The sequence below is a fragment of the Trachinotus anak genome, unplaced genomic scaffold (genome assembly GCF_046630095.1).
Source record: "Trachinotus anak isolate AG129_WGS33_773 ecotype Australia unplaced genomic scaffold, CSIRO_AGI_Tana_v1 ptg000028l, whole genome shotgun sequence".
NCBI lineage: Eukaryota > Metazoa > Chordata > Actinopteri > Carangiformes > Carangidae > Trachinotus > Trachinotus anak.
The window spans coordinates 8055228-8199406 of record NW_027273879.1 but is presented as its reverse complement, the minus strand read 5'-3'; the positions used below and the strand labels follow the sequence as shown (position 1 = coordinate 8199406).

General features: G+C 40.0%; 4 protein-coding genes and 1 long non-coding RNA gene across 12 annotated transcripts; 2 read left to right on the top strand and 3 right to left on the bottom strand.

Moving 5' to 3' along the window:
- Positions 1 to 37567: 37567 nt before the first annotated feature.
- eng (endoglin) lies at positions 37568 to 75332 on the bottom strand. 2 transcript variants are annotated; one of them, XM_071465665.1, is made up of 14 exons: positions 75225 to 75332; positions 74030 to 74232; positions 59896 to 60032; positions 53735 to 53848; positions 49615 to 49792; positions 46357 to 46537; positions 46150 to 46258; positions 45729 to 45924; positions 45405 to 45532; positions 44889 to 45119; positions 44547 to 44613; positions 40723 to 40833; positions 40569 to 40616; positions 37568 to 40408 (listed from the first exon to the last, which is right to left on the bottom strand). In XM_071465665.1, the coding sequence occupies exons 2-14, from the start codon at positions 74085 to 74087 to the stop codon at positions 40287 to 40289; spliced, it is 1680 nt and encodes a 559-aa protein (XP_071321766.1). In that variant the 5' UTR covers positions 74088 to 74232; positions 75225 to 75332; the 3' UTR covers positions 37568 to 40286. The 2 variants fall into 2 exon arrangements, with proteins under 2 accessions (XP_071321766.1, XP_071321765.1); XM_071465664.1 differs by lacking the exon at positions 75225 to 75332 and having other exon boundaries at positions 40143 to 40408; positions 40717 to 40833; positions 74030 to 74226.
- Positions 75333 to 82436: 7104 nt separating this feature from the next.
- Positions 82437 to 88638, bottom strand: ak1 (adenylate kinase 1). 2 transcript variants are annotated; one of them, XM_071466335.1, is made up of 7 exons: positions 88525 to 88638; positions 84412 to 84449; positions 83640 to 83675; positions 83367 to 83530; positions 82902 to 83018; positions 82621 to 82812; positions 82437 to 82520 (listed from the first exon to the last, which is right to left on the bottom strand). In XM_071466335.1, the coding sequence occupies exons 2-7, from the start codon at positions 84416 to 84418 to the stop codon at positions 82452 to 82454; spliced, it is 585 nt and encodes a 194-aa protein (XP_071322436.1). In that variant the 5' UTR covers positions 84419 to 84449; positions 88525 to 88638; the 3' UTR covers positions 82437 to 82451. The 2 variants fall into 2 exon arrangements, with proteins under 2 accessions (XP_071322436.1, XP_071322435.1); XM_071466334.1 differs by lacking the exons at positions 84412 to 84449; positions 88525 to 88638 and adding an exon at positions 83785 to 83875.
- Positions 88639 to 89210: 572 nt separating this feature from the next.
- gpsm1b (G protein signaling modulator 1b) lies at positions 89211 to 114382 on the bottom strand. Of its 4 annotated transcripts, none has more exons than XM_071466072.1 (14): positions 114209 to 114382; positions 104643 to 104864; positions 103805 to 103940; positions 103544 to 103686; positions 102096 to 102219; positions 100297 to 100412; positions 99892 to 100047; positions 99692 to 99800; positions 99470 to 99584; positions 97402 to 97472; positions 97107 to 97277; positions 91713 to 91875; positions 91344 to 91549; positions 89211 to 91155 (listed from the first exon to the last, which is right to left on the bottom strand). In XM_071466072.1, the coding sequence occupies exons 1-14, from the start codon at positions 114268 to 114270 to the stop codon at positions 90955 to 90957; spliced, it is 1995 nt and encodes a 664-aa protein (XP_071322173.1). In that variant the 5' UTR covers positions 114271 to 114382; the 3' UTR covers positions 89211 to 90954. The 4 variants fall into 4 exon arrangements, with proteins under 4 accessions (XP_071322173.1, XP_071322172.1, XP_071322171.1 ...); XM_071466071.1 differs by lacking the exon at positions 114209 to 114382 and adding an exon at positions 106311 to 107528 and having other exon boundaries at positions 91713 to 91872; XM_071466070.1 differs by lacking the exon at positions 114209 to 114382 and adding an exon at positions 106311 to 107520.
- Positions 114383 to 114433: 51 nt separating this feature from the next.
- LOC139611399 (uncharacterized) lies at positions 114434 to 127849 on the top strand. Its single transcript, XR_011686306.1, has 3 exons — positions 114434 to 114807; positions 118194 to 118282; positions 127447 to 127849. It is a non-coding gene; the product is annotated as an uncharacterized lncRNA (long non-coding RNA).
- Positions 127850 to 130133: 2284 nt separating this feature from the next.
- lhx3 (LIM homeobox 3) lies at positions 130134 to 141677 on the top strand. Of its 3 annotated transcripts, none has more exons than XM_071466661.1 (6): positions 130134 to 130628; positions 135533 to 135704; positions 135834 to 136036; positions 137794 to 137945; positions 139172 to 139343; positions 140486 to 141677. In XM_071466661.1, exons 1-6 carry the CDS (start codon positions 130559 to 130561, stop codon positions 140917 to 140919), a joined length of 1203 nt encoding a protein of 400 aa, XP_071322762.1. In that variant the 5' UTR covers positions 130134 to 130558; the 3' UTR covers positions 140920 to 141677. The 3 variants fall into 3 exon arrangements, with proteins under 3 accessions (XP_071322762.1, XP_071322760.1, XP_071322761.1); XM_071466659.1 differs by lacking the exon at positions 130134 to 130628 and adding an exon at positions 133146 to 133314; XM_071466660.1 differs by lacking the exon at positions 130134 to 130628 and adding an exon at positions 133160 to 133314 and having other exon boundaries at positions 135837 to 136036; positions 140486 to 141052.
- The last annotated feature ends 2502 nt before the right edge of the window (positions 141678 to 144179 follow it).

Sequence of the window (144179 nt, the reverse complement as noted above, 5' to 3'; positions counted from 1 at the left end):
AATTCACTAGGCCATGTTTCAGTAAAAGCAAGTGGACGGGTTTTTACGTCCCTTTGAATTTGAATCTGACTTCTTGTGGACGGAAAACTGTTGTTGGAGAGAAGAACATTTTAAAGCCGTGTGATAGGATACCAAAGTTTAGTGAGTCAGTCTATTTTGCATATTACACACTATGAGACATTTTTCAACTCCATCTTTCACTTGCAGTTGAATTATGAAGATTGAGTTTGCCAACAGACTTCATTTCATACTCTTTGTGGATACAAACAGTGGGCAATGGGCTGCAACATGAGTGAGTGCTGACATGGGGTTATACTAATGATGCAATGCCTGAGGCATACTGACAGGTCTGCTGGAGGGGCCAGGCCTGAACTCCAGGCTGCTGATGCTTACTGCTGACAGATATTGACTTCTAAAGCAAGGCCTTGTGTGGTTGTGTTGGTGATTACCATGTACTGCTTGTTGACATGTGGAGAGTGGGCCTATTCAGAGGTTTGTGGCTCCACACCATGACACTGAGGAAGCCTTACACAGTAAATATATCTTGGTTAGAAACGGTTCCCTTTCCTCTATTTCATTTTTGCCCCATCTACGTGCTATGTTTGAAGTATACATCATTTCTTTCAGAGCTGCCTGCGTGCACTCTGTTATCCAGCCTCTACTCCTTTCTTTGCAACTCCCATTTATGCTAATATTCTCCCACCTACAGTAGCTTCTGTATTTGTTCCTGCTTTCTTGGATTATCCAATTAGTCCACTACCTCTTGGCTTGAATCACTCAATCGGTAAGACTAGCTTTTCACTCTCTTTTCATCCCATGTATAAAGATCACATCTTACAGTAATTGCATAATTGTGGTCCAATACTGGGTTCTCCTCCATTATTAGCAATTATACTGAAATGGAGCAACTCTGTCTCCTTAAATTATGTTCATAAACAACAAGCTAACTGACACTTCACTGCTCATACATTTTACTAAGAGGGCTGCACATAAATGGAGCTGTTATCCAAAGCGATTTAAAATTTGCCTCTCATACACACATTGACACACATCGACATGACAGTGAGGTACCATGCAAGGTGCAGGTCTAAGACTTTGGTTCAGCATCTTGCTCAAAGACAATGACACATAGACAGGAAGAGGAGGCCTCCAGGGTTATCCTCATAACCCTCTCTACCTGCTGAGCCACAGCCAACCCAATTTTTTGCACTCAAGATTTACAGTTAGAGTTTTTTTTTTCAATCAACAAAAGGAAAAGAAACATGCACCTGATATCTGTAGAACATTCTCTCAATGTTGCCGACATTCTGTCTGGTCACAGAGACTTGAGATAAATAAAGCATTTTTTTTAAAAACATTAATGAGACACATTTTGTGTAGGCCGAGACAAATATACAGCTGGATCACTAAATGAGCCTAAGCCTGGCTCAGAAAGCTATTCAGGCCAAGCTGCATGATTTGTTATTGTAACAGTTTGACAATCTAAAGCTAGGGTGTCAGTCAGTGACACATCTGACAGAGAAGTGAACAGCACCAGTGCGACAAATCCCCAGAAGGGATTCCTGAACTTGGACCATAAATTTCATGAACCCAGCAATTCAACCAACGAACACAAAAACTTGCACATAATAACTCAATAACTCAATATATATCCCAGAAATGCACAAAATATACAAACAAGATTTCAGCCCAGACATTTCAAGCGGCTGTTAGTTCATATAAGAATAGACAACAGGCACTATTTTTTCTACGAAGCAATTCAGTCTGGACACTTCATCTACTGAAGAGTGTTATGCATAACCACTCACAATCTCCACAAGAATTTCCACAAAACTGCACCACGAGGGGCCAGAAAGGGGCAAGATGGGGCTTTGCCCACTCACTCCATGCAACTGATACTTGTTCATCCAGGAAGGAGAAAAGTGAAGATGTCCAGGCAGTCAGCAGAAGATGCAGGGGAGATAACTTTCAGCACAGGAAACACAATGACAGCACAAACTCATGAGACAGGACAGGCCCTGACTTTAAGGAAGATTTGTAACTGCTGAAAAGGTATTTGGGTATACCACAGCCAGATTCCTGGGAAATGTAGGCTGCAACCAAGGCTTAAATCTTTATAAAATTATTTCATTATATTTATTATTATTTATTTGTTTATTTATTGCATTTTACACAATCAAAACATTTCTTGAAAGAACTAGGTGATAGAAAATGACAGCAGTGCTGTTTTTATAGCCACCGACCTGTTTCCGTCTCCATTCACACCTTCTGTATCTAGAAAATGTTTGACACAGTGAATATGCTATACAGCTGGAAGTGATGGAAGTGAAAAAGCAATCATCTGTTGTCATGATTGACTTAAGCCTATCAGGTAATAAGTCATTAACAAGAAGGCACTGCAGCCGCATATTTCATTTAACAGTTTTGTGTTTTATTTGCATTATATAACTTATTGTACAAATAACATAGCTACAATATAAAAGCTGGATTTAAGGGAAACAGTCATTTTGTGCTGTGGGACTACTTTTTAATTCATTCCAAAGGTGAGATGAGAACTTGTGATAATGACCCCACATAGAATAGCCTTGGGGCCTCTCAACATTGATGCTTCCTTGATAATGATACCTTTGGAAAATAAACGGCTTCCAGTACTTCCAAAGTGACTGCATTAATGTCAGTAATATTGTCTTTTTCCTCAGTTTAGTCAAGGAGAGTTGTCATGATAAAGGCCATAGGGTTGCAACTGCAAGAATTATTTCCATTATCATTTATCTATTTACCTTTTCAAGATATTCTGTGTAATCTTAGTTCATCCATGAAAAGTTAAGAAACAGTTGGAGCCTCAGGAATTAAGCTTGACACATTATTGAATGTGCCAAATAAAAGCCTAAACAAATATGAAGGACTTTTAGAGAGGTGATTGTAATAATACTGTATATAATCATATTTGTGAATATGAACATGTCACAATGCAGTTGTTCATCTACACATTAGGTATATTACTAACTTTTTTTACTACACCGATTTATTCATCCACTAGTAGGAATAATTGTATCACCCTTAATATGTCTGTCATTTTACTGTTTATTATCATGAGATGGTCAGTCAGTATATTAAACCTTTCAACACAAAGCAATACAACTGAATATTCAAAAGTACACAAATTATAGGATTACAGGACAAAAAAAGAATTCTATTATGTAAATGTATTTTTACCTGTAAGATTTTAAACTCACTTTCCTTTACAATTTCACCTGTAAAAAATAGATAGATAAAAATAGGTAGATAAAATAAATATGCTTATTATGAGATGAACCTTCCTGAGATTACACACTTCCAAATCCTATCCAGTGATAACAGGCAAGAGAAATTAATGGAATTTTATGCAAAAGAGCGATGAAAGATATCTTTACAGAGACATACACAAAGGAAATTATCATATCCAGCAAAGCTCTCCAAGGAGTCAGTCTGTGATCTGAGCTCCACTCCCAGTTGATGCTAAATGACACTTGAGAACCAATACTGGGGTGGTGAACCATGAAGAAAGGTGCCCTATGTAACAGTTGTCATGAAAACTCTGGTACCATATAGTCTCTGAAACAGGTATGTACAGAGACTAAGCTTAAGAATTTTTACAATACACAGAACATATATTTAGTAATGACAATGACAATGTAATTGCAAAGTTTTAATGAATGTTCAGTTCATAGACAAATCAGAAGAACAGCGAAAGGCTCAGTTCAGGATAAAATAACATACAGCGCATTCAGAAAGTGTTCAGACCTTTTCATTTTTTGTTATGTTGCAGCCTTAAACTAAAAAAAACTACACCAATCTACACTCAGTTTCCCATCATGCCAATTTAAATAAAAAAGTGACACAAGTATTCAAACCCTTTGCTATGACACTTGCAATTTAGCTCAGGTGCCTCCACATTTTTTTTGGTCATCTTTGAGATGTTTCTACACCTTGATTGGAGTCCACCTGTGACAAATCTAGGTGATAACACATGATTGGGAAAGGCACACACCTGTCTATATAAGGTCTCACAGCTGACCAAACTGAGTAATCAAGGGTTCTCCCTATGTGGCGATGGGAGAAACTTCCAGAAGGACAACCAACACTGCAGCACTCCACCGATCTTTATGGCAGGGTACCCAGACGGAAGCCTGTCCTCAGTAAAAGCTTGCAAAAGAGCACCTAAAGGACCCTCAGGCTGTGAGAAACAAGGTTCTCTGGTCTGATGAAAAGATTGAACTGTTTGCCCCATGTTGGCTTAGTGTTGGTTGTCCTTATGGAAGTTTCGCCAATCACCGCACTGAATCTCTGCATGGAGCTGAGCCAGAATGACTAGCGGGTTCTTGGTCACCTGTCTTACCAAGGCCCTTCTTTCCCAATTGCTTAGTTTGGCCAGGCGCCCAGCTCCAGGAAGAGTCAAACTTCTTCTATTTAAGAATTATGGAGGCCACTGTGCTCAGCAGTGCAGAAATTTGCAAAAATTCTGATTTCACTTTGTCCTTATGGAGTATTGAGTGTAGATTGATGACCTTTTTTTATTTTTTTTATTTTATTTTTTTTATTTTAGCATAAGGCTCAAAATTTAAAAAATGTGGAAAAAAAACTGAAGGGGTCTGAACACTTTCTGAATGCACTGTATGTAGTCAGGAGTGATGGTAAAGGTCAGCTGTGGCAGAGATTCAATTACTCTGCAGGAAAACCTATAAGGTGGAACCATTGTACAGTATGTGACTGAACTGCTCACTGTAGTACAGCGTGATCTAAATGGAGTGGAGCAAGAGCTCCAAATTTAAACAAAAAAAAAAAAAAAACTCAGTTTTCCCTTCCAGTTACCACTTCAGAGAGAATTTTGTGTCTAGCATCTCAGCTCACCTCAGGGATTACAGTAGTGTGCAGTCAAAGTAAACAAGTGCACTGTAGCAGCTTAGATCCCAGACAGACAGACAGATATTGCAGACAGGAAGGAAGGAAGAACAGTAGGTAGGTAGAGAGACAGACAGACAGTCAGATGGATAGATAGTCCATATGAAAATCTAGTAGTGGTATTTCTGCAGCCAGTTATGCTGTCATAACACTGATTAATGCTGGAGTTTGTGTGTGACAGTGTAAGCACCAAAAACAAATGATAAAAGTCTTATATAAATCTATGTGAAAACAGCTGCCTGAAACTGTCATGCTTACAATTTTATATCTGAAACTCAACACAAAGTAAAGAAATGTTGAAGGGTAAATACAGAACTGTATGTAGGACACAGGCAGCCGATAGTAAGAAATAACAGATAATCGCCTTGCAAAAGAGTCTGAGTAGACACTTTATCTTGAGTTCATAAATAAATAAAAGTGGCTGAAATGAAATAAGCAGCAAGGGTGTAGACCTTCGTGCATGGCAGCGACAAAAAAATTACTTTTCTAGTTCCCTGATTAGTCTTTAATGTGACAAATGAAGTGAGAGTAGCTTCTTGAGAAACATGCAAGGCCTATGTCATCATATCATCTCTATGTGCGGAAGTCCTGATCTGCATTGTCACGTCTCACCAGTATGCCCTGATGTTATCACTTACCACTGCTTGAGGACAATACACAACAGTGCAGATTAGTGGAATTCGAAAAAAAAAAAAATTCCAATTAATCAGGAGTTTAGTGGGAAAGAGTTTCAATTTAATCTCCCAAAGGAGGAGGCTTCATGTACCTCATTGAAGCATGTCAGAGTTCAGGGTTTTAAGGGATTGTGGCACAGGCTTACCACGTCTGGACAGGGACAGTTATTGAGTGCACTCGTCCTTGGGGTCGGACAAGGGCTTACGTGCTAGTGATGAGAGTGACAATGGCAGTTGTCCCTGATTGTGTCCTATGGAGTTTGGTTTTGCAAAGGTAATGAAAGGAACCACAGTGAGGGAAGGAACAGCAGAGAAAGACGGATTCAGGCAACGCTGAAACGATTAGTGGTCATTGAATTCAGTTAGCGTTCAAAGGGATTAGTCAATTAATCAGATAGCCAGTAGACAGAAAATGGATAAGCAAAAATTTGGATGAATTAATTTATCGTTTAACTCCTTTGTCGAAGCAGAAATGCCAAATGCATTCCCAAGTTTCAGTTGTCCTCAAGTGTAAGAATTTGCTGCTTTTCTCTGTTTCATATTGTTGCTGGTTGAATATCTTTTTTTTTTTTTTTTTTTTGCTCTGCTCTTTGGCCTGTTCCGTCGAATGTCCTCTCACTTCCTTTTTTGGGTGGTTTGTGCTCATTGGTGTCAAGGCTGAGGCCAAAGTCCTTCCCCCCAACTCATTGGCGTGGGAGCGAGTTGTTGCCCCACATAAGGAATTTAAGTATCTTAAGGTCTTGCTCAACAGTGAAACTGATCAATAGTAGATCTTATTTTTGTCTTGCAGTCAGAAAACAACTGCTTGGCTGCCCTCCTCCTTGTGTTGATTAAAATACAACATTCATGCATATTTTTTGTGATTATATGTCTTCACCGCCTTATCCACTTTTGCTGTGTGGCTGTAAAGGACACAGCTCTGGATGTTTGTTATATGTGTTATCAAAATTCTGCTCATGTCAGTCCATCAGGTGAATTAATTCAGGGGTGATGAAAGGGCTCTCTCCATATGTTCACTTGTAGAAGCAAATGTAACCAAATATGGTTCAGATTGCACTCCTGCTGTCGATCGTGGCAAATCAGAATGTGACAGCAGGCACAGAGTCAGATATAACAGAACTGCCTCTTGCATTTTATGCTTTTGCTTGTGACAAACTTTAACATACCTGCTTGTAACATGTTCTTTCAGTCATAGTAGCCTGTAAAAAAAAAGAGATCCCTTTCCATTAAACTATTGAAAAATAACAATAGAGATCCTGTGCATGGTGAAGAAATTCTCTGAAATCATTCATCATTTTGCAGCCTGTTCTTGCTGCTGTCACCCATCAACCTTAACAGGTCAAGCCATCTCTTTGTCTACCTTGCTTCTCATTTCATACTCTCCATTAGGTGGAGCTTTGTGCTGACCCTCAGCTTGAGTTACTGAACCTGTAATGTCCACACTCTTCCAACCACATGAACTTTGAGTTGATTATTCAAGTTCTACGCATCTGCAATCAGAATTCCTATTTGTACTTTTGGGCAGTTCTGTGTTTCACTCCATTGCCTGTCTCCTCTTACCATTGTCCTCTTGATTCAGTCACTTTCTTTCACTATTGAGACTGAGAACTTTTGACTTTAGTTATTTTTGACTTGGTTGCACACACACAATTACTCTTCAGTAAAAGTAATTGAAGCAAACTGTATATTTCCTCCTTCTTGATTGCAACTCTGGCCAAAAACTTTAATTAAAAACTTTAATTAATATTAATAATTAATGTCGTTTTACATTTTCCTTTGCACCATCATAGTATAACTTAATCACATTTTCTTAACTATGCAGTCAAACATTCATCTCCTATACCAGATAGAGGATTGAGAGAGTGTGAGCTTATCCCATAAGGTATTGAACAAGTCACTAGTCTAAAGCTGGCCCTACACATATAGGCAGACAAAAGCATTTACACTGGTCCAGCTCATATACACATTACTGTGCTGGAGGCTTGAATGGAGCTGTGGGTGTAGAAACGTTATCAGTATAAATGCATGCACACGTACATACATTTTTCTCTCTATGGAATTTCTGCGCCTGTATGTGTTTGAAAGCCTGACGGGGGCCACTCCTGGGGGCTCTGCTTTATCAGGTACGGGGTTTTTTTCTTTTTTTTTGCTGGCTCTGCACACGGTCATGATTGAGTGGTTTTCCTTGGATCAATAATCGTGGACTATGCGGTATCAAGGACAACAACAGATTCCTAGATCTCCACCATCCTTCTCCAAGACCTGCATGAAGCCTATCATTGTGAAGACAGGGTCCCGTGGTTAAACGACAGACACGATGCAGAGTCACGATTAAGCACTACACCCAGAGAGTCGAGGCAACAGTGGTAAAACAAGTTCTCATTAGTCACCCATTCCCTATTCCGCTATATTGCCTGGGGCTACTCTTGCTGCACATGCTTCGAATATATTCACACCTCACATAGACACCCATGCAGATGCTCACACTTGTTCAAATTCTAATTCAGAAATATATTTGAATTATATTTGATTTGAATTTAATGACATTTTTTATGAGACTACTGGATATCTCCTGAATAATTACACAGAGCTGTATCATATTAATACTTATTTGTAATCTGCTTTGGTGTAGCTTATCTTCCTGACCAGCTAACCGGCTGGTTGGGATGGATTTTATGCAAGCGGCGTGGGAGGTTTACATATCATCAAACTGCCTTCGTGGCCTGCATTTCATCTGCTTGCTTGTTTATCTGTTTATCCCTTGCCATTACTGTAATTAGGTCTTTGTACTGGAAGTCACAGCAGTCATAACAAGAGCTCAGAACAGCATGTGAAGACAGAATGATGGTAAATAGGACAAAAGCAAAATGGACTATGTGTACAGCGCACAGAGAAATAAGTCAGGGCCCTGGCAGCAGTGAATGCTGTAATTGCTCCTTTCAAAGAGCCCCTGCCTTGCCAGGACACAATGGAATGACCTTTTTGTGATTGCAAACCTCTATTAGCGGTGAACCACAGTGGTCGGAGCCGTGGCCTTCTCCGTACTGTCCCATGCTGTTGTCATTCTAATTATGTAATTCAAGTGCTTTCACAGCATCACCATTCTCCCGTTTATTTTAAGGGGCTGAAATCTATGTTATTCCAATTGGAACAACACTCAGTTTTGTTTTGTTTCTTGCTGTTCACGCTGTGTCCCTGTTTTTGGCACAGAAGAAAACACTCCCCGGCCATCAGCTCAGATATTCACCATCTGGCTTTTCTTTGAAAGAGTGGCAGTTTTCGACACGGCTGTTTGAATTACTAATTTGCTGTGGAAGTCCTTGTGTGACGTAAGGGTCCACAGGAAATGCATTTTTTAGGCATTACTGCAGCTCTTACTGTGTGAATGTTTGCCACTATGTTTGGAGGCAGTACATGAGTTATTGTCTGAGCTCTAATTTTAACTCCCTAATTAAAAAGCCATACACCAATTCACTTCACCAGCAGATAACAAGGCTAAAAATAAACTTACTGAGTGTAGCCTCTTTGCTGTTATATTTTCTATTTGTAAAAGTAAGTGCACATACATACAGGACCTAAGCAATTTCCAGATCAAAGTATAGCAATAAGTAGCCGTTATGGTAGGTAACTGTATAATAAAAACCATCACTAGTCATCCTAATGTAACAAAGAAGACACATACTATTGTTATTATTATCAGTTTTGATAAAAGGTAGCACATGTCACAGACAGCGCTTCAGCAAGGCTGAGACAGTGTTACACATTCATTCTCACCATCCATTTTCCCAGCCAGTGACAGCATTCAAGAGCCAATATGCTAAGAATGTTGAGCGATTAAGTTTGCCAGCATGCCTTGGACCACACAGAACACCAGATGTCACCTACAAAAACTGCTAAATCAATGACACAGTACAGTTAACTGAGGTAGATGCGGAGAGAAAAGTATTGTTTGCTCAAAACTAAAACTAACTTAACAGGACAGACCGAGCAATATCTCTCAAGAGGACCATATTTCTCAATTTAGGCACTACCTATCTTAAAGGCCACATTTCAAAGCTGAATATATAGCAAGTCATAGCAAGTCAACAGGTATGTTCCAAATGCTCATCCTTACACAGCCAAAAAATGCTGCCTTCTTTTGCCAAAAGCTGAAGGGCACAAGCAGTGTTTTGTACTCAGCCTTCAGTATTCCAAAATCCATTCTTCACTTTTCTACACCTCAGACTGATAAACCGATCCACACAGATTCAGAGTAAACAGCGCAAATAATTTGGAGTATAGGAGGGATCTCAGGGTGCCGCCTCAGCTTCATGAAAGATATCAAGTAATTTAAGCAAAACGTCAACTGTGGATGGATGGATGGATGGATGGATGAATGGCAGCTAATACTGGTGCAAAGTATTTCTTATAAGTGTGTTTTTGAGATTTTATTTATTAATTACTGACAAATACATTTAATAAAAACTTACATATATATGAGAGTAATAATGACATGTTTGTCTTCTAAAATGACTTCTTCTCAAATAGAGTTTTGTGTGCTCTAGCAAGGTAAAATGGTTTATCTGTACTTTAACTTGTATTTAGCAAGTCTTTGGCTACAAACTCATATCACAGTGGTGTCACATTGCAAACACTATGTTCAGAACTGCATAAACTGACAACCCCAAGTAATAATCTATTTACATGACTTAAGTACTTATTTTGGTTATGCAGAGAGAATTTCATAAAGTCAACTGGTGGCAGACGGATGCCAAGCAACAAGCTATAAACAGCGCTGCACAGATCTTGTGAGGAAGCTAATTATAAATGTGTGTAAGCTTTTTGCTCTATAGGATTAGAATAACTCGACAACCTTTTTGCCCACAGACTGATCTTTTCCACATGATTAATATCAAAACAGCTGATGTTTTATATAAATTTAAAAACATTGACGCACTATACATCTGATCAGCAGACTGACAGTATGAAGCATTCTCTACCTGTCTGCCAGTCACACAGCCCATCAAACTGTCAGTCAGTCAGCCCCCTCACAGAGAAGTCCAGCTGGTGCTTCAGTCTGAGCCAGCAAAAAACCTACTGTCCATATGCAATACATAAACATTTCAAAAGTTCTGTGAGCTCGTCCTGATGCAGCTGAGAAATGGGGATGGTGTATCATTCATGGCACTAGAATTTTAGTGTCCTCAGTATTCCAATATCATAATGCACACTGTATGGCAGCCTAGCATGTTAAGTATTGCATGAATAGACAGAACTGAGTCAAACTGGCAGATTTCCCCTTTACAGACAATCAAGGCTACGCACAAAGCCAAAGAGTAAAAGCACAGTGGCATGAAAGCTTATCTCTGGACATTTTCAACATTTAGTGACAGCAGAAGTTGCTGGAAGCAAAAAAATAAAATAACTTTAGACAAACATTTCTGTGGAACACTCATTCTTGTTTTTCTGGTCTCTACTGCATGCAACTTGTTGTTAGAAAACTGACAACACAAGCTAACAGAACAGATGGAGTAATGCTAACCTGAACTATGCCAATAAGTTCTTCCATGTGGTGAAAAATTATTAAATCATCCCTGACCACACTGAGGCGAGCTGGGATGGAAGCCCCCCCCCCATCTGTAGTGGTAGCAAATATGAAATGTCTGCCCATTGTCAGCAACATGCACTAGACATAAGCCAGATCTGTCTGTAGAGTTGCAGTCTTGCAGAGTTAGATTTCTGCATTGGCAGTTCCAATCATATAAAACTGTGTCAGTAACTTGAATAATGATGAATGTCTTGATTTACAAGCTGTCACCAAGTAACACAACTGGTCAGCAAACACAGCTCCTTAGTGCCCGTTAAAAACTGTAGGTCTTTTACCCAAAGCATCACAACAGTCAAATCTGAGACTGTTCGCTAATAAAAAAATAAAAATAAAAAAAAACAACCCCATAGGTCCTCTGTGCAAGCAGCTTATTATGACCCACACACTTACAGTTTATTGTCAAGTGACATCTAGCAAACGCCCCAGAACAGCATATTTACATTCAAGTGGCCCTAGTAGTTATGATGGAAGCAAAGGAGGAAGTTAGGTGCCTTTGATATATAGCAACAAAGTCTGCGTAGGGAGGAGGCTGGGGTGGTGTATTTATTACTGTTACTATTACAATCACGATACTAACGAACTCACCTCAACAAAGTATTTATTTTGACCCAAACCTTTACCATAGCATTGCCGCATAATAAAAAAAAAATCAACCATGATTTTTTTCAGCAGTTTATCTGTGGCATATCTCCTGCCAACATGGGGGTGCTCATTAAGGGACTGCTTCTATGGGTCATATGAGAGGGTATAGACATATCACCCATATGGCTGTTTAAGGCGGAGGACCTGTTGTAAAATCCAGGGCTTTGACCACATCTGCTTTATCTTAGCCATGACACCTCTTTTTCACTTTTCACTGCTTTCTTTTCATGTCAGAAGTTGCACCAAGTGTTCCAAAACAACTGGTAACTATAGAGAGTACATACTTCAAAATTCACAGGATTAGAAAAACCTAGCAGCTAATTAGAGTGCGCTAAGCATAACTTGCACAGGACAGTTGATTTCTTCGTAGAGGATGAGAGATTCTCAGCAGGAGTGCAATTTGCCGTCTGAAACTCAATCAGCACGGTCAGCCCAGATCAATCAGCCAAGTTCAACCAGATGGAGAGTGTGTGTTACATTCTCTCCCTTTTGTACTGGAAAGAATGTTTTAGGGGTCTTCAACATTACCCTTTTCCTTGTAGTTTGCCAACATCAACTCCTCCCTAGTTCTTCTTACCAATACTGTTGCATGTCTGTGGAAGCAATAGGTTACCTATCCTGTATATGTATATGTAACCTTGTGAAGCAGAATGTTCCATAGTTAGTGAGGAAGATAAACCTGAAGAAAAGGTTGAATATTACAAATAATCATCCACATCAAAATCAACCATGAACTCCTTACAGAAAGAAGAAATTAAGGTCTTGCATTGGCCTTCACAGTCTCCAGACTTTAATATTACTGAATATCTGTGGTTATATTTCAAACGTGCAGAGCATAAAAAAGACCTATGAATATTTCTGCAGGGAAAGGTGGAGAAAAAAGTCCTGAAGCAACAACGGATAGCTACAAGACTGTGGTTTATGACATAGCAGGTGTTTCTAAGTGTGCCGTGTTCAGTTATTGTTCACTGCAGAGGTTAAATTACTTCCTTTTCACTTAGAAAATCTACAAAATCAACAAATCATACCATTAGTCCAAAGAGGCCATACTTTTGTATGAATAGATATTTCATTTCCCTAGCTCCTGTGTGTGTATCTGCATTCGTATTGTGTCTGCATTCTTTGTATGTCTTCCTTTTTGTCACTGCTGCTTATGTGTACTCAGTGCATTGTACATCAGTGGATTTACTCCAAATAGCACGGCTCCCCCCTACTGCTAGTCACCCCCTCTATTTTCTGCATGTTACGTGAGTAGCATTGATGTAACATCCCCAGACATTTCCCTGGGTTTCGTATTCAGGAGGTATAAGGTCTCTAAGTAGCCATCTATCAGAAAATCAGTGCCCCAAAACCAGTTCTAATTGTGCTCAGACTCTCTGGTGGCCACTGCCAATGCTGCATCAGATTAAGTGTGTATGACCAACCCATTAAATTCCAATCCATTGTTTTGTGAGCGCTGTAGCCCAAGTGAACGTGAGTGTTGTTTGTTTTCAACCCTTCACCTCTACTTTGTGTCTTCCTCTCCTTTGCTTTATCATTAACTTTGTTAGTCTCCCCTCTCTAACTTTTTCTCTATCCCCTTTTTTGCCTCAGCTTTGAGCTTGGATACATGAAAGCAGGGCAGCTAGCCAGTCCCAGCCACGCTGTAGGACATGCTTGTTTGTCATGGGTGCCTCTCAATGGGCAAAGAGAAGGCAGCAGACACTGTTGCTCAGGGCAACACAGCCCTCCTTGGGCATGGTGACTTGAGTCACTGGGTACATCTGTCTTTATGTCTGTCATAAGTGCTCTCAAGAGCCATTAGAGACGCCCATGGCTACACTGGCAAATTAATCAGCCTTACCTCTTAAACTGCATTAAACTCATTATTACTCGCCTCAGGCACGAATGTGGCCGCCCATGTTAGACGTTGAATTTGGCTGAATGTAGCTTGTGACAGCTGACGTTGGTATTTAGTTGGTTTTGTGATGTGTTGTTGAGTAACCGAAACCCAACATCTTCCAAATGTCTCATCCCAGCGCCATCTTGACATATGAAACACCGTCGTTCTGGTCGTGATGAAAACCAAATGTCTGCTAAATGTCACAATGTGAATTAGCCAACATTGGGTTTTGACGTCAATCTAATTTTCAATTCCAATCAAAATTTAACGTCTGCTCAACAGAGAGTCATTAGTGTCCAGCGTTTTTCCGACGACACGTTGAAATCCTGTGCCAGCTGGGCACCTGCATGCTGACTGACCAGCCATTGTTCAGAAATAGTGAAAATAGTGGCTTGGGCAAAATTATAAGGAAAGTGTATTGAAATTATGTTTTCCAATTTCCATTTTATATAATGTCTATGTAATGGTCGTTTTTGACTCTTACTTTTTACATCTTTTTGTTTCTTTACAGTCCACCCTTGTTCCTTCCTGTTTATTTTGTAGAGGAGAAAAGAGACTGTCATGGAAACTCAGCCCCAGTATAGATTAGGCTGTTCAAGGTCAGATAGCTCACAAGACTGAAACAAACGTATTACACATTCAGCAGAGGCAGGAACACGGACATTGCTTTGTTGTCTTTATTTATCTATTTTTGGCCAATATTTCCTCAAACTAATGCTTTGGTCCCCCAACTCATGGGAAAAACCTTACCCTTCTAGTGTGCACTCAGCATGGTCTAGCTTGTTTGCTGGAAACAGGTGTCTGTATAAAGGATAAGATAAGAGCTGATAAGGAACTACCTACAGAAAACCAAATCAGCTAAGCTGCTATGCGTTGATTCTCTGAAGGTTTTGCAGTCGCCTACAAGAAACTGTTATGCATTATACAGACACTTTAATTACAGAGACATTTATTTAACGTTAATATCACTTAATGGAACTTTAATTACCCCCCCACCCCCCCACCCCCACCAGTCATTCTTAATGTGTTTGAGGTTGTACCTACCTTCCTCTCATTCTCTTCCAGTACCTTGATGTCTTTTTCTCCTCAGTCTTTTTTGATCCTTCCAGCAATATTCCACATTTTTGTAACACTCCCTTTTAATCTTTTGGCTCTCCGTTTTCCTAACTTAACAGTTAATTACACAAGATGCATGGTTTATCATCTTCGGATGGTATGATGTAAATAAAGATGTAAGTGTCTTGCATGTTGGGCCACCTCGAGCCCCATCTCATTTAGTGACCATTAAGACTATAGCATATGACCATTCAGTCACCCCTTGTGCCCTGTGTAGAAGCATCTGCATTTGTTATGTTTCTCCTCAGTTTCTCATCTTTTTCCTTACCAGATGAAAGTAAAAAAAATGAAAAAGTAACAGTGAGCTGAGTCTGGCTATTTGACACCAATCTGTTTCCCAACATGTTACAAAAAAGTGCACAACCAGCACCTTTTACTTGTCACAAGCTTAAGTCTTGCTGACTCTTTAAAATGTAAATCAAAGTCTTTATTTGGGAAGGTAAGGAAATAAATGAAGGGACGGAAATGCACAGGAAGTACTGTATTTTACTGGAGTTTAAAGAATCTCTTGGTTTAAGGTGCTTTTAGGTATTAAAATTTCCCCAGGGAAAGATGCCCTCAAACCCCTTAGCCAGGAAACAACCACGATAAGGTATTTGCATATAGCTATCCATTTCCAAGCCCAGTAGCCAAGCATTACTTTGAAAGTAGGCATTTCTTTGTCACAGAGCAGTCACATGAACCCAGACATCTCTTTTCTGTATCTCCCTCTTCTAGACTCTACTGTGGGATCCCTAAGTGCTCTTATGCAGTATTTGCAGCAGGTGCTTTGCCCTCACTGGCATGGCCTTCTCAATCAATATTTCCTGGAAATCTTGCAGGAAAAATGAATGCATAGCAGGTGCCTAAACAAACTTCTTCTAGCCTTTCTTATTGTAGAGCAAAAGTAACTTCACTCTAGGTCCCTCCATATCACTGGTCTGCTCAGCCTAGGTTGCTTTAAGTGCCTTTAGTTGTTGTAACATGAGAAATTACATTTTTGGACAAATACTGCATAATTACACCAAAAAACTAGTTCAATTAGAAATGAATAATTATGTTCCACTAATTATCTAATACAATGAAAATTAAGAGCTACCTAGTTATTTGTGAGAATTCAATTGTGAAAGATATCCAGAAAAAAAGGATGAATGTACTCAGGATGTGTATGTTAAGCATTTGTATGTGGTCTCTATGCCATTTGTAATTTTGGTGTTTGTGTGTGTTGGACTTGGAAAAATAAAGTGACAGAGAAGATAGAATCTTCAATAAAGTTTCATTTCGAGTACATATGCACAATGCTTCATGAGGCATGTGTGTGTACAGTACACACACACATAGTTGCTTGTAAGTGGCTTGATGTGCCTGAGAGTAAACACTGAACTATAACAATTTGTTTGCTCAGCCATATTCAGTGAATATATTACACAAAGATGAGAATGCAAATCTGGAGCCAATGGAAAAACCATTTATGCCGACCTATCACACTTGAGAATGCAAACAGGCAAGACATTTTCTGAAGTGCTGCACGGTCAACATCACAAGAAGAGATGTCAGGAATAAAGCAGTGAGTACTGTGATTCTTGATTAACCTGTCCTAAAATACATAAGCATGCAGGCCCAGGTTGTGCTGTAAACAGAATAAACCTCTTACCAAAGGTGGGCACTCAGTCCTTACGAAGCCATTTCTCAGTATTATCGATTCATTCCCTGCTTGGTGAACTGAATTACATTCGATCCAATTTGGTTTCCCACCTTTTCTCCACTACAGGACAGCAGACTTATTTGCATGAAGTTGCAACTGAAGTATAGTAGGGAAAGACAGGAGAACACAGGAGTTTAGATAGGGCCACTACGCCAAAAACTGAATCATGAATATATTGTTGCCATTTCGTATTTTTATATAATCTTGACAAATAGAGTGGAAAAAAAATCATTTGTGTTTCAAATTTGCATCATTTTGCTGAGGTACAAATTGTGAACACAACAATAAACAATGGCATAACAGGCATTAGTGTTTTATCCATTGCAGCTGCATGCCATACTGTTTGTACTGCAAGACACCCTGGTTTCAAACATTAATGCCTGTCCCCGGTAGTTATCTGCTGTATAACAGAGGGTTGTCTTGGTAACCTTTAAATTGGAGACATTCCTGAAAATAAGCTCTGCAGCATCCAATTTCTCAGTCAAACAGGTCACACATGTAACCAAATCCTAAATCACACTTCAGTATCGCTGCTAGGACAGCCCAACTGTATTATAATGTGTGGACACTCCTTCCACATTTCCCTCTTTTCGGTAGAACACATCTGCTAAAGCTGGGGGCTGCTGACAGGACAGCAGGCTTATTAATGATTACCTTCAGCAGGTGTCCCGTCGTACTGTATCCTCTGACCTTTCCCTCTGAAGAAAACAGTCAATGGACTGCAGCAGCGCCCAGTCAGATGCCATTCCTCCTCCTCCTTATGCCCCGCCAACCATGGTAGAAAGCCAAACTGGCTCAACCAAAGAAGGAAGGAAATGAGTGTCACTTTCTCAGCATTCTTCATTTTACTATGGGTATTAAAAGTTGGCTGTTTATCTATTCAAAGTGCATCGTTACATTCCCTTGAAAAAGTTGCTAAGGATATAAGGCTGAGAGCTCTTCTCTCTAAATCTTTATTGTCTCCCTTGTTTTTTTTTTTTTTATCCTTCCATGCAGAGGTCCTTTTTCAAAATGCTGCATTCTGAGCTTTATGTCATATAATTATGTGCAAATATGGGTCAATATATGATGAAAACTCGGAGTTGATTGCATATCTCGACAAGCACTCGAGCTCCATGCCATTATCAAATATTGCCTAGAATCCCTAAGCAGTGCTTAAGGGAGGCTGAATAAATTCACCCTTCATTTTTAAGACAGTCAAATGGGTTAGCTATCCCCACATCACCTTTATTTTATGCTGACAAAAACAAATTAGTGACAGGTCTTAACGATGCCTCATCTGCTTTGTACCTGTATGAAAAGTGAAGTGTTATCTAACACCCCAGCTCCCCACTGAAGAGCTTCGCATTACCCCAGGAGTATCTTTTTTCATTTCTTGTGCTGTGTGTTCAGAAGAGATATCATGGGATGCCACTAGCCCTATACCGCTTCTGTCTTTGCTCCCGTTTGAAGCTCCTGACAGGCTATATAGCCTGAATCTTCCCTCTGGGAAACCAGCAGGACATTCCTCAGATAGAGACCCTATAAAGGGTTCCAATGGTTAGAGCTCAGAGTGAGAGCAGAAGCTCCTATTAGTGTTCCCATACCACTCAGAGTCCATCTAGGATGAGGGTAATTAAGAGGCTTTCCCATTTCTGACTGAAACAACACTAGGTCAGAACCAAGTATATGGCTGAACAACATCATAGGCTATTTGCCTAGTGTCAGCATTTTCAGCATAAAGCTGTTCTCGTTTATATGTTCTTCTGTTTCTGTTGTCAGACAACAGAACAAGTATTAAGTAGTCACTGAAACACAGCTCATTAATGCTACATGTTAACCAGCAGTCACTTCCAAGCCATTTCCTAGCTGCTGCTCTGCACTGCTAAAAATCTTAAATTCATGATGACATCATCTGACAAAATCACCAAGCACATAATTTCAAGACAACGGCTGTAAAGGTGGTGACACTGGCCATATTAACTTGTAAAATGATCAGTCAGAGAGAAAAGTTAGAAGCTCATTCATGTCAGCTGCAATGTGGTCAGCATAGAAAGGTGTGTGTCTGGGGAGGAAACCCAGACTACACGCTCGCAGGGTGACTCTGTTCTATGAAAAGTAGCTAAAGTTTGTCCAGAGAGTTGGTAGTTTTTGAAAAAAAGTTGCTAAAGGGGCCTAAAAACTTGGTAAATGTACCAGCAAAGGCACTAAGTTGGCAACACTGCTTGTATGCACCAAATCATTTTGAAAGAGCAATGACCAGTGGGGATAATTCACCACTTGGCCAGCCGACCAATGGTGTAACTTCATCATTCAGTCAGTCACTCACTCACTCAGCATAGGTACATTCATGTTCCATTCACCTATATATAAAAAATATGTGTGTGTGTGTGTGTGTGTGTGTGTGTGTGTGTGTGTGTGTGTGTGTGTGTGTGTGTGTGTGTCCAAACAAATACAAGTACTCATCTATGTGTACAATTTAGCATAATGTGTCAGGTTAGTGCAGGTAACATATAGAGGTACAAGGCAGGACAGTTTTTTGTTTCCTAATGCATAATTGGTTCATTGGTTGGTTATGTAATGTAATGTAACAAGTGTCAAACCCAGGAATATAACGCCAGCAAAGATGAACAATGCTGACAATTAGACCCACACCATCACTGACTGAAGGACACTTACTGATGTATTTACTTAACAACACCACAACATATGGTCCCATAATTTACCAGCTTTGAATCAACCTTTCTCTGACAAAATCATCAACAGGATGGACATTTTAAGTTTTAACATAGTTTTGTATTTGTTGTAGACTTACTGCACGGCAATACATTGTACTGTAATGTGCTCTTGTTATTTTATCCACCCCATGTATGTGCATCACTGTCCTCAGGGAGTCCACACTGAGCCTGTCATCCAATTAGGACTAAATCTGATTTCACTAAAAGGCACCATCATTTAGGAGGTCTTTTAGGGAGCAGGCACTGAGATGCATTACAACTGGGGGATTGTTTGCATTCATTTTCACAGCAGTTAGCACATTCTACTTCAGCTCTTAAGCAAATCCCTTACTGGCTCATGTTTACTACAGGCAGCGGGCATACTGCCAGACAGATAGGTCTAAAGTCAGAACATCATGTGCTTAATACAATATACAAGCGGGAGGACAAAACCATAGGTGCAACTCACAATATCAAACAATAGCCCTAAAACAGATTTGGACCTCATGTTGTGAAAGTTGTTAACCTGATAGAAACGTTTTATGTTACGGCTTTAAATGGCAAGTCTCAACAGCATGAGGTACTGCATTCGTATGTAATTATTCCACGCTACAAATCAGTGTTAATTACGTGGGAAAAGTTTGATGCCGATGCAGAAGGCAGGGAGTTGTTTATGCAGTGCAGAGAAAAAAGACATGGTGTGAGGGCTGGGGTAGAGGCTGAAGTGATGGATGGTTCTTCAATTGTGTTCCAGACTGGACATTGGTATTTTTATTATTGTTTAACCATGACCCAGAGCCCTCCCGATCCTTAACCACATTGTTCAAACAGCATAACCTCAACCACACCTGAAAGCCGTGTCTCTTTTATCTCTTCCTTTTAGCAACAGGGAGGTCTAGTGTAATTCTTTTGTCTCAGAAAATATTAAACAGCTTTGCTAATCTTTCTTATGAATGTAACCATTTCAAAATGAATGACCAACATTTTTTTTAAATTGAAAATAACTCAATATAAATTAATTAAAAAGTAGACAAGACAAACTTTTTGAAAAGAACAAAAAAAGCACGCTCTAGCTTAAAGGCAGTGCTTTAATACACATCACAGAGCCTCAAAAACTTATTCAACAGCTCCAGTGGTCAGGCAGCAACTAACATAAATGCTGGCCAGAGATTGGTTTGAGCCCAGGATCTGTTGGTTGGGTGGCAGCTGATCTAACAACTGAGCTACAGCATCTGTCATGGAAACTGTTTTGCACAAGCTTTAGGTTTTCTGAGGATAGTCTTCTGAAAGCAGAAAGCTGCAACAAGTCAACCGACTTCAATTATTGGGACAGTGCTTTAGCGAGGAATGATTTCAGAGGCATCTTTTTCAACCAACACAAAAGTTGTCCATACCAAACAATCAACCGCAGACCTTTTTAAAGTGAGGCAGCAGCGTTAACCACTGCACTGACATGCCTCCCAGGCAAGCCGGCCTGATTGTCTTTCAGAAGCAGACAGTTGTGAGAAAGATGTGGAATATGAAAGCCCTCATTCAGACAATACCTCCCTGATGTAGCTCTAGATTTTTTTTAGACTGATTGGCAACAGCAGCAGCTGAATGTGATTGTACAGTATTTAAATTAAGTCAGAATCTTTAAATTAAGGAAGGAGAAAGTGAAGAGAGGTTCAGCCTGCGATTTGTTTGACAGTCCTCTACCTATCAATTAAGGACTGAAGCTCCAAAATCTGAGCTCCTGTGGGTTTGATTTTTATATACTGAGAAAAAGGCAAACTTGTGGCAACATTTTTGTATAATTTGTGAGTGAAAACTGTGAGCGGCTCTTTTTTTTCCCCCCAAGTGTTAAATATCATAGCTTCATACTATAGACTTTAACTGGAGCAAATAATTGTGAGAAATGTCTGAACAAATAAATATCTCTACAACTAAAACAGTTATTAAAAAAAAAAAAAAACTTGCATAGAGGCACACAAAATGCCCTCAAGAATGAAAATATTTCAAAGCATGTATGTGGGACTAGTGTGAAATTGATGTCTGAAGAACCAAGAAGTAAATCTGAGAACATGAATGTGTTTTACTGAAGCAGGTGCACTAATTATCGCTGTTGCAGCTCCCCAGGGTAAACGAACTGACAACTTTTTCATGTTGCGAGAGTAGTAGAACGTGTAACTCATCACCCATTAAGATAAATGAGGTCACCTGTGAAAAAGTTTGAGTATTTGTAGTGTCTTAACACTTGCTTTAATGGCTTCTACATGCTAAAACAATGCCCTGTTTAAGCACAAATGCATCAGTTTGATTGAGGGGAGCCTGGAGTGACAGCCTGACAGCAAGTCATTCTGACAGCATCCCAATGCAGTCTGTTGGATGAAAGAAAGCATACCACTCCCCCACTATGTTGTGACTTTATATTGTAACAACCTTTTCACACATTTTGCAGTATTATCTTTGTCTTGCCTTGCCTTAAATTCTTTTGACCAGCAGGTGCCTACATCAGAAAATATATAATAATGTCGATTTCAAATCTTTATCATTTGAGTCCATATATTAAATTCTATTTAATAGTGTAATTTTGTTGCATATTTGCTGAATTCATTTTAAGCCAATAAAAGTTTCAAAGTGAGAAGATGCAGTTTTAAGGGATTTTGTTTATTTATAACCACACTGTCCATTCTTTTACAAGTCAGTTCACATAATACTAGATTTTCAAATAACAATTACTACTGCATGCACCACTATCTGAAAAATAAAACATAAAAAATAAGACAATAATAAAACCCACACCTCCAGTGAAATTGTTTTACTGGAGCCCCTGACAACACTATTTTTCAAAATAGTTTACACAAGTTTGTCTTTTTAAACTACAATGAATCAGAGTTTGATTAATGGCAGCAAAGTTATTCAGTCTGTTCTAAAACAATACAGACCTCAACACGTATTTTCCTTTTCTTCCACTGAGCTGATTTTGACATATTAAGGGTTTAAGACTGTTGCTATAAGGTCTTTTCAATCTTGGAGAAATACCATGAGTTCTTTTGACCTTCAGGAAGACTGTTGGAATGACTGACACTTTTATGCTACAAACAATTATCCGAATTGACTTGGATTTGCAAAAAGGCCAAAAATGTCAATATGTATCAGCTATATTGAAAAGGTGAATTTTGACAAACTTTTTGAGGGGCACAATGAAAAAAAAATCAATGGGATTTTTTTTTGTGTGTGTGTGTGTTAATGGTGAAAGAAGAAAAGATATTTTTTTGTATCACGAGCTGGGAGCCCAGGTATAAAGAGGAGACCAGCAAAGGAGTCAATTTCACTGATATCTTATATGATGATCTCTCAACATCACAGTATCAATATTGCAAGCCCACTGTGAGCAGGAAATTTAAAACATGATTCATTGTTGTATTTCCAGTAATATTTCATGCAGACTTGCAGAACACATGCAGCTGTATGCTAATGGCAACTCTGGCTCTATATCCCAGGAGGAAACGTGAGATATCTATACCAAGATTATGACATTTGCAATATCTTAAGGAACTACAGCCATGTCCTGCAATAAGAGTCGCTGCTCAATACCTATGGAGCAAACTGTTGCAGTGTGTTGTTTCAAGTAGGGTCATTGAGGAAGCAAAAAAAGGCCTGAGCACATTATCTCAAAGTGAAGTGCACCAAACCTCCATTTGCTCTCGAAGATCTGTTTGTGGTGCTATTTTGGTGCATTTGGTAACAAGTGTGATGGTCACATCAATATTTCACACTTTCATCTGAAGTGAACTATGGTATTGACACAGGAGGCAGCAATATGCCTTGCAGAATCTAGTCCGCCTGGAGATTCATTAGGAGCAGAAGACAAACACATCTGTACAGCAAACACCCCCAATAAACCAGTCAGCAGATCAACCTGTTTTTTTACACTCTTCAGCTACTGTCTCATTAGCCATTAGCATAGTTTCCACCAGTTTCTCTCCTCTGCATTTGACAGAATTGTGTATTTGTGCACAGACTATTCCCTGTGCGTGCATCAAATTTACATATTTGCTGGGACCAACAACAACTAACATATACAGTACAGAGAGAACTTATAGACTCCAAATAATGCATTAGTCTAATTATATACCAGCCCTCATCAGACTTAAAATATAATATAGAAGGATATACAATACTTAATATCTTTTACATATTGTTAAATTTAAATGAAAGTTAATCCAACAGCCACAAAAACAAATTATCAACAAAAGTGAATTAACAAACACATTACATTACATTATAAATTGCTTGTTTACAGATAAACACACATAGTGGCATGAAAAATTGTTGCCCATCTCAAAGAGAACAAGTGACTCAGCTGAATAGCTGCTCTGTTAGATGGCATTTTTCACTCTATTTTTCAGTCACACTCTCACACTCTCCTATCAAGTTATTGGAGGCAGCTGGTTTTGGGGCCGCAGAGAGATTTCCTTTGACTGGATTTTTAAGACTGTCTTTAAGGATTTGCCGTCTTCTAACATGACGTTCTGTGACAGCATATTTCTTGGACAGACCATATCTGTGGTGAAGACACTGGAACTCTTTCTGCTTCTTGGGAATTCTAGATAAAGGACTGAGTTTGGAGCCTCGGTTTCTTAGGAGACATAGGCTGAAATCCTTGCTTTTCTGACATCCAGCAGCTGAAATTGTCACAGTTTTCCATGCATAGAGGTTAAGGTATCAATAATTTCTGGCATAAAAATAAAGCATTTCATACCCCTTTAAAAATAGGTATTATATTTGTGAAAGATCAATGGCAGTGAAAGCATTAGCAAAATGGAGGTGGAGGATGGAGATAGATCTTTTGGTTTGGCTACCTTGAGGAAGCTTGTGCTTGAAGACCTGAACACCTGCCAGGAACCTAGGATGAGGCCTGACTTATGCCCCTCATATTTTATTACCTCTTGATGAGCATGCCTGTGGCGCCATTAATCAAACACGACATGGCATACACATCCTCTTAAGCCTGGACTCAGGCTCTGCTCTATATCCAGTCCCTCAGAGACACCTACCTCCACTCTGCATTTTACCTTTGGAATTGCTCTGCAGAAATGCAGAGTAATTTCTCCCATTAAATAACTTTACAAGTTTGTTCATGAATATGGCCAAGGCCGGGCATGGCAATCAATGCCTTGGCACATCAACAAGCATTTTTTTATTGATTTATTTTTTTGCTATATTCCCTGCAACTGTTGGAAGCTACACAAAGGCAGAATTGGGAAGTACATCATTTCATTTAGTATAAAAAAAGAATCTATGAATTCAAAGGTTCTCTACAAGAATAATCCCATGCAGCTAAAGAGTTACAGAAGAGAAATACTTTTTTTTTCTAAAGGAAAGGAAGGACATAAAAGGCATAATGAATTTCTGTGAATGCGCTGTCACTGTCTTACCTGAACTCAACAAAAAAGGTCAACCTGTCCAAGATGCACATTCCTCGGGTGAAGCATGGCCACCTTCTTTCCCATCCCACACACTCTTTCATACAGAAAACCATCAGCCTTCATTGATCAACTTATCATACATATAAATCTGATCTTAAAATTGACATTTATGTCCAGAAGCTGTTTTTCTTTTCAGCATTTTCATCATATCTCATCCACAACTTCAGTCATGGTGCTCAGATGCAAAATGACCATTCCGGACAATGAGTTTCTCCACTGCCTTAGCTCTTGTCAATATATCTTGCTGACCTCCATATAGTGGCATCTCATCCCCATCTCATTAAAGACCCCCATTTCTCTTTTTTACAATCCAGCACTCATGACTGTATTGAAATCCCTTGTCTTGTGAGATTTCTAGCTAAGAACAAGCAACACCCAAAGATATTTGACTTAAAAATGCAATGGCCACCAATTTAGTATGTAAAAATTGTTAAAGTAGCCCTTTAGACTAGACTACTACAGTATCCTAATTTTAGATGCAAGGCCTAAGCCACCAGCTCTGAAAAAAGAGCTAGTGACAAAGAAAAATAATGAGAAACCCTGACGAGGAACTAGTGACAGGGAATCTGTTGCAACAGGTGTTGGCTGTCTACATGATTTCATAAAACCAGTGTGGTTGTGGCAAACCAACAGGGAAATGTAACACTCCTGTTGAGTTGCCAGGACCCTACCACTTTTTTTTTTTTTTGCTTTTCTTTGTTTGATTTCTCCACTTTCTCAATCAGCTTTGTTAGACTAGTGTTCTACAAAAGCAATCTGGCATGCTGACTATACAGCTGAAAGCCATCCATGAGGGGAGGAGTACATTGTCAAGATGAATAGTCATGGAGCACTCACTCAGACATCGACTAGTTTTGACCTGCATGCCATCCCTGACTTCTCTCATTTAGTCCAGCTCAGGGGAATGCTAAGCTGTTTGATCCCTCCCTTACAGGGTGCTGTGGTTAACATAAATGAACACAGATTAATTCATTTTACAAGTCTGCTCAACACTCACACACACTTGCTGCTGCAAATGTCTGCACGGACCTCAGCCCAGGACACTTATGTCATATTCTCATTTAACGGGAATCATTATTAAAGAATACTTAAATGGTAAATGAACAGATTCTAGGTGTGTTTTTTCAGTAACCTAATACAGTGCATACAAGTGCAAGATATGAACTGCAAATATACAAATCAACAGTAAAGTGTAACTCCAGTGCCTACATCTTTTATATCAGCACTAATAATGTTTTATGAGGCTTGTATTTCAAAATTGGCTTAATCTCAATCTAGCTGTCACCCATCGATCAAAAAAAACCATCCCCAATTTAATCATTAGCCATAATAAAGACAAGGGGAGTTGGTTATTGATCTATGATCATTTGTTCTGGAAAAAAAAAAGAAAATGTCTTCATCTGTGCTCAGATGCACAACATAACACTTCAATTATGCTCTATTTTCTGCACTAACTGTGTAGCATGTGTGTATTCATTGTTGACATCTAAATATGTCACGTTATGTTGTTGTTATTTTTATTGTAGATGGACGCAAGCAATCAACACCTTTTAGTTCCAAACAATGTTGGTGCTCACTAGAGTGTTCACGGTCAGTATTATTAGCTGGTTGCTGGGTGGTTTCTGTTGTGATATATGATGCTTGTGGGGTGTTGCTACATAGTTGTTACAGTATCTGAGATAGCTGCTATGGTGATTCTGGAAAGTTGTTAGGGAGTACTACACAGTAGTTTGGGTGTCCTGTGTGTCTGCAGTAGTCACAGTCGTATCTCAAGCAGCACATTGGGCAAAAGGTATAATTTGTATTTTCTAGATTTTTACATGGTGAGAGTAGGGGTGCGCACAGACTGGACATGGCTCCATGGCTTGATTAAAAATAAAAAAAGTTCTTATCTACATAGAGTGACATATTAGCTTCATAGTTATTTTCATCAGTAATGATACATTTTATGTTATTGTGTTAGCATTATCATCCAGACATCTTTAATGGTATGTTCTCTCCTCTAATAGCAGTTTGTGTGTTACCCAGCAAGAACACAAATAGTTTTTAAAATATTCCAATTTATTTAATTTTTTTTCTGATGTCCTGATTGAAATTGAGATACATGGATGTTATAGTTGTACAGGAAACAGCAGGCAGGTAGCGTTGCAGTCCCCCTCTCCTGTTCAGTGAGTGTTCTCATGTTTCACATGCACATGTACTCTTATCTCTTTGTCTATGCTTTCTACATTTACAAACTGTGATTCTTATCCCGTGAATGCCCTGACCTTAGTCCTGATCTGATGTTTGTGTTCGCCTATATTTGTCAGTCAGTTTTTAAATGATTGCTTTTTCCATTGTTGTGTCTTGATTCTTAGTGGATCTAACCCTTTGTTTATGTTTGGATCACAGAGTGCAACTTTAAAAGCAGTCACAGAGCACTGTGGTGGAGTCAGATAGCTGCAAATGTGTGACATGATGGATGCTTGGAGCCAGTGTTGTAGAAAACGTGATTTCACTTCACACCTAATGGACTGGCAAGCCATCCCCTAGACTGTTAGAGTTCCTAAATAATTGCCCAGACATTTGGCCAGGCAACAACACTGCTGACATCAAACTAAAGTTTTACTGTCTATCTCCGCTGGTCTGACAAACACTCTCAGCATGTTATGTAACAACAATTATAATCTTAAATATTATGATAATAATATTTTTTATATTATATTAGAACCTGTATGAACCATGTAGAAATGTAATATCTTTTGTGATGCATTTAAGTCTGAATGTCACAACTGAAGCAACAGAATCTATCTCCAGTTTTTGATGGTTGAAAACAACATGACAGCAAATGCATTACCAAGTCTGCGCTCTGTTTGAGGATGGTAGCATTACAAAGCCTAAAGCTTCAAACAGAGCCACATTTCAAATATTATCTCTATGCAGCGAGCTTTACACAAGCACACATGAACACATCGACACTGAGAGAGGAACACACCTCGGCAGAGAGACAGTCAGACAAAACACCATGCTGCTTCTAACCTTTTCTTAAAGCTCTGTAACCCTGGGTATTTAGGCATCACAAACATAGAAGAGAGCGGTGGGCAAACAGGGAGGCTGCCCTGGTCTGACCTCAGTAGAAATGGGATGACTTTGATATTCCCTGGGCACATGACACAAGGTACTCAGATTAAAAGCCTTTTATTCACCATGACCTTTCCCTTGCCGTCTTTCCTCAGAGAAATCTTCGCTCCTTCCACTGCCATCGCAGTGACAGGCCATCCCCACGAAAACAAAAGGCCAAGTGGAAGGGTGACACAAAGTCAATATGGGAGACTTGTTCACGTTTGAACACATCACACCACAACCTCTGTGTTATTGCTGTTTATATACCAAACTTACAGAGGTGAGAACGCAACCTCAGATGGGAGATGGTGATTAATTACCATTGTTCAGTGCTTAATGCATTTCCAACAAAATGTAGATTAACTGTATTCATTAATGTCAAACACACATTTTGTGTTCATCTGACTTTTCACCTACCCCCTTAAAACTTAAACTTTGCATTTTCACTTTTTTTACTTGGGTTTGTTTTGATAATTTACATTCAAAAATAGCTACTCTATCATCCAGTGTTCTGTGGTTGACAAGACTCACTGTGACACATACCTGATTGGGTTCCAGTCTCCATCTTTGTCCCAAACACTGGTCATTATCACCTTCCCTATGTGGACGTGACCTCTCACCCTCAATATGTCATGTCTGTGGGTGGACATGGAACTGATGTATTCCTTAATCGTATATATTTTGTCACTTCATGGTGCTACTACACCTCCCATGAGGTTTGGACAGCCCCCCTATGTCATAGGTTTGAATACAACACAAAAAAATACAACGCTTAGGAAGCACAGTGTAGATGTGTAGAATATTTTGCCTCCACCGTTACTTTAGACTGGTGGTTTAAAACAAACTCGACTTGTTTTATGCATCTATAACTGAGGCTGCAAGGACAGTAGCTGAACTGTGGCCTTGTATTTAATGGTATATAGTCACAGTCATTAGTGTCCATACTTTAGGGCAGCAATTCCTCCAGCCTAAACAACCATTTAAATGGAAGTCTATAGGGGACTTTATTCTAATGATAGTTTAATTCCACAGTAGCATTGTAATAGATTGTTTGTCCCTACTCCCTACCTTCACATATAACTCTAAACAGTGTACCTTTGGCAGGTGTATTGGACCTTTGGACCCATGGGTTGGGTTGAAATAAATACTTCCTTAACCTATTTATCCACCCCAACATCCTCCTAACACAGATCTTGTCAATCTATCTAGTACGTCACCTAATTTCCTCTTTTGCTCTTGTCATAAAACTTCAGCCACTTGAGGTCACAACAAAATAAATGTGTTGTTAATAAATAACTAATTTAAAAAGAAAGGGGTCATTAGAAACATCTAGTCTTGTTTGTTCACAGTCACAAATTAAGTAATGTTTTGACAGTCCCCTTCATAAAAAGAACTTACTGAAATCAAACTCACTGAAGGCATCTGAAGGATAACCATTTGCCTACACAATATATATGATTTTTGGGGGGAAAAAAACACATGATGATGATGATGATGATGATGATGATGGTGCAATACATTGCTGTTTTTACTTGCGTTGTTGAGAGTGAATTCCATTAAGTTGGTTTGGAGATTTGGAGCTGTGTTTAAACTCACTTTACAAAACCAAGTGCTTTTACCCAGTTTAGTACCCACTCACAACTCTTTACCATGGAGTGATATACATTCTTGCATATAAGCAAGCTGACAAGCGTTTCTAAAATGCATTTGTTATAAAACATATATAGTTAACAGGTATTGTTACCTATCCACTTCCATTTGTACAACACAATTTTATCTTTGAGTCCCCAGGATTAAAAAAATAATGATTTTTAGTCAGTGTCAATGCAAGACTATTTGGATGTTGCTTTTAGTGAGCATATATAGATGTTTCACAGATTTTCATGAAGACTTTAGTTCACTGCTGGGAAACTCCACTGCAAGAAGTAATTTTAATTTTATAATCTGATCTGCTTTATACTGGCATTAGAATCTATTAAGAACAACAATCTGTTCCCCTTGCTGTAATGCATATGGTGAAGTGCCTCACCAGGACTTAAATGCTAAATATTAGTCTGGCAAAACAAATCACAACCACAAATGCACTCTCACAAACACACATAAAACCATCATCTCTCTAACACACACACACACACACACACATACAATTCATCTCTCTTTGGTGTATAGATAAAACATGGAATACAATCATGATAATTTGATTTGAACGCACATTAACATGTATGTTGTTCCCCTAAATTCATTACGGCTGTGCTTTTGGCTGGAGGCTTTGTTTGTCATTGTCCAAATGGTCCATGCCACCCGCTAGTAACTTTATCTCTCAGTCCAGCTTTCCATCCACCATAGCCAATTCCTCTCTCCCTCCACCCACAAAAAACTGTCCTCTTTGCACAAGCCCCCCTCATTCATTCTAATTAAGCCAACTGAAACTAAATAGCAGAAGCTTTGTTTACAAGGGGCTAGCTGTGCTCAGCATTCTGTGCACGGAGGCACTTGTCTTTACAGCCAGTCAGGGGTTTATCTAGAGCTACACTTACTGCTTACACTAATTTACATTTGTGTTTTCCTTTCCACTTATTTCCATATCTGCCACTGTGGGGCTAGTTCGGCTTCACAGAGGAAATTTATCAATCACATTTAAGCTGTAACTAACACAGGCTGTTTCAGCACCACAAAAACACTGGCGCAGGCACTCAGTTTTGAGAGACTGAAAGCTGATGCAATAACATCATCATCCGCGAGGAAAACAGTCATGCCAGACAAGGTCAATAATAATTTTGGTCTTAATAAAATAAGCAAAATAACATTGCTGTGGAAAAAATAAATAAAGACTGCCAAGCAAGTTCAAAGAAAACATCAAATCCTGGAAATCTCCCTGAGAACTTCACATAGTTTGTACGTGGTAAAACGCCCAACAGTGCGGCACAATGCACTCTGTTCCACATATAGTACTTTGATCAAGTAAAGACTTTGCAAAGGGTTATGAAAGCATAGTGTTGGGACTGCTATTTAAGTTAGTCTTACAGTGCTAAAAAGGTCATGTAACATCAAATAAGTCACTTGGATAAACAAGCTAGCTAGCTGTTGTACTGAAATAGCATGAGCCTCACTGGCGCTGAACATGCTGAGCCAGTGGTATGACCAATACATATTTTCATGTTACTTGTAATACAATCTTGGATGCATAACATCTTCTTTTGCCAGTTCATGAGGCAAGCCAGGGCGTGCTGGGCCGACAATCGTTCATTCCTCCACCTAACACAACACAATGCAGAGTGAAGGAGCAGCTCTAAACTAGCCAGGATCAGTGGTGTTTGGCTTAGAGATTAGCTAAATGGAGTTACGCATGACAAGCAGAATGACCACCTCAGTAAGTCGGTTACCTTGCTCAGCCCATCTTCAGCAAAAGTGGTAAACATGAAAGTGCTCTCTTAGAGACCAGCATTAGCAGTTAAAGGAGGGCACAACAGGAATGGAAAACTATAATCTGTTGTGGCAGTTAGCAGAAAGCCAACCCCCAAAATAAAGAAAATAAATAAAAAAACTAAATAAAAAAAAACACTGTCTGCAAAGCATTTAACTGTGGCCAATTACACATCCACTGGATCACTAGGCAAGAAGCCCAAGGAGAAAATGTTTAGTGTACTCAGTGTATTGCACCAACTGTCGATTTCTTTAAAGGAAAGACATGCTTTTACGAAACACTGAAAACAAAAGTGAGGTGTGGCGTGGTGGGGTTGTGGAACAGCAGGATTTGCCTTGCTCCTCCTGGCAAGGCAGTGCAACAGTGTAGACAATGCATAAAATGTAAAGAGTACAAATATGGAGCCAGATAATGTTAAACCAGGTAAACCCTGCTCCTGCTAATGGAGGTCCTTACAGCAATTATATTTCCTTATGTTATTACCACTTTCTTCATGAAGCAAAATGAAAAAGGAACAGGTTTCTCCTAAAATTAGCCACTGATTAGATCACTGGATAGTTTTGGCTGAATGGGTGCAATAATGATGTCTTCTTTTCCCTTTCTTTGGAAAAAATCCTCTAAAACTTGTTCCCTGCAGAGACAGAACCATTTCTTGTCCTACTACTACATTGAACCGGTCAGTCCACTTAACAGTCATGCTTTTGCTCTGTCACATGAGTCTGTCCTCTGATAGACCTAGCTTTATGGCAGTTTAAAATGCATTGCTTCAGGCACTACTATTGGGCATCTCATTTGAAAGAAGAATGCAAAACGTTCAGTTGGAGCAGCCCTGACAACCTGACAATCTTAGATGAGAGAAAAGCAAGGATATGTAGAGGTGAAAACGCTCCAGGAGTGAGACCTGTTGTCCACTTCTGTACAGTTGAAGCTGTTCCAGCTTCTGGTAGGTGTCTCCCCGGGCCCTTTGGAGGTGTTCTTAGCACAACTGAGGAGACAGTGGGGAAGTCTCAGGACCTGCTGCGGTTATTAGTTTTCTCAGCTGGTGTAGAGACAATTGTGGATACCCAATAGGGGGAATGTATGGATTGACATCTGTACTGGACCACTGGTTGAGAACTTATAATAATACTGATGGAAGTAGGCATAAAATTATAATATAATTATCCTTTCACCATTTACAACTACTACAATATCCCTGCCTGCAGCTTGACTAAGACTGAAGGTACTGGCCTACCTGGTTTGCATCTGTGTTCCTCTCTAGTGTGCATCTTGTTCATTTGCAAAGCATGTTAGCCCCAAATCACAGAAGCATCCACCTTCTGCTTATGAAATTCACTTCTCTGGATCTGTGGTGATTTTTTTTATTTCTAAAAACTGAAATACAAAATTTTCATGCATGACAAATAAAAAAAAAAACAAAAAAACTGACAAATCTGCATAATGTTAACCACAGTTTGTTGATTACATGCAATAATACAGGTCGTGCTGTTACCACATTACAGTAAATGTCCAGTCTGCATAAAGTGTGGTAATTGTAGCCAGGATAGGTTTATTAAATGACACATGACACATGCAGGAGAGCTAGGAATGGAGCAAAAGGAGCAAACATAAAAGATGAAAACGCTGTGTTGTATCAACTCTGAGGTGTATGGGCCACACATCAGCTCCAGAGGTGTCTGCATTTTCAAGGAATGGGATTTGCTTCAAGCGCGCAACACTGCCTATAAGTTAGAGGATTATCCCAGTCCAGGCTGTGGATACTGAGTGAGGTGTTGGGCAAGTATATGGGTGCTTGTGAGAGAGTGAACGTCTGAGTGTGGGTGAGAGATGTGGAGAGAGACTGAGCCTCTATACCGTCTCAGAGCGTGTAAACAACCTTGTTTGCTGCACAGCGCCTCAGGGTGTGAAAGTCTGAGGGAGAGGGGGCTTACTCCGAGTAGCTTCAGCTATGCTCACATGTGGCTTCCAGAATTCATCATGCCCTCAAGTCTTTATAGGTTTCATGTCAGGATCAGTCACAGATTTGTTAACCTGATTATAAGAGAGGTGTTTAAATGTAAAGAGATAGATTCAGGATTATAGATTTATGAAAATGTCAAATACAGATTTTTGAATAATATAAATGTGCAGACCATATCAGTAGCACTGTTGTGGTGCCAAGAAACCTGCTTCTACACTGCATTGCTTTATTACTGTTTTTCTTTTAAACTGATTTCATTCAATTATTTCTCAGAGTATTACTCTGCTCCATAGTGAGGCTCATTGTCTTCTTCTGTTAATAGGCCATACAATCTGTGCATTCAGAGAAAAATAAAAAATATAGCACCATCTGGTGGTGGTCAGCAGTAATCCATTTATTAGAGTAATTAAATGTAATGGGACCTTTCCCTGCAGCCAGTCATTATGCAGTGTAACTGCAGGAAATATAACAGTATAATGAAAGCTATACTGGAATAGTTTATCTTTTTAATTTCATCATAGTCGCTGGTCAACTCTACACAATTGACAGTTTGAGTACTTATGCAGCGCTCTGGGACATATGATTAAACACATGACCTTTACATAACCATAGGGTCATGGTTAAACTCATAAAATATTGGCTGCCATTTCTCCCATTCCCCCTTACTTGTGAATGAAAGGTTGAAACATAGAAATTTAATTGTCGGAAATGATGGTGGAGTTTGCTTAAATGATAACAATCAAGGTATTTAAGATGGAAATTAGCCTCAAATCAAAATAACTCCAAATAATGAGGACAATAAAATTCTATTTCTGCATTTCTCTCATTTTATTCAACAACAAACTTAAAAAAATTTAAAGTTGTCAAAAGAGAGATCAGTCACCTTTTCTGTTTCTTCTTCTTTGTAGGAAGTTATTTCAATTGAAGATTATGGAACAAATCCATGTCCTTGCTTCCATTCACCTTCCAGTCAATATTTACACCAGCTCAGCTTGGATGATTTTTCTTCTCTTCCTGCAGTCTCTTTCTCTCCACACTGAAATCTTGGACATTTTAAATGTAGCAGTATGATTAGTTGAAGCTGAAATCTGTACATGTATATATGCTGTCACCATTCATGGAGTCAAGAGGCAATTCAAATGATGTTGGAATTACAAAAAATATTGCAGAACATCAAGAGTTAATGTTATCTCATTGGCTAATGTCTCACAAATTACTGTAAAGTGAAATTTACATGACTGTTCATACAATGTGCAGAAGGCATATGAACACTTATGCATCCTAATGCCAGACTATATAATAATTCTAAAAGGTTTTGAGTAATGTTTTCACATAGAAAAACAGACAAAATTAAGTGTACCAAAGATGAACTGTATGTATAATACATTTGTTTGATGTTTGTGTAGGGAGTGAAAAAGCTCACAGCTGATTAAAAAAAGTGGGTGGTGATGAGGAAGCTGCAAGAACTTCTAAGAAAATAGAAAAAAGGAAGTGAGGCTTTTGAATCTTTGGACAAACATTTTTCTTTCCTTTTTTGAGTTTCTGTGCTTGTTTAGTGATTTCAAATAACATTTTTTATCATCAGAAGCTGGGTTAGACATTAACCAACACCATTAATAATCACCATCTGTATAACTTATTATACTCACCTTAGTTGACTAAATAAGAGAGTCATTATCAGGGTTTTTTTATTAGAAGAAACGCAGAGAAAAGAGCCCACAGCTCCATACAATACTGACCTGGTTCTTTATTCTTCTACAGTAGAAACAGAACACAAGAGCCTGTTGTACCTTTTTATAGAACAGAACTATTTCATGCACAGATAACTCACTTAAGCATGTGCAATTTTGCACAAAAGAACAGACCCATGGGTTCCTGTATGTGTGCACGTTTGTGTGTGCGCACATTTATCCTGCTAGGCCGAATGGTTCCATGGTCATATTTAGAGATGACGGCTGTCCGTAGAAATGTATTGTGTGCCTTGGCGCCGGTCCTGAAAACATCATTGAATTTCTATGTAAAACGGAAGACTTGAATCTTCAGGAAAAAGTAGAGGTAGAGAAAAACACCATTATTTCCATCATTTCACCCAACAACTATGGATATACAATATGTGACTCATTATATAAATGTAGAATGACATTTTGGATTCTCTAAGCTCATTGTGTTTCAAGTCCGTCATAAGTGAAGCTCGACTGAATCGGATAAAAGTCATAATAAGACTGAATTTTCTGCATCATTTTCTGATTTGAGCAAACATAATTTCACAATAAAGAAACAGGTGCCGCGTTCAATTTTTAGCAACTAGTCTGTGAGAAAATGTCAGAAAATTATGATGACATGAAGAAGCACTTTGAAAATACCTAGTGGCATAATAACAAATACATTGCTCAATAACTCTTTTGAGGAACTTGTACTTGATCATTTTCTTCTTGTATGAGACCTTATACTTGTTCACTACATGTCAGAGTAAAGTATTATATATTTTTTTTTACTCAATCACATCGATTCAATAGCTGCAGTTAATTACTTTGCACTCTATGATGATCTTATAATAAACAGTGCATAGTTATAGGCATGCTTAAACATTCATGCCTCACTAGTAACAATAATAACCACATAATTCATAGATAATAATATAACACTTAAAGTGCCATTTTCATCATTACTTTTAATACATTTGTACAAACAGTAGCAGTTGAAAGGTTTGACACACTTTCCCATTTAAACTTGTGACTGCTACAGTATGTCAGACGGTGCTTGTCCACTGTTTGGGCTGAACAGTAACTCTGAAATGAGTGATGCTCTCTGTTGTAGATGTGAAAAGTCTCTGTGCAATGCCAGTGTCAATGTTTTAGTGTCAAATCAAATCAGAAATAAGGTTAAGAGAGGAAGCGCTCACCTACTGTAGAGGCAGCCACTCATCAGACATAGCAGATGTCTAATGATTGGGCATTTTTTACTACATGCTGAACAGTATTTCTGTCAAAACCCGAAGGATAGCAAATATAGCTTAAACACAGTATAATCTTCATTGTTCCAACATTTTCACTGCTGTTATTAATAAGCTCTGCGGTGTGTACTATTTCTGCCTCTTTATTCTGTGTCAGTGTTCTGCTGCTTTATTTCTACTGTGATATCACATGTCCTGAGAGATCCTGGGTATCCTGGGAGTTTGTTTTTTCCAGCACTACATTATGCTCCAGGATGACCCACTACAATGCCACAAGACTTTAACAAAGACGCCAGGAAACACAAAGATGGTTTGTCATATTCACTTTATTAAGATAATTCCAGACAAAACAGATATTTCGAGACAGTATAAAAATACATGACATCAGTTGAATACTATCTTAACAAAAGGGCCCATTTTAAATGGTAAAAGGCTGCCTGCTCTAGCAAAAAATAATAATAATAATAACACTGCATTTTATACTTTATAAAATCAAAGCAGGCATTCTGATGTGTTATTCAGGCTTCAGATTTTTAGGTAAGGATTCAGAATTTGGACACTGATAAGAGACTAGAGGAAGAACCCACTTAAATGTAGGCAGGCATAGTTTCTGTTGTACACCTACACTTATACGTGCGTGCACACACACACACACACACACACACACACACACACACACACACACACACATATATATATATATATGAGGAGAAGAAATAAGATGTGGGTCAGAGGTAACAAAGGGAACCGCAGGGTTAAAAAGTGAATTAGCTGACGGTTTGATTTTACTGTCAGTGTGAGACACTGGTGCTGGTTTAACATGGTGTTTAAAAAAACAAAAAAAACAAAGACTATGTTAAATTTTACAACCATTTTCTAAAAGTAAATGGAAAAAATTCTCACTATTTGCTGCGTTTTCACTTTGTTGAGTTTGAATCTTCTCTAAAAACTGTTGCTTGTTTAACTGGGATGTGACTTTGTGGTGAGACATTCTGTCTTTCAGAATTCAGAAGGCTCTTCCTCCATCACACCCACAGAAAATAGTGCTAAGAACAAAATACAATGTCAGGATGTCAGTGTCAGCAGAGATATGCAGTGTTTTGGGACTGCAGGGGGAATCTTACGGTGAGGGTTAAAGTCAACCAGGGGTAAAACCAACAAACCAAATGCAGCTACTGTCTGTGACATGTGATGTGAAACTCAAATCTATATGAGAATAATAAAAAAAAAAAAAGATTATTACACAAAACAAACCTTGACCATTTGATAAGTGCCTTGATTAGAAATTGTCCCAGTTCTTCAAATACATGAAAGAACGAAGCAGATTAAGGAAATGGTTATCATACAACACTTACACAAAAAAAACAGTGAAAAAAACTACATATAGACATTACATACAAGTTAAGCTCATCATATTGCACAAATACTCAAGTGGCGATTTGTACTGGCCCTCTTTATTGTGTCTCTACACAAATACAAGCAATGAGGAGACATTTTTACAATTGTAGTTGATTTAGAAAACACAGAACATTTTTTAAGATTAGGTTTGAAGTTGAATAAATTATTTTAACAATCCAAATAAGAAGGTGAGTAACTATTTGGAGTGTGAAAATATATGCATCAGTAAGAGTAAATCAGTGTATCAAATGCATATAAAGAAAAGTTTTAACATCACAATTGTTGTGCTTGTGTCAAGGCTAGTTTCTGTAGATACCAATTGATTTTTTTGAACAGTTGCCTTCTTACATACAATACTTGACATGTGATGGGAATAGTTTTTTAAAGAGGTAAAAGAGTGGCAATAAAAATATAAAATACATTTACATTTGTACACTGAAACAAAAAGTGGGTTCACGGATCAACCGTCACTCTACACTTGTAGCCCTCGTGGAATTCCCCCATCATGCATCTGTGCAGCTTCTGTCTAGCATTAGCACTGCAGTGGCTGATGCAGCCTATCAAATGTAGTAAGCTGAAGTTAATCGTTAATTTTAACATCAAACTCATCTCTCTCCAACGACAGTTTCCATATCGTTACAAGTGTTCTGTGATAAGATGATAATAAAGCTAGGTAAGGATCTTTAAAGTAGTCTTCATAGGGTAAAGCTCAACTTACTGACTAATGTATTGTTGCAAACAGAACATACAAAATTTGGTATTATACTATTGTTATTAGTGATTATACTATTGAGTCTAAACTTACTTACATGGGTTTATGTTTAAAGGTTAAAGAAAAAGTGGGGAGATCTTAAACTAAGTTTTTTTCAGTCAGCATATCTTTTGAGTTTGCCAGGTTTCATCTGTCTTCAGCTTTTATTGAAAAAAGCTTGCCAATATACCTTATTCCTAATCATTTAAAACATTTAATTGAACCCAAATTGCCTAGATTTCATTCCTTCCGCATAGGAAATACTCATTAAATACCAAATTCATTATAGAATGTTTCAGCCTATTTTCTGTACCTACACTTTTTTAGGAGTTTGATCACATCGAGGTGGCAACTCTTCAACCTGTAGCAACAACAGCTTTGTTTGGCAAAGCAAAAAGCTCTGAATGCAGCGGTGATCCGTAACATCCATTAGAGGTCTAAAAATGCTTTCCCTTCTGTGCGCTCATCTCCAATCACAAGACAGAGCAGAGCATTAGTGGCTGGCTACATATTGAATAAAAAGACACTGAACATGAGCAAGCAGGTTGGACAGTTTATGTCCAGTTTAATGTCAAGTCTTTATCTTCAAATAAGGGAAGAGTAATGGTTTATAAACCATTAAACAGCTGCATCTCAGTGTACAGGGTGATAATTAAATCGGCCTGATAACACTTCATTGTGATACATATAGGTGTCTCTGTGTTACTACAGGCATGGATTTTATTTTTGTAACAAATTGTCAGGCAGTGGTGATGGATATGAATATTGTGCAAAGGAAAAGTACTGGAATTCAACCTCCAGACAGACTATTTTAGGGAAACTCCACCCCGTGGGTGTAGCTGTATGAGTGGCGCTGAAGTTCACAAATGAGTGTGAGGCCTGAAAACTGATGTGCAGGGTTTTGGTGTTAACTCCTCCTCATGCGCACATTACTCATCTTTGCATGCGCTACTGTACATTACATGTGTGATTATTCTGAGCTCACATAAATAAAAGCTCTTTTCTTAATGGTTCATAATTTATAGCTACCTTTGGGCCATAAACATGATCTTAGTTTGGTTTTATTGAGTAATTAGAAAATCAAATAAGCACGGGGCAAAGAAATCTTTTGATATGGAGGCCCTGAGGCCTACAGCTATTGGATAGCACAAAAATGGCACCATAACTTTGTTTCGTGAGCTACAAATGACCCAGTGGGTCAGCTATAAGATTCAACTAAAGTGACACAGAAAAAGGCATAAAATAAGATCAATTCACCAGAGAAATCTAGTGCTAAGTTTAAACTTAGCTCCAGACTTCTAAATAATAGGAGGTAGCTGTTAACTGTTGACCTCGAACTCCAAATAAGAACAAATACCCCTCAAAGTGAGCATTTCATTGACTGGTTTGAGATCCTAACATATTGAGCTTTTCAGTCCCCTAGGTGTTGTTGATAACTTTTTGGATTCAGACGAAAGCCCTTCATATTTTTGTAGCTTGGATGTGAATGCAAACGGCTTTTCATCTGTTTTTCAAAGTCAATCTTTTGACTGGTTTGTCTCCTGTCTAACTATTATTGTGCTGCCATCAAACAAGCACAATTCATTGAAAGGAATGCAGTGAATTTCCTGTTAGCTCTTGGGGGATATGGTTTGTTTTTCCTGTTGCTTGGAGCCAATTTATTTTTTTTTCTCTTGCCCTCTTTAACTTCCTGTCTAGGAGCTTGACTTTACAGAGAGGCTACAGAGGGGGGCGTCAGAAGTCATTGATTAGACTTCTGTTATCCGTCACCCAGACCCCTCCCCCCTCCCACCCACCATTACAAACTCCCAGATCACATCCATTTCAGGTTTAGTGTGTCAAAGACAGTGGTTGTGCTTTTTTTTTTTAATGAGAATTTAAAGGGGGCAGGGAGGGGAAGAATGCTTTTCAAGCATTATTAAAGAAAACAAAAGCACAAAACCCATATAGGTGACTTTGAAGGGAGATGGTGGCTCTGCTGGTGGTGGAGATTACCATAATCTCACGCCATGCTGCTGGTCGGTGTGCTTTGGGTGCTTCCAATGCTAGCGTTTGCGCTGCTGTTCTCAGAGGGGGATGGGTTGGTAGAAACTGGTTGTCGTTTTGCTCCTGAGCAGGGACATCCTTAAGAACCAAAAGAAAAGAAAAACCAATAAGAATAACAACAAGGGACTGGAGAAAGAAGAAAAGAAAAGAAAAGAAAGGAAAAGAAAAGAAAAGAAAAGAAAAGAAAAGAAAAGAAAAGAAAAGAAAAGAAAAGAAAAGAAAAGAAAAGAAATCTTACCAGGAAGATTTGCTGCAGTTGAGCTCATGTCCAGTCCAGTTGGGTAGCCTGAATTAAGCAGAATGATTGCAATTTCAAATTCTACAAATCCAGAAAAATATGAATTCAGATATGTATTCAACCATAGAGAATATATTGTTAGTCATACCTTTACCTGTTTTAATTTTGATAAACCACAGTGCTCCAATAAGTAATACTCCAATCAGGAACCCTCCAAATGCAATGCCCAGTACACCAGGTAGGCCAAAATCAAAGCATGATGGGGCTGAAACATACACATAAAAAAAACAATGTATGCAGGCTTCAGTTAAACAACAGCAAACAGCAACAACCACAACTTAAAACTGATGGTTACTGCTAATGACAACACAATATGGAGAGACTCGTGCTTGTCATTCCCACTGAACGTTCTGATACTGGTTTGTCAGTGGGACACTATTGTCGTATGGTCATCCAGTTGCAAGTTGTTGATGCAAGGCAGCTGAGATATAATGCTATGTTTCAAATATTTTCCACAGATATTCACTGTGAATACAATATTCCTATGCAGCTGATACTTGAATTCAGGATGTAGGAACTTCCTTCAATGAACCAATAAATGTGTGTTTTAAATTAGTCCCTGCTTTCAGCTATCTAACTATATAATGATAATGGATTTTTGAGAAAATAATGAAAGAGACGACCCAATGTTAACTGTGACAATACAAGCAAAGCCCATGCAGAAAATCAAACAGTCATTACTTTTGCAGGGTGACCTCACCCTAACAAAAGACTTAAAAAATTAACTTTCTAGTCTGTCATTTCCTCTCTTCCAATTTAATGATACAATTTTCAATTTACAATCACATTTGGCATTGTGTTGTTCTTTGTGCAAGCTGTGTGTTGGCTTACTCTACACAACCTGCATATCTGCTAACAAACTTAATAGAAAACATAAAACTTGGAGCCAGAAGCAAAAAAAAAACAAAAAAAAAAAAAAACACCACACTTTCCCTCAAAACAGCTCTGAAAGTGTAGAAGAACAGGCATGCACAACAACATCAACTCTGACATACAATATTGTTTGCAGACATACTGTATTAACCTGGCAAGGCCATCCCACAGTTTTGCTTCACACATTGTGGTCTGGCAAAGGTATGAACGGATCACCTTGAAACAGACGTAATTTTAGGAGGGCTGTTCAACGGATCATCGACAGTTTTCCCCTTCATTCAGACATCACCTCAAACTGTTCTGACATCTGATTGTACAAACAAACTACTCACTGGGCAATTATTGATCTCTGCTTCCAGTTTTCAAGCTGGGAAAAACATGCTAGATCTTCTTGAATCTTAAAATGAAGTCCCTTAAAATGATTTTAAAAAATCTGTTTTTAAGTAATTTTTGGTATAGAAAGCAGTTGGAGAGTTTGGCAAATTATAAGTATGATCTAAACTTCGAGTGCATCAGTATTTTTTTTCTATCTGACTGGGCTACACTGGCTATTAAATTGTTTACAGACTTAAATTTTGTACCAAAATCTAAATTATAGAGGCTACACACACAACTTGGTCCAAAAAAAACAGGCAAGTCAGCAGACCAAAGTCCCCATGCTATGTGTTGCATATCAAGAAAGAAGGAGAGAGTGCAAACACTTTCCCCTTCTTCTGGTGCCTGTAGAGATCCTCCCACATGTATCCACAACATTTGGAAGAAACTAATCATCACCTTTGCACGGGTTTCTCTCACCTGCCTCAGTTGCCTCCTGCCTCCTGGTGGAATGCGCTAGGCTAAGTACTATACTGGGCCTCATACAATACAGCTCTCCTTGCCTGAAGTACATTAAAGACAGGACATGAAGGACAGAAGACAGCGGGTTTGTTTTGTGGAAACTTGCCACCACTCTGTGAATCATGTACACTGTAATAATTTGTGTGTGTAGTGCAGCTGCCTCTGAACTACGCCTAGATCACTTCATGCTGATATCAGAGTACACAACATTTAAACTGAACCGTACATACAAAATGGAATTACAAAGTATGGTATTTGTACATGTAACTCTACAGGGGTTCATTTCATTTTAGAATTAAAATGATTATTTAATCTACATTGAATGACATGAAATACTATTATGCTTATTTGATGAAACAATTGCAGCTGATTAGCACGCCGCTGAATAGTGACATCTTGTGGGCATTTGAACTGACTGCATCCCAGACAGTCAAACCCAGTTTGTTGATCTGTCAGTGAGGAACATTCCTCGACCCCAAATGGGCCAGAAACATCACAGCAGCTCAAGCAGGTTTTCCCCTGAGACTTCTTTCTTTGTGTAATCGGTTGCTGTGTTAGTTGGTGTAAGTGAGGCTCTGACAGCAAAGCTGAATAAACAGGAGCAGGAAGCAGAAGCTCCAGTGCAGGTGGAGAGGAGGAGACGCGCAGCAGGCCTGAGCTGTGACTCCCTGGAGCCCTCTGTATGAAAACTACCAAACAGGAAGGATTGCTGAATAGAGCGCTCGGTCCAGCCCAGGGAAGGTTCGCAACAGAATGCAGTCTGTTGGTCCTGCTGATATAACCCTTGTATCTCTGACACTGGCTAATGAGTGGATCCACGTAAACAGACCTACCGAACCAGCATGTACCTTCACAAGTCATTCCATTCCTGCGTTTAAGTCACTCCAGAAAAAAAAAAAATTTCTAATTAGCAAAACAGCAAAGACAAGGACAAACAGGACACAGGAAGGTGTGGATGAGTGGTTTAGTCAGCTTCCTCACCATACACACTGCAACACTGACAAACCAGCCTTTGTATTTTTAAATCAAATGAAAGATAAAGCGAGCTAAAAAATAAACAAATTCTTTATCAGTTTGACAAAGAAGTCTGACAAACTCCAGGTGTTCCCCCATTTAATCATCATCTACTTCCTTCTGTCATTTTTCTTGGAAAATGAATCAGAATTTTTCTAGAAATTAATCATCAGCCTGGAGACTTCTTTCTTTGTAGAAAGGCATCTTTCCTTGTTTGAGTCAACTATGTTGAATGGTCCGACAATAGCGCAAGGTCCATGGCTGTGTTTGGACAGCATCGCAGTCGTACCCCCTTGGAAACACAAAGGACTTCACCTCCCTCCCCTGAGAGCCATTACTTCTGATTGTGGCCACAAGGTCAGCCTGCAGACCTTCCTAAAGGACGAGGCCCTGCCCCGCAACCCCTTACTGGCATCACTGCATATCCTGACTTCACTGCTATGACTACCGCCTGCGCAGCGTTTGTTGTGCACTGAAAGCAACAATAGGGATGAAAATCTTAGCAGCAAACAGCAATGCACTGACCAAGCACCAGAGTAGCAATTAAGTCCTGAAGGCAAAAACCGGTCATTTAAAAAGTTTTTGTTTTTCTTCTGAGAGTGTTCAGAGAGTTCTGTTTAGAGAGTTTATTGTTAGAGAATTAAACAGGCGTATGAAACATTCATCTTCATCGTAAGGCCACCATCCAGACAACATTTTGTGGACCATTTTTGGAGAGTGGACATTTCTTTCATTATTGTGAAAGCAATAAGGTTTTTTGCTTTAGGTTTTGTTTTAAAAAAAAAACAATAACTAAGGTATTATTGTGCTGCAAATGTTTCTGTTTAGCTGTTGTGAAATTTCTAACTGTAGTAAACTCATACCTTATACAACATTATTATTAGAGGAAGAAAGGATCAAAAATTGGATAAATTGGGGAAATGTATAATTCAAATCAAATAATCTGCCACATGTACCTCTGCCTTCTGCTGATAAATGTTAAATTTCAACTTGAGGAATTGAGAGTAAGTTACAGTAAAAAAAATAAGAAAAATAATAATAATAAAATAGAGAAAGACAAGAGCACTGTATGTAGACGATCATAAATTAACCAGAAAATGCTGTATGAAAAAAAAAACACTCCGATAAAACTGCTTCAAGACGGACAATTAAAAAATGTATTGATCCATATTTTGGAGTTAAAACTGAACTCACCTGGTGGTTGCAGACATGGCTGAGTAACCTCCAGATTCCTCTTCACTCTTCCTCCATCTCCACATTTCTAGTGAGGTGATTAGAACAACAAGAACACAACTTATCAACAAACCCAAAAGCTCACAATGTCACAAAATTATAAACAGGATTTAAGCTTCAGTATTTTGACCATGCTGGAGATGTAGAGAGATCAAGTCTATAGCTCAATACAAAATATTCTCAGGAAAGGTCTGACACAGGTTATGTTTTCTTATTTCTTTCCTATTTACATTGCTCATGAATGAAATGATTTTTCATTGACATAGTTTATTTGTGCTGAGTCAAAAATAGTTGAACTCCTACCTCGTTGTGGCACAGTTGGACGGAGCATTCCAGGTCCCACGTGGTGGACATCAGCTCTTGGAGCTGATCTAAGGAGAAGCTGAGCCGGGTGCTGTTGGGACAAGAACTTGAAGAGCAGGCCTCTGGAATGAAGGGCAGCTCTTCCACAACAGGGCATGAGCCCTTGGAGAGCACATCGCAGCGGATCACCTTGATGGTCAAGCTAATATCCCCTAAAGTGTGCATTGAAATCTACAGGAGACAGAGAGAGCATAAAATAAACTGCAACAGGAATGGAAAAAACACAAGAATCTGTCAAATTAGCTGAGTGAGGTGAAGCATTGCATGCTGTAAAAGAAAGAGTATAAAAATTTTGAGTATAACACTTTTGAGTCTTAATAGCTGTGTCAGAAAGACAGACAGTATTGTCTGTAAGTACAGTAATGCAATTTTGAAATGTTTGGGACAAACTAACCAATGTATTTATTATACATATTATGTACACTATGTCTAGCAAGAGGGTGAATGATTTCTTACCTCTGCATAAATTCTCTTGTCACTCTGTACCTTGGCGCTCGGGTCGAGGGGAGAACGGTAATCTGGTGAGGTGTACAGCTGCATCATCAGAGGCATCTGATGAGTTATATTGGGACTGACGGCTGGTTCTGTAGAGAGAGGCAGCAACACAAAATAAACCATATACATCCATTTTATCACTGTTTATGTACTTTCTTTTTTGTCTTAATAAATACTATGATTATAGCAGGCATTATGTGTGGGGTTATGGCTTTCTGCCATACTCTATCTACTCTCTTTGTAGAAAATAACTCGAAACAAATGTTTACCTTTTATTGCCCTTACCTGTGGAGCTGTCATTTCTTGCAAGAGCCAGTGAAATTGTGGAGCCTGTTGGTCTGACTTCAGTATAGCTGGTGAAAGTACTGATTTTATAAACATCTAAAGCCTTCCTTTGCACCTCCTCTGCATTGTCACTGTTGAGTGTATAGTGAGGCGGTATTTTCTGTTTGAAGATGGACAGCAGGACGTCATTGTTAGACTGTAAAAAGAGGAGAAGAACAGTTCAGACAAATCAGTAATGATTTAGAAACCACGTTGTACAAGTACTCACTCAGTAACGAGCTAATTTTCACCGATAGAGGAAACCTTGTGCGTAAGAAATCAGTCAACTTTAGTCCTGAGCTATATCACACTATCTGGTCTCACGTGTGGTTGTCGTACAATAAATATGATAACTGGTGAGTGTGTGTATGTGTAAGCTTACAGCAAACTGCACTGAACTGAATTCTGAACCGAAGATCATCCATGTGGTGCCCTGAGGTCCTCTCAGGAACACTCTGATCTTCTTTGTGTCCACGTGAAGTGATACATTGCTGCAATATGGAGAATCAAACACTACATGAGAACATTTGCCAAACAAGGAGAGCAAAACAATATATGAGATAGATGTCTTGAGAATCTTAAGGTTTACCACATGCTGGCATCCTCTGGGATGTTTATGATGTGAAGCTCATCTTCATCACTGGGGTTCTGCTGCTGCGGGGAGCAAGATGTGACTGATGAAGCCAAAGGTGTTGCGTCAATCTTCATGAAGCGCTTCTCTGATGCATCTTCAATTTTGAGCACGCAATTTGGAGAGCCAGGTTTGGTTCCTGTAAAAGCACAAATATTCATTTACCATCATTGTTCATTCATTGTTTGTAACACAATGACATTCCAGTGGAACTTACAAGCAAAAATAATAATAATAATAAAAATAATTAAAGGGGACAACAGCTCCATAAAACGGACTGCCAGCACTTCTGTTCTAATACCTGTGGCAGTGGTGTAGTGGCTGCAATAACCAGTAATTTCAGCCTGTTTTTATATTAATCTAACAGGATAATGTCACTGAGAGCGATGCTCTTAGCGACTCCTTCTGGTAACAGAACGGACATTTCAGTTTACAGTGTTTAACTGGTTGATTAGTGCTGTGGAGTCATAGTCCAGTCTGCAACAGAGGCCCAAATTGCTGTTGCAGGCACATTAGCACCTTGCCTTTCCGCCCGTGGAAGCTGTTCCGGGAGCAGCCTCATGGGAGAACACTATACTCAGCCTTTGACCGAATAATGGTGACTGATTGTTTAAAAGGTCCACCCTGGTGCAATGCTCAAATTTGCTACGCACATTTTGTTTCATAACACTATGCTGGAAATGGGGGTGATATAAGTTTCCCACAGCACCGTATATAGCCTCATCACACCAAAGGCCAAATACGATGAGAAGTGTGGAATAACCGAGAGAATATTTGAGGCGTATTTGAGAGGAAGTGGATTATGCACCAGGATCCTCCTGGTAACCAATTTGAATTCGAGCTTAGCTTGGCTTGCACAAAGGAAACTAACATCTTACAACAACTGTCTTTCAAGCCTGCAGAGGGGTGAGTAGTTTGGGTCCAGTATCACTTCAAGCTACTTGTAGTTACTACGAGTCCTGACTGGCTTTTAGCTGGAGCTAGAATTTAAAAGTAGCTGCCTTCACCCTGATTAACACTCCTCTTTGGCACAAGCAATATCATCACATGAATTTCAAATCACACTGAGACATTCAGGAAACCTGAGGGACATGTACATATTTTCTCCTCAGCTACTTAATAAGCTTTCGACTTGGCAACACACTGTTGTGTAGTCACTCCACAGACTTTTCAAACGCCTACGACAAAGCCTACGCAAGTTCACCCAACACCCCAACACAGGCTAAGAGATACAACTAAACAGCAATGTGAGCTGTTCTTCTGCTTGAGTAATTTGAATGCCCTTGTGGGCTATGAGTAAATGAAAGCAGTTGCTAAAACTAAGGGTGGCTGAAAAACAAAATACAATTAACATGGGAAAAGAGCAGCATGCCACTGACAGACAGGAACGTTAAACCACCACTTACACGTCCCTATAGACCTGGAGAAGGACAGGCAATCATAAAGAGGAGAGATTAAAAATAAATTCCTCCAAAACACTGCGAAAGACACTGAACATAAACGCGGCCATCACTATTCCAGCATCATCACCGTTCACTTCTATCTTAACCCATGTCAGAGCTCTACTGTGGCTCAAACCGCCTTAAGTGCTTGCATCGAGCATCCTGCTGCTCATGCTGCTGGCAAAAGCAGCCCATAATATCTTTATGTCCAGCTTTTACTCAGTCTTGAATGCTCACTTTAAATCATGGTGTATTTTTATGCCTAAATCTTCAGCACCGTTGGCCATTTGTCCATGACTTTCCTTTCCAAATATTCTGTCATATGCAATGACGTCTCGTCAACACTGAGGATGTTGAGCTAAGTCCCCATCTCTTTGCTTTATCCAAGCTAAGGATTTGCACTGATTACATGAGATTTTACCATATGGCAAGCTTGTCAATGTACAGGTATTTGTGTTTCAAACACGCAGCATTATGGGAGGTTTACTGGGCTTTAAGAATCAGTAGTAACACTGTTTATTATTCTAGTCTAAAATTCTGTTGCTTCTGTTCGGTTGCTGTCGCTGCCCATGCTGTTGTTTGGCTTGCTGCTGTATATGATAAAGGATTAGTAGGTACACACAGCTTTACCCTGGACATTTCTGGAAAAGAAGGCAGTGTTTGTCTTCCTTTGTCATTAGGGGTTGCTTCCTCTGGGACAAGATAGAGATGGATTTTTAGAATTATATTCAGTACCTGAAGTATACAGAATTGTGATAGATTTCAGTACACTGTATATTCCCTCATCGGTTTAAGGTGTCTTGTAGGAGAATGGCCATAAACCAGCCAGAGCTCAGCCCACACATACAGTAGAAGCTTCCAAATATCAAAACAGCATGGGGCCTGGTTCTGTATGTAAAGCAGCTTTTGGGGGCAGGTGTCCACTCTCTCTCTGCCAACTCTGCACATTCTCATCATCTGATCCTTCATAGTGTGAATTTTCTGGCTTCAAAGAAAAAGTTTAAAGCAACATATTTTTTTTTATTTATCTCGAAGAGTGTATTTGTAAATAAAAAATAAATAATTTTAAAAATCCGTCCATGTTGCAAAACTATATCGTTAAGAATCAATGCATAACAAGTGTGTTTGCTTCGGGCTTGTTTTTCCTACAAACTGAGATGGAAACATTGGAAATCGGTGTATTGATGACCTGCAGTAACAGAAATCCGTCAAAGATGTGAGGTAGAATATGCAGGCACTGGGGAAAAAAAAGGCTTTCTCATCACAGCACAGTGTTTTCTCAGTGATTTCATCAGAAAGGATTTCTATACACACTAAAGATAAGATAATGTGAGTGATGAATTTTATCAAGAGCTCTGGGAAACAACACTGCATCCATCCTTGATTACTGTACCGCAGACTCGCTGTTGAGTTATATAAGCTGGAGATGTAAGTTTTCCTGACTGTAATTACTTTGCTCTCCTCAGCAAAGAAAATACTGTTTTAGTCCAAACAATGATGCAGATAGCGTATCCTAGATAAACATCATGGCTGACAAGGGTGATAAACCTAGAACACTTTTAGGCAGCCACAAAGTCCTGTGCAGTTTTGCGATGATCTGATGGAATTCTATTATGCTGTCTTTCATGCATCCTCATTTCATATGTATGACATGTTACCAGATCTTTGCAATTACAACCCTCCAAAATTGGCAAATACAGCTCACCAGTTATTTAGTGGGAGAAATCCTGTTAGTGTCATTAAATATGAGCCAGGTTAAGCGAACATTTCTCACCTGCTGCTCCTGTTATTGAGATTGTTTTCAGATTTTGGACTGTGGTGAATGAGGTCACACCCCCAAACTTCTGCTGTGCCCACTTGACCAGCTCCTCATCTTGAGTGGGGAAGTCTTGCTTGTGGACATTGTTGTAATATTGATTAGCATGCACGATGATTTTGGAGTCGTTGTTCACCTGGAAAGTACAGCCCAAGTTACATCGATTAGTTTTATTAAAAGCAATTTTCCAGAAAGAACACAGTCAGAATCTCCTAGGTCCTGACAGGCATGTGTCTGTCTGTTACCCACTGCTACAATAACACAGAACTGACTGAGTCAGCTTTATATTTATTTATATTTACCTCATGTCTGCTCAAGATTTGTCACATAAAACACGTTTGCCCATCCCTCCCATTCTCCTCTATTACCCTCCACCCAACTCTCCCTCTATTCTCTTAGCAGGGTCCTGTTAAAAAGAAATGTTTATTATGGTTAAGTGTCCACGAGCCCAGTTGCACAACCCTGTTGGAGCCAAGGTCTTTCCTTTGCTTCCTGAGTGGGGCCAGGAAATGGGACCTTTTTTAGCTTTGTGCGTCACCACAGTCGGCTGGAATCTGGCTCCATACAAGGTATAAATATATACATCTAGACACCGCTGTTTCCTTGTCTGGACCAATGGGAAATAATGGAGTTTACACTACGCTTTGCATGAATAATAAGGAATAGAGGAATGGGGAGGTTTCTAGACAGTTAGACACATGCAAAAAAAAAAAAATGTGCTCAATAATAACAACAATTCAATGTTCCAGTTTTATTTTGGGCTCAGACTTCGGTGGATTTTAATGTACTCTGATTTGTCCAGCGGTCCAGAGGCTGAAGAGGGAAAACATGCTGTACAAGTACGGCTGCATCTCTTCATTTTGTGAACACTGACCCTCAAGAACAGCTCATTTTTGTGAGGGATTGTTTTATAGAACAGAACAATGAGATCATCGACCTAATATATTTTGCAGAGGAGTTTTTATTATTTATTATTTCAAGCAAAATAACGAAAATGAGCTGTATGTAAAGTAGCACATGATTTTATTTAATGTTTTCTTTCCTGTGCTTCTACTTTAATTATCTCATTGATTTATTTCTGAGATTTACAATGTGCAGCACATGGACAGTGTGATACAGGATTCTGACTCAAGCTATTCGGCCTCCTTTGTCTGCGAAAATAAGTAGAGCGGTAGTGTGCTGAGTAATTTTAGAAAGACCAGTTTTTCCATCCTGTTAGTGTTTATCAAGTGTGTGTTTAAATAATGAAAATCACTCTTCTGACCTGCCTAGTGTGTTTAACTATTTTTGTGTGTTTTGTCCTTGCGTCACAAAGTGAAAGCCAAGTAAGCCTGAGGGAGTCATCGGTCTTTCTACATGAATATTTGATTGATACGGGATCAAAAATAGCGTGAAGGGAAACGGCAGGAATAAAAGAAGGGAAACCAAACACGACAGAACCAGGCAGACAGGGGAGGCCTGAGAAGCAGGACGGGAAGAACAAGGGAAATAACAATGGTAATCATTTTAATGATTAGAGTGGAATCGAGCTCTGATTAGTCTCCGTGGAATCTGTGTGGAAAAATGGTTTGATATTTTGCAGGCTCACAGTAAAGTTCAAGGAACTCTAAGATGTTTTGAGTGAAAACAGCTTCACTATCTGCTGCAGATTACGGAACTTTCTGATGTGAACTGCTTTCCCATCAGCCTGTCGTGGGATGGATGGATGAGTTTCACAGGCAAGGCTCCATCTTTTCACCTGATCAGCAACATCAGCTTTTTTCATAGAAGTTTATCTATTTAATAGTATATAATAAGTATAAATATATACACATATATACATAAGATACTGAAAAAAGTGTGAAGACACACAAGGCATTAGGGACAAACATTGTGTTGTCCTCAAGTGTTTTTCAAAACAACCCTGTGCACTGAGGTCAGCTGTGGGAGGCAAACAAGAGCTGTGACTGTGACACTGAGCCAAGCTGTCAGAGCTGGTGACGAACTTACTCAGATGCAGAACAGATGCTCTTCCTCTTACACTGCAATCTGCAGTAAAACACTATTATCCCCAAGTGATACTGCTCATCCCATGAAAACATCCTGTGGTCACAGACATGTTGTCCAGGCTCTCCACAGGACACGATACAGGATGCAGTATCACACGCTGCTGTCAGCATATCACTAACTGGTGACATTCCTATAAACATTTCATCACTGTGATCGGTCAGCTATGATTTTATTTTATGTATTATCCTTATTTATTAGCCTGTGTTAGCCTCGTGCTGATCATTTACAATACTGTTGACCCTCTCCCAAACACATAGCTTTTCAAAATAGGTTTTCCCTGCCTTCCACTGGTTTCAATTCATTGTATGTCAGTATGAAAGTACACAGACATATACTGTAGGTCATCAGCACATTTAGCATTAATTCATCTTTATCGTTAGCATGAAACTAGTTTTGTGTGGTGAAGCAGTTAAAGGGGAAAGGTTCTGAAGTCTTCCAGGTAATGCATTCACGTTCTGGAGGAAAGCTCTGACATGTTAGAGTCAGCTGCCAAACAATCTTGTTAAAAACTCAACCATGGAAGACAAGCTACAACTTCGCAATACAGACAACGTAAATTTAATAGCTTCTTACTTTTAAAATGTTACTATTGGCAGCCGACTGTCAAACCTCATGATTCCCCCCTAATAGACTTTATCAAACAATTCAAGATAATGGCTTTAAAGCACAATGATAACGTAAGTTTGTGGAAAGAGATAAAGATGATAAAATGTTCACTATGATTCTTCCTTTCCCCAGGAAGTTTGAAATCTCATTTCAGCCTCCATCCTGCACTGATATGAACTGACACCAGTGACTGCACAGAAGGCAAGAAAAACACATCAATCAGGAGAACACCAACAAATGTTCAACTCTGACAGTGGAAACAGCAAACGAGGTTAAAACTGCTTCATGGACTGTTGAGCTTTGAAAAATGCAATGCTCAGCAATAATGTACCTGATGTTGGAATACAACAGGGTCCTTTAACAACTGGTGACACTTCATGGTTTAAGTATTGGTTCAAGTGAACATATTGTAAGGAGGATAAGGTTCCTTATCTAGAACTACTGTAGTTCCAAGTCACCAGAAACACATTTAGAATTGATAGTTTTAAGCAATCTCAGTTATTTGGATGCATAAGTTCTTTTTAATGTAATTTCCTGTTTAAGACAGGCTATTCAGTTTGATGAGAAAAGACCCTGGCATGTTCTAAGACAACTTTTCTATCAAAACCAAACTGAAGGACTCAGTGGTTTGTTTCATTAACAATATGTTTGTGTTGGATCCACCTTCTTAGGCTCATAACCAAAATTTTAATACAGAAATAATTTGACACAACACAAGAACTAAGCTCTGAAAACCAGTGCAGCACTTTGTCCCCGTAATTGTATTATTCCTTCTATTTAATTAGACAGTCAAGCAGCTGAATAAAAGTTGTTTTGTGGCCTCCTTAGATTTAATTCACAGATATAATCTGGGAACAGTGCGTAAAAGTCAGAATCTCCAGTTTCATTGGAACATTAATTTTACAGCCGATGTCATCAGCCCCTCTCGTTGCTGGCCACCATAAAAGTCCTCTTACAGATTTTATAGTGTGGATAATAAAAAAAAAAAAACACACACACACACACACACACACACACATACACACACACCAAAAAAAACAACAACAAAAAACAAACAAACTGCCTCATGCAAAGCAGCCAATATCTATGGAAAAGCAGCAGGGTTCACTGTCTCTCGAAACAGGCCCACAGAGCTGCACAGCTGTGGCAGTTTGACTGTATGTAAACAGCTGGCACTAGACAGGAGCTAAGTACATTACTGAAAAATAACTGCTTACAATGGTGTCCCCACAACCCGTTCATTTTTCATGATTAGTTAGCGCTTATTAAACAGACTCGTTTATCAACAGCCAACTGTAATGTAATGGAGGAATGAGGAACAAATGAGCTGAAGTTAGTGGTTTGTTGCATGTTCAGTATTTTATTTCCCTACCCAACATGTACCCAACCTGCACCTCTGGTAAAGCAAAAAGACTTTACTCACATAAATGTTGATGTTGGCGTTGATGTTGGCTCCACAATGAAGTGCCTCTGACGATGTGAGGATAAGATTCATTGGCTTGGCATTGATCAAGTCGAGAGAGAACATCTTTACATCCTGAGGAAAAACAAAAAAAAGTTGTTACATACAGTCATTACTGTGTCAGTCATTTAGCAGCAGATTCAGAGCTGCTGTTCACACGTCTATTTTTGCATGAAAGTGAAATAGTTTGGCAGTGGTGTAAATCTCGTAATGGAACACTGGGATTCAAGTGGCACAGGAATTCACTTGCATCCATATGGGAGTTACTTGGTAAGTTTATCACGCTGAGTGTATGGTGTGTTATACAAACAAAGCGGTAAAATCAGCACGATGCAAGGACAAATTTATCTGTGCAGTCTGTGTCAACTGGAGACACAAAAGCTATCACAAATCCGTATTTGGGATCAATAAATGCACACAATAAAAAATATACGCTAATGATGTGATGTGAAAAGTAACAGTCTTTATGACAGCCTCCATTAAATGTAATGTTATGGTAATATTTTACTGAGATTCATACCTTTAAAGATTAAAAATCACATGAACACCATGAATATGTGATTTAAGCATTTTATATAAAGTGTGAGATCTTTGAAAAAACGAAGTCATATGTTACAAACAAATATAGTGTTGACAAAATTACAGTTATTCCCCAGTTTGCAAGCCTCCCCATCTGGCAGGGAGAGTCATTAAACGAGGAGACCTCGGGTTGACGCAGTAGAGAGACATTTTGCTTGCAGCACCAAGTTTAAAAATAGTTCCAACCGCAGTTAAATTCTATACAAGTTTTGAGTCCTTTTTCTACCCTATTGCAAAAATCAGTGGGGGATATGACAATTATCCTTGTTTTTGCAACTATGAAATGTCAACACATGCATCTCTCCAGAAAAAGCAGTGCCAGTCATTTAAGGAGGCTCCGCAGATAGGCAGGAAGGAAGCTTGTCTTTGCTGTCTGTCGCCAGTTTGACACAGACATTAATGAGGTAATGCAGCGCACTTCTATTATTACATCTCGATGTCGCACACAAAACAAGGCAAACAAGTCAAAAGCAGGTCAAAATGAATTATATACAAATAAGCAATAAGCTGCATTTTATAAATTTAAGCTGTGTGTCTTTGTGGCATCAGAATTGTTAAAAATAGAGCTACAAAATATAAGTGAGAACAGTACAATCACTTTAACAAAAATAATAACACTAGGAATTTGGAGAAACCTAATGGGTTATTTGAAAAACAGTATTTTTATAATCATTTGATGTATTTCTTATAACTTGCCACCCAGTGTATTCCAATACATGGCTAATCTTTATGGTTGTTACTGTATATACTGTACATAAAACCTCAATTACATCATTTAACACATAATGTAATACCTCATTAACCATATTTTCAGGGTAACAGATCCACTAATCACCACCACAGTCACTCTATGAATCAGCCTTAATTACCATGCTCCACATGTGCGTGGGGTAAAGCTGGCACAGTTGCGTTTTATGGATGTAAGTGGTGGTGAGTAAACCTTTTCACAGCAGAATCTTAAGTTTGAATTTACACACTTTTTTTTCAAGACTGACTCAAATTCAATAAATCCTACTTCTAATTACTTTTACTTCTGTAATAGCCCCAAGATAATTGGGTTTGGAAAAGTGGAAGAGTCATGGATTGGAAATCAGTTTAATTTTATGACTCAATGCATTAGAAATGAACAACCGCTTTGAAAAAAAAAGCTTGGAAATATCTCCAGAGTGAGACTTTTGTGGAAATTTATCATTCATAAATACAAATTTCTGTTTTCATCCATCATGCCTTTTGACACCAAATAGTTTTTCTATTATATTTGAAGTCAGATTGTTTTTCAGAGCAGGGCCTGTTGGGGAGACAATGAGCATGCTGGGGAAACAGTGTGAATCCCTACTATTAAATTAATTTACTTGCTTCCTGATGTTGCGTTATCCTAGAGAATTGTGATGAGCTCAGGTCTGAGCAATGAAAAATTTTCAGACCACAACAGAACAAATTAGGTCTAAGGAGACCATCCACAAATTGCGTATGCGCAAAGCACAGATGCATTTGAAAGAGACTCCTGCATGCAGAGTACAATGGACAGTGCCTGTGTGGGTCTTCACACACACAGACAGACACACACACAGTCGTGCCTCCGTGACTTTAGAGGATATTACAAAGATTTACATTCAAGACTGACTCTAACCTTAACCATACCTAACCCGAACCCTAAGCTTAAAACATGTCTTCACTTTAAAATTTAATGATTTACATTATTGAGACTTGATTTTTGTTCCCTTAATGAAGGCAAGTCCCCACAACATGAGTAATACCTAGACCACACACACACACAGGGCTGCTGCACCTCATAAATGTCTTCAGTCCCCTTTTTTTTCCCCCAAATATTGGCCAAAGGGAGCACTGCACTCCCAGGTGAGAAGATGGTGACATTTGTTACAGCACATGAAAATAATAATAATTGCCAAGAGAGCCGAAGGGGAATATAATGTCTAAAGCTGCTGCATATTTAAGTGCTGCACTCTGTCCATCATAATAACAGAACACTCATATCTGTTCTCTCGTTTGAGGCAAAAATCTTGAATTTTTGTGACGGACCTAAAGAAAATCAAACAACTTGGAAAGAGAGAGGGAGTGTAATAAACATTTCGAGGGGAAAGGTGTAGACTATCGGCCTGACAGATGGAAATTGTCGGGTACACTGGGAAAGATGACCAAGAAATATGAGATAATGCCGTCCATGTTTCCATTTGTCTGTGCCTATGCATGTATAATGTGTGTGATTCGGCGTGAATGTGGCAAAGGGAGCTGCAAGGTAATCACATTCTGATAAGATACTTGCTTTCCATATTCAGTGCAGAACTTTTATTTTGAAAAAATATATATTTTTATATATATATATATATATATATATATATATATATATATATACCCCAAATGGAGGCAGAACATAAAGAGGACTGGGTTATAACATGATTGTCCACTTCACAGGCAGAGTCTGAGAGTCTCATAGACTTTGAATTGAAGAAACACAATGTCTTCTATGAAACACACTTAGTCTTTACCTGAATGGTGTTGCATGAACATACAGTAAATGAATGAATGGTATTTCCTACATTGCTTCATACTGAAATAACTCATTGGGGTTTTCCTTATATACTCTTCCAACGAACTTCATTGTCTCTGTCTAGTCTCCCTCCTTTCATCCGTTTGTGACTTTCATTCTTTAATTCTGAACTCTGAATCATGACTGTTGCTGACCCTGATCACTCACCTTTGCTACTTTTGTTCCTGTGCTTTCAAGATACAATTGTTTTCCTTTTCAGGCTTTTTTTTTTCTGGGGAGCATTTTTTGAAGGGCCTTTGCTGATGCAGTTTCCAGTTATTCTTTTGGCTCTCTCCCTTTACTTGAATTGGCTCCGTTGGTCTAGTCTCGGCCTTGCGCCAAGACCCTGACTACCCAAGCCAGTGTGTGACATCAGTGGGCCGTGCACAATCAACTACTCCCTATGAATTCTCCCGGCCTGTGCAGCCCCTATATGCTCCCTCTATAATTCTCTGTGTGGTCAAACTGTGAGAGTCAACTGTCTCTGGCAGGTAGTAAATCAGTATGAAAACAAAGGGATGGGGGAAGGAGGTGATAAGAAAATTCAAAGGACAAATGGGACATGGGAGGCAAAGCTCCCATCTGACTGGGCAGTTTGGCAAGGGATTAAGATGTTCCCTTTCCTCTGTGTTTACAAGAAAAATCTGTTCTGCACAGACAGACAAGAGCAGATAAGAGGTCTGTGTGAGGAGATCTTACGTCCACTTTCTTCTTTCACTTGATTAAACATCTACTCATCGTCCCACTAGAGAACAGGATATGCTAACTCTGTACAATGTCCACTGCATTGCACAGATCCCAAGTCAAATTCCTTTTGTGAACTCCCACAAACCCCACATCAATTTATACCACTTTGTCAGACAACTTCTTTCATTCTTTCTATAAACTATGTCTAACTTTTTTTGGCACTGAAATGTGTCTCTTTTTTTTTTGTTCTCCCCCACAGCATAATGTATCTGGTGTTGCTCTTTAGGCCTAATAAGATGACTGAGAGGAGCAATTCCCTCCTAATATGCTTTAAATCTGTTTTGTCATCAAACAGCTTTTTCCTCTGATTTCCAGTCCATTAAATATGCTGTAAAACTTCAGTCCATTAAATGAGACTAAAGACTTGGCAAAAGATCTCTGCAACATTTATGCCAGTAACCCCGTCTGTGAGGCAAAGACAATCATCTGCTTGCACAATGTCAGCGCTCTTACTTAAAACGAAACTAAGTAATGAAACACACCTCTTACAGACCTGGGCGTCTAAGATTCAGTTATGTTAATGTGTCCTTGTGTCACATAAAACTGAAAACATCAAATTCAAAAGAATTAATTCCGTTAGAAAAATACTCAAGCTGTAGAAGTCAGCTTAGCTTACTGGTGAAGGTTTCCCCTAAGAGAACAATTCTGACAGGACTCTCTAAAGCTTTCCTAAGCAACTTAAGGCAAAACCCTTTTATTAATTTTATAGAGGTAATGGATTCAGGCAGGCATCGTATTGCACCATCCTGTGACGGGGTCTTGGCTTGAGTGCACACATAGCACATCCGCCTTGCTCCTCATAATCACCACCAAATGAGGAAGAATGAGCGACAGAGTGAAAAATAAAAACAGACAATGAAACAGCAGTTGCTTAACAAAAGTTATGAGAAAGTACTACATAAAGAACTGTAAGTGGGAACAAAAAGAAGAAGCAAACAAACAAAGCTAACTGATAAAGAAATGACTAATGCGAGCTGACCGACAGTGTTAGACAGTGAAAAATGGAGTCTGGCACAGCAATAACAGCATATAGATTAAAAGTTTTCTAGAGTTACTTTTTGGTGCCGTTCCCTAAAGCCGGAAGTTTTACAGTCAAAATGACCCAATGCAGTGCTGTTTGTTTAGCTGAAAAAAGAATCCATTGAACACAGCCGAAGCAGAGCTGGACTGACATAAAAGCCTGGTTAGTATAAAAAAAAAAAAAAAAAACAGTCACATGTTGGGAAACCCTATCTTTCTATTATGTCTGGCATCTGTTAATGGTTAGTTGGTTACTTAGCTGATAAAGTTTGGACATGGAGTAGGTGTGTTCACATTTCTTAGTGTGGGAAGAAAGATTTTTTTTTACTTCATTTCAAGGTCAGGGTTGTAGTTTGCACAACAATATTAAATGTACAAAATTATGCAACAATATATAACCAAAATAAAATTAAATGTGAACCAACAAAATTCTATTACATACAGGTCCACTCCTCTGTCTTGCCTTGACCCACTCACCTGCTTATCAAGCTGCTCCTCATTTGCAATTAGCCTCAGTCTACAGTGTTTGCTTTACCACAGCAGGCAGCATGGTAAGTTACATCTGTCTGGCTCTTTCCAAAAATGAAAACAAGCTGACTAATTAACATAGTTTGTTTGTTTCAAGTGTATGTACACCAAAACGTGAAGCAACATTTATTTTTTTTAATGGGGTTGGTCTTGGGGGTTAGGGGTCACCTTGTCTTTAGCATAGTTGGCCACGTTATACAACAAGGCTTAGTCAGCTGTCCAACCTCCTATTTTTGTAAGAAATGTGTAATCTCTGGTTGGCTTTGCCACATTTGAATGCTGTGCCACAATCTGGCAGCGCCTCCAACTGTGTAAATAGAAGTAAAATTCAATTCAGCATTATGCTCCAAGCTGATTCCCCATGTTTGCAACAGTGAGGAACATATTTCATCAACAGAGAGGTGTGAAACGCATAACAAGGTGAACACATGTGCAATGCTGAGACTGGCACACCGCTTCTTTCCCATTTTTTGGCATACTGTACTGTTAGCTGAAAAGGATTAGCAGACAGGTAAGCTGAGATGGAAGAAGAACCTAGTGAGAAGATTTAATGTGCCTGCTGAATCTTACTGCAAGTAGTTAAGCAAAGCAGGAGTGCTGTCCATGTTATTCCCTGTCAAGCAGATTTTTCACTTGTTGACATTTACATAATTAACACGGGTTGCTCAGCATCTCATTTGTATAACCTTGACGTGCTTACCATGTCGGCCAAGTTCAGGATATGGACCTCTGCCTTGTCCTCTGCGACGAAGCTGGTCCAACAGCCAATTAGCATCTCTCTCACGTGGAACCACGGGTTGTCATTAACCTTCTTTGGCTCACATGTCTGACTTGAGGCTGAAAGAAATCAAGTACAAATGGTTAAGCAGTGTCAGCAGCATATAATCAAGTCACAGTAAATAATGTCTTGCCTCCAGCATTAATACAGAACTTCATGCATTATCAAGTCTTATGTGTCAAATGCCAAGTAGTGCAAGATTATGGCTCCATACATAACAACCCTGCCATATTTGGACACGAGCGGCACATGAATGAAGAGCTGTATGTATGACAGCCAAAAAGCTTCTTTTTTTTTTTCAACAGATAGATGAACCCAGCAATGTTATAGATTCCTTGTCTAAAAGGGGTGAGATTTGTTATTAGTCATTATGAAAGCTTTCTCCCTGCTCTCAGAGTATGGATGTTAAATGTGTGGGTAGGACTACATTGTTTAAAAACGGATCTGCTGGTTCACGTTTATCAGACGTGTCAGGATAGCGGGCTGCAGTCATCCATCAAGCCTGCTCACTCTGCTCTCTGCTATGAGCCTGCTGTTTAACCTGGGGATCCGTGTCTCAGGAGGCTGAATTAATCGAGCTGAGGCTGCGCGGTCATGGATGAGGTTGGGTATAAATGCCTGCTGTTTGACCTGCCTGAGATGTGTGTGTGTTCTATTGAGTTACATTACAGTGAGTATGTGTGTACATGCTCACTTTAACGTGCCTGAAGTTATTGGCGGGGACAGAAAATTCTCCAGCAAACTTCCTCTTTCCTCAAGAAGAACAGTGGAGACAGAAGGCAAAGGGTCAAATGTCCTTTCCAACTCAATCAGGGAATGCTTTCCTGGCCCATCTTCCACCTTTTGCTGATTAAAGATGAAAGAGTCTGACTGAGGCATTGGGAAAGTTCTGTGGCATTGCAGTCTTTGTTGTAACCACTATGGCCTTAAAGGCCACCCACCTTCACGATGAAGTAGGCTCTCATGGGATCAGTCAGAACTACTCCGTCCTGTGCCCAATCACTAGATAAGCATATCTACAGTAAGATGAATATGAGCAACACACGCCTGTGCATACCTCGATCAGCCCCAGCAGTTGGCGCTGAAGCGTATAAGAGAGCAAGTGTGATATCATAACAGGAACATCTAATTTAGTAAGCAAATGCTGCATGACATACCGCTCCACTGACTTTTATGATGTATTTGGTCTGTTTACCCAGAAGGCCACAATCCCTCAGAGAGACGAGATGTGGAGTAAAGCAAGTGAGATGAGACAGAAAGAGGAGCAGGGAGGAAAGGGTTAATAGGAAATTGCAAAGTTTGGAAGGTCGACAGGATGTGCCTTATTTAGTAGCAGCACTAATCAAAGACCTTGGTTGAGGCAATGTCATCACCAGCGGTGGAGGAGAATGGACAGAGATGGAGATAAAATGGGATAGAAAGTGATGAATGCAATGAACGACAGCAAAAAAAAAAAAAAAAGAGGGAGCTTGGACAGGTTACATAATCAGCTCTTTCTGCTGTTTTTGTTGTGTCCACAATAAAACTGGGTTGATATTATGGACTCTTAGTCATTTGTTCACTTCATGCACAATCACTGATGCAAAGACAGCTGCTTTTAATTTGATTACACCTATGTGATTTTCAGAATTCATTTGTCAGACTGATGAAAAATATGGGAACTGATGCTTCTTCTCTTTCCATCCCATGAAAATAAAGGAAGGACACATTTGGAATTAATCAGGGAATTTGGTGTGTGTGTGGGGGTGAGGGTGGGGGGTTATGGGGGGGGGGCAACTTCTTCACTGTTTCTTGGTCTTCTCAGCTTTGGACCTCAGCCTTTCTTGCAAATCGAGATGGAGAGCCATCCAAGCTCCTTTGCCATCTCTCTTTCCCTCCCTCACCCCGGAGGTCAAGGCTGGTTTCCTGTTATTCTGGCCCTCTGTGTTAATGTCTGTTGCTCAATATCCACATCCATGAAGTTATTTCTCTCCTGTTCTGCTGTGACAGAGTTAACGGCCCATGACTGTCGCCCGAGAGGTCCTAGCATAAATCACACTGACTGTGCAGGACTGTGTGTGTGTGTATGTGAGTGTGTGTTTGTGTGTGTACATGCATGTGTCACTAGTCTCCTTTTTACGAGTCACCATAGGATATGAAGAACATTCATTTTGCCCTCTTGACCCCGGAAATGCCAATGGCCTCGCTAAGCGGTTTGCTGGTAAATGAGGTATAGAAGAACTATTCCATTCCCTGTCCTCTTTATCTACTTATATCAGTCCCCTCCATTTCCCATTCCATGAGAAGACATGTTTATGGATGTTGGTGATTTCCATTTAGATGTTAGGTATGAGGGGGGGATGTGAATAGACACCATTAGGGAATTAGGGGGGACAGAAAATGGGCTCAATTCATGAAAAGTGAATATAATCAGATTTCATCTTTTGCTTTTAATCTTAATGCAGAATCAATGTCAGTAGTTACAGATGTCATATTAAATAGATATTATTAAATAAATGTGTATGCCTGAATGCAGTTCTGCTAATTAGCATATTAACACAACTATATTGCCAAATTAAGAGACCAAATTAAGGCACTTTCATTTAAGTGGAAACATACTGAACACATTATAGCAAACTGATCGAATGTTTATAAAATTAAGACCAACGAGTTTGCAGCCAAAATCGATAATGGCCAATTTGCTGTTAGTGAAGCAGCCTTTGGAGAAGGCACATTTTTGTAGACTGTGCCAGTAACTGGGGGTGATAACTTAGAATATGATGCATTTTAAAACTGCCCTCGGCAGTTCTCCTGGTTGTCTGCAGCACCCTGGAGCCACAACTAACAAAGCGAACAAAAAAATAACATCTGGTCCCTTTACATGTCCAGGGTCTGTCTGCTCTTGCTTTCCTACCCTCCAGGGCATTCCAGAAGAAGATAGGAGACTGGCTGACCAAATCACAGACATCCGTTTTCCGCATGTGTTCAATTATGCATAGTACCATTAAGCCAGCACCACTACTAAGACCATTTTAGGACATCTCAGAATCGGCTTGATATTAACTATATTCTGCTTCCATCAGCTTATATCCCAGTTTGTTAAGTTTAGCTCAATATGGTATGTTTCATCAGGTTGCTGTACATTGTCAGTTCCAGTTTATCAACTTTAACGTTAAAATGTTAGTTTTAGCTGTAGATGGGCCCATTCAGGTTAACTTTGTACTTTATGCAAATAAAAGTGTGAACTACACACGATATAATCTAGTGTTTCCATTATACATTTTGCAGCGGGGCTTGTCACTGCAAAATTATCGCCGCGCTGTAATGTCATAATAATGCAATGTAACATCACAACTAAACAACTCTGCAGGGGGCCTTTAATTTGAAATGATGGATACAGGAAGTGGAGACACCCAGCCAAGGCGAGAGGGAGAGAGTAAAAAAAGAGAAACAGAAAGTGAAGAGAGTAGGTAGACTTAACTAGCTGACATTATGTTAGATAGATTTTTATTACTAATATATACCTATTCAGTCTGATCATCAATGCCTGTCATTTGGGGTGTTGATGAGATTACCTGCATTACCCACCCCGCACTCCAGTACCAGCAGATAAGTCTAAGGCTGAATTTCTTTCTCAGACCAACCCTGAAAACTTTCCCCCTTTTCCTCTGCTAAAGAGAGTGAACTAAAATATCTATAGACTGCAGCTAGCCTGACCTACAACATCCCAGTAATGGACTGTCTATGTGTGCATCCAAGTGTTAACTCTGTTGTTTCAAGATTTAAATTAAAACACGTAATGTAAAAATGTAATTAGAAACGTAATTAATTGAAGATGCCAACCTGAACCTGCTAAATGAAGTTTCACTGTCCAGGAGGGACCCAGATAATTATGCAGAGTGCACCATAGCCGAACTGAGTGGCTGAGCTTGGGCGTTACTGGAGACTTGAGGTGATTTATCATTATTAGGGATCAAAGTAGCCCTACAGTGCTTACATCCTGTATTTCTCTGTCTTCTTCCTCTTTTCCTCAAAATAGTTTGAACTAAAAAGCCGAGAGAACTTGCCAGAAAAACAATGCTGAAACACAGACACCTCCCTGACTGTCAAGTCCTTGCAAATGTTAAACAGAAGAAGTTTGTGAATGCAAAACAGGGCACGTACAGTTCAAAGCTGGGTGAACCAAATGACATTATATTATTACAAATGCTCTAGGAAATAACTTTATTTATTGCGGGCGCCCATATAGGCATTAGCAAGGCCAAAAAGGCATTGTAGGTTATATGAGCAGTGCACTCAGAGCTCCATTCCACAAGCATTACATTATGCTAACAACCCATAATCCAACTTCAGGGTGGCATTCACCACACTATGTTTAACATTAGGGTGATAAGAAAAAATGTGTTTCCACCCATCCTATAGAGCGAACTGCGATGTGCTTTCTCCTAGTGGGAGTGGAGAGAAAGTGAAGAGCTGCAAGTAGCAAACCTAGAGTGGCCGGGAGTGGAGTGATGACAGAACACCTTAAGTGATTAGATGAAAATGTTGTGGCTCCACTCCATTTACATATTCAGAGGCATGGTAGCAAAACAGAATTAGTTTTGTAAGTCTCTAAGCTATATATCTCACCAATTATTCTCATCCTGCTTCAGTTCAACATTAACCAATCATCGCTCTTGTGTGGTAAAGTGCACTTTAGTACAAATGGTTTGCTTGCATCATATGTCCTGGAAATGGTGGGGCACACTGCGGCTCCTGGCTGTCCATGACTGCTCAAAAAGCAGAAGTATATGTAGAGGCGCAGCTCATTTACTGTATATCAGATAATATCACTTCTTGTTTTAGACACAAAATGGTGTCAGCATCTCATTGGTCAGCAAAAGTAAAAATGACCTCAACTAAATTTTAATTTGATTTGAGATGTGGTAACAGGGAAAGAACAACATGTTTCTTCATTGAAAGGGGGCATTTCTTGGATAAGTATCATAAAAAGTGAAAGTACTAGGATATTTGATTTGATGGATTCAAATAAATGTTTCCTTGAGGTAAGATTTTTGTTGAGATTGTTTGCAGTGATTTGTTGTTGAGGATATATTTTCCATATTTATGGTCCTTTTCTAAAAATGCGGTGATTTGTGAAGCACTGATACATTCAATTTTAGGATGAGGTTTGTTGTTAGTGTTACTGCCAGTGCTGTTTATTTTATTTGGCTACTTCTGCCAGTAAATTAAAGATTTCAGGAGCTGCCTGCCTGTTCGTATCACTGCTGCCTCAACTGCGAGCATCTGTGCAGTGCTGCGTACTGACAGGCAGTGGCGAGCCCTTGAATTTAAAATTGCTATCACACCTTAACTAAACGTTGATTTAGATTCTAGGGATTGAGTATCTGCAGCCCAGTAACTAGATGCCTTTTCACTCACCTCAGGCAAGAAAGCAGGCAGGCTTGATTTCATGCCCTGTCTTTCATGCCCTCCCTCATTGTCAGTCACTATGGAAAAGAGCATCAGCTACTTGCCTAGAGTTTAGATGCGCAATGAAGAACTACAGAACTTTCAGCTGGAGAGTTTGGCTGCATTTCAAAGAGAGAGAGAGAGAGAGAGAGAGAGAGAGGAAAAAAGAGGTGGGGAAACCCTGACAGCAGACAACGTCAAGACCAACTGTCTCCCTCGTTCCCTCGGGGTAGAGTAAACTGTTTGTGTCCAGGGTCGGGCGACGGAGTCATGATGGGGAAGGGGGAGGGAGGGGTCAGTGGCCCTATCAGCGTTAGTCGGAGAGGGAAAGGGGAGCTTCAAGGCCCGCTCAAGCCCCCCTTTTCGACTCCACACACACACACACACACACACACACACACACACACACACACACACACACACACACACACACACACACACACCTATTGTCCCAGAGTTTCCGCAACTGCAGATTGAGGCCTGACCATCCACAGGAAGGTAAACAAGCTCTTATCAGTGCTCTGCAGGGGCCTGCACTGTCCCCTGGCCTCTAACCCCTGCATACTACACATTACACACTCCATACAACGCACAAGCTTCTCACCTCCCACTCCTAAGTCCTGAAATTTTATCCCAAAAAAAAAATTTGCTGATTAGTCTTGTCAGTTTAATGGCTTAAGACTTTTGGTGTGTGTGCCTGTGTGCCAAGTCCTGCCTCCAGTGTTTGCTGGAGAGGAACTGAGGATGTGATAGCGGGTCTGGAGACAGCCTGTCTTCACACTAGCTCTGTTTACACCTCTGGGAGCCATTCATCCGTCGTCTCATCGTTGTCGGAAGCCAGCGGAAAAACAAGTCCAACAGTGGCGTATGGAAGGTCTATGGCTCACTTCCTTCGTTGTTCGCTCACTCAGTTTATGCCCTGTCTGATGCTAGTCATTGGCCACAGCCAATATTCTTTGATGCAGATTAACCTAATGGCATGGATTGTGGTTCTTTGTTAGCAAGTTGACACTGCAGGCATGAAAAATATAATCTCATTTTCATGTTGATGCTCATATATACTCAAAGGTGATCTATTATAGTCCAGACACCATCACTTACTGGGTATGGTGCATCCTTTCCATTCACTCATGTGGTTAGACCCCCCCCCCACCCCCCCACCCCCACCCCCACCAATACATTGAAAGAACACTGAAAGCAAAACACAATTAATCATGTGAGTGTTAATTGGTGGATGGACAGACTAATTTAGCAAGTTTTATTCTAACTGCGTACAACCAAAGCAGACTGAAGCTTTAGAGATTCATTGCACAGTGGTTGCTCCCAATCATTCAAGATTGATGTAGCTTCGCACAACATATGCTTGGTGTAGAACCAACAGAGATTAGCTCGTTTTTCTTGACTGATTTTTGCCAGTAAATATTAATGCGATCTGACATGAGGGCGGCATAGCAATGACGGCGCTGATACCTTTTTAACATATTTAAAGTAAATGAAGTCAAAGGTACAATCTATGATCCAAGTGTAAAGGAGAGGGAAAATATACAGGGCTGGTGAGCCTATCACTCCTAAATCGACTGACAGCTCTTTTAATACTCACAAACCAAACAACCAGATATTCTGTCCTGAGGCAGTTAAGGTTTGTTGACATCAGGGAAAGAAGCAGATTTTCCATTATGGTGAGCTGAGAAACCCAAAATGTATGTTTTCTCTATGTATGTGTAAAGACACATTTAAATTTATGTGGCCTCAAAAAAAACGTACTGAGCCTCTAAGAACTTAAAGGTTTTTGAATCATCTCATAGAGACAAGTATGAGACGGCTTTACGTTTATGATTTCATTTGCCACAATTTAACTAATGGAAGCGTCTGGAATATGGAGAGTTGTTTGACAAGTGTAACTTCATTCCCTCCAGCGTCTGTGAAAAGATTATTAAGTATAGCGAGTTTGACTGTTGGATTTGTGGTAGTTACAGTATATGAGCAGATTAAAGTAATCTGTCGGCTGTCTCGGGGCTTTTTCTTTGAGTCACATATTCTGCTTTCTGACATATCACAGATATATGAGCAAATGAAAAACCCAGTGTCCGGGGAGGATTCTCTCATCACATCGAACACGCACACACACACACTGAACACACAAACAAAGTCCGACATCAGAGAGATTTCAGCTCTCTAAATACAGATTGACCGGTGTGGCACCTGAATCAACAGGAAAACTACCCACCCAGTCCTTGAATCAGGAGGCTCTGCAATTACACAACACTCAGCTTCACACTGCACATTGTCCAGCACTGGCCACTTTAGAAACCAACATGGTCTATGCAGACAAATAATATGTTCTCTTAAGGAGAAATGCCAAGTACTTGGTACCAGAAAAATTACATTAGCATTCTCTAAAATGCTATTTGGGGTACTCATTCCACAAATGATGATGTTTGTTGAAATTTCGTTTTCCTTTGTGCCAAGAGAAAAGTTCAAAGCAGAGGCTTTTCATTTGTCATGAAGCATTTTAGAATATTTTATCTGGGAACACTTTGTTCAAGAGTATTCAGCCAAGGAAGATTAAAGGACTGATTCTGCCCCGCTTAACTGTGCTGTCATTAATTAAACCACTAGTGAATAAAGTTTTAGTGAAATAGAGACATATGAGACAGAACACTTTCTTATTTTGCCAGAGATCTGAAGTCCCCCCAGAGGGTTTCTTTAACCATACTTTGACTTTAAGTCATGGCTGAGTCACCTGACCCCGTTTTCCCTCCAAATTCTCCTTCAATATACAGGTGCATTCCTTGTGTTTGTGCAGATCCCAGGATTAACCACAGGCAGACAGACCTAAAGATAAGAATACATAATGCCATGCGTTATCTGCGCAGACAGCAGGCATGTTGACATGGGCACAAGTGGTCGCCATGCTGACGAGGCGTTTATCTCACCCACTACTAATGAGCCATTCAACGCTCATGAAAATGCATCAGGACAAGCTTTGGGCCACAGAGTGCAAGACCTCACAGTCAGACAGTGATGACATTCAGCAGAAATTCAGACAAGATCTGACAAAAAGCCTGAAATCCATCTGATGACCAGTGACGATATCCTAAACCTGCACTTGAATGATTGCTCTGGAAAGCAATGCTGGTGTCCCATTGAGGGTATACCATCAGAAGGACCAGTTATCTAACATAGAGGTACAGTATATAAATGTTATTGCTTTCAGCCTTTTCTGCATTAGGACACTTATTTAACACAATGCACAGAAAAGAGGGTCCTCTTATACTGACAACAGCCTAAAATATGTTTCTGGTAATAGAAAAGGAATGGGGAGGTAACACAAAAGAACTGCTGAGCATGCTGCAGATTAGCCAGAGTCTTTCCAAGTGATAAAACAATACTAATACTGAAACTGGTGATTCCATGATTAATTGTTTCTATCTGATTTTCACCTGTTTGTATTATACAAAACAAATACTGATAAGTTCTGGGATTTATTTAAAACAGAATGAGATTCTCCATTAAAAACTGAAAATAGACTTAGACTACAAACCATTCAATTGTTTTTTGTTTTTTTTTTGTTTTTGTTTTTTTTAGGGCACCAAAAATATCATCGTTTATGTGATGCTCTGGACACTGAAACTATCTTGATTACCAGTCAAGTGCTAGCCAGTGAAAATCATGTGGGAACAAACAGAGGGGAGGAACAGAGCGTTAGTGAGGCTCCCTCGCACTGCATTCTGTAGTCAAACAGAGGAAAAGCGAGGCAGTCAGAAATGGATTGTTATTTGGGAGGGGCATAACACTGAAGGAGATTGAAATCGGTCTGAGGCAGCGACAAGTGGTCGCGTCTCCCTGCCACCCAGTCTGACTGCAGGCAGTGCTGGCTCACTACAGTAAAACAGGGGAAGTGGACTGTTTTGACTCTCAACGCCATTTTTAACATGACGTTTTTTCTTAGTCTTTCTTTTTTTTCTTTTCCTCTGCCTTTGGCTAATTCTACTACAGCATGCCTTTGTAGTCTCCAACCATTTCCTTTGCTTTTTTCGAATCCCTGACACCCCATTTCTTTTAACGAACAAATTTATTTATTTGTCTTTAAGTTTTGGTATTTCTAATACTTTCTCTTTTGTTTAATTGCTCACAATCTTGTATTTTCACTTTGTCTATCTTGTGATTTAATTCCCCGTCTTTATCTGTCTTGTCCTTTTTCCTATCGCACTGTTTCTTTAATCCCCTATTTACTTCTCTTTCCCTACATCTCCCCTCTGAACCACTTATCTGCTCTTTGACAGTCGCAAAAATTTGACCCCCCCACTCCCTCACTGTCTCCATGAATCAGTCTTTATGAATTCTGTTATCTCTGTTGGTCTGTCTGTCTGTCTGGCACTCTTTCCCTCTTTGAGATCCATTTTCTAACAGCCCTCCCTCCCCCTCCAGCGGCTCGCTAATCACTTTTGTACTTTTCCTTCAGCCCGTGGAGGGAGACTCTGGGGTAGGCAGAAATGCAGCAGGAGGTCTGGCAGTTAACATCATGATGCCTGGCTCCCACTGGGAAAGTTGTTGCAGCAGGGGGCATATTCAACACTACTTCCCTGCCAGGAAATGCTGGGCGCAGAGTGGATAAAATCACTAAATACAAAGACTTCAGCCAGACGCATAGATAATTGTTTACGTGTCCAACTGCTAAAGTTGGCTTAAGTGGTAGTGGTTATTGTGTTTGCCATTATAAAGTGGTCTGGAAATGAAAAAAATGAAATTCTTCTCCAAAAGAGGGATTATACAAGTACTGTACTTCTCATGTAGTAAGCAGTTAGGGGGACAGAGTCCTTTAAAGGCCAATCAGTCTTCCAATGCTGGCTAGGAAAGATATGCACATGCTAAAATTATAGGATTTAAAAGCGTTAAAAGGGCACTACACAAACTTTAGACATTTCTTCTGTGACTCTGGAGGAGCTTTCCGAGAAAATAACTCCAGTGATGTTCATTCAGGTTAGCTCCGCTTGGGCTTGGAAAAGCCTGTGTTACAAACTGAGGGTTTGGGGTCTGCAAAATGAGAGTGTTTACCAGGCAAATAAAGTTTCCTAAAATGCACTACTGAGTAGGATTATGGGAAATATTGGAATTTTTTGGAGCAAACAACAGACTGAAGGTCAGGACATATGACACATATGACACATGCTTCAATTTTAACCATTCTTTTGTTTTAATCCCCAATTTACTTAGTACCCCAACTTTATGGAAGAATTATACGAAATCACTGCAGTACCCTTTTAAAGGGCATGTTACATGTATTGAAAAGTAAGTTATGTACATCCATACAGAGAGGTGCCGAAATTATCTTCATGAAATGCCTTTAAACAACACATTTGCAAGGTGTTACATAGCAGCAATGCGTTCACAGAATGGAGTAAACAAGATTAACAAAAGAGTTATGTCCAAACAAAAAAATGAAAACAGGCAACACAGTTGGAAGCCTGAGAGAAAAAGGCAAGTCTCTGCCATCTTTTATTAAAAAAGGAAGGTCTCAGCTGATCCAACACAAAGGAGGAACAAATTCCACCATTGCACAGGCTTCACAGCCTGTATGATCTTGGCACAAACAAATACCCTAAACTAAATGACTAAAGAGATTTAGACGAATTGTGGCACCGCAGGTGCTCAGAGATAAACCCATAGGCCGGACCAAGCAAGGCCTTCAAAACAAACAGCAAAATTTTAAACACAATTAACCACACAGGGAGGCAGTGTAGTGAAACTAAGACTGGTGTGATGTTGTCTGTTTTACTGGAGCCTGACAGAGGTCTATCCAGAGATTACGGATGAGCTGCAAACAAGACAGAGAGGCCTGACTGATCCCAACACACAGGGAATTTTAATAATCAAGCTGCAAGGTGAAAGCAGAGATCATCTTCTCTGGGTGTGAAAGACGTAGGCAGGGGTTGATTTCCTAAATAATCCAGAGCTGAGGAAAACAGGATCTCATGACAGAATGTATCTGTGTCCGTCAAATTTCAGGGTAAGATTAAAGGTTGTGTCTGGGTCCTTTTGCCTCCAGCTCGAGAGAGGCAGACTGAAAGCCACTGCTGGAACTAAAGAAGTGGGCTTAATAAGGTAACCACAGTATTACTCTGATGTATTCAGAGAAGGCTGCGAGCAATCCAGCATTTTGATTCAACTATTGAGTGTTTAAATTTTAATTGAATAATATTAAAGCAACTCTACAGGGTATTCATAAGGCAGTGGGAACATTAAGAATTAAGCAACAGCCTGTATGTGTCACATTCCTGACTAACTGTTTCCATGTGAAGACTAGACAACACCAGTTCATCTATTTATCAGTGATCATTACACAATCAGAACACACAACAGAACACAGGCCATGGAGTGTTTGGGTTACTTTAACTCTATTTCAACTTAATAGATGCTGTCTATTCAAACCACGCCTCAGACATCACAGGTTTAATAATCCTGATATCAGGGAGGTGATAGTGGGTCAAACATGTCAAAAGTTTAAATACATCTCAAGTAAAGCTGAGCTCAAGCAAAACTCAGTATACCATGTCTGTAACAGGCCAAGAGTGTCATGGGATTTGTTGCAGGCTGCAGGCTATTTTGGATTTACTTGCACTTTTTCTTTGTTTACTTCTTCTTTTGAGGAACTTTCACATTGTGTCTGCTCACACGGTGACTTGCAGCTGGCATGGATGCTGTTAAAAACAAACAGCCCTCGAATCCCAGCGAAAATATGGGTTCTGTATTTTTTTTTTTTTTCACCGAGCCGTATCCAGTCTGGCAATGTGTAAATTTGATTTCACATAGAACGTACTGTCAGCTGTAGTCAGCCTGATGTTTGTGCTTCATTTGTTCAACAACAGCACAGAGCTAAGCCCAGGAGACAGTGTCAGAGAAAATGACAAATTAATAAGACAATACTGGACTATATGATGACGAGTAAATAATAAAAAGATAGACAAACCCATACGTGTCACACCAATGTTTTGATTAATGCGTCAACATTCAGTATGCGGGGTCAGAGTAGCCTGCTGTCTGAGATGGGTGTCACAGCTCCCTCTGGGCCTTCTCCTAAAGCTGCTGCAGCGGATGCAGAAATAAGAGGAAATAGAAAAATTCTCTGAACCTCTTTCAGGAGATAAATAAAAAGGTAGCGAGTACAGGAGCATGTGTCACAGAGGCAATTAAGGCTCCGCCAGTAGACAGCGAGACTGATCCCCTGCAGTGGAAGCTACACGAGGTCAACTCTCTGCACGTCTGCCAGTTGGCCAAAAAATACCTCCGTATCCCTGCCACCAGCACCCCTGCTGAGAGGGTGTTTAGCACTTGTGGCAATATTGTGATTTGTCATACAGTAGGTCAGCGCTGAAGCCAGATTCAGTGAACAGGCTTGTTTTTCTGGCACATAATCTTAAAGGTGATGTATGCTTGCCAAGGCCACTTTGCCTTATTTAAAAAGTGCATTGGAAATGCCAGTTTATTTTCCTGGTGTATGTTTAAGGACCCAGAGTATAAAGAGGTTATTTGGCACTGAAGCGGTTGTTTCACCTTCAAGCATTGAAAAATGAATGTGGACAAGCTTAGTTTATCATTTTTACATCTCACAGTTTAGTGCTGTCAGACAGTTGACACAGATCAAAGCTGATGTACTGTAAACTAAACTAACCTGTAAAAGTAAAACCACCAAACATATTTAGAACTATATGAGCCATCTGGAAAAAAAAAACAATGTCTGTAACTAAACGTGTCTAACAATGCACTTTTGATATTGATATGTTTTAAATCAAATCAATAGACTTGGATCATTATATTATGATATGTGCACTAAACTGAATGAAATCAAATAACAAGCTATATTAGCATTGCTTTTATTATTAGTTGAAATCCATGTGGCCACCCTCATGTGCCAGATTGCTGCAGGGAAGTCAGACCCAAACACCCAGTAGCAGCAGTGCACCGCACTGGTAAGAGCATCAGGCTGGATTACGGCCTGAGGGCACAGGCAGGGTTTCAGCTCCCTTAGCCACCTTGTAGGGATTACAGGTTTGAATTTGATATGGTCAGTCACAGACAGCAACTGGAAGTGTTAGAGGGGGCCAACAGAGGGTGGTCGCATTAAATCTCTGAGCTCAATGTTTTTGGTTTTTTTTTGTTTCTTGTTTCTGGACTGTCCTCGAGGAAGACATTCTTTTACCGCTAAAACTGAACTGAAAGATTTCACCATCAAAAGCCTCCCAGTGTGACTCAATGGTTCAGTAGTCTGAAAACCATCTGGAGGAACTCTGGTTTTCAACTTAGCTCTTGTTCTAATCAAATGTTGTATGTAACAAGGGGGATAAACCATCATTCAAGCCAAGAGACTCCACAGCAACTATTTTGTACATAACCTTTCTCTACCAGACCAACTGTGAAATCCTGATGAGGCATTCAAGGAAGAACAGGAGCAAATAATGCCGTTTTACGTCTTGAGAACGAAGTGACGTCAGAACAGAGGACAAGACAAGATTAAAATATCTTCCCTTGAACTTCAGTTTGACAGAAACATGCCCCGGAGGCCTGTCTAATGCATGGTCTAGCATGAAAATCCCGTAACGTATCAAATATCAGTTGGGAAGCTTACCAGAGGCTGCAACAGTGATGCACAGAAGCAGGGCAAACCGCGCCATGTGACCCTCCATGTCTGCTAAATTTAAGTTTCAGGTGTTGGTAGAGGGTGAGTCTGGGTCTCTGGGGTGTGAAGGTTCTCGGGAGGTGGCTGAAGTGTCCTTGTCTAGCAGCAGAGCAGCAATGACTGTGTCAGCGGAGGAGCAGGCAAATTCCAGTCTGCAAAGGTCGACAGGTCGGGGGGGGGGGGGAAGCAGAGATGTGATGGTTGAAGGATGTGACTAACTCAAGCAAATCCCATTATCAAAACAAGTATTGTATGCAAATCTATCTCCTATAATCCGAGACTGTGCCATTAAAAGGCTATAACACAAATATATTCTCTGATGCCGATTAACCACACATATGGTCATAATTATTGATGACTAGTGGTGAAGTTATTGCTGGACAAGACAGCCGAGAACACATGAGGGGCATTGCACAACCTAACGGGGAGGGAAATGTTGCTGAAACCTGTAAATTCCTTCAGGGGGATGACAGGGGTTTTCTTCCTGAAGCGATCCCACAATATTTCTCTCCCTCTTCCATGTGCACAATGAGGGTCAGAACCTAAGGGTTATCTGGTGGTCACTAACTTCTGGCCGACTGTTTCAGGAAGCACTACGACATGGCTTTCTTTAAATAAAATCACAATGCCGAGATCAGATAAGACGGAGACTTGCTCTTGTTATATGATTCATATAGAGGGAGAGGAAGAGCCTGTGTAAACTGTTTATGGATTTCCAAAGGAAAACACACAAAAAAAAAAAAAAAAAAAAAAAGTCACGTTATTTCCCGACTCTTCTTACTGTAAGAGAGAGACGTCTCTGCCTAACAAGACAAATCCTAAAAGTGTTCTTGGGAAGTAAATGAAATAGGCTTAACAGATGAAGCAACTGAGTCCATTGATGATTACTAATAAACTAATAATGATGAAACAAATGAGACGAAATAGCTGTTGGTCCTTGTTTTCACGCTCAAACAGAAGTAATTCAACCTGAGTATCAGCATGTTAAACTTCTTCATAGCAGACATAAAACGGACTAGTGGATTGAGGGAAGAGTGTGTCTAACTTACTGCCCTCTAGGCTGCAAGGGAAATAAAATGGACCGAACATCCCTGAGGCGCTAGCCTATAAAAGCGAACACAAAGTTATGAATCACAGAGCTTACTTTTCAGATCGGTTGGCTCTCTTCAGTAAGCCAGGCTTGATAATCCACAGGCGAGGATGTGGCTGCACTCAGCGGTGTAACGGTGTCAGGACTTTCCAAACTTTTTGTGTAGCCTGGGCGGTGCGGATTTACTTCAGTACCCCTCCCACCGGCCCCTTTTTTTTTTTTTTTTTTTTTTTTTTTTTCCTGGTTAGTGCTGCCCCTGTCATGCATTGTCTTATCCGGTCAACACGGGGTCTGTTTAAAAAAAAATTAGACTACCAGTAAATCTCAACTCTGCTAATGTGATGTACTTTTATTGTCATTTTCTGTGGAGGTTTTGCATCTATGTCCACTGGAACAGGAACGCGTCAGAAGTTGCCTAAGATTTTTCAGGTTTTTAAGATCTCGTTCCTCTGAAAGTAATTCATCGTAGTTCTCCAATGGTGGAGCTACACGGGAAAAATAATGGTCAGTTAGTAGCTAATTCGGCATGTTTGATTTTAAGAAATGTGAGCACACACGGGCAAAAATGATATCATAATAACAGCATCCATATTACTGATCTCGCGATAAGGAGATTGTCTCCTCCTGATTAGCATATCTAATCTTGGTTGTTCTCCTTGCTTTCAATCTTTTTGCTAAGACGTGTCATGACTGTAACATCAGTATATATATTTAACTGAGACACGTCTGAGAGCTATCAACCACCTTACTTAGGTCCTACCTGTTGGGAAGAAAGCAGCATGAGTGTATCTCCTAAAATCTGGAGCAGTTCTTTTAAACCCAAAAAGTATTTCTCTCTGTGAACAGAAAACCAACTACGTTTGGACATTGTTAGATCAGAAAGCAGAAAACAATTATCATGTATTTAATATCAAGGATAAAACTGACCCATAGAATGATGATAACGATGACTGATGGAAAATTACTGGTTTTACTTGTTTAAATTTCAACTCTGGAAATTCTTTCCAATGTGGACTGACATTTGGATATTTAGAAAGAGGGTGGATAAAATAACTAGGGTTTTACCGCAAAGGATATGACAGTTCATGAGTCATAATAGTTTTATTTGAAATCTGAATTTCCAACAGAATTCCAGTCACATATTAGTATTAGTAATATCCTAACATTGTTGTCATCAAGGTTTTGGTAGATATCTTTTAATTGTGATCCATAGTGTGATGATGGAAAGTGCAATACTGTTGTAAGGCTACAATTCACTCTTTTCCATGTGATTTTGTTGTGCTCCTTTCTGCCAAATATCAATGTCATCGTTTTGTGTTAAAATATATTTTTAATGTGTGGTTAGAATGTGACTGTGATGTGGTCCGCACGTATACACAATAATCTTGCAAAATGTACGCCTTAGAGAAAACACAATTGTACGTATGTGTTTGCAGAGGCTTTTCCAGCTTTTCATCTGCGCCACACGTGACAAACTTGCTACATAACACAGCACGACGCATGACAGTGTAAAACAGGTTAAATGACAGCAGCACTGACACTGATGAGAACAGCTGGCTCAATAGGTGTGTTGTACTTATTGTGCTCATGTTGCTGCAGCCCAACCATGTTCTTCCTCTGATTTACATCTATCTGCTGATACCTCTGTAATCAACTCCAAGCTTCCCTGAGCTGATACCATGTTCCCATGATGCAGCACTGTGAGTGCTGCACTTTTTGCTCATTTTATGGTATTTACTATCATTTTCTATTTTTTTCTTTTTTTTTTTTATTTACATATTCCTGTTCACATATGGTCCTCACACTCAGATATAACCTACTGTGGTAATGTGAAAGTGAGTTTTAGCAGTTATGCCTTAAGGAGGCAATTACAGTGCTATTATGGAAATCATTCACCTATTGTCAGTTAAAGGTCAATGCTATATTTTATGGTCTATACTTAGGAAATTGATGCATAATTTCTAAATATTATGAAGTTTAGTGAAAATTATTTACCTGTTTTCAGTTAACAGGTGCCATTACAGGTGCCATTCTTGTGCACACTATTTTCCGCCCCACAATGCATTGATGTAAAAAACATCATTATGGGGCCGTATGTCTATCAGTGATGACAGAAATTGGCGATGAGTCATAAGTAGGTAACATCTTGATTTATTGCCCACCAGGGTCTGTTATAGTGGGAGAAGTAAATGAATGAATAAAGTAGTGTTTTCAGACACGGCACTAATAAATGATAATTGTTTAAGTTTGACAGTTGCAACAGGAAAATGAACAACATGTCAATTGTCTGTCAAATGTCTTTTTTTATGCAGACATTTTGATTTGTCATAGCGGGAAAAACACAGGTGTCACTAAAAACATTAGTCTGATGTCATTAAGATAATTGCAGAGGAATGTGGCTCAAGGAGATAACTTTAGAGCTGTCATAACAGAAGAGCTGAACTTCGTGGAAAATGTGATTGAATTATGGCATTAAATGTGTGTTTATTTCATGTATTAATTTGTCTCTTTAGTTGAGCTAATGCTTCACTCACATGCTCCATGTCCGTCATGATCTCATTTGCTACGTTTGTTTCCATTTATCACGTTTTGCGACACACCACCTTTTCCACCTCAGCCAAATATAAAAACTTGTAAAAACAAATTCCAGCGTCTCCATTACAGGAGTTTTTTTTTTTTTTTCTTTCTTTAAGATTTTATTGAAATGCACATCTGAACAGGTGGATGGAAACATAGTTAGTGAGCCGGCACGCACAGACGTTTCCACAGAATTATAGTTTGTCAATTTGAACTGTCATAACAGGAAAAAGCACAGGTGGAACAAATTTCACGGACAATGGATCGGTTCCTTCAAGTGTCCCTGCAAGGCCTGTCGGTGAGCCAGCATGTGCAACCCCTAGCACCCTGGAGCTGCTGTAGCTCAAATAAATACATGGAACACAGTCACTTTTAAATGTTATCAGTTACACCTGCGTTTATTCTGTTACCATGCCAAAATGTCTGCTGTAAGTTTGATTCAGTGAGTTTATTATTTAAAATAACAATGTGACTGGCCTATCGAGCTCAGACTGTATGTGTATCTATCATGGGTTAGTGGATCAACCATTCAAAGTCAAACACAATTACATATACAGGCTATGTACTCACTGGATGTTAGTGTTATTTGTTATGAATTGTACACTCTGCCCAACAACCCCTCACTGCAGAAATTAGAGCTTTTTAAATATTTCATATCATATTTTTAACTTTATATAAAAAAACATTATGTTTTGGTCTTAATTATTGGTTAATTTGTTTTACCCGATTAAACCTGACAGCGAGAGATAGCAGAAGCTTCTCCTGAAGGAACAGCATTTATCTCTGGCTGCTGCACCACTACCACTTTGTGAGGAAAAAAATAGACTGGAAAAAAAGAGTAGACACAACATCCTTCTGTACAGAACAGACCCAGAGGAGTCATCATCCCATCAAATCAACTCCAGGCAGAGGAGACATATACTGTAGACCAGAGTTTAACAATGGTACAGAAGCATTTAGAATAATTGCTGTAGCAAAGAAAATTATACAAACGGCAACTCTTGTCTGTCTCTCTCTGTTTCCTTCTTTCTCTGCTTTGGGTCTAAATGTGCGTCACGTGTTGTTGGCTGGAACAGCACTGGTGCTCTGTCTCTCTTCCATTCTCAATTCAGTGACAAAAGCCAGTGAAGCCCTTCAGTTACATTTGTCCTTGTCCTGATATTAGAGAAGGAAAAAAAAGTTGAAAGGACTCTTTGAAGTGAAGCTTATCTCTTTCCTTTCCCACACACTGAATTTATGATTCAGGAACATGCCATGACCATGCATCACACAAATCAAAATCATGATCGCCGCTTTAATCCATTTAAATATAGCGCGCACAAGAAAAAAAAAGAATAAATAAATAAAGAATACATATGTCAATAATTCTAAATTGAGTTTCATGTGCACTCAAACTTTACTCCATGAATACACGTCATCGCTGCTTAATGACTTTTTGAGTAGAGTGCTACAAACCCACAGTGCAGTAGATGCAGTCATGCACATAGGCTTGTTTTCTGAGACTAAATTATATTCTGCCTGTTGACAGTGAACTTGCCTTGACCTCATTCCTTCAGGCAGCATGAACAAAGAAATGCTCATGGGATACAACATTAAGTAGAGACACTTTTGCACTACTCGTATTCTTTGTTAATTAAACGACCACAATCCTCTAGCATTTTGCATGGCTTGGATTTAATAGCCGAGGCATATGTCACAGTTGGCATTCATTTAAGCTACTCCATCACATCTGAAGCTGGCCAAAGGACACTTCTACAGTAGCACTCCCTTCAATGGCTTTCCCGTTTTTTTTATTGGAGCCCACCCCCGACTCTCTCCATCCCCACCCATGAGTAGTGTTTCAATAACAGGAAACAATCGGCCATCGTCTTTCATCACAGGTTGACGTTGGTTCCCGCGCGGTGCCACTGGGTCTCTGTGGTGCCAGCCAGCCAGCCTGCCGCAGTCCATGGCAGAGGAGAGAGAGAGAGAGAATAAAGAGTATGCGCCAGCTTACTTGTTTCCTTATCGTACTCCACGGGGGGATCTGGCGCATGGCCTTGGAGCAGTAATATTCAAGACTGATACTAGATGAGCAGAAGCCTGTCAGCCTTACAAAGTCATTTAAAGGCGGCTAATTGACAAGGCCCTCATTATAGACACAAGCTATTTGCGAAATCATATCTCACTCTTGAATGTGATTTGGGGTTTTTGCTGGAAAGTGCAGTTAGGATTCAGTTAAGTGGAGTGGATCTGGTTAATTTTATATTAGAGTCGCAACGCCACATGTACTTGCCTGCGACAGTCTAGAAAAGCTGTTATTTTCCCGGCAAGCAAGGCATGTCTAAAGCTGTAAGTGTTCCTGTATCACCCTCAGAAGGATGGTAGCCCCCATGAGAGACTGCACGTCCAGGTTGCCTTTATTCATCGACTCTTCATGTAGTGCATTTTCGGACCACCAAAATAAAGACCAAAAAAGACCACCCTTTTTTTTCATTCTGACACAGTCAGAGCACAGCAGAAACAAAAGCACTATGTATGCATGCATACATCACGCATGCATGCATACAGTATTCATACATTCAGTATGTCTGCAACAAGCCATGATTTTTTTTTTTTTGGTTTTTTTTGTTTTGTTTTGTTTTTGAGCCTTCACAGTATGTTTTCCATCTGATCCATTTTTGTATTACCAGCCTTACTGACAAATGACCCTTTTCCCACACAAGTGATACCAAACTGATACGTGATATTAATAGCTGCGTTCACACTACTTTCCTTGTAATTACATCAGGCTCTGCTGCTGCAGTAAGTGCACATACAATCATATAGCATGCAGGTTCATATTATCTGCCTTATCAACCCATCTCCATGGTCATTAAGCCTATTTCAAAGAGGCAGATGGACAATAAATTATTTTGTTGACATCTGTGTGTGTGTGATGAATGAATAAATGCTCCTCATTTGATTGAATGCAGCGTTTTTCCCTGGAGGTTTACAATTTAGTTGGCCGCTCGTCCATATTTCCTTCACCGAATGATGGTGTAATGAATATGTACTGTGTTCCAGGGATCCAAAATGAATATATTTTCCTGTTTTGTAGGGTCTCAATTCAATCATGAAGACTAGATGCACAGGGTGGGCGAGGGATGAGATGAGAAATTAGACCAAATTGAAACATTTTTTTCTGTGATACTATCACCAGCGAACTGAATTTTCAGTTGTCTTGTCTGCTCAAATATTCTGCACATGACAGTTGAAGAGTGACCCTTTCACTTCATTCATAACAGGTTAAACTTAAGTTGCGACCCCTGGACTGCAGCGCACAGTGACACGCAGGCTTAGACATGTCTCTGTCCTTCTCTCTCTCTCTGTTGTACGTGATAAATTCCACTGCCGCCTCCCTTCTTCAGCCTTGTTTTGCACCTTCATGAGGTAAGCGCAGCATTCCTAGCATTCAAGCAGCATCCTCGATGACTTTATGAAAGTGCTTACAGACGCCTTTTCTTGATTGACTTTCCGACAGACACATCCTGTCCCCCTTCAGAAGCCTGTTTTCCTCTTCCACATCCCTACAGCGCAGAGTCATGATCAGAGGTCTCCTTGGAGGGTAGTCCGGATACCTGTTGCAGCGTTTGCTTAGCCGAACTGGAAGTGTGTGTATGTGTGTTTTAGTGTGTGTGTCTGTGTGTGTGTTTGAGGAAGGTGAGAGGTAAAGGAAGACCTGTTGATCATCACGGGCTCAATGGAAAAGTTATAATAACAGTAATGAGCTATGGCTGCAGCAGCGTGTCCTGTATCCTGTTGTGTCTACATGCTCTCTGAAAAAGAAAAATGTTTCCTTTTTCAACTTGGAAGTGTTGTTTATGTGTGTGTTACAGCGTGAGTTTGTTCAGAAGTCCTCAATGTCAGTTGAGAAATTAAGACTGTCAACAATGTCAATGCTTGGAAAGTGCTTCTTTTAAATATATACACAGCCACCACTAATAAATTAATTTCAAATTCTGTATTTCCCTTATACTTTAATTCACTTTTTTCTTTTTTTCTTTTTTACATATACTTCTTTATGGACACCAATGTTACATGTACATCTTGATGAAAAACTATAAAGTTTCTGTGCTTTAAACATTGATATAAATGGATTAATATAAATGATTGTTTTCCACAGTGGGTGATCTCTGCCACTGCACATCGGCACAATCAGGAAGGAGTCTATCATTTCCCCATGACCTCTGGATGGACTCTATATGGCAGGGTTAGAGAAGGGGAAAGGATTGTGTAAAGTGCAGGTTAGCACCAGAGTGAGCATGGTGCCTTAAAGGTTGGGAGATGGTTGACACCTCCCGTATACAGTAGCTTTTGACATGTCACTTGGATATATATTAAGCACAGAATGGAGGCAAGACTGGAAAGACTATGAAGAAACAAATGGATTTCCAGATGCTGCCTTTGGCAGATTCATTGTTGTGTGACCTTAAAACTGTAGATTTGTATTGCTGGATTAGAAGTGGAGTTAAGGCATCTTTGATCCTTAATGGCCTTCAGTTTTTTGTTTTTTTTTTGTTTTTGTTTTTTTTTTTGGGAGGGGGGGATTCTGTTTTTTAACCAAGCTGAGTGGAACCAGTATTATTCCTGTTGTTGTTCATGTTTTGTCCTTATGAAACTGACACAGAGAAAATAACAAATCAAACAACAACAACCACACACAGCTCATCTAGTCATGTTGTTTTACTTCAGTGCATCAATAGCCTTGCACACTTGGCTGAAGACTTCATCCACTGCCAGCTCAGAGTCGACCTAGAGAAAGCAACACCACACCATATTTAAAAATATGTTATGTTAGATTTCACAGATTTAATTTTTCAGTCTTCACCGAGCAGAGCAGTCATACACTCACCTTCCTCACAATACCACGGCTCTCATAAAAGGCAATGACTGGCTCAGTTGCTTTGTAATACAAGTCCAGGCGCTTCTTAATGGTCTCCTCATTATCATCAGAACGGCCGCTGGTCTCACCACGCTTCAAAAGCCTCTTGACCATGGTCTCTGATTTTGCGTCAACGTACAGCAGCAGGCAGGGTTTGCCAATCTGGGATCAAAGACAGTTTAATGATTTAGGCTTGTTTCCACTGTTGCAGGGATGAATTATAGACCCCAAAATCGCATGCCCTCTCCTACCTTCTTCTCAAACTCCTCGCCCTGCTTCACCTCACGGGGGTAGCCATCAATAAGGAAGCCCTTGGAGACATCAGCCTTGGCAATCATGGCATCCTTAATCATGTCTAAGACTGTGTCCTGCAAGCAGCCGCGAAATATTATGACCAACCCTCACAGCATGATATAGCACTTTGGGCAGAAAATAACTTAGAGTGCATATTTTAAAGTGATAGTTCGGGTTATTTGACATGGGGTTGTGTGAGGTAATTATACAGTCAGTGTGTTGCCAGCAGTAGATTAGGATCAGTGCACTGCCAGTTTAGAGAAGCAGCTGGGAGTACCCCATCAGATAACCCGAACTATCACTTTCATCTCATACATGCACTAGTTTTCCTTGCTACTGCACAACCCTTTTACTTATAAGTACAAGTGGCAAAGGATAAAAACAATATTTTTATCAAATAAAATTACAGGTCCCTGTCTTACCAGGGGCACAAGCTCTCCCTTCTGCATGATGGCCTGGAGCTGCTTGCCCCTCTCAGAGCCAGAAGCCACCTCAGCACGGAGCAGATCCCCAGATGACAGGTGGGTGTAGCCATACTTTGCAACTACCTTCTCGCACTGGGTGCCCTTCCCAGAGCCAGGCCCACCTGAAAAGGAAAGACCAAACGCATTATTGTAATATGAGGGCGATAGCTGCTAGTGGTTAAACGTCTTGCTGCTAAAAAATGAGACAATATTCAGACTGACTGTACTCACCCACAACAAAGATGATCTTGGCATCTTTAATTTTGTCTGAAATATCAGTGAACAAGAGAGTTTAGTCCAAATGTGTGAAGAGGTAAAGCTTCTTCTTGTCTAACAAAAAGTTAAATTCACAAGGAAAAGGTTTCTTTTAACAAACCGTCTTGAGATATGGAATCAGTGGTACATGTATTTCCCATTTTTTTAAGTTGCAATGTACGGAGTCGCCTGGTCCACCACACTGTTTTGACTGTTCAGGTATGCGCTATTACTCAAACAGTGTTGCCAGGCAACTGTTGTCACTTAAGAATGTTATATATGCAGGTATAACTGTTCACAGGAACCTACAAGAAAAGTCTCAGTTGTAAATCTAACAAATTTGCAGAAAATGAAAAGAAAACACAGAATTTGGACTTATTTGGTTGTTTTTTTTTTATACTATATTGTATTAACTATCTTATTTACATTGTATTTTGTGTGAATATCGTATCATAATAAAATATTTGTCTTGTTAAGTAAATGCCATATCTTATCAATTCATTTCTCAGTGAAAATGGAAAACCGTGTCGAAGTGCAGTATCCTTAAATGTAAAATGTCAGAATTCCACTGTATTCTCAAAAATCGCCAGAAGATGGCAGCAGAGTACAAGAAAACACAGCAAGCCTGCCTCTGCCTTTCTCAAACTCCACCAGACTGATCATAGAAATACAACAGAACATTTCCACATCATTAAATGGTCATTGATAAAGTGTTGACAATCTTACACAAACATATATAGTTATTTACCTGCCATTGTGTTGTGTTAGATGAGTGTAGTCTTTCAACTGAAAGGCAGAGAAGGACAAAGAAATGCAAATAAATTCACTAGAGCAGATAATATGACAGCAAGATAATCTCAGTAGGTAATCCATTATAAACTGACACTCTGTTGTGAGAAGAGTGGACAATGAGTGGCTGGACAAGGCTCCGTGTTAAGGCTGTGATTAATGTCACTGTCAAAAAAAATAAAAAATAAAAAACAAAAAATACACAGCTGGCACTTTGATGATCAAGAATTTGATAGTTTATCAAGTATTAATTCTGAATGAAGCAAATAAATTCTTTCCCACCTCGAATTGCTCCACCACCTTTGAATTAATTAAGGTCATATAATTATTTGCTGTATCTGCAACACTCCATGAAATACAAAAATACTTTGCTGCACGATAACACTATGCGGTGTTAACAGGAAACACACTTCTATGGCAGTAGCCTGCTCATTGTAGACTTGTCACCCTTCAGCTGCAAACTTTCTAACTCACAAACCCATAGAAGCATCAGCACTGGCAGTAGCATTAGTATTGCTGGTAATGTTATTGTCAGTGTTGTATACATATACATCACTCCAAATATTTCAAGCATGAGCAATTGGGTATACTATTTTATGTTTTTATTAATAGAGACTGTACAATGTGGCTGCATTTAATTTATATTGAGCCTAAGAATACTACGTAGCTTTTACAGTATGTCTGTACAGTGATCAAATTTCAATAGCAACCCCATTGAAACCCTTCACCAGTAATTAAATTCTATTTTTTCCTCCTGTGGTGCTGAGAAACAATGAGAACCTGTGACTTCCTGGGGAGTCGGCCGACCTGTTTTGGGACAGTAGGAGCTTCTGACTGTAGCAAGTGTTGTTATTCAAAGCTGCCAATTCAGACTAAGATTAATTCTTGTCCCTCAACATTTGACTTGCACAGGAATGCCTTCTATGTCGCTATTAATAGTGATGAATATATCTAAAGAAGAAAAGGCCATAGAGTTTCCTGTTTACACCTCTCTTTTAACTCACTTAGAAACAGTAAAGAGAAGAATGCGGAAGGACATTGGGTTAGCCATTGGGCCATGTGTAAATAGATATCCTCAAGTAGCTGCTTGTCTGTGTCATGTGCATGGGTTGGAAATGGGTGTGTTTGAAAGAACTTTAAATAACTTTAACATTTGCTAGGTGTGAAAATAACCACCCAGTTTTGCAACCACTTTGACTATAGGGAGGCTCTCACAGGCCAAATACTATACAGTACAAACCATCTATATTTATTCTTATGTCATAGTGATTTTCACCTTTCCATACAGTTATGCATACCCCACACCGGTTTACTTACGTCACACACACATGCTAGTCGAGTAACCTGAAAAGCAGCTGGTCTGTCTCAAGCTACGGTTTGAATAGTCTGAATATTTTGTGTTTCAAGACTTGAGCTTGAGCTTGTGACAGTGTGGCTGTTTCCTCACTGGCACACTCCTGCTATTCAAACAAGTCTGTTAGAGCCGGATTGACAAAAAGGCTTTAAAGGACCAGTGTGTAGGATCAAGGAGGATCTGTTGGCAAAAATGAAATATAATATTCAAAGTTTTCATTAGTGTATAATCACCTGAAAATAAAAATTGTTGTGTTTTTGTTAGCTTAGAATGAGCCCTTTATATCTACATAGGGAGCGGGTCCTCTTCCATGGAGCACATCATGTTGCACCGCCATGTTTCTACAGTAGCCTAGAATGGGCTACTGCATGTAGAGCCGCTACAGCTTCTCCTACATGCTTAGAAAGGGAGGGGTGGGGGGAGGGGTATTCAGTTTGTTGCAATCTGCAGCCTCACAGGTAGATGGCACTAAATCCTATCCTACACACTGGCCCTTTAAGGAATGTATAATATTGGTAAGGTGATGATATAGACAGTAAATTAAAAACCTCAATAAACGATTAGAGAAATATAACGAATTCAGATGCTTCCGCGCAATTAAGCAATTAACATCCAATGTTCTCTGCTCTGTGGCATCATGTATAAAAATGCTGATTAGGCTCAGATGATTTTGATTATGTATCAAGATGGCTAGAGAAGAAGATCTAAGTGACATTGAAAGAGCGTTCATTGTTGGGGCAGAGATGGCAGGAGCTTCGGTCACACAGACTGTTCAACTGGCCAGTGTTTCAATAGGAACAGTGGCTAAAGCGACGTCTGCACATAGGGTCGTAAATTGTGATCAACAGCACGCATTTGATAGATAGATATGTGAGGAAAAACAGTGGTGTCTTCCAGGATACAATGTGGCCATCCACACGGCACGAGGAATAGCTGTGAATGATGTGAATCATTTAAAACTTCATGTTGGTTTTTCCATTCATTTGCCACCTGTTTGTATGTATCACTGTAGCAATACTGCTGCGGAGGGAAAAAAAATTATGGCTGCAGTGTACATGTTCCAGATGACAGAGTTCTATATGTCTAGCGCTAACACGAAGATATACTCTAGCAGAGTACACACCGAAGCTGGAAAAGTTATCAGCTTGTTCTCTGATTCTCACTCGCGATGCTCCTCGGTACTGGTTGTGCTGCTTCTCAGGTGTCGAGTTTTATGTCATCAGCCATTAACCCAGTGGTCTGTGTAAAGGTCACTAGGAGGTTGGCATCTGAGTCAGCACAGAGCCTGTTTGGGAATCCCACTTTGGCCTATTATGGTACCATCCTCTGGGTCCCCTGCGTTGTTGGCATGTAAGTCATGTTCTTGTTCTTATACTGTGCAAACAACATTACATGGCTCTCTGTGTGAGAAATTACACATTATACTGCATGAAATTATGGAAGTGAAACTATACGCAGTGAAACCTTGCATGGCTTTGCTCTAATACATTTCCCAACAGATACTGTATCAGAGCTGGCAATGTGGCAAGATGTTTGAACAGGATTTTGCCATATGTGGATATCAATTTTGTAATAGGACTGGATCCATATTGTTTGCACCAATCCCTAAATGAATAATTGAACAGCTTGCAACTGAGTGCACCGTTAATGCAGAATGTAAGGCCGCTTTAGAGAGCGGAGACGGAGACACATTCAAACGTGATTTTTGTAATTCAATCCTTGAAATTATATATAGAGATACTGATACATATCGCCTGTCCCGTCCTCATGTCTTATTACTGTTTTTTAACATGCAGCCCAGCTAAAAAAAGACCCGGTCAGTCCGCACCTGTTAAGGGATAGCATGTCAACCATTCTCTAAGAGCACATGGGAATGAAGCTTTCACTCACTGCCCCTGGAAGCAACAGGAGTGAAAACAGAACTGAGCACAAGATCTACTTGTACATTCTCTCCATGCAGTGTTGGTTACTTAGGTATTCTGCAATTGAATTGGACGTACTGTCCCTTTAAGAGAGAACAGGGGACCCTTTGACGTCAGTGCAGTGGGAGATATTCCATGTTGTTTGTGAAAGGATGGAGCGAGATAAATTCAGTGTTAGCTGCGGCTGTTTGTGTTCTAAATTACAAGGTTTGGTTCACTATAATGTGCACCATCGTCTCACAAGAATCACCAGCACTCAGCCGCTAATCAGCTGTGAATTACCTTTTACTGTGGCTAAAATCAAGGCAGTGGAATTAAAAGGTGAGAGCAGCTTGTATGAAAATGCCCTTAAAAGGGTGTAGGTGAAGGAGAATGTTTAATAAATGTAAGTGTAGAGTGGAGGCAAACCATTGGCAATGAAATGTCAAACCAAATGTCTGGAGATAAAAATAAGAATCAATGAAGGGTTATCTCTAAGCAAAACAGTTATGTCACTAATTGAGTACCATCACTGTGCATGACACACACGAGATAAATGCCTTTGCACAAAACAGAATAGCCTGATCTTCTGATGTCAACCATTTGAAACAGTGTGACTAACCAAAGTTTGACGGGAAACCAGTAACCATGACAGTTTACCATAACAGTCCTCCAGTTATTCTCCCTCTCCATCCCATCAAACAGCCCTGCCCACTCTGCCTGCCCACACTCTTTCTCTCTCTGACATCTCTCTATTCCTCACCCAGCCATTTCCTGCCTGCTCTTCCTCTATGCAGCCTTTGTCCTCTGTACTGACCTCTCTTTCGTGCTGTGGCTCTAGATCCCAGTGCAAGGGGCTGCTGTCCCTGGATCCCCGTGTGTGTGTGTCTGCACAGTTCCTGCTGCACGGCAGCCCTCCCTCCCCCATGCTATGCCTTTTTATAGCTCAGCTGAGCCTGCTCAGCCAGCGCTGCATTCTGGGTAAGAGGGAGGAAGAACAGGCGAGGAGAGCGAGGGAGGGAGAGACCAGATGAATGACAGGAGGCGGCAGGGGTGAAATTAGAGGCAGGGGGAGAGGAGGGGAGGGTGGGGGCAGCCTGTTCGACAGTACATTTTAATTCAGGTCATTAGGTAATAAATATGAGTGTATCCCTGCAAAATTAAAATTTGTGCTTTACTTGTTTAATAAGAAGTGTGTAGAAGGGCATCAGATTATGCAAACGAACTGCAAGTTAACCAACAGGTTTGTTTAGCCCTTTGTTCTTTGTTCCACTAAAGATTGGGCTTGAGAAATCCAATCCGTCATTGTGTTGTTCTCTGTAGATCCAGGACTTATTTTCTAATGTATTGAATGGGGTGAAATTCTGTGCCATAGAGGTCCATGTTACTCATGTAATTTCCCTAAGCTTAAAAAGAGGAATTCATGAGTGTTAACTTTACAAAAACAACATTCTTTTTTTCTTTTTTTTTTTGGCCAAAATGAAACAAACACAGAGCCCAACAAAACATCTCAAACATTTTATTAAAAGCATGAAGGGACATATTCATGTCCTCAAACGGAACATAAATACAAAATATATTTATATGTACAAATTATGGCAGAGACAAATAGAAGCGTACCGGGTACTTTCTAAAAATGTTACTTCACAAAAAACAGGAAAAGAAAATATTTAATGTCGCTCCCAATGTGTTGTTTATCAAAGAGAGATGAATCAATCACAACCACTACGAACTTGGTACATGATCCATCCTGGTTAAGAATTCAGTATCTCCAAGGTTCTCATAAGGTTTGAGGTACAAAAAAAATGAGGTAAGCACTACTTTTGAATAAAAAGCCCATAGGTAAAGATCAAATGTTCTGTGCAGCAGAAAGTTTCAAAGTGAACCAACTGAAATTTCCTTTCTGCCATTTTTATCTCTTTCACTTATAGCAACAAAATGGATAGAAATGCACAGTAGGCTCCACTTCGTCTCGACTGTGCTTTTGCAAAAGTTATGGTGCATGTTAGCAAAACTTTGTTGCTGAAACCAGAGGAAAGTTTCGGTAATTATCACACTTAGAGCAGGATATCATAATTACAACGTGGTCTTACAGATATTGAAGAACTGACTGCACTCTCGATTTCACAGATGTAATACAAGACTTTGACCACAGGGCGGCACTATACCAGCACCACAACTTAGAACTCAATATTGTTCACGGTATTAGACTCTTTGACATATGAAGCATCGGACTTATCCATCTGCTTCTATTTCTATGTTAATTAATAATAATGGCAGTAAGTAGTAGTCCGTTATCATATGTTCAGAACAATATGGGCAGCAGATAGCATCACTTTAAAAGCCAAGCAGAAACATTAACTGGAGCTTGAATTATCACACAACTCTAATCTTGAATCTATAGAATAAGCAGCTACTTCATATCATTTGCGCAGTAATCTCTGTAACTGCGTACTGTGTGAAGAGACCCACACGTTTTATAAATGCAAAAATGCACATAAATAACATTTAGGTTGGAAAATCATATTTCAGTCAATTTAAATGCGTGGTTAGCAATCAGTGGAACGTTTAAACTGACCAGAGCAGTTTGTTGAACACTGAAAGGCTCTTCCTAATACTGTTACTGCACAAATAACACCAGTTTTCTATGAGCGGTTTTGAACCACAAAAACTGAATGATAAAAGCAGCACTGATCCGGGTATAATTGAACATATTTTGTTGAAAATGATTTCAGATTACAGGTTAAGATTTCAGTGCAAATCTTTCATTTCTCTTGTATTTTCAATACAATTCTGTTCATAAAATCTTTGTATTTACCATGACTCACATGGTACATCTCCACATTAATTGTTTACATTATACTGTATGCCCATCATGTGCATCTGAAAAACCACGTCTGACACCAGGGAATACAATCTTAAGTCTTAAAAATTGCTGATTAAGGCATTAGCTTGAGTACATATTTCATCCCTTACAGTATGTCTCCTTCCCCACACCACCAAGCTTAAATTCTGTTTGTTTTCCCGTTACGTTTACAGACATTTAGAACATAATACGTTGAGCAACATTTGACAGGGCACCACCTATTGCACATGGAATGAAGGATTTTATTATTATTAAATATCACATTAGTTCAGCCTTGAGTGCTGTTTTTTTTTTTTTTTTTTAATGTTGGCTCATCCTTCTTTCATTCCTTCTGCTTTTATTTTCTTTGACATGAAGTCGTGCAGTATTATTCACCAAGTCCTAGCTGGAAAATCCACCAGGTGGCTCAGGATCAGGGGACTCAGGGTTATCCTGGTCCTCTGAGGGCAGCTGGACGCGCTGCTCATCCATACGCTTGGCCTGCACCCTCTGGATTAGACTGAAGAAGTCTTCATCAGGCACTGTGGGGGCGTGGGGGCCGGCCTCTGGCGGGGAACACCGCTGATCATCAATCCTGGAGGACTGAAGTCGCAAAGATGAATACATTTAGAGAGTGGAGGCAAATGTGACATGTACATGACACCACTGACTCAACGCCTGACATTTGATAAAGAAAAAATAATCTTTCTCAAAAGTGTATGAGACTAATGATTAAGAATATAAGAGGATTCAATTCTTGAGTTCTCATCATATGAGAGTTGTGGCCTTACCTGGCACTTGATAAGCATGTTGAAGAAATCATCACTGGGTTCTTGATGATCTCCCTCACCCACCAGGTGTCCCAGGTTATTATGGGTAATCCTCAGACCAGGAAGGTTGCCAACATTAACCCGCTGGTCATCGAGACGGCGGCTCTGAGAGCTCGCAATCAAATCAAACAGCTCCTCAGTCTGGGGGGAAGTGGTAATTGCAGGATCTAAGAAAGGAGAGAAGAGCCCAATGAGTGCAAAGGTGTCTGATGCTCTCAGGTTGTGCAGGGATTGCTTTCCCACTGAATTCTATACATCTCACCAGTTTTTTTTAAAAGGATTTCTTGAAATAGCTTATGCTATAGAGAGCTGTACTAAAGGTCAACCGACCTATCATCTCGTTCAGGGACGGCATGGAGTTCGCAGCACCTTCTCCATTGTCTCCGTTCTGTGGCTCATCAAGATGGCAGCGCTGGTCATCCATGCGGCTGCTCTGGAACTTGCTGAGGAGGTCAAAGAAGCAGTCTTCATTGGAGGGGTCACGGCCCAGCTTCTGAAACGAAAAGGACTTGTTAGTAAAACGCTTTCATTCTCGTTCTGCACAAATAAACCAAGACCGTCTCTCTTCCATCTGGATCTGGTTTTTTGTCTATGTACTTTTACTGGATTTCCTCGCATCTCTGGTTGACTAAATATTCCCTACTAATGATACAGATACTGCCCCACTTCCGAGCTGGTCCATGCTCCACTTGTTAATGCATTTTCTCCTACAGGCTTTTATTTCACTATTTCCGAAAAGCTAAGACATGATACTTTGGTTTGTTGCGCTCCACAGCACAAGCTCATGACAGAGAATACAGTCCACCTCGTTTTTACTGGGTCCTGTACCTCAGTCCAGGAAACATAATCTGTTGGTGGAATAATTAAACTCAGTGACATTATGAGTTGCCTAATGAGGATTTTCAAGATGGCCAATTTGTGGAGGTGAAAAATAATCTGATTAACTCACAAGGGAGGGCCTTCCTGGTGAAACTACCTTGGCCTAGATACTGAAGGTGGGACATTATCATCATCAAAAAAAAAAAAAAAAGATTTACATTTAAGTAAAATAGCTCACATTGTGGTAACCTGTAAATCAGATAAAGGTGTAGCTGGCACAATTTTCTTTTGAGACACTGATCAGTTAGAACCAAAATATGATTCAATTTATTTTAGCTATGTGTAACTTGTTTGTCACTTTAAATGACACTTTAAAGTAATTTTAAAGTAATTTAAATGAGCCCTGACTGTGCTCCGTCCATTGTTTGTTTTGAGATAACACCAAGATGCTCTCTCACACTGTGCTCAATCATGCTCTCTCACACAGTGTCACTGCCCAGATATTGTGTTTAAGGTTTGCAACTGAAGTGGAAAATTTATGTATGAATTTTTTTTAGCTACAAATACACAGAGCTAGAAAATCAGATGTGGAATTAGTTTTGTTTGACCAGCGCTGTTGAAAAATTCTAGTAATCAGGCTGCAGAGTTATGAAACTGTAAATACAAATCCAAGCTGCTGAGCTCACTCAACAGAGGAATTTAGCTCAGATAAGACAAAAACATAATATAAGAAAAACAAGCTTTCAGCTGTATCTTGAAACAAAAATGCGACAGTAGGCCGAATTGTACTTCCTCCATCTTATCCTACAAAAAGGGCTTTCCTTAGAAAATGCCTGGGGCCTGTTCCAAGAAGTAGGTTTACACAGATCTCTGCATAACCTTGCAGGGTAAACACTGGAATCCCCTCAAATCTGGAACATGAACGGTTGCAAAGAGAGGAGTTAAAATGCCCATAACAAGCTGTGGTAAGAGCTTTTAAAATTAACCAATAAAACATTTTTCAACAGGTCAAAATAAAACTACCTAAAAAGTAACTAAAAAGTTACTGTAAAAATATATTTAAAAAAAAAAAAACATTATTAAAAAACATTCAGGAATTACTAATTTTGACAGAATTAGTTTCTATCAAAATTAATCAAAAACAAAAACAATTACACTACAGCATCACAGGATAGTGAACAGTAAAATATTAAAAATACACTGCTGCAGTTTAGTAAACATGTAACTAAACTTCAGCTAAACTTTAGTTCACTGAAATGAAGATAAATTAGGACTCCTCATATTCCACAAGACATCTCACACTTTAGTGAAAAATATACTTTGCTACATTGAAAAAATGATTAGTTTTGCCTGAACATTAACAAAAACTCTGAAAGCAGGTCAAGGGGAGCCGAGGTCAACAGAAGCAACAAAGATCGAAACGTCGATCGTGTCCTCATTATAGAAGCTTTTTGACTTCCTACCCCGCCCTCACAAACTACTCCCAATAACAATGTGACTGTCAATATTCACTTTTAAAACTTATTTAAAATTGTACAAGCAAAACAGTAGAAGATATGACACCTCTGACACCAACTAGTGGATAAAGTTAAAATGACTTTGGCTTTGCCTACAGCAAGACGTGAAGTAGGTCAGTGTCAGCAGACACCTGATTTCAAGGAGCTCTATTCTAGGAATCTTCTGTTTTCTACAGCAACTTCTGTACTAATCATCATCAATGGTTCAACACACACATGGAAGTTTTACTGTTGATAGAACAGAGTAAAATATCTATAGATACAATACGAACACACAAACTGCAAATGCACATTTCTATGAGTCAGAACTCGGAAAACGGTAAAGAAAGTCAGCAACCTCTGGTATCTTTTGCACCATGTTGTTATTTAAGCTGTAAAACATAAATGAAACATCTTACCAGCTGCACTTCTTCTTTGTCCTCTATCTATCCTACTCTCTCTCATTTCTCTCTGAGCTCTCTCTCCCCCCCGCTTTGTCCACATGCCTCGCTCACACCTCCTCCCCTACTTTAACCCACCACTTTACATCACTCACTCTCTCTCTCTCTCTCTCTCTCTCTCTCTCTCTCTCTCTCTCTCTCTCTCTCTCTGCTCTCCTGCTGTACTCAACTCCCTCCCTCCAATTTCCTCTCCTCATCTATCCCTCTGTTTCAGCCCTCTTTCAATTTCCACCATCCACTCCCTCTCTCTCTCCCTCCCTCTCTCCCCCTCTCTCGCTCCCTCTCTGCGGCTCTCCTGCAGGCCATTTTTGTCCCGTTCACTCACTGTGGGAAAACAACTCATTATGGGAAAGAGGGGGGGGGTTGACCCTTTGGGGAGGGTAGTGGTTCTGTGATCAAGGTCACATTATCAGGAGAGAGGGAGAGCTGGGGGCTGGGGGAAGCGGGCCAAAAGAGGGGCAAATGGGAGATGGAGAGGAAGGGGATGTAAGGATGGGTACGGTTATGAGTAAATTGCATGCCAGCAGAGATCAACTACCCGAAGATGACCACAATACCAAAGCCGGCACTCAAATCTCACAGAGCTACATAATACCATTCATTACCAACATTCCCATTAATAAGGCCTGTCTGTGGTTGTTGTTTACTTGCTGTTTGCACACTAACCCACTCTGACTTATAGCAGTTTCTGTCCTGTGACCTTGGCCCCCTGGTCTCTGTGTGGATCTCCTCACTTCCCTCTCTGTATTGTCCAATGAATCAAGTAGGCCAGAGGGACAGAGCGAGTGAGAGAGGGACACGTGACGACGATGAGAGAAAGAAAAGAGGGAGAAAGACAGTGAGAGAAATTAAATCATTCATGTGTGAGTGTGTGAGTGTGTGTGTGTGTGTGTGTGTGTGTGTGTGCGTGTGCGTGTGCGTGTGTGTGTGTTTGTGTGTGTGAATGGAGGGGATGCTTTTTAACCTCTCAGATAATAATTACAGGTGGAGAATGGAGGAAAATTTACAGGAGGGAAAATTTTAATGAAATTCTAAATTAAAATCCAGACTTAATTATCAACTTACTATTTGCTCAGCCCCTACCCCAAACAGCAATTCACCAAATAGCTTTTTCCCTTTTAAACTTCAAATTCTAGGACTAACCAGCTCTACACCGCAATACAAGAACGATGCTGTTCCTTTATTTACATGTCTTCAACATGGATCACCATCTGGTGAGGAGACCAACTTTTTAGCTGGAACAGGCTAAGCAGCTTTAGCCTCAGACACTTAGCATTACATCATGTACTGTCAGCTAGAAGTTGTAAAAAAGAAGAATTAGCCAGACATACAATTTTCATCCTATTCACTGGGCTAATGTTAGCTTCATCAGCTAGCAAGCTACAGCTGGTAAAATCCACTAGCCAAAGTTGTCATTTCACCTCACAAAATGATTTGTCTACCCTTGTCTTACATCAAGAATCAAATGTTTGAACTGTTTCGAGTTTATTCTGCTGATGAAGACCATGTATTATGAGTGAAAGCTCTAGAACAAGCAACTAAGTAGGCCTTGGGTTGAGAATGTTTTATCAACTGCTGTTTCCGACATAAATAACAGGGCTAACTCCATATACTCATCAAGACTGTGTGAAACAGTCAAAGGTTTCTCAAAAAGCGAGTAAGTGGTCCTTGAGTTGAAGCTGTTCTGACAACTACACCATATGTTATTCCAGCCCCAGAACAGTTCAGTCAATATTCATGGACACACATCCATCCACTTAAATCTATAGAATTAAACATTTTTTTGAGCAATAAATTTGGTTCACAAGAAACAATGCTAGAATGTGAACTTTATTATGATAATCAAACGTCATCACAACTGATGGTTCCACGGAGCTCTAAATATTTTTTAACTGCCCTTAAGGAGACATCCTAATGACTTCACAAGGTGGATTTTTCCCTTTGATTTATAGCTTTAGGAAAGAGCAAGTTCACAGACACACAACTGGCTTAAAAAGATTGACAGATTTGAAAAATGGGTACACTTCAAAGTCAGCAGGATTACCAACATTTAGTTTTGGGTGCTATTTCCAGTCCCTTGTGATGAACTATCATCATGGAGCCTGGTAATTTGTCCCTCTTTCCTAGGATGTCAGCCTCCTGATTACAACAATTAGCATTGTCACTGTATCAGGGTGTGATTAGGTGCCCTGGGGACGCTGAAGTTTAGGGATACAACAGCTGTGAAATCTTCATCAGGAATCTAGTTCACAGCAAATGGACCACTGTTATAATGAGAAGATACCTTTTCACTGTAGCTGACATCTTACATCATACCTAGAACCTTGTGGGAAATTAAAAGCAATGTTCCCAATTTAATCTCTCTCTAATTTCTCTCATCTTCTCTTTAAAGCAGAAGCTCTGAGGACATGTTGGACAGGAGAGGAAGAACAGTAGAAGCAAAAAAAAACCTTCAGGTAGTGCCCAGTGATTGAATGAAAAAGCTGGTACGTCTTAGATTTAAGCTGAATATGAACAAGAGACTGTTATTATTACACATTTTGGCATGAAATTTAATTTACAGCCTGAGCAGTTTTTTTTCTATTGGCAGAAGAAAAACAAATAAGTTTTATTCTTATCAGCTAAAGCTGTGAGAAGCGAATCTAAAATGTGTTGATAATTGATTTACTGCTAACTGGACACTGTGTCAACTGCTTACTCGCTGTCTTGCTAAGAGCTGGAGAAGGAGATTGATACCACTGTCTTGTCTGTGTGGCAAATACGAAGCTAATGTGAGGAGCTGATTAGCTTAGCTTATCTTAGCATACAGACTAGAAACAAGGGGGGGAACAGCTAGCCTGGCTATGTCCTGACATAACTGTGCCTGGCTCCACATGAGTAACACATTGGCTCATTCAATGGGAGTAAAAGTTAAAAAATAAAAAGGCAGTAAAGATAAAGCCACTCACTGGCACTGGAGGCGGGACTTGCACAGTGATGTCGTCAGCGTCTACAGGAGAGTCCAACCACGGCCTTTCATCTGATGACTGACTGTCGGGATACCCTTTCCTTTTCCCGGGCTGCGACAGCTGACTCTTGGATCTCCTGGGTATACTTTCCAATTCTTGGTTCTCACCATTCTGCAGTGAAAGAACATATTGTTAGCGAGGGATCGATAACTGTCGGGGGAGAAGTGTGGGGATCACATTTACAGGCACTTGTCTCTCTGGAGTCTTGTACCGAGACGCGAGAGTGAGAAATCACCTTGTCTGAAGAGTACTTCCACAGCTCTACACTGTCCATGCTGTTTCTCTTGGTGAATTTGGGTCTCGCTCCTATCAAAAAAATAAAATACAATAAAAATAGATATAAATAAATAAACGTAACATTAAAATATCTCACAACTTTAGAATCCCTCATGCAGTTTACTCTAAAATCATTTCAGGAGCTTTAAGGTGCTTCTTGTTTGTCTTTTTGCAGCAGCAGCCTGTAATGTCAGCAGTGGTCTCATGATGTTCGCTGTGGCAGTGAGGTTTAGGCAGACAACTGGGCAAACAATCTGAATAAGAGTCTGTTTGCCAGCTCTGCACCAGAGAGGGAAATGTAGGACATGGGTGTGAGTTTCTGCCTGGAGAAGGGTTCATGAAAGCAAACATCACACAAAAGCCATGCTGACTGAGCAGGAAGAGTTCATACAGCTCCTCAACGCCTCATTCAATAGACTTTTGTAATCTTCTCTAACTCTTATGTGACTTGGTGGATCATTTCAGGGGGATCTATAACTATCAACTTTATTACCTGAGGACAATGTTGAAAACAGACTGTGTTTTAGAAACAAACCGTCTTCCTGAGGCTGGAGGTAAAACGAGGATCTTCATCTTACCCCGAAAATATACACACCCCTTGCTCTCGGTCACATTTTCAGTTCAGACATAACACAAACACTTTATTTGTTATGTCTGTCTCACCTAAAGTTAGTTTTGCATTTAACATTCCCACCTTGTGTACACATACAGTATTCAGAGCTCTTTCAGGCCTTGCTATTTTTGTCAAATGCAGGAGTTAAAGGGGCAGAGTCTACAATTTTAAATAGAATAAAAGTCTATTATCTGTAGTTGTAAGGTGATGAATGATTCCCATTTACTAATCCGCTGGGGAAAATATCTATATTATTTGAGCAATTTCCTTGAGAATGATGGCCATTTCTTTAAGACAGGACGTACAGCTCCAAGAAAACTTCCCCCAACCACAGAGTGCAAACAAACAGGTCCCTGACTAAAATACACACTCAAACACACACACACACACAAATTGACACACAGTGTTGGGCTTTTTCATCTGCCGCACCCTTTCCCTTGCCATGATTAAGGAAATGGAGTAACTTGCTCACATTACGTGTAAGAAATCAAGTTAGATAAGTCCATGTAAAAGCACTGTTGGAGAGGACAAAGGAGGTTGAGTCATTATTTCATTCCTGAGTACGACCATGTGATTCTTTTGTTTGTTTGTTAGTTTGTTTGTTTGTTAGACCAAATCTATGGTTGTATATGAATGACAACATTTTATATTATGCAAAATCTACAGCTGAATAAATCATAAGCAGAGGCACAAACATGAGTGTGATTACAGAAGTCAAAGTAAGCCTTAAAATCAGTGGACCTTTGACACAGAGTGTGACCAGCTTCAAGTGTTACGTCCAAACTAAATCATTACCATCACACCAGTAGATGTCAGTCAGAGCTAACTGTCACATTGTTTTTAAATGATAATCAACATAAAAAGCACTTTTGGCAACAATTGTGTTTTTACTAAAAAAACAAAGACCTTGACTCTGTTACACTTAGACTAATATATCATGTGTAAATTAATATATGTAAATTAAACTGACATTGCCTCTCTCCATATCTCATTATGTGAACAACTATAATTAGTGGGAACATTAACTGTATCATGTTTTAATGACATAGTAATAATGAGTGATGTCAAGTGTCAGTGGGAGTTTGTGACAAACATACAGTAAATTACAGGCTCTTAAATCAGTATCTCCCACTCTGTGAAATTGTGTGTGCATGTGTATACTTCTGTTTAAAGGAAAGGTTCTACTTTCTAGGAACATTATCTTCAAAAGAGTTAAATGAGGATATTGATGCAATTCTCATGTCTGTCTGTTAAAATGTAAAGCTACAGCAAGCAGGCAGTTAGCTTAGCATAACGACTGGAAACACCTAGCCTGGCTGTGTGCAAAGGCAACAAAATTTGGCTGCTGGCGCCTCCAAAGCTCCCTTACAAAACAATCATATTCCATCCAAAAGGTAGAAAGTGTAAGTGTAACCTTGCATCTCAAACTCTGAACTGGAAGGCGAGAGGTCGCTCTCATTGACCCCCAGAGCCTCCATCAGTTGCTCCACATTCATTCTGGCTGTCAGTTCCCCGTTTCTGTCTCCAATCTGAGGAAGACACAAAGAGACAGGAACAAGGAGGCAAATGAATGAGGTCAAACGTAAGAAGGCTTATCTTTAGGGCTGGTGGTTTTGAGTTTATGAAAATGACTCACTTCCTTTGAGATGTCCAGGTGCTTTCGGGCGTAGTGCAGAGCTTGTTTGTGGTTCCCTAAAGACACATATGCATTTCCCAGACTCCAGCAAGCACGGCCCTCACCAACCCTACAGAGGCATAAACATACACACTAATTTGAAAAAAAACGTTCTTCTGCTCATGCATGTTTGTGTGCATAGAGTGTATTTCTCACTCTACCTATCGGTAAGCTCCTGGGCAATGTACAGGTGTTTCAGGTGATAGTCTATGGCTCTTTCATATTGCTGCAAAAGAGTGTAGGTGTTTCCCAGGCTGTAACAGGCCTGAGCCTCCATCACCTGGTCCCTCAGCTGCCTGGATAGTTGCAAAGTTTTCCTAGGAGAAACAGAGGGATGAATAAGGGGAGTAAAGGAATAAAATATAAAGATTTTGTTGGAGGTTGAAGGTTTCATTGTATGCGACATGGTGGATGAATGACACTTGTTATGAAAAAAAAATGGCTGGAAAAAACTAGTTCAAGTCATGCATATATTCAATTTGTACTTCAGTCACATTTTCCCTTTTGCAAAGATTGGTTCATTTCATTTTCCATCCACTAGATGTCAGGCTGCCCCCTCTCCTCACCTGTAGTACTCCGTGGCTGTGTTGAACTGGCCCAGGAATATCAGGGCATTGCCAAGGTTACTGTAGGCTCGCCGTTCTGCTGCTTTGTCCCCAAATTCTTTGGCAATGGATAATCGCTGTGAATGACAGAGCAGCACGGTCAAGTCAAACCAATATAGCACAATATCTATTCATCCTGCTTCTCATTTTGAGCAGGTAAGTTCAATCAAATTCTCTTTTCAAAGCAGAGGCTGTAACACAAGTTCAAGTTGCAAGCTCTGTCGGGGACATTATTTCCTGACTAGAGGTGCTGCTATAGTAGCAGCGGTGCTTCGAATCAGCTCCTCTGACTCCCTTTGTAAGCAGCGGGCTCCCCTCTGTGGCACAGTGATAGATTTGTGATGGGGAAAAGAGGAGAGACCAGCTACTCTCATGAGGAAAGTGGTGTACAATGGAGAGTGACAGGAAACATGGGGAGAGCCAGCCTGAAGCCACACTTACCACTGATTCACCAAGAAACCAATTTCCTTCTTTTTTTTTTCCTATGTGAGGCTATCAATCTCTGCACACTGAGTGTTGGCACAGTGTGAGATCTTGATCCACTTAAAAACACACAGAGGTGAAATTTGCTTGCAGGGGTAGCAGCACTAGCTGTGTTACATTAGCACTGCACAAGAAAATGACACAAATTTTGATCAAACACTATAAAACACTCACTGCCGGCTATGCAGGTTTTTGTATTTAATCAGAATATCATACAAAAATGGACTCAGTGAAATTACAGCAACCAATAGTTCCTGAATAAAAGGTCAGTTCCTCCTTCCCTCTCAAACTGACTCTGCATTGGTGAGTCTTGCTATTTTGCATGTTAAATTTTAGCCAGATCGAAGTCTGTGCAAGGCAAACTAGGTAAGAGCTTTTCTCAACTCTGAGCATTGAGTCTGCTTCTCCACTGCAATGAAGGGCAGTGTAGTCTGACCTCACCTCCAAGCTTAAAGTTCAACATGAAGCATGGAATGAATAAATTATCAATTACGAGGGCAAGGCCAGTGTCAAGCAACATACACCAGACTTCGGAGAAAAATTCATACAAATTCATTCATTCAAATTCATAGTAAATGATGTTCTTCCCTGGCCTATGCCCCATCCTTCCACCAATTTTGGTGCAAATCAGTTCAGCACTTTTTGTGCAATCCTTCTGACAAATAAACAGACAAACCAAAAAACCAAGTACATAGGGGTGAAAAAATAACCCACTTGGAGGAGGTAACTAATGAGTATTACTAGGTTTTATACTAGGTTTAACCACTCCTTATTTAATGGGAACAAGTGTTTATCACTAAATCAAATTTTGTGGTAACCTCGTATTTGCCTCTGGGCTGCATGTGACAGAAGCATAAAAACAGAGGCTGAATAGCATGACGATGGTGCGTTGCAAATTTATGAAGTGGTAGTGTGGCTTCAGGCAGGACACTCAGATCCCTGGCCAGGTGGTGTAGACAAGACAAACCAACCACATAAAAAAACATGATGAATAATAATCTGTGAGATGAAACATTTTCATTAATTTTTTGTTTAGATGATTCCCTTGATTTGTAATTCCTTTCTGAACAAGTCTGTTTTCTGCACAATCTGGTGCAGACATTATCATGATCAGCCCCAACGTCACTGACCAGCAGTGAGGTGGTTGACCTTGTGTCACAGGCAAAGTTCGACTGCTATTCTGCTGATACCAGGTCACTGATCCGCTCTGGCACAAGAAGGAAGACGGCTCATGTGTGTGCTCTACAGCACCACGAATATAAAGCTGGTCTCCTCACCTGACGGTGGAACTTGATTGCTTCCACAAAGTTTCCCAGCAGGTAGTGGGTGTTGCCCAGGTTCCCATAAGCTCTCCCCTGTGCAGCTCGGTCTCCAAGTTCTTTGACCAAACACAAGTTCATCCTTCAGAGAAAAGTAGATTTAGTAAATGACATTCAAGCAGACTGTTAGTGCATATGTTATTTATTTTTTAACGATAGTACTTGTCCATCCAGTGATCCATTTAATTTAATCAATGCATCAATCAGTCCTGATATGTTGGTTTTCAATATGTATTTACTCAGTAAGTTCATCCTTCCTTTGCAAAGGCACTCCAAATTGACACTAAGTGCAGTTAGTTAGTTTCTCTTAAATGTCATTTAGAGTCTACATGTGACCAATTCAACTGAACCGATCATGATTTAGAGAGAAATGTTTAAAGTACCTCTAGATAAGCTTGCAGGTCACAGCAGAAGCTCTACTATGAAGTTCTGTACAACAAATGTATGTTGATCTCATGGTTAAATGTATTATATTTCTTTTTCTTTACAAAAGGCTGTTCTCCAACGACACTGAGTAACCCAAGGACAAATCTGACAAGACTGCAGAGTTCTGTGGCTGCAAAAGATCTTGTCAAAAGAATAGCGATCCATTCAGTATTTCACAAAACTGGGCCCTGAGCCAAATTAGCCTGAGAGAACCTCTTTGGCCCACAGCAAATATGAGCCTGAGGTTTACCAGAGGCCATATGAAACACTGAGAGTACAGCATCAATTATTCTGTGGTCTGATGAGAATAAACTGAAATGTTCAGCAGCATTGTAAAGTGACGTTCTTTTGAAAACTCATCATCAATTCTCACAGCATCCCAGCTGTAAAGTGTGACAATGGCAATATGCTGCAGAGCTGTGTTTAAGCATCAGGGCAGGAGAAGATTGAGAGAGTAAAGATGAACAATGATTATGGGCAAATTAAAAAAAATGTTTTTCTGCGTATGAGTGTGCAAGATCTCAGGCGGTTCGTTTTGGTCAAACACATTGTTGTCAAACACATGTTTCTTAAAAAGGGTTGTGAAACTGTGAAAGAGAGGTGCAGCCAAGAGCTGGGACCAAAACATCAGTAAAAACCTGCAGGTAAAAATAACGGAAAAACACAAATCCAGATGTGCCCGGCAGACACAGATGTATTCAGGAAGGGCTGAAGGTGTAATAACAACTACAGGTTGAGTCAAACTTGTGATAAAAATAGAAACTCGTGCTAATTGAACTGATACAGTATTTTTGTGTATAATTAAAATGTTCTACGAGTATTCATTTTGCAGAGTCGTTTTTTTTTTTTTTTTGCATTAAATTAAATTTTGACACAAGAAAATGCAGCAAAACTCTCTTGGCTGTTACTGTAATTCAAATTTTCTGCCGTAAACATCCATCTGCTGCGTTTGTGTGTTCTTTACAGCCAACTAAACATACTCGTAAAAGCCAGTGGCCCTTTGCAGTGTCTCTCTGACGTCAGGAGGCAGGTCCCCTGGTTCCTGGGTGCAGCCCCATAACTGCTGTTTGCCCTTCGCATGAAACACATTCCCTATGTTATAAAGTGCTCTGGCCTCTCCAACCTGCAGGCACAAAATAAAGAGATGAGTGTCAGTAAAAAATGCAAGCATTTACACTTATTAGTACAAACAGTTGTTTTTTTCCAATGGAGATGCCATTGAACAAACACATGCATGTTACCTTGTCACCTTGCTCTTGAGAGATATCCAGATGTCTTTGACAGCACACAACAGCCTCATCAAAGCGCCCCAACACTTTCAACGTGTTGCCAAGGTTTCCACTGGCTTTTCCTTCTCCAATTCTGTCTCCTATTGTTCTGAGAAAGCAAAGAGAGAGTCAATTCGCAAGAGCAAAGCCTACAGTTTTTCTATATTAACGTTCATTTAGTCAAACAATAGCCATTACATTGACAAGATTCATTTGGGAGATGGTGCACAGTGTATTTTTAATTGGCTGCTTACTTTCTCGGACTAGGTCCCGGTGGGCCTGGTGATGCTGTAATGTAACAAGGTAAATCTCCCCAGGGTCTTTAATCACTTCCCTGCTGAAATACCAGCTGCACTCACTGCAGGGGAGCGGATTACTCATACAAGCTAAATATCCAGCTGGTAGCTATAGACTGTTACTATATGAAAGTCCCCTCACTTTTTTTGGGGAATTTTCATTAAATGTCAACACAATAAAAATCCCTGATTTCCTTTATGCATCTGATTAAGTAAATAAAATCTGCTGCAGACAGTAACCTGGACCCTTCACTCTGAGACTGTCTGTACATCAAATAGAAGAATTACTAGCAGATGATTCTTGCATACTGGTAAAGAGCTCAGCACTGAGGAGAGCTTCAACTCTTATAAATAAATATACATGTAACTTTATTTACTGGACAGAATTATTAAATTATAATCAGATCACAACTAAGAGAATTTCTTCTGAATTGCATTGCAATCACGCTTTTTTCCCCACTGCTGGGAACTGTGTTGAAAACAAATAACAGATTAGTAAAAGGTGCAGAGCTCACCTGGCTAAAGTAAGGTCATGTTTGTGGTATTCCAGGGCTTTGCCATACTCCTTGAGGTAGAAGTACGCGTTGCCCAGCTGGCTGTAGATGGCACTGAGGGTCTTCAGGTCTTCTGTGCCGACCTGTACGGCTGCCTCAAAAAACGCTGTCCCTCCTTTAAAGTCTCCAGCCTTGCACAGCCGCTCTCCTTCCAACGCCAACTCCAAGCAAGAGGCTTCCATCCTTAATGTTGCACACACACAGGTTTACACACACGTACAGAAAAACACAGAAAAACATCTTAATGTATTTTACTGTCAGAGGAAGAACAGCGTACAGTAATATGGTCACTTACTACAGTGGCAGTGCAACTTCCTCTCACGGTGAGGGACAAATTGGCTAGTATTACCATGACAACAAGGTCTATAGCCATATCTGTGGATTGTTGCCTTAGAAACTGAGTCTCAGCTCCAAGATGAGCTCCTAGAAAAGGTGTTCATATCTGCCTGTTTTTTAGACCTGGAATCATTAAGACGTACAGTTTTCTTGCATCTTGCACCTAATAAAGCTGCTTCCCCACTCCACAGACTAAAAGTAGGGTTCACATTTTATGTATAATAATGGTCTCTATTAAAAAATATTACTGTGCCAACACTCTTCATAGTCTATGCTGTCAGTTCTGTACTGTGACAACACCTGTTGATCCATGTGTGTCTCTGCTCACCTACATTACTAAACTGATATAACAGAAGCCACACAATTCAGGAATATAACTAGTATCAAAATACTCAGTGAAGAGGAGCCTTCCCACCACTTCTACCATGCCTTTGTCACCATGGCAACTGCTGGATCAAGGACGCTGGCTCAGGGAATGTAAAAGAGATATTAACTTTGTGTCTGTTGACAAGTTCCTTATGTTTAAGACATTTTTCAAATTTTAAAGGCAGTTGATTGGATTTATTTTCAATAAACTGTCTTATGATGAGAAGGCACAGATGTACTGATTGTGAATAGTGTGACCATCTATTATTCAAGAGGACTTTTCAAGAGACAAATTAACCACTGATCAAAATACTGATGTATCTCTGCGTGTGTCTGTGGTAATGAGAAATGTGTGATGAGAGTCAGAGTGTACGACTATTTAGGTCCTTAATAAATTTAATTTGGCTCACACTGAGTGCAGTCACAACAAGTACAACAAGGCCTCATCAGTGAATTGTATCCAGAAAGTATACACCCGAGATTCATTGTATAATCCGGGATCAACTAAAGACTAGCCAATCTGGTTGCAGCTCCAAATTCCAGATAAGGTACTAAAATGTAGAGTTAAGTAAGGATTATCCTGGAATCTAATCAGTTTTACAAAAGGCACCACCACAAACGTATAGCAAAGAGATGCATACCATGGTAGTGGTTGTATTTTGTTGCCCTTTTATAGTCAGGTGACAATGTTTATGCAAATGTATCTGTGTCCTGCTGCTTGCCAATATCTCGACTTTAACTACAATGGTTGGTATTTTGCAATAGGATTCATCATAACTGGTAATTAGCAGTAATTTACATTCCCAACATGATCCCCTGCTTAAATTCCTGATCTAGAATTAGTGTGGTTTACCATGGTCACTTGGTTTGCAAAACCAAGCAACAAAACGAACACAGAATTGGTTCTTTTCAGTGTTCTAGCAGTACCTGTGTTTTTGCTTGGTTCGTGTTTTGTCCACATACACCTGTAGTTCCAAGTGTAATGGCCTTAGCATAGCCTGAGGTCGGGGGCCATGGTGGACTAGTCTGCACATAGCCCTCTCTGCCCCAGTCAGAGGGCAAGGCTCAGCAGCCATGAGGGTAAGGGCTGACGACGGCTAGCAATGTCAACAACTGAGCAAGTTGAGATTGTAGTTCAGTCAGGTATCACGGATAACATGATGCTGAGACTTTTAGTGATGTCAGGGGATATAACTCATTCAGGCTGAATTTCCATCTACCGATATGAAGTCCATATTGTCCACCGAATAACTCCAAAAGAATCCACAATGTCAGCAACGTTGCTGCAAACCTGGACACATTCCAGCTGGAAGTTCCACACACAGTCCGCGACCGGCCAAGAATCACATCTGCTTTTCAAGTCCACGAGAACGTTCCAAAAACTGAATGGCGGACTCTCTACTCCCGCAGCCGAGACAGTCAGGAGGGAATTGCTGAAAATTCCACGAAAGAGCAGGTCCAGCTACAAATGTATTTCTAAGCGAAAACACGCTGATTAAAAATCTACAGAGAGCATGTTTCACTCATCCAAAGTAGATGTAATCAAGAGGTTGAGATGTCAGCTGCTGTTATGTCATTCCGTTCTTACTATCCCCAACGGAAATGTGTCCCCTCTTTTGATCCTCTTCAATCTGTCCTCAACTGTGACAGCGACATCCATTGTTGTGGTTTGTCATTATGAGCCAGGCCTTAAAAGAGGAAAGGTATAATGTAGGGAACATTCTGGGTGACAGCGGGGGGACAGTCGGTGACGACAAAGCGGGTGCAATACCTCTAAGCTTGACCAATGCCCCAATGGGAGACAGAGGGGAAGGCTGAGAGAGAGAGAGAAAGAGAGAGAGAGAATGGCTAATCCAGTAACCTGCGCCTCCTTGGTAGAGACCAACACAGCTCAGTGAGTGGCCCAGACTAATCCACCTATCTGCTGACAACAGCAGAAACATTATTAGGTCACCAGCCATAAGACTGAGTGAGGAGGAGGTGAGGCCATAAATGACGAGACTGCACTTGCACATACATTTTCAATTATTTTCACTAAAATCAAACAAGTTTATAGATGAGAACTCTTCATTTATGTTTATGTTATTTGACTGTTTTCCTTTGTAAAAAAGTATTTGGATTCTAAAGTTCACACAACACATAATTTAACAACTACACATAATGTAACACTCAGCTAAATTACCAAATTACATAATATTTAAAGCAATTACCGAGGATAGTTTTTCACTTCCAAATTCCATTGGATATTTTAATTTAGAACATCTTGCATTCAGATTGTTCATTGAGTCAATGTGTTACTGAATTAATAAACTTGATTTTAGCTGGGTGGACCCACAACTTCTAAATGTACTGACAAGCTTGACACAGGAGTAACTGTGGAATTACCAACAGCTCTTTTCTATTCAAGTGTCCCAGTAAGTCATGAAAGTGTGACAGTGTCAGCAAGAACACTACCAGGACCCTGCAACTAAAGCAGCTAAATGGAATTCAGCCTATCATTAACTTTATTATTTATACATGTGCCTTTCTCTCTGGTCTTCTGTGAAAATGACCCATTTCAAAACCACAAACTGATACCACAGGCTGAGATGATAGCCAGACAGAACCATATCCTCTTTGATCTGACAAGAAAATCGTTTGACCTTGTGTGTAAGTCGCCATGGGAGTGTTCGCCACCAAGTCATTTCTTTCCTTTGTTGCTTCTAACACTCTCTAGGGGTGGGTGGGCGATATGGAAAAAAATCCTTTGTCCCCATATATGGAATTTTATATGACAAGTATCAATATAATAATGGAAATTTGCCTTGGGCTTCACAGGATGGTTAAGACACATTGTAACTCACAAACAATAAATACATTATTAAAATTAGCATGACATATTAAAGGAATAGAGGCATCAACAGTAGCAAAATCTCTGATGCTAGACAAAGTTATATCATCTTACAGTATATATTGTAATATCACCCTACACTATCACTCTCTCAGTTTTCACTGGCACTAAGAGGTGAAATGAAATGACCACGGTTGCTTCCTCGCTCATAACAAATAAATGCTGTTGTTGGAGCAACATATCTAAACCCTGGGGCAAAAAGTACTCCAAACATCTTTTAGAAGGGCTGGCAATAAGAGAGGAAAGTCATCACTCTGGAAAGTGGACAGAACTGGTTACCACTGTAGATAACCGTCAGTGGAAATGTTCAAAGTCATCTCCTTGGCGTTAAACAAATGGATTCAATAGCAGCAACTACTTTTGCAACAGTTGAGGTTTTTAAATGGGGGGAACTCTCAAGCTCTGTAATCCCTCTGCAGGAATGACAAGAGGGAACACAGCATGGAGGTAGTATACAAAAGGAAGAAGGGGGGGTAGGCTAGAAACTTCACATTTACCCAGTCGGCTGTGGAAGCATGACAGTGATAGGGAGTAGAGTCGAGGCAGGTACAGTAGATACAGAGTTGTTGTTACAGAGGAAGGACAGAAGATGAGGAGGAGGACATAAGGACAGCGAGTCCAGCTGCAGATGGTGATGGGGCCTCCGTAAACCAGCAAAGAACTGTAAAATAGTTTGTGGAAAATGGGCGTAGCCTTAAGAAGGCCTGACAGCATGGTTAAAAAAACTTAAGCTGAGCAGTTGTAAAGTTAGAGGCTAGCATATCATCACTTATCTTGATCAAAGTCAGAAAACGAAAAGTACTACAAGAGGGCTAGTCCGAGGGTTAACTGGCAGACAGGGGGATACAAGACTGAAAAGAAGGCATTTATGGACATGAAAGGAAAAAAAAAGCAAAGCAAAGAAACAATAAATCAAAGGCAAAAATTGGTTTAGTCACCATGAGATGATCTTCACAAAGTGACTTTCATCCGTGCCATCTTTGTGGTTGGTGGGAGAATGGATCTGTGCAGTCTGCCTTTCTCTCCTCTGATTACCACTCTAATTGGTCTGTTTGGGAGACACTCATCCCATAATAGCCTGCCTGTGGTCTAACAGAGACAGTCTCCCAGTGCCGTTACCATGGCAGCACAGACTACATGTAACATACTGGACAGGTTTCAGGGAGGAAGTTAAAGAGGTCAAAGTGAGGTTTGTGCATGTGTAAGCTGAACTGTGCCATTTCTCAGGTTTGTCCTTTCAGTGGAAAAAGCATAATGGTCTTTGTCAAATCGTGACTCACAATGCATGAAAAGTTGGTGAAGATCAAGTTCATGACAAACTTTGGGGTTAGGTTTGGGAAGCTAAACGTTTAAGGAATAGACCAGTAGAAGATATCCTTTTAATTGAGCATATGAACACAAACCCCCCCCCCCCCCCCCCCCAACGTCATGTTTAAGATTTAGTGGTGAAAAAAGGAAATCCAGTGTTGAAAATATCACAAAAAGGGTGGTACTATATCAGCTAGCTTCGATGTAACATATGACTTTGATGCACTTTGAGAGCTGCTTAGCCAAACACGGCACAGTAACAATACTACATCCACTGTGGTTAGGACCTTGCAATGTCAGAAACCTTACACTCATGACTTCCTGTCCATAAATGTTACATTACCTCTTTTCACATACTGTAGGTTAGACAGGCATCCCATTCCATATGATCCAAAGTCACTACCTTAAAAAGAGTGACTTGGAAACCTTCTACCTGCCTGCCACATCTTCATATATGTTTTTATGAATTAATATCCAGTTAAACTCCACTCGGTCCACACTTTCTACCATGACTGCGAAACAGCCTTAACTAATATTCAATCTTTGACTCTGCCAAGCAGTCTAAAACAAACTTGTTGCTGCTCCAGATTCATTTAACAAACCTTTATCAAAACTGTGTCTTGACCATAACATACCCATGAGCAGAATGGCACAAACCCAAATCAATATTAGCCTATGGTTTGTGTTTCAAGCTGTACTTGATACTTTACATTTACTGCAACTACCTTATAAAGTGCAAAAACACTCCAGATTACTGTCAGATATAGTTATTGGAGTATGCAATCCATAAAGGCATATAAACTATTATAAAATAGTTCAGTTTTTGATTTTAAGTAATGTTCAGATATGAAACCACAGCCTGAATATGAGATCCGACCCAATACCTGATGGATTTTAATGATTTTTTTTCTTTCTAATTAAAAATAATCAAAATTTTCTTTTACATTTTTTACTTGAAGTTCTTCCTTTATTCATTTATCCTTATTCCATACTTTGGGTTCAGCACTACTATTCCCATAAACCTTGGCTTAGTTAAGATACTGTGCGCTCAGAGTGGTAATCCAGCCATAATTACAGAGTGCCATGGCTAGTTGTCAGGGAAACCAAAGAGAAACTCTCTAGGAATGTTTTTTCCTCTTGCAGTGCACGTCTCTTTCAGTTAGAGCTGAGCTGTCTCCTTCTTTCTTCTTTCCTCTAATTCTCCTGAAAAACTTTTGTTCTCCATGATTGTGTTTCCCTTAGCTCTTAACCCTGCTGTCAGTAACGATATTAATGGGGCAGTACCATCTAATAAGGTCCTAGGAAATAATGACAGAAAATAAAAAACAAAATGAATCATAATAAACTATAAAATTAATAATAATAATAATAATAAAATGTTTTTAATATAGCACATTTCAAAAACAAGGTTTGCAAGGCACTTTACAGAGTAGAGACAACAAACATGAACCAATCATGACAGTGTTTATCATTAAAACAATAAGAACAATAGCTCCATCAATTAAACAATAAACAATAATAATATAAAACAACTATAAAAAAACAAAATCAATAAAAGAAATGATGTGGGACAGTAAGACAGAGGATCGCAGGAAGGCTAAACTACAAAAGTGCATTTGAAAAATGAATCTCCTCTGTGACTTCTTGTTTTCTTTTCGGTACCTGGCAGCTAGATTTTGGATTAATTAATTATCCATAATTAATGAATTACTGTTTCAAGGTTTTTGGCAGATATGTAATTAATTCTGCAATCAATTATAAAAGAAATTAATAATTTTTTGGTAGATAATTGATTAAGTTTATCATTTTAATTAATTTTAATTAAATAATTTGTTAGATAAATAATTAATTTAGCTAGAACTTTCCTCAGTTGAAAAAAGCATGACTGTATGACAGATTTGATATGGCTGTTACAGTCAATTAAAACACTGATGTTTCTGCACTGTGGGGTAATAAAATGGGAGTATGAATGGTTGTGTTTATGATTTGAGTGTTGGAGGAGTCAGTGGCACAGTCTTTTTCAAGTTCAGCTGAAGTCAATTTTGAGCCTTATATTTATGAATGTCTTCAAGATATTCTATATGTAAAAAAATGCATTGAAATGATTGGGGTCACAGCTGAGATAAACCTGGGTACCATCTGCATAAAATGGAAAGTGATGTTTGTGCGATCTTATGAGATGTCCCAGTGGCAGCATGCAAACAGTGAACAGAATCGGGCCAGGTACCGAACCCTGCGGAACCCCACAATGCAGCCTTGCGGTGAAAGACATCGACTCAGCGATACCAACAAAGAAGGCCTGTCTGTAAGGTATGACTTGTTGCCATTCAGGGGGCGTGCCACTGATGCATATTGCTCTAAATGGGACATGACGTGATGATGTGATCATGTGTGTCAAATCCTGCACTGAGATCGAGGTGTAAGGAAGAATATTACTTGATATTTTCGTGATTGTAATATTTCTAGAGCTTGTAACTTAAGATTTAGATTTGGACTGCAAGATTTAAAGAGGCTAGACACACTAGATGTTCATTGCAGCAATTGGCTTTAAAATATGTTTATTTAAACTGAAATTTGGCTTAGAAATATTCTAATCATAAGAATTAATTTCTATGATCCATGATACAGTCTCTGGGAAGAGCACGACATGGATCTAATGACATACCCATTTCCATTGTCAGGTACTTATCCTTTCAAAATGAGGTGATATCTAAAGATGTCTACTTTTTACTGATGGTAATGCTCTGTAGCTAATTCTCTAGCTGATTGAGGACTGGATGACATTGAATGTGTAAATACTGTGATTCAACTGTTTTGCTATTGTCAGTCAGTACTAAGATTATGTACCATCTACTCTAATGGAACCAGTTACGTGATCTAATGTAAGTAGACACAAAAGTTTTAAAATTATTTCTTCAGAGTGGCTTCTAACCACAGCCTGACGCTGTTTTCACTTTGGCAATAACCAATAAATAGAATGAATGCCAGGGATTTTACAGGAATCGTTTGTTGACACAGACCCCACAGATAATATATCCACAACCCTCATTGTAGAAAGGTCATGTATTGACTTAATCTGTTTGTAAAATAGAGGGCAAGCAATCACAGAGGGCAGATCTAGCCATATGATCATAACCAGCACTGCGACTCCCTCTTGTGAATTTATCTTTGTGCGTGTGCATGTGTGTGTGCGTATGTGTGCACATGTGCATATGTGTGTGTTTGTCAGGGACAGGACAACCTTGCAGGGCTTTTGAATGTCACTTCACAACTCAACAGTTATTAACTTTCCCAGCAGCCTGCTCTGTGTCACAGACACTGGGCTTCAGATGAGGAAAGGTGTTAAGAATATATCTAGTATATGTCCCAAACAAATGAAACAGCAAGCCGTTAACTTACTTAGCTGTTAACCTATACTAAATCTTGCCGCTGACTTGCTTTTCAAAATGTCACCTTGCAGTTAGTAGTTACATGATTTCCCGAAGTTTCTGCATAATCCGTCAGCCTTTTATCTGATTTATTCTACTTGACTGATGACAAAAATGTCGAGGCCCCTCACCAAGTCAGCGTTATAAGAGACTAGTAACTTCCACATTGTCAAAATACAAAGCAGTGACACTTTGTTCTGACAGGTTTTACTGAAATCTGATCAGCTGCGTCTAAGATATGGCACGACACCAGAACAAACAGGTGAAAGTAAGTGTACACTGGTTAAGTAGGGCTTAAATGATTAGTCGATCAATCAATTAGCCAATCAACAGAAAATTAAAAGACGACTTTTTTGATAGTTGATTAAGCGATGGGTCAGTAATGACATAATAGCAGCCCTAGTAATGAAAAGGATTATTATATTGCACTAATTTCTATCAATTGTCTATGTTTCGTATGAATAAAACTGAATAACCATAATGTATCTCACAATCGTACTCAGTTGGCATTGAGCGACAGTTAGTAGTTCAAGTTTTATAACATGCAAATAGAAGAAAAATACAGATGAAAATATAGATTTGCAAATAAGAGGTGAGCTGGTTCACACTTTTACACCCAGTATGCAAACACGGGACAAAGCTGGCAACATTTTTTTGACCCACAGAACCAGAGCAGAGTTTAATCCATGTGAACTCCTGACATCACCCTGCACATATGGTGTGATCGCTGCACGTTTAACCCAGAGCCATGGGTACTGTCAAATGTGTCCAACCTGCAGACAGACCCCCCCCCCCCCCCCCTCTCTCTCTCTCTCTGTGTGTGTGTGTTATATTCCTCCAACGTCCACATCTTTTGAGGCTCCTCTCAGTCTGCACATTCCAGCCACAACAGCTCAATGACCCGAGCCAGGAATGAGGCTTGGAACCGGGCTCTGGCTGAAACTGTGGCTGGGTCTTGGGCTTTAAATCACTGAAAGCTGGCTGGTCAAGTCCCCCCCCCCCCCCCCCCCCCCCCGCCTAGCTCCTCCTTAGTAAGCAAAGCCTTTGAGCTGGCAGCCTCTGTTATTCTCCCTCCTTTCTCTCCTTTCAGCCGCTCCCTTTTTTCTCTTTTCCTAACAACCATGCTACGAGGCTGACCCCCCCCCCCTCCTCCCCTATCTCTCCCCTTGTTTGCCGATGTATCCCCCAAGGGTCCCTACCTTGAGTGCAGCCTCTTGCTGGCCAGGTCCTGGTCCACACCGTTAGCAGCAGACTGAGCCATAGCACCGCTGCTGCTTCTATCTGCTGCCTCCTAGCTCGCTTCCTCCCGCTATGTGGCCCCTCCACAATAATTTCCCCCAGAGGCAGCTACCGCTTTCTTCTGTCTTGGGTCCGTCCCTCCCTCCCTCCCTCCCTCCCTGTGTCTCTCGTTCTGTACCACTCTCTCTTTCTCCTCTCCCTCTCTTCTTTCCTCATTCACCACAGTAATGGCAGCTGCTGAGGAAGTGAGGTATTGTGCAAATAAACCATACAAAAAAAAAAAAAAAACACGGTCCCTCCCCCGAAACACGTCACGGGCTGGGGAGTTGCTTATTGAATGAGCGTCGCTGGTGATCCAGGGCAAACCAACGTGTCCACACATTTTATGCACAGACGTAGTAAAAAAAAAAAAAAAAAAAAAAAAAGCGGCGTTTTATTTTTTTCGACTCTGATAAGCTGTGTTTCACTGTCCTCTCTCTCTCTCCGGCTGAAGGTTTCACCTGCACCCAACGGTGACGTCACAGGCTCCCAGAGTACACCTGTGCAACGGTGCTGCAAGGTGAGAGTGAAACCACTGGATCGTAGCATAGACAAGGTTTTCGGGGGGGGGGGGGTGCTGTTGTTGACCCTTCTTTCAGTTCAGAGGATTTATTTGTAGCCAATAATGTATCAAATGCTATTAACACGTTAAAATACCCACCAGTACCTCACATATACTGCAGGATGCTTTTGCTTTTGACTTAATGATTCAAAATGGTAACCCCCACATAGCCACATAGGGTGAGTCCAAATGAGCCCCCACACTAAATTATTTGGATTTTCCATTCTGCATTTTACTAACTGACACTAAATGACGTTTTAATGTCCTCTCCATACTCCCATTACATACAGATGGGAAATACCGAATGCTTTACTTTTTAATTTAATCGATTTTAATTAATGGCCTAAATAGAAGTCAGATCTAAATCTGAAAAATGCTGGAATCAAAATAATATCACCCCAGGCTTCTAAAACCCACGGGTCCCCAGTAAAAATACAGAGGATATGATTTCATTGTCCTCATTGGTGGCTGCCCACAGTTACTAGAAGGTTTCGTCAGGGTTTGATTCACACTGCTGTTAACGTGACAAACTGCTCTGACCCTGGTGTATAACTTTATCATCACGTCAGAACCCATCATCCATAATAATACACTAACTGAGAAAATCAGTTTTCAGGGCCTTTAAAACACGATGTTAATGTTTTGACAGTACTGTTAATCCCACTGAGAATCAACCAACCAGCCAGTCTGTGCAGCTTTCAGCCACTTTGTGCTCAGTGTTTTGTTGTTCTGGTCTGTCAGAGTTCACCTTACCCTCAGGTTGAGTTGCTCCGCCCACCCCCTGAGTGTCAACAAGCCGCTCCCACACACAAACCAGCCGTACTGTATAGCCTGCTACCTGAGGGTCAGTTATATAACATGCCAAAGAGAAACAGGGCTCCTTACAGGCCCCTCCTTTATAGACAGGGGTAAAAGTGCCTCTGGGCTACTTTGTTTACCCTGCTGCCTCTGCCACCTGGACCAGCATAAGAAGCAGAAATGGGTAGATGACAATGGAAACACTGACAATTCTTTTAAACTTAACTTATAAATTACTGAATTTACCAGGTCTAAACTATGAGTGAATATTGGTTGCACCTCACCAGTGGTGTGAAAGAGGAGTCCAAGTGACATTGACGACATCTATGTTTCAGTTTATCAAGCTATTTTGCAGTCATATTTGGTTAAATGCTACTGCATATGCTGACAAGCATTGGCACCTCTGACCCCAACACTTACTGATGCCCTGTGCAATTGTACACTTCCGTTTATAGTGGAGGTTGTGCTGGCAACCATGCAGCCTACCATTTTTTGCATCTCAATGTGCTGCCCAGCATATTGTGTTTGTGAAACACATCTGAATTTCTTAAGCGTATTTTCTAGTTACATCAAACAATGAGGTACTATTAGTAATGCATTCAGGTCAATCCCTGTGTCACACTGGTAATGCTTGTGCTGCCACAGTAAGAAAATGAGATGGCTCCTCTGTCCTCTCCTGGGCTTCTGGCCACCTATCCTGAACAACTGCTGCCTGGAATTAATAGATTAGAACAAGTGATGCTTTGGAAAAGGTGGCAGTAATATGAGATGTTTCGTAATCAAAGTCTTAAAATCCGGTATTAAAATCTGATATGAAACTGGTTTCATATCACTGAGCTTCTGGGATGATTAATTTCAATTCACGTAACCAAGTGGTCTCTGCAGTACCTTGTCTTCGCCACAAGATGGCAGCAATGCACTAATGAATAACAAGGCTAAAGGAGCTAAATCTATTTCCCCACGGTGGAATATCGCAGAGACACAGCAGCAGCAGCAGGTAAAAGGAACCAAGGGACCCCCTGTAGTTCCTTTCATGTATTTCTGACACAATAATATTTACACCCAACTGTAACATACAGTTTTTATAGCAATGCAAAAATACTACCTTTTCAAATCCCATAATCTTATGTTTTTCTTAAGGCAATTTTTTTTAAATAATGCCTTTTTGAATAACATAAAATTAAGCTTGTTTGTCTGCTATTTAGGCTGCATAAGTTTGAAAAGATTCCAGGTCCAAAATGACTGAAGTGGTCATGGCTCCTCTGGAACAATCTGTCTGACAACAATCTGACATTATGCCTACAAAGTTACTATAATCTTTTATATTCATAATTCTTACTATTATTGTAAGTGTTTTTCCTAATGATACTTCACTTTTCATTATGTACTTTGTACTTTACGATTGATTATTCTCATTGGGGTTTTTGTAATTAAATTCCAGCTCTGTATCCCCTTTCTTGAATTTTTATGATTTAACACATTTCAGTATTTGTATCTTTTTTTTTCATGCTCTACATCATTGGTCAATTACTTGGTAAGATGAGCACACATTCTCTGCTACCTCTTATTAAGGGATTTCCTGTCACTTTGAGATACAGCACATATAGCCGTACAGTTACATGCTCTGAGCTGTTGTGCTGCGATGTCGACAATACTGTTGTGTTGGTTTCAGAGTATCGGGTTTTATGGCTTTTCAGGGCTTCTTACTGCTCAACTCGACAATGTATAATGAGATTCAGAAATGTGAAAATGCTATTAACATATAAAACCGCACACTCCCAACCCCCTTCATCCACCGCAACAGGAAATCATGTGTTCCTTAATAAACAGAGGGTAAGACAGAATAAGAATTAAATATGATAAGCTGATAAGCTTAAAGGATCATCGCCTGTCAGTGAATGCAGGTCTTCTGTGAATTTTTATAATTTGATGCAAGAAAAATCATGATAGAAAACAGCTGGTGTTCTTTAAAAAGCAGAATTCCTCATTCATTTGTCTTTTACACCGTTCTATAGATTACTATTACTGCATTAGTCCGCACATTCCAGCCACAGCAGCTACTTGGTACAATTGATTATCTGTTTTATTCCTTTTCTAATCATCACTTCAGTGAAATAAGTTATTACATTTAGAAATATGGATGATATAATATTATTGTACTATTTACAGTATCATTTGGTGTGTATATACTGTGCGTTTACTAAATTATTGTCGAGCCAATATTACATCAGATTTCTTTATTATTCAGAATGAAAAATATTTCCAAAGAAAATATTCCTAGAGGACAAAGGACCAGCTGCTAATCTTCAGAATATGTTTATATTGTATTTGTTTTTGTCTGATATTGTATCATTGCCTTAGGAACCACTCATTTTAATGAAATGTCATTTGTACACTCAGAATAATAAGCCCTGCCAAGCAGCTACTTTATACTCCTAAATTCTGTTGTTTTCTTTTTTCTTTCTTTTTTTCTCTGACAAAAAACCCTGTTTTCCCCTGGCCTCCCTTGCTTTAGATTTTGTTGTGTTTTTGTCTTAATCCTCCAGCCGTGTATCAGTTGAATCTTCTGCAAAGGCAGCAAGAGCAACAGCTCATTACAGAAAACAAGGAGCAACAAAAGCAAAACGAGATTGAGGTAAGCTGATTTCAGATTTAAACCGAGCAACTCAAATTTGTCTCTCTTTACAAAAACAAAACCATCTGCCTTCATACATTAGGTAGTTTGTACTGTTCCGTCGCCATTCGTGAAAGCAAAAATACATGAGGGATTAAGTTAGTTATTGACAGTGAATCACAGTGGTCACGTCTGTTTGGGTCAAAGAAAACAAGTTGTTTAATGTAAAGCAACGTCAATAATGGAAATGCAGTCTAGGCTGTGTTTGTTACTTCTGTCCTGCCCAACGTGAGGGCTGGGCTTGGGTCACCTTGCACCTACCCGCTGCTCACTCTTCAGTAAAAAACAGACATATATGTATTTTGCACTATCCTCTTGAGCCAATCATGGAATGAACATGAAAGCTTGCAAATAAAATACTTACTTATACTGACTGGCTCAGATGGGTAGAGGTTCTTTCTGCACTGAGAGGAACTTTCACGGTGCTCTCGAAATGAATGTTGATTTGACTTATTTTGGTTTACATCTCCAGGATTTTAGACACTTGGTTGTGCGTGTGGGGCAGCATTTATGTGATTTGTTATCATCAGAATCCTTTAACTGGTCTTTTCTGTTATGTATCAGCATCTCGGGATTAGTTTGTGCCACAGAGCTCCTGCAGCTGCCAGCTTTTATTCATTGCCAGTGAAAAAAAGATATTAGAGGTAGATTTTACAAGAAGCAGGTGCACTAATTTGGGGGAAATATGAGCACAGGGTAACGGTACCAATCAGATGGATGGACACCACCAGTAATCTGGAAGTTTGTTTCCTCTGCTCATTATTAGTCAGAAAGACTGAAACATAAAAAAAAGAAAAAGCTTCAGTTCCACATTTCAAAGGAATTACTAGGAAAGTATAAAGATGCATTCCTGAGTTGCACAAACTGTGTGTCTCATCAACACCATATGGTACTTAATGCTTCCGCTTGAAGCTGTATTTTCTGTCAACACGCACCTCTACAACATGATTGCTTACAAATTATTACAAACCTGCTCTTCCAAATGTAACTATTCAGCTGCTGATGACAACATTGCCCCCCGCAGTTCCTAGAAAGTGTCAAAATAGTTCTGACAGTGTTTAACTTTATGTTATTTTATGTTATCACTTGCAAACAAATGAGGTACAGTGCAAACAGCAATGGGTGCGCTACATGCAGATAACACACGTGGCCATACAGGTTTAATATGAGGAACTTCTCACTTGGTGCATGCTGAGTACAGTCTGTAGGGGACAAATGTGACTGACGCAACCAGGCCTTCCACACAGACAGCGGGTTAGAAACAGGAGATAAAAGATGAAAGCTGACTGTGAATGAGACATTTATGGTTGCGTGCTGTTATAACAACACCTACATAATTTGCCTCTGCCCCGCCAGACGAGCATCCAAGTGCAATGCATAGCTTATTTTAAAGGTACACACTGAATGAATATAATTAATTGTATTACACTTATAGTAGGTGTAAAGGAGGCCCCCTTTAAAATGTACAGAAGGTTAAATATGTAAATCTTGGGCTTATCACATGGTATATACATAGACTAAGCCTGTACAAAACACTTGACCTCTTATGTGAGGCAGTCTGAAGATTACCTACAATCTGTGCCCTCTCTGGTGTAATCAGTGGGATTTACATTTTTCATTAAAGACATGCATATAAACCTTGTAACTTTGTGGTAATTTTCAGATTTTTTTAAATTACCATTTTGTTTTTTTGCATTCCATACATTCAAAACTGTGTACCTACTTCATATAGTCAACTTCCAGTGAATTGGGCAGGATTAAATATAGTAGCAGATATGCAGGAAAAGTACTGAGTGCTGGGGTTACACCCTTCATGAATGCTTCATAATTTTTGTGACATCATTTTTGTGATATGGAACAGATATTCATGATCATAGGTGCAAGATTACCTGGTGAACACCTGATGAATCCATTACAGAAGCATCTTTTCTTTTGGAAGTACAATAACCTATCAAACACCTGGGCTTTCTAATTTCTGAAAGCAGGACAACAGGCCTATGGAGCTCATTGCAGTATATTATTTCAAAACCTGCCTATTTTCTGTGCTTTTTGGTACTAATGATAAAGCAATCTCTCAACAAAACGGAGTGATGACAGGGGGCTGGGAAGGAGAAAACAATTTGCGTAATGGAAAAATCAGACCTAATCTTCTCCAGCCTTAGGAGCTGCGAGAGACGATGAAGGGAGGGAGGGGAGGGGAACGGCGATGGATGAGCCTCTAAATCTGAGAGTCCAATGAGAGCTGATGTGTCTTAGCCCTAACCTTAAACCTCTTCGAATGGCTGTTTTCTTGCATCGATCCCTGAGACAATGCTTTGGCCTCCACCAAACTCCTCAGTTTAACAGCATCTATCTGCTGTCTCTTTACAATGAGCTTCATACAGAATACTGTGTGGGTTTTTTTTTTTTTTTTACTTTAAATTACATATTGTTGTGCTCTCTATAATATTGTGACCTCAAAATTTTGGCTATGGGTAGATTTTCTCATGACAACCAAGGGGTGGCAGTGTTGTTTACTCCTCCCTGGCATGAGGTAACTCAAGATGGACAGTTATTACAAATATGTATAAAGGATAAGTATAGAGTGCACAAACATCTTGCAGACAGTCGCAAAATGTTGCATTAAACTAAGTATAAAAGTAATACTCTACTATATACTCTATAATTGTTCCTCCTGTCTTTACTGGACTTACAAACAGCTCATCCCGCCATTGTGATTCAAGTGTGAGAGACAAAACCCACAGTCTCTGTACTTTGTAGACACACATTTTAAATTTCAACTGAAAGTAATATGAGATTTCAGCTGTCAATATTCGTCAAATAAAGTGGGTATGCTAGGATATTTTTTTTAAATAAAATGTCCTCTTTTTGTTTCCCCAGACAGTCTTGTGATAAGGAAATAGTGACATAGACGCTCACATTACATGCTGATGTGGTCAATTTGATATTTTTGCCTCCAAGTGACTTGGATCTGATTTCTTTTTTTTTTTTTTTTTCCAAGAAACTGTCAACAAATCAAATTTTTTCATATCAGATCTGCGCCACTCATTTTAGATCTGATTCATGCCATATCAGGTCAGATTGGAATTCATGTGTTTTTTAAACATCCCACTTCTCGCCTGTCATCATCATTCAGTGTCAGTAACTCACAGCTTGGTGAAAATAAACATGGAGGAGAGCAACAACAGCGATGGGCCCCAATGGAGAGACGAGGAAGTTTCAAATTTATTGGACATCTTCATCATCTGTGTTCTCTGCTGACCTCCACAATTAATCCTGGACATGTACGCTAGCACAGCTTTGTCAGCCATGTTTATGATCTGACTGTCACACAAATGACACTATTGTTGTTATTCTTCTACATGTGCGGCTCACATTTCAGTTATCTCTGGATGGCAGTTTAGGATCTCAGTGGTCTTCACAGCAGAGCAGGAAACACGTCATTTACAAATATGAATGTGAACCATCAACACAAAAATCAGGTCTGACTAAAAAAATCTGAATTGAGCATTAAGGCCTGTAATGTGCACATGGAGAGGAAACTTTGTACTAGAAAGACTAACTTTGTACAATCTCCACTTATTTTGTATAATTCAGACCGCTAAAGCCTCACATCAGCTCTGTCTGAACTAATGAATACATTTTTGCAGAGGACAAGTAATATGGACTGTCCAGCACTTAGACTGGAATCATATTCGGAAGATATCTCCTCATTGCCAGTGTAGACAGGGAGAGGAATGATGTTTCATTGTACATGTGGTTTGGTGAATGTAGTTGTTGACAGACTTGAAAAAAATGTGACCCTATCCTTTAAGTAGGAAATCATGAGGATTTAATGGTAATGCCTTCAAAATTTTAAGTTCCTGTGCTTTGCATGTTACCATATGCACTAATATGCAACTGTTTGTATCAGATTGATGATTGGTTGAGTGGTAAAGAATCTGAGAATGTTATATGTTCAGAAAGTTGACACCTTTCCTGTTCATAAAATTGAACACTTGATTTCAATTGCATTTTTTGAAGAAGGGATGTCTTTTGGCTTTTTGCACCTCACCTTCTCCAAGCGTCTTGAAGTTGGCATTTCATGTGTCCTCCCAGAGTATTATTGAGCTAAAGGTTGAAAGATGTTTGAGGAAAGAATAAGGGCATCATACAGTTCATTAGTAATCATATGGGCAAGCTGGGAAGTTGCTGAAAAGTGTGTATGGGGGATGAGATTTCTAAAATTATTGATTTGTGTTCACAGCTAATACCCTCCTGCCATACTGAGAGCAGGGTGTTATCTCCCATTAAGCCGCTGTACACTCAAAGAAAGTTATTATCCAATCAGGAGAAACAGAGAATACACACACTGGAGTGGAGCTGATCCATTTTGCCTTCAAGTAGCCAAGTCAGAAATTAAGAGTTGACCTCTGGAGAGGAGGCAATGATGAAAACAAAGTACTGCAGTGTGCCTGTGTGCATTACCAAGCATTGTGTAAAGGGTGCAGCAGAGATAGCATCTGGGTGTGTCTGTATGTCAGCTTGTCGCATGAATGTCTTTCCTGTACAATAGGCCTATATCAGATATACATCATCTGTCCATGTGTCCGTCTGTGTGTATGTGTGCGTGTCAACGTGTGCTTCATACTGACTTGTCTGTCTGGCAGCGTGATAATGCTGAGCCTTGTGAAGCCGCTTGCCCTCTCTGTTGTGGCTCCTTGTTCTTGGCCTACTTTGGGAGAGGTGAATTGAGGGCAATTCTAGTCTATGGGTAAGGGGATTAGGTCTCCAAACACGCTTCTCTCCAGTTTGGGATTTTGCCCTGATGCCAGACACTTAAAGTCTGCCAGGGATTAAGATAAAGGGAGAAGTAAGAGCGGTGTGTATTGTGGTGTGCGTGGGTAGATGTTTTCAACAACAAAAAAAGGAAGAGGAGGGGCGGATGGTGGTTAATAAAAAAAATAAGATGTATGGTGGTGATATGATCTGATACACCAATGCAGCATTTGTTGACCTATTTGGCTGTGGCTCGTGCCACGATGTCGGTCAGTATGTTTTCAAGGGATAAGACACAATAATGGAGAAGCTGTTCTTTTCATTTCCTTTGTATTAGTCGATGATCTCTTCTCAATTCAGTGGTTTAATTAGGAAATGGCTCCGATCTTTCATAATATCCTCCATATTACTGGTCTCACAGTTTCCTGATTTAGCAAACAAAATTATATTGACATAACAGCATCAACTGTTAGGAAGCATCTGACATGAAGGCCAAGCTTATGATGTGGGCACATTTAAACTCTTTCAATGACTGCCTTAATTATCAATCTTTTCATAAAACAGAACATCATCTGCATAAAATGACACTTTTCTAAGTCCAAGGGTTGCTGAAATACTGAAATAACCATAAAAAATCTCAAGCACCACAACAGGTGAAATGAGGAATAAATTAAGCCTCCAAGTAACAGGTATTTTGCACTGAGAGCAAAGTGGCACGTCCTCTGAATTATTTATTAGATATAATGATAAGAGCATCAGGTTGAGGTATTAATGTCCCTGAACCTCTTATTTGGCTTTCATAGAGTCTTCATTAGAGTCTGTCTTTTCCTTTGTCTTGGTGGTGGTGGTGGTGGTGGTGGTGGTGGGTGGGGGGTTCCTCCACCCCTCCACACTGTGTCTGGAGGCTCCTCCTGGGTAAGAGGCCGCTGCTCCATCACGCTCCTCCAAGAAAGTGGGTCATGAGTCTGAGACTGTGGGATTACCGACCATCAGGCAGGCGTGTGCCGGGCCGTCTCTTATCCATAATGTTTAGACTCCCCCCACCACCACACACTCCTCCCTTCAGTGGAAAAGAAAGGCAAAAAAAAACCAAAAAAACACATGCCCTCCAACCCCTGGCTTGCGGGTACACAAACACCCATCTTCAGCCATAAGCTTGTTAGTCTAAGACAACTCAGAACTGACTCCCAATGTACCCGTGGTCATCTCACGAAGAGGAGAACAAACGGAAGTGAAGGCGTGCATCATGTTTCTCAACTTCTTAAAAGTCATGGAAATACATATTCACAACAACAGTAATAAAAACTTAAACAAACAATGTTGGCATGTTGCCTTAGGATGTGGGTTTTTTTTACAATGTTCTCAATGAATAATTTACTGAATCCCAGCCGGCTCAGCAATAATGACATCTAATAGCGACACAATGATAAATGCTGGCTTTTAAACAGCTGACCCCCGTGATGCTAATGGCAGGCTGGTTGTCTGGTATGCTCTGACATGGAGTATGATTAATCAGCAAATAAATTATTAATAATAAATACATTCATTTTGCAGCGAAATGATTACATCCATCATTCGAGGTCACTGTTGCCATGTACAGTGCCTCTCTCTACTTTCCTCGTAGCAATGGTGAAAGAAAGGGATACATCAGTGGCAGAGAGTGGAGACTTTGAAAGGTGGATACAAAGTAAATGTTGGAAAGAAAGATGCTGGGGGTGGTAGTGGATATAAGAGAGAGGTTTAGAATGAAGTAAAAATTAAAAGGATAATAATCATAGTTAGTTGTGTTTTATGCTGCAGAGAAGGAACTATAACTTATCTACTCATCTCACTGTTTTGGTCTAGATTGGGGATGCTAGCTGACTCTCTGTCTGGGTGGGTTCATTAGAGGGAGAGAAAGAGGGGGGTGGGAGTGAGGGGGGCAGAACAGAGATTTCAATTAAAGTTCAATTATAAGCACCCAAGACCACACATGACCTCCTTGAAAATCCAAACACACAATACTAAATTGAGCCATGATATTTCACTCAACTGATTAAGTATTTTTGTCCCACTAGGAGTTTATGTTAATAAGGTATAGACATACATAAACAAACACATGCATCCACATATGTATACTATATAAACATGATACCATGCAATGAGATACAAGACAGTAATGTTATTTTGTTTATTTGCGACGGCCTTGACAACATGCAAACCTTCCTCTGTCTGATCAAGATGAATTTTAATTAAGCACATCAACAGGATTTCTAATCATCTTGAACAAAATTCCTCTAGAATCAGATGCCAAAAGGAGAACTCAAATGTTGTAGTTATTTGAATTAGTCATATTTTATTATTTTAGTAAACTAAGTTGTATTTCTCAAAACCAGTTTTCTTCTCCATTTGCAATTATTTTGAGCATTTTAGGTTAAATACTGTACAGCTCTGACAGTATTACACTTCTCACTTCTTCACACTGGGCAGGAATACAGTTCTGGATGGAAAATACTGCATATCGTATATGAATACTGAATAGTTTTTTAATATATTTATTTATTTAATGGCCTGAGAGTAAAATAAAATTTATATACTGAGTCTGGTGGTATATTTTTTTATTGTAGACCGGAAACTCCCCCCAGGCTGATAAAACCACCAAGAGAAAAAAACAAAAACAAAAAAACCTCAAACACAAAAGACAGCTGGGCATGTGAAACCATTTAACTCTCTGTTGTGAGCATTGTGTTAGGTAGCCTTTTTAACAACAGCAAGATAAAAACGTGGAATGAAGAAAATGTAGTTAGCACAAAAGAAATGCAACAATTATCATATATTTGATTCTGTTGAATGATCTAACACAGATTCTTGGCCAACATCCATAGCAACACATATGCCTCTTTTTCAGCAAAACATGTCATTGTGCAAAACTATGAAAATATCCTAACAAGGCTTCCAAAGCTGATTATATCTATATAACTTATTTAAAACCAATCTAAAGATGTAAAGCTCAAATCAAGGGTAAGCACTTTAGACTTCCTTATTGTCTCTAGTTAGTTTTTCTACCCAAGTATGCCACCTGCAAACCGGATAGACCCAACAGCAGGCCAACATCTGTAATGACAAGCTTTGGCTGAAAGGTTTGAACTCTGACCTCCCAGTCATTATGTCTGCCTCTGGGGTGGGTTATCATTGCTCTAAAAAGCTGATATTTCCCACCCTGGACAAAGATGGGTAAAACACACCACCGGGTCAAACATAACCAGTCGGGCCCCCAGACGGTGCGTCGGAACTGACTAACAGCACCCCCCATATACGTGAATGGATGGACAGTTGTTGGCCTTCATTGTCTGAGCATGAAACTGGGGACACATGTTGGGTGGTAAAAGTGTCAAGGCCTGATTGAAGAGCCATTGTGCTGGTTTCCAGTGGTAGAAGTGAGGCTTTGTTCCCTGTGTTGTTCATCATTAGCATATCAATATTCAAAGGGGCTGATGCCGGGCAGAGGTGGCAGCCCTTTTTAGCCTAGAGTAGACCCTCCTGCACAAATAAAGAAACCTGCATTCAACTCTTAAGGGCCAGCTGTTGAGTTAAGCCCATAATTGATAAGAAGTGTGATGAATTATATCGGATCTAAAAGCAGAACTGAGTTACAGTCATAGCTGGGTGTATTTGTCCATTTTGTCGTTTCTTTAAATACCCGAAAATCGTTTCAACTGTCTGACAGTGTCCATGAAACACTTTTGACCCATTTCTCCAGTTCTCTTGGGGTGAATAACAAAGGGCTGCATGGTGCTGCCCATTCTACCCCACACCACCCCTCCAGCACACATCCCTCCCCTTCTTCAACTCAGGCCAGCTGACCCCAAGACTGGCAGGCCGGGAGACAGTTAGCCCCGTGTGTTATTGTGTGTGTGTGTGTGTGTGTGTGTGTGTGTGTGTGTGTGTTTCAGGGGCAAAGCCACCAGAGAGTGTCGGTTACTCCGAGGGCCAAGCGGAAAAGCGGTTGGGCAGTTTAGCCAGCTGCTGAGGAAGCGAGCCACGGCTGGCCTGGTCAGTGAAACCTTGCCAGATGGAGCCATTTCAAAACAATAAGCGCTGCTCGGTATGGTTGAAAACTAGAGACTGGTTGTTCTGAGGACACAGAAGGTGGACCTTTATCTACAGTAAATGGATTGTTGTTGAAGTTTGCAATATCTAGAAATTTGGATCCTTGGGATCAGGAACTTAGTCCTGATGAATTTATGCAAAATAACTTTTGCAAATTCATAGTCAAGGCTTGTTTTTCAAATTTAGATGTCATTCCCCTGACATCTTTTCCAACTATTTTCCCTATTTCTTTTTTTCTTTCTTTCACATAGATTTACTCTCTTTCTCTTTCTCTCCAGACAGCAACAGGCTGAGGTGTCCTGGGACTACTCCGCTGAGGAGTAACCAAGCCTGGGTAATGAGGCGTGTGATTGGTCCCCTCCCTCCTGGACAAGGCCAGTCTTTAGAGGACATGATGGATCATGACAGGAGCACAATGGCAGCCCGGTGTCAGAGGGGTGGCATGGCCGTGCACAGACCCCCCGCAGTAAGCCTCGGTCATCCAGCTCAGCTGTGCATAAGAAGTTTTACACATGTATGCACATACATGTACACAATTCGGACACGGAGCCGCTTGTGGACATACAAGAGCATACAAGTGCTCCAGTATGTGCATGTAAAAACACATGAACAGAACACATTGAGAGGCAGTCACACCAAAAACTATATTTAAAAAAAGGGGCAGCAGACTGAATGATTATATTCTCAAATGTTCATTCCTCTACTCATATTTTTATCATTTTGTCATTAAATTAGAGATTAATTGACGGTGACTACTTTGTCTGTCTGTGCAGGCGTCATGCTTTTGCTGATTAAAAAGGCTGACATTTTTTCTATTTTTCTCTTTTTTCATTTCTTTGCAAATCACTGTTAAACAAAATCATAAATGAAAGAATTTTACTAAACATATTTTATAGAATGTTATTGACAAAAGCAGACCATTCAGTTATATGAGGGTTTGTTTTTTTTAATTATAATTCTGGACTTTTTCTTCTCCTGTTGTATCAGACAGTATTGTTGAAGGTAAAAGTTTAAGGTAAGGTATTTTTGTTTTTAAAAAAAAGAAGGTGTAAAGGGATATGTCTTTGTTCCTGCTGAAATCATAAACCATTCTCTATTACACATGAAACACAACAGATCTGAGTAAAGATTTGTATTCATGAATCTATTCCATTCTCTTTTCAGGTAAGAGCCCCCCACTTGAAGGAAACAGAGGGATTTTTGTTCTTTTGAAGTTACCCGGACCCACAGAGCTCTTGTGAGCCTGTTGAACCTGCTCATATTCAAGGTCAAAAATCAAGTTGTAATAGGTGTAACAGGCTGAGTCTTGATGGAGGACCATTAACAGCTGATTGCAGCTGCTATCTCAAGTAGGACCCAGGTGTATTAACACTTTACCAATTTTCTGTGATGATGCTCTACATTTCACACAGGACAACAAACCAGGATAAAAGCTTTGGTGTGCTTTAGGGGTTTGGCTCATTATAATATTCATACAAGAAAGCCAAGGAAAACAAGATGTTTTTTGGGGGAAAAGTGACTAAAAAAATACAATTTCATTTTTTTGCTCATTAAACTTAGCAATATTTTTGTTATTATAGTATCAAAAAATAAATACAGGACAATTATCCACACATGATGCTTCAGTTTATCTTGCACCACTCACAGTGTCACAACAGCATCAAATCCGGGAAGATACTCTTCTTACAGTGGATGACAGGAAAAGGAAAGCAGTACTGTTGTTGTTCATGTCTTCTAAGCTCTTCTGATGCTGCATTGGCTTTAGGATCCCAGTTACTGTGTACAGCTCCTTCCAGATTTACAGATTTACAAACATTTCTCCCTTAATCTGCATAAAGATCCACACTGGCTTGTTGACTAGAAGATTACTGCCCACGAAAACACAAAAACTCGCTTCTCATCCATGAAAACAACCATCCACGGGATATTGTTTTTAAAGTCTCGATATCATGTGAATGTGTAGTGGAATTGCTTGGACAAAGGCGGAGATGGTGTCAAGTAGGAGAGGTATAATAATGAGAAAAGAAAAAAATGGTTGATTTCTGTCCAAGTTTGGGAAGCTAATTGCCCTGAGTGGACTAATGAATAGCATAGGTCTAATTGGCTTACACCACTTGTGGGCTGGCGTGCTGGGCGAGTAAAATTGAATCAAAGCTGTAGGACTACGCCAGAGTAGTTATGTGCCTTGTGGTGGAAATTGGCACTGTATCAAAAGCATGAGGCATGGCACTCGGCCAAATGCAGGCCGGCCCGGCTCTGCGCAAGCGCGCTTGAACAGATTTGACAGGAATACGTAACTATTAAATTAACGAAAAATATCTTTTAAGAAAAAAAAAAAGAGGATGTTGCTAATGAACTACCCTATAGGATGATAATAATTGTGAGAATGTATACATTCATTATACATTACGATTATCCATAGTAATTGCCTACCCTTAATAGTGGCCTATCTCAACCTAGGTGCTGAAAAAAATCAGCTGATTAAAAAAGAAAAAAAAAGAAAAAAAACTTTATCACTATTTTTTCCACACAAACATTTTTATTTAAACGCCTTTCATAGGATGTGACCTATTAGGATGCACCTTGCCTCCCCCCTTTCTTTTTTTTTTTTTTTTTTTTTGGTCAAACCTAACCGTAACACCACATAAGTTAACGTAACGGCACGCACGCTTCCTCCACTTGTATCATTAATGCGATGCGGTCTGTGTTCACCCGGACAAAAGAGGGACGCAGCGATGGAAACGCATGACAACAATGACCCGAGCAAGGCCCGACGGACCCATTGTGCGCCCTGAAAGACAGACACGTGTACCACAACATAGATAGGGGGGGGGGTGGAGTGTGTGTGCTGCTCCCACACACACACACATACACACGCACACACACGCCTCCAACCTATTTAGAGAAACTCCCCCTTTCAGCACCCTGGACAGAGGCAGCGCTGCGCCCGCCGCCGGTTACTTTTAGTTGAGGTGAAGTCGCCGGGCTCACAGTCACACAGTCCAGGTCAGCTGACGCCGCTGATGGTCAGACACTTTTCCGCTGCCGCCCCTCGTCCCCACCTCATCCAGAGCTTATCAACGCGGACTCAAAGAGCAGCTTGATGAATATTCAAAGTTTCTGCTCTGTCCGGGCGCTTGACGACAGGAGAAAGGTCGACGAAACGAAGGTGCCTTTTACGCTTTTCCAGAAGTCAAGCTACCATCCAACAGAGCTCAACTCTTTCCCGAGAGGATAAATCGCCAGGAGAGTGCGAGTTTGAATCCATCCAAACTCAGTAGCTTTTTAGGTTTTTTATTTTTTTTATTTTTTTTTTTACTGTTACTAAATCAGAGGCGCGCCTGTTTCGGCGCCGTTTCCCTCAGCTGGAACATCGAAACATCTCCAAAAATGCTGCTCGAACACCCGGGGTCAAGTTGTCAAAACACCGGAAATTTCTCTCGGTACAGTTCAGGCCAAGGTAAGAACCCAGTTTGACTAATTTTACTGTGTTTTACAATTTGTTTTTTTTCTGGGAAAGAGCGTCTATGAAATACCGAGAGCACTGGGCTTTAATTGATGTCCTGGGGTCCGTGAATGGGTCACAATTAAGCGTGAAATAGAGGATAACGGACGTTGAAAACTGTTTGTATTTTATTGTGAAAACCAACCACACGGGACTTCAGCATACGGTCCGATGTTGGATAAGTTGCGGCCCAATTACGCATTAAAGGGCGCAGATTTAAAAGTGGCAGGAAAACCCCTCCATATTGTTGTTTCAGAGGCGCTTCTCTGGCGCTGCGTGTGGGAGACGTTATGAATCTGTAATGAGCCTTCATTGTTGGAGGAGTCACACCAACAGATGTTATGCGCTTTTGCTGTCATTTCACACCGCCGCCCGCGGCTGTCACGGCAGTGCGGGGAGCAGGGTGCGGGGATGTGGAGAGAGGGAGAGCCCCGGACCCGTCCGCGGCCGCACGGCAGACTGCCAGCAGGCGCGGAGCTGCTCCCACCCGCAGTCCGCGTAGGGCTGATGCTCAACAGGTGTCACATTCCTGCCCTGACAGGTGGGACACCGGAGGTTGGAGTGAAATAGCGCTCCCACTCTGAGCTTATTGATTATTGATTTGCGTAAATATTTAGTGTCATCCAAAGAGAGGTGGGGAATTGCATGTTTAATTTAGGGTTTGTTTGGCCTGTTTCTGGAAATAAGCATTTTGGTACGTCGGCATTCATTGCGTCTAAGGCTTAACACAAAGCTACATATACACAATTTATTTCTTTTTATCTTATTTTAAATGAAGCAAGATTGGATTGGTTCACCCAATTGATTTGAACCAAATTAAAAATTTGGAAAAAGTTGAAAAAAAAAAAAAAAAACTCAAACAAAAAAATTATTTGATCATCCCTGTGACTTTCTCGAACTGACCATTACCCTGACGGCCTTTTTATCGCTTTGTTGTCGCATTACCCGGGGCCTCACCCCCTCAAAAGTAAGCGATCAATATGACATAAAAATTATTACAAAGCTGAAAAGTAAGAGGGGCACCCATGAACCCCACACCTCTCTCCAAAACGCCTTTCATATACTGCTGAAATACAGGCAAATAGGACATTGATTTTAGATTCATCAGCAGCCCCGGTGGCTGTGGCACTACTCGTGATTTCCCCAGGCGCTCTTTTGTGCCAAAGATCAGTGTCAATAAAATTCATTGGGGTGTTGGCCCGATCAACATGTTATTGAACAGCCAATCTCTCCCCTAAATAAACACTTGTCTTTGGGCACTCAACACACAAGAGATGCGTGTGTGTGTGTGTGTGTGTGTGTGTGTGTGTGTGTGTGTATAAGATATTCAAAATCACCCATTCATGATCAGATACAAAGCCTATAGGAACACTATATTAAATATATTAAACGCATTTCTGTTGTTCGTACTACTATAACTGCCTCAAATAATAGGCTAATATTAATAATGATAATAATAATAAGAAGAAGAAGAAGAAGAAGAAGAAAACTATTATAACTATATTTTTAGCTTCTACAAGTGTGAAAATACTTTTAAATTAGAGCAGTTATATAGAAAAAGAATTAAAGGGCCATTGCTATGCACACTGAATAAACACACTGATTGAAGCAACAGCCCAAGACAAGGATCTAATCAACACCCTGGTATTTCCTTTGGGCCCAGTCTTTCCTTCACACATGGCAGCACTGATATCTGAATTAAAAATGGATTTGCCATCGCGAATCCTCCTGAGAAACCGCTTTTGGTCGATTTACATAATAATCCGACAACATCATGGAGTCCAGTTTTCTGGATGTTTTGAGGCTGTAGATCTAGCTTTTGTTGTTGCCATCAGTCTCTTTTCCACACGGGGGACCTTTAACTTCTGCCTGATAAAGTCATGCAGATGGACGCATGGTTTGTTGAGCTTCTAACTCGAGACAGTTGTACACCCCTCAAGGTAAAGCAACACACAAACTGTTCCTATAATATTTGCTACACTCATTTTTAAAAGCAACACGTTGTGTGTGTATATCTCTCGTACAAAAATGTGGATAGCTTTTTTCTTTCCCTTTTACATACAGGGGGGTCAGCCACCAAAGTAATGGCCATCACATTGTTCAGTTCATGTGGTGGGAATGAACTATTATAGGAGGAAGTCGGTTCAGAGCTGGAGAAAAGGGGATGATTCGAATTCAGCTTTGAAGGAAGTAAACAGTTTTCGACCTTTCCTTGACGTCTCCTTGTTAGAAAAGTAAAAGGCCACAATAAAGTAACGCGTAACCCCCCCACCCACCCACCCACCTACCTCCCCCCCACCACCTCCTGTTCCTTCCTCTTCCGGGTAAGGTGCTCGGTAGGTGATGTTGATCCACACCCCCCTCTCCCGTCACCCGGGTAACGGGTAGCGCCCCCCACCCCACCCCCCCTCCCCCCCCCGCGCGCGCGCTCGTGCGGCTCGTGCCGTGGCAACTCGGAGACCTGAGGCCGTCACCTGTCACGGCGCGCGGGCGCGGACAGCCCACGGACAGTCGCGCTCCGGACGCCAGCGGGAGCCATGAGCCATGGACGGAGCCGCTGAGCGCCGCTCCCCGGGAGAGGCACAGGGCCCCGCGGACATGCTCCTCGCTCTGCTGTCGCACAGTGACGAGCTGCGGAAAGGTAACGGCCAAAGACCAGGTGTTACGATTACACTATTTATTCGTTTTTCGGAACTGTTTATGTACAACATAACTGTTTGTCTAGGCTGTAGCGTGAGATCATAGCCTACATAATGGACTGTGAAATAGGCCTTTAAGTGTTGGCTGTTGGACTAATCATCTTTCCGCTATGCGCAATAAGAGTTTGGTTCTAAATGGTATATAAAGGCCCAGCACTGGATCGTGGGGGCTACAGCTGTGGAGTTGTGTTGAGTTTTTGGGATATTGTCCTGTTACACGGATCAGTCTTACAGCAGCTGAGACACAGGACATGTGCCATGTTCCTGGCTCCAGGTCCCGGCAATGCCACTTTTCAGGCATCAGACTTTAATTCAACCTAAAAAAAAAAAAACAAACAAAAAAAACGATCGAATTTCGATATATTTCGATATTTAGCGCATTGTGTCGGATGATAAATCGGGTTTAACCGCGTTTTAATAATAAAAAACCGCTTTCACGCTTGTTTAAATCGGATATAAACCTTTGACATAAAGATTCAAAGGCAACCACATGTATGACTTGACTTTTTTTCTTTCTGTAACATTGTCACGGTTGTGTGTTCACGATCACTATAATCATGCCTCCACCTTCTGTTTACCAATGCATTCTCCTGTTACGAACAATTACGAGGAGGATGTTGGAACCCGCTCCAAAAAAATCCAAGAGATTTCGATTGAGATTTGCGGGCATCTACAATCTTAGTCCCAAACTGGGCCCAGCGAGGTGAGCAAATAGCTGGGACACCTTGTCTCTTTGAGGCCGCAGCTCTCCAGCCTTACAGCCGCGTTGAATTAATGATGACCTGGATCCACCTGTTCTTGACGTGGCTCCCGCCGCACTTGTGCAGGGCTTGCGTGGTGATGCCAGAAGAAATGGTTCGTTAATGTTTCATGAATTGTCCGCAGCAGAACAATGGGAATGCGATTCCTTGCACGGATGGAATATGAAGTGGTTGAGCTTCCTTTAATTAGTAATAAAGCGGCTTGATAACGTCCTGCTTGGCATTTCAGTTGTGCTTATTCTTACTTTGCTTGTGTTTGTTTGTTTGTTTTTTTTTAATTCTGAAATGTCTAAGATGTTGTTGCCTTGAGGGGATTTTTGTAAAGCTGTGTACTGTAGACATAAGGTATTGTGTCCTGAGCAGTTAATTCTAAGATGGTGCTGTTCGCCTCACGCCTCTCAACATTAGATTTTCTTATTTTTTTTATTTATTTTTTTTTAAAGAATCCTACGGATTTTTTTTGCAGAATAAATGTATAAATATCATTTATATTGTTCAAATCATGGCTGAACACCGTGTTTGCTTCTAATAATTCTATAACAGTTTTCCTTAGCAAATTATTCAACTTAAATTTTGAAATGTGAACTGTTTAATCATCTTCTGATTAGATATATGGGCCTAAGTACAACGGCGGTTTCAAGTTAAATGCAGTGGTTAAGGTAAGAGAGGACAACTGCCCCCGATAAAGCAAAATGTAAAATTCAATAAAATAGTTATTTATTTTTATTCCTATATATTCCAAGCTTGTGGTCATTGCACCTGCACTTTTTGCCCCGATCAAATGAAGCTATAAGTTGAATATAAAAATTGTTTGTTTTTTTTTTTGTTTCCTCCTTTTTTTTCATTGTGTAAAGCAAATATGTTCATCTGGCATGGTGGCCTGATACTGCACAGGGCTAGTAAAGTAAGCTGTGTGTCGAAAAGGTGGAAGGTGCTGCGTTTGCACCATTATACAAAACTTTGTCTACACATTTAGACAGAAATATCTGTGTTAATCTCGTTCATGAGAAAGTTGGGTTGTGTAACAAAAGGAGTGATGATGATGGTGTAGTGACGACGAAGGTAGAGAGGGACATGCATTGCTATTTTATTAAACACAAGCTGTCATTGGAAATTTTGGGGGGGGGGGGGGGGGGGGGTTATTTTATAGACTGTTGAATAAAAATCTAAATAAATAACCAAATGCTCAAAGAAAAGTAAATGTGTGTAAAATTGCAGGGGTAAATCCACGCTGTTGATCTTTAATTTTAGCCATAAAGCCAGATGTCTCCTTATTGAGAGGTTTGCGTAATTAAACAGGGGTAGCCTTTAACAGATAACTATTTGAAGAGCGCCACACACGGGGCATTAAACAGCTGTGTCTTGAACTGCTGCTGTGATTCCGCCATGTCTCCCGCAGAAATCCCAGTGTGCGCAGGCTGCAGTCAACACATCGTGGACCGCTTCATCCTCAAAGTGCTGGATCGCCACTGGCACAGCAAGTGCCTGAAGTGCAGCGACTGCCAGGCTCAGCTGGCGGACAAGTGCTTCAGCAGAGGCGACAGCGTCTACTGCAAAGAGGACTTCTTCAAGTGAGTCAACGCCTCCGGGCTGTTTGCAGCATTTTAGCGTTCATTTTATTAAGGCAATAACATTTTAGCTTTTTTTTAAAAAAAAAAAAAAAAAAAGTTACTGATGGCGACCTTCTCATTGTCCAAAAGGAGATTCGGGACCAAATGCGCAGCGTGTCAGCAGGGCATCCCGCCCACACAGGTGGTGAGGAGGGCGCAGGACTTCGTCTACCACCTGCACTGCTTCGCCTGCATCGTTTGCAAGAGGCAGCTGGCCACAGGTGACGAGTACTACCTGATGGAGGACAGCAGGCTGGTCTGTAAGGCCGACTACGAGACCGCCAAACAGAGAGGTGAGCCGCGGCGAGCATCCACGTCTCTGTCACCGGCCTGAAAATGAAACGCTTAAGTTTCGATTGCGTCGGGTTATATGACGCGTCGTCTGTCGAGCTGCTTTTAATCACCGTGACGTCTGACGTGACAATGAGGTCACCCATAAACTTTGACCCACCTGTGCTAATTGCATCGCTGCCCGCAACCCAATCGATAGCAAACAGCGGAGGCCCAGAGGCTTACACTTGCACTTTGCACCTGAAGGAATCAGTTTTCAATAACCCTTATTATTGTGTGTGTGTGTGTAAGAGGATGGAAGCTTGGTAACAAGTGGGTGCAAACAGCCTCTTTATCTGTGTCCTTATGTCCAGTATCCCCTAATTATTTACAGTATTCTATGTGAGTAATATATTACTATGTTTATTTATGTTGTAGGTGCAACTGTTCAAGTATAAAAGTCCTTGAATATTTTCAAATTAAAAATGGCACAGAATAAAATAATAGGCATATTTTCTTGAAATGCTACATTTGCATTTTTTTTTTTTTTTTTGGTTTTGTTTCAGGCATAGTCACCTCCCTGAACCCATGTGTATTACGTAGTCAGCAGTAAGAGAGTCTTCATGCACAGTAGGCCTTTGATTCAAACACAGTTCCCAGTCAGATGTGTAATAACAATAAATATCCTATCTATGATGTTTTTTCAAACCAAAGGCCTATCTGCTTATTTAAGACTACAAACAATATAAATTGGATTCCAATAGAAATTGAAAGGGACAATATTTCAATTAGAATACAGTTTCCAAAAAAACACAGATTCTTGAAAAAACATCAAAATATTAACAAAAATGTATAATAGCATATTATAGTAGCGTATTATAGTAAAATTTGGTCATTTTTTGTCCCTTGGCAGAAAATAGTGGGCTTTTATAAGCGGACTATGATTATAGCTATAGATACACAATTCATGGCGTGATGTGTGCATTAGATATAGTTGATTTGAGTATAGTGCTGCCATGGAATAGTTGATAGCTTTTCAGTTTTTAGCCAAACACTGTTTATATGCCCAAACACATTTTCATTAGATAGCCTGTTTAATATCAACAGTCTACCAACAGCACATTATTGAAAAAGCCAGCAGCAGCCTCTGTTCCTCACAGGACAGACTGGCCATGGTCAAGTTTTATCTCCCCATCTGTTTGTTTGAATTTACTACTAGACACCAAGTGCTGATTTATGCAACGAGTTAACGCAAGTTTTCACAAAAAACACACACGTTTATTTTACTAATGAGAGGGCGCAATTACTTGGGCAGCGTCCATTTGGATGATGGTTTTTGTATTTTGCTGTGCTGGCCAACAGATGCGCAGACATGATGCAATTATGCACATGATGCCAGACTTCAGTTTATAGGCAGAAGAGAATTTATCTATTTATTTTAAATTAGAAAGTTGTATATTATAGAGGCTGTTTTATGCTACCAGTTGCTGTGAATGTGTGTTTCTATCAAAGGATTTTATGTTACTGACCCAGAACACATACACATAAAAAATCTGTCTATATATTTATATTATCATAAACCATTTTCTTATGATGTATTAGAGACAACAATAAATTGAATCAGCACACATAGAGGTAAAATAGTACAGTGAAAATCACTATGAGACTATTACTGTGTACTTTCTCTATTTATTCCTGACAAAAAGAAAAAGGGACGAGTTTGAGCTCCACATATTATCAGCACTGGCTGACATTGTGTGTTGTCCATGCATTTTTTCAGAAGCAGACTCAACTGCGAAAAGGCCACGGACAACCATCACTGCTAAACAGCTGGAAACGCTGAAGAACGCTTACAATAACTCTCCCAAACCTGCCCGCCATGTTCGAGAGCAGCTGTCCTCAGAGACGGGCCTGGATATGCGGGTTGTGCAGGTAAAGTGTATTATTATCCATTAAGGGCTATTCCATTAGTGTCCTGACTTCATTATGAAGTCACAATTGTGGCTGAACTGGCACAAGCCTACTGTACGCTCAAGTGTGTGTGTGTGTGTGTGTGTGTTGGGGGGGGATTTACGGCTAGATTGAGTAAAATGAAGTCCACGTGAGAATCAGCTCGGTTTAAGTGCAAGCTCGTTAACAATGCTAAGAGGGCCCCCTGCATATTGTCTGCTCCTGAGAAGCCTCACACTGGTTGCTAGGTGGTGGTCATATATATTGTTTTATTTGCAAGGACAAAAGTAGAGACGGAAGCCACTAAAATGCTCCTCATTATTCAGTGAAAGGGAAGGGGTGACGGGGGGCTTCACTCAGGGCGGAATATCATTAAGGAGAATGTAAAACTGCTTTTCGTGCCTGTGACTGAAATGGATTAATTTTTGCACATAAGATAAAAATGAATAAGAGATGGGGCCTTCATTCATTTTGTATCAGACGTCATAAACATTCACGAGAAGTGGGATTTTAGATTAAATTTAGACCATACACTGCGCGTGCGTTCAATGTTTTCTAAAGCACAAGCAAAAATTTATAGATCCGATCAAACGTGGCGATAGAAGAATTTGAATAATTTAAGTCAGTGGGGCGCTAACCTGTCTGCTCCCCGGGGTGAGGACAACTTGTAGCTGTCGTGAAGTTAATTAAATGCGTGATAAATCTGGTGCAGGGGACGCTGGTTTCAGGATTACTGCTCAGTGTCACAGTTTTAGTCCCCCACTTGGGCTCATCAAGGCGTGAAGTGGTGTCCAGACAGTCCTTGAAAATTAATTTTGTTTTAATGCTAAAAGGCATAAGATGTGCATCAAGGAAAGTGGACCGACGTAGCGGACTTTGTATTGTGTATGATGAGGTGTGATGACTACAAAACACTGTAGGGTATTTCTATAGTCATCTATGGTCCTCAAGACTGAGAGGGATATGTAAACTACGCAAATTCATGTAAATTAAATTGTGTTTAAAGCATTTGCTTGTTTCATTTTACATAATGAATAAATTGAGGCTATAGTTTTTGAACATAACAAAAGTAATTGTTTTTATTTAATGCTCAGGCCTAGTTTCTCTCAAGGAAAGTTTAGACACTGTTCTAAATAGTCAAATGTATTTCTAATAAGTCACCAAAGCCATCACCAAATAAGGAAATCTTGTATTTTTTTCCCTTCCAGGTTTGGTTTCAGAACAGGCGAGCTAAAGAGAAAAGGCTGAAGAAAGACGCGGGTCGGCAGAGGTGGGGCCAGTACTTCCGCAACATGAAGCGGTCACGAGGAAGTTCCAAATCCGACAAGGACAGCATCCAGGAGGAGGGCATGGACAGTGACGCAGAGGTGTCCTTCACAGGTAGAGATGGACAGAGTAGGCATTTCTCAGAGCAAACGTTTTGACTTGTCATAGCAGGAAACCACAGGTAATAACATTCATGGTCATCTCTTTATCCCAGTGTCCCAGTAAGCTATGACAGAGTGACAGTGAGCCAGATAGCATGATACCAGGACCCTGAAACTGAAGCAGCTAAATGGAATCCAGCCATCATTAATTTTTATTATTTACACCTATGTTTTCCTTTCTGTGACATGTCAGCCTGTCTTCCATGAAAAAAGGCCTAAAAGCTCAGGTGTAATAAATAACATGCATCATACACTATTCCATTTAGATGTGCCAGTGCCTTCTAAGGTGCATGCTGCCTCATGGTTATGGCTTACTGGGGGAGCTTAATGGGACACAACCATATTGTACTCCATTACAATTGTAGTTTTTCTGTTAGGACAAGTCAAAATGTTTGCTGCAATAAAAGGGATATAGGGCTATATATCAATGAGAAATTACTTGATGATGGACTAAATTTGTTTGTCAGATGAGAGAATGCATTTGCTAACGGCAGGAATGACAGAGACCATGGCTTTTTAACTAGGGAGGTTAAAAATACATGTTTTGCATTTTTTCCAAATGATATTGGTTAAATTCTGATCATGTTTGATCAGCTCTAACAGAAGTTTAAATTGTTCTGGCATCGATTTTACATCCATCCATTGTTATATGACTAAGTTTGTTATTTTTAAGCTTCCTGTTGTGATGATATTCAAGAAATTCATTTCTAAAGGCTCAGTCACACCAGAAAGGGGCACAGCAAAATTTAATCTGCAGTATATCGTCACAGAATATACTTCTTGTCTCAGAAGTTTGTAAGAACCATGTTTCTTATATGAAGTAAAAGACAGAATTTAAGTGGACACAACTAATAAGTGATACTTCCTCCATTTTGCACTCTAGACAGTTTGTTATTGGTGCAAATTTGCAAGTCAAAGTTCGGCTAAGTTGAGTCTGATTTACCTTGCCCCCATAGGCAAATCCATTGTTTGCAAAAATTCCATTGAAATGAAATGATTTTGATGCAAAATATTTTAATGAGTGGTGTGGTGGCAAAAACATTAATCATACTGATTGTGGAAAATGACAAATGACTTCTTGTCCTTGTTGCCCAGATGAACCACCCATGTCAGACCTTGGCCACACTAACGGCATCTACAGCAGCCTGAGTGAGTCCTCTCCCGTCATGGGGGGCCGCCAAGGGGGCAACAACCACGGCTCCTTCCCCCTGGAGCACAGCGTCCTGCCGTCTCAAGACCAGTTCCACGACATCCGCTCCAACAGCCCCTATGGCCTTCCTCAGTCGCCGGGGTCACTTCAGGCACTACCCAGACACCAGCCGCTCATCTCCAGCCTGGTCTACCCTGACACCGGCCTGTCTATCATGACCCAGGGCAGCGGGCCCGGGATCAACCCTGCCGTGAGGGTCTCCATGGGGGCAGCCAACGGCCCCAGCTCGGACCTCTCCACGGGCAGCAGCGGTGGATATCCAGACTTTCCTGCCAGTCCTGCCTCCTGGCTAGATGAAGTGGACCACGGGCAGTTTTGATTGGTCATCGACAAGAAATTGGACGTTTTTTTTTCTTTTTTGGTTTTCTGTGTCTTCTGTTGGATTTTAGGGACTGGACAGCAATTGTGTAAAGGACTAGACTTCTATCCTTGGCTTGGATCTCACCAGTATCTGATTGACAGGTTGATCAGTGTCTGTGATCAAGGCGGAAGGAGGGAGAAGAACGCCCTTCCTTAAAAGCACTTGGCCTCACAGTTGTCCTTCACTAGAAAAACTGTATGTAAAGCAAGGAATCTGTCAAAAATGTTTCAGTTTTCAGAAACCACTATAAGCTTTTTCAGAACCATGTACAGACAGACTCAGAAAGTTTAGATATCAATCATTTGGATTTTCACAGACTTCCTCTCTTATTCTCATCTCCTCCCACTGCTATCTGTTTTCTACAGTGTGTTCAGGTGCAGAATTCAGTTCAACGTTCAGAGTCTTTAAATGTCTGGTTGTTGCCAAATGTCTACATATATAGATATATATATATATATAATGGTTTATCATTGTGGAGACTTTATTTTTATATAAACCCCTTCTTGGACATGAATAAGAACCCAGATATGAGGACTTTGTACATTCTTAAACAGGGAAATAGGCAAAAATGTAGATGTTGTCTTAAATGGTACCTAGGGGTCCAATTACTTCTATGCATTTGTGTGTTCTCAGATGTATCTCGTTCGTTTTGTTCTACTGAAAAAAAAACCCAGAGGAAGAACTGCTATAGCACCCAGGGTCTGATGTATATGTTTGTTTATGTGGAAAATGTTTTATGTCTTATTTATTCCTTCTGGTAATGAAAATGATGATGATTCCTGATTAAATGACAGGACTTTAATAAATTTGTCACCTAAATCAAAATGGAGTTCTATCCTTTTTGGCTGGACCACAATATCATGCATCATATCCGACAAAGTAAGTGATGAGTGTCCTCAAAAATAGTTGTGTACAGTGTTTAAATAATATATTTTCACATGAATCATAGATGAGGTGCTGTATGATGAGAATATTTTGAAGATATTTTAAGTAATTTATACAATTTGGAAATGTCTCGTCAAAGCCAGGAAACATGACTCGACAAACCAGGTAGAGTCATCCCTCACATTTATCTTATATCTTACATGCAGCATCTCTCCTGGACATTTATCTTGCACATCTATAGCATAACACAGTGCTGATAGTGAAACCAGAGCGAGCCCACGGTTCTGACTGTGTCTGCAAATTGAGTCTCTGGCTAACTACCAACACTGTATCACGGGTTCAACAGCTCTTTAGTGGAGAAATTTGATGCAGACAGAGAGTCAACTCATCAATTCAGAGATTACTGGGTCTTGTTTGTCCAAACGCCGCTATGGGAAAGGAATCTCCAATCCATTAGCTGAGAAGGGATCAAGTGCCCCTTGTGAATTTCCTCATTTATTTAGTTATTCAAAGTCAGGTTCAATTAAATAGATTAAACTGTAAAATGTGTGTGTGAGAGCGTGCATGTGAGTATGTGTGTGTGTGTGTGTGTGTGGTGTGTGTGAAATTGCATGTTTACGTATTTGGTTCTCAGATGGTTTGTAATATGATACAGAGATGTAAAGTTTTATGTGATTTGTCACATTTCAAACCTTCTGCTTTCTTCTGCAGTACTTGTAATACTACTTATTTATTTATGGATGTGAGCTCTCAGCACCTCTTCAGTTTCATCTGAATCATCCTAAATATGTAGATCTAATTAGTTTACTTTGGAGAACCAGTGGTGGAAAGTAGTTTGGAAATATTTGTATTTTAATTAAAGTATTTCAATTTTATCCTACTTTACACATTGCATTGATTACATTTCTGAATGTTTTTGAATTTCTGGTGAAATACTTCCCTGGGTTTATATGACAACTGCAGTTTCAAGTTACTTTTAACATACAAAAAATAAATTGGTGTGCTGTAGATTTATCTAAGAAGCACAATCATGTTGAAAATAGCCCTGCACAGTCCAACTGCCAATTTAAAATACTGTTACACATCAGTGCATTAACTATAATAGTATTACACTGTGAAGGGATCATTTTGCATTATGAATATATAACATTAGGTACTTTAAATATATTTTGCTGATAGTACTTTTGTATTTTACCCAAATTGAAAGACACATTTTTACATTGTTGTATTCATATTCTTACTTATGGTCCTCCACTGAAAATAACAATAGTCATACATGCAAAATCAATAATTTTTTTAACATAATAATTCATGTATATAATACCACATTTAGTTCTAGACAAGGACTTCAAAGCTATGCAGTGGGATCACTTAAGTGATCTCACACTTTTGGACCCCACCGGATATGCAGAGCGTCTGCACGATTGTGCAGCTTTGTGTACGTGAATGTGCGTGCGTGTGTATCTGCGTGTGTTTGTGCAGATCTGTAAAGTATGACATGCACGAAGGTGATAGCCAGCTGTCCTCAAACTAACCTCCAACTTCCTCCAGCGTTAACAGCTGCCCGCTCTGCTCCTCAGTTTCCCTGAACAAGAAAAGGAACAGCAGACAGGATATTCAGAGTCCTTCCAGCTGAGAGGCAGGTATCACTGTTGCCTCGGTAAAGGGACAGGTGTGTAACCTGACCCAAAGAGTGTTTGGCAAAGACAGGAAGGGGGTGAGAGTGAAGTGTCAAAGGCTGTGTTAATCTCCTACGATACCAGGCTTGGTCGGTTTACTTGCTTGTTTGTATTTGGGGTTAGACAGGCTGATTTGTCGCAGACTCAGAGCAAACGGGAAATACTTGGCCTATAAGCTGTTAATTGTGGCTCTCTTTACCAGAGTTTAGCAACAGGCCCCTTATGCTAAAACTACATGCACTTGTAGGTCTCGGAAAAGACCCCATGGCATTTGTAGTCAAACTATTTCTCAACGAATGATCGTACTTTCCTTCACCTTCACTTCTCAGCTTCATCATATTGTGTGTCACACAGCAGGTGTGAGATTTTGGTGACCACGGTATGAACTCTTCAAAGCAAATAACTGGGATTATCCCACCCCACTCTTCCAGATTGAGTTGGAAATCCACCATTTTCTGAGTAAAGAACTAGATTAAGGTTCAATTTATGAGATGGGTTGTATAAGACTGGCAGAAGGTGACAAAGGGAGTTTTTAGTGAGGCAGTAGCAACACAAGTGCAGGTAGCTTCACAATAAGTAAGTAAACAGCGGGAAAATCATGCGAGAAAAAAGAAATGGAGGGAAAAAGGTGTTGAGGGTGACTGGTGAGAAGTT

Bases quoted from the DNA above. Each gene is read 5' to 3' on its own strand.
- eng (XM_071465664.1), bottom strand. From the start codon at position 74,087: ATGGAGGGTCACATGGCGCGGTTTGCCCTGCTTCTGTGCATCACTGTT. The intron at 44,614-44,888 runs GTAGGAGTTCAA...TCACCTCACTAG, and splicing joins TCCAACTGTGCCACAACGAG to AAATGTGGAGATGGAGGAAG. The intron at 40,834-44,546 runs GTGAGTTCAGTT...TGTATGTTTCAG, and splicing joins GCCATGTCTGCAACCACCAG to CCCCATCATGCTTTGATTTT.
- ak1 (XM_071466334.1), bottom strand. From the start codon at position 83,824: ATGGGAAATACATGTACCACTGATTCCATATCTCAAGACG. The intron at 83,676-83,784 runs GTTTGTTAAAAG...CTGATATTTCAG, and splicing joins TGATTCCATATCTCAAGACG to ACAAAATTAAAGATGCCAAG. The intron at 83,531-83,639 runs GTGAGTACAGTC...TTTCCTTTTCAG, and splicing joins CAAGATCATCTTTGTTGTGG to GTGGGCCTGGCTCTGGGAAG.
- lhx3 (XM_071466659.1), top strand. From the start codon at position 133,218: ATGGACGGAGCCGCTGAGCGCCGCTCCCCGGGAGAGGCACAGGGCCCC. The intron at 135,705-135,833 runs GTGAGTCAACGC...ATTGTCCAAAAG, and splicing joins TGCAAAGAGGACTTCTTCAA to GAGATTCGGGACCAAATGCG. The intron at 139,344-140,485 runs GTAGAGATGGAC...CTTGTTGCCCAG, and splicing joins CGCAGAGGTGTCCTTCACAG to ATGAACCACCCATGTCAGAC.
- gpsm1b (XM_071466070.1), bottom strand. From the start codon at position 106,459: ATGGCTGCTGAGCCTTGCCCTCTGACTGGGGCAGAGAGGGCTATGTGC. The intron at 100,048-100,296 runs GTGAGGAGAGGG...TGTTTCTCCTAG, and splicing joins ACAGCCACGGAGTACTACAG to GAAAACTTTGCAACTATCCA. The intron at 99,801-99,891 runs GTAGAGTGAGAA...ATGCCTCTGTAG, and splicing joins GCCCAGGAGCTTACCGATAG to GGTTGGTGAGGGCCGTGCTT.